Source organism: Staurois parvus, unplaced genomic scaffold (genome assembly GCF_062004578.1).
Source record: "Staurois parvus isolate SC_StPar_1 unplaced genomic scaffold, SC_StPar_1.0 ptg000152l, whole genome shotgun sequence".
NCBI classification, from domain to species: Eukaryota; Metazoa; Chordata; class Amphibia; order Anura; family Ranidae; genus Staurois; species Staurois parvus.
In genome coordinates this window covers 3,205,399-3,340,257 of record NW_028317948.1, presented here as the reverse complement: position 1 = coordinate 3,340,257, position 134,859 = coordinate 3,205,399, and the positions used below count along the sequence as shown (strand labels likewise).

General features: G+C 41.9%; 1 protein-coding gene across 1 annotated transcript; it reads right to left on the bottom strand.

Annotated features, from left to right (window-relative positions):
• Nucleotides 1–41,826: 41,826 nt before the first annotated feature.
• Nucleotides 41,827–111,711, bottom strand: DAGLB (diacylglycerol lipase beta). Its single transcript, XM_089674810.1, has 15 exons — nucleotides 111,468–111,711; nucleotides 98,066–98,217; nucleotides 86,898–87,072; nucleotides 82,589–82,850; nucleotides 76,689–76,811; nucleotides 65,497–65,624; nucleotides 64,037–64,163; nucleotides 63,863–63,946; nucleotides 62,707–62,784; nucleotides 57,114–57,194; nucleotides 55,859–55,986; nucleotides 48,452–48,520; nucleotides 48,292–48,364; nucleotides 46,594–46,844; nucleotides 41,827–43,085 (listed from the first exon to the last, which is right to left on the bottom strand). The coding sequence occupies exons 1-15, from the start codon at nucleotides 111,560–111,562 to the stop codon at nucleotides 42,887–42,889; spliced, it is 2,025 nt and encodes a 674-aa protein (XP_089530936.1). The 5' UTR covers nucleotides 111,563–111,711; the 3' UTR covers nucleotides 41,827–42,886.
• Between the last annotated feature and the right edge of the window lie 23,148 nt (nucleotides 111,712–134,859).

Here is a 134,859-nt window from a genome sequence, read left to right as displayed (position 1 = left end):
TTTACTGGTGTGTTTGTGGTCGTTGTCTTGTTGGAACACACATTTCAAGGGCATTTCCTCTTCAGCATAAGGCAGCATGACCTCTTCAAGTATTCTGATGTATTCAAACTGATCCATGATCCCTGGTATGCGATAAATAGGCCCAACACCGTAGTATGAGAAACATCCCCATATCATGATGCTTGCGCAACCATGCTTCACTGTCTTCACAGTGTACTGTGGCTTGAATTCAGTGTTTGGGGGTCGTCTGACAAACTGTCTCCGGCCACTAGACCCAAAAAGAACAATCTTACTTTCATCAGTCCACAAAATGTTGCGCCATTTCTCTTTAGGCCAGTCAATGTGCTCTTTGGCAAATTGTAACCTCTTCAGCACATGTCTTTTTTTCAACAGTGGGACTTTACGGGGGCTTCTTGCAGATAGCTTGGCTTCACATAGGCGTCTACTAATTGTAACAGTACTCACAGGTAACTTTAGACCTTCTTTGATCTTCCTGGAGCTGATTGTTGGCTGAGTCCTTGCCATTTTGGCTATTCTTCTGTCCATTCGAATGGTAGTTTTTCGCTTTCTTCCACGTCTTTCAGGTTTTGGTTGCCATTTTAAAGCATTTGTGATCATTTTAGCTGAGCAGCCCATCATTTTCTGCACATGTTTTCCCCTCACCAATCAACTTTTTAGTCAGGGTACGCTGTTCTTCTGAACGACCCATTTTCCTCAGAATTTCCGAGAGAAATGCACTGTAACCAGCATGTACATTTGCTGCCTTCCTTCCTTAAATAAGGGCAATAATTGCCACCTGTTTTTCAAAGAATGAATGACCTCACTAATAGAACTCCACACTGCTATTATTTTGAACATGCCCCTTTTAATTAGTGATTCAATTACACAGAATCAGCAGTATGCATGTCATGACTGTTGGGTCTCTTGGATTTCTATTACTCTACTACACCTGCTAGTAAATTATTTGCCATGTAGAAATAACATTTCTACCAAAAACAGTGATTGATCAGGTTAGTGATGTCTGACTTTTATTTTGAACACAACTGTAGAAGTGGTTCTAGGTTGAAAATAAAAATGACTGGGAAAAGGGGCCACCCCTGCCTCGTACTGCTTGTAATATGGGAATATGGATATGAGTTTATTCACTTTAACGGACATTGATGGAGTTGAATATAGGGAGGAGATCCTGTTGGCGGCTTTGGTGGGGGGAGTGGCCTACATGAACTGCCATTCCACCTTATCAAACACCTTCTCAGCATCTGTTGAAAGTAGTAACAGAGGACAATTGGCGTTCCTGGCAGTGTGGATGAGGTTTAGGATTGTATTGACTGATGTGAATGTACCACATATGTATGTAAAGCGCTGCATAAATTGATGGCGCTATATAAGTATCCTCCATGGGGCATGAAGCCTGCCTGTCAGTATGGACCAGATTATATAAGTGCAGAAGCAGTCTGTTTTCCAATATTTTGGAGAACAATTTCACGTCTGCATTCAGCAGTGCAATAGGCCCATAGCTGCTGCAATGAGAAAGATCTTTGCTGTCTTTAGGTATGAAGAATATACAGGTCCTAAGGGAATTGTAGACTTTTTTTTTTTTTTTTTTTTTTTTGACACGTTAGTCATTTTAAACTGACTATACACAAAAATTGGACTCTAAATTCTTGGAACAAATATAAGTCCCTTTCCATGTCAGCCATGTACATGGCAAGGATTTTAACGCAACAATGCTAAGACGTACCTGCTTCTGGTCTGCAGATAACGAAGTGTGATTTCTTCCTTTCTGATGATTATATTATCAATCCTGCAACCCTATTATACAAGTAGATTTGAAATCTGGCCAAAGATGAGGCTCCCCGTGCACAACCAGTGAGGATGTGACTGTGTAGACCTGTATTTGGATATTTAGCTCTGCGCAGACTTCTGTGGAAGATGGCCATTTGTAGAAATGCACAGATGGTAATTCTGGGGAAAAAAAAAGAATCCGGCACTGTTCTCATGCAAGGCAGAAAAATTGGCAGTATTGATATGAATAGGTAATTTTATAACATGTAATCACAAGATGGCATCTGTGGTATATTGGATCATTTAGAAAAAAAAAAAACATCTTGGGTTTTTCTTTCATCTGTGAACGTTAAGGACTGTTTTCAAGCTACAACCCGCTGCTCTTCCTACCCTGCCCCCTCTTATTAAGAGGATGCATTTCCCTGGGACTGTTTCCCAGGAGACGGGCTGTGCTGCTTTCTGCAAGTTCTCCTTGTGCTGCACAGAAGTCTGACTCGGATCAGAATAGAACTGCGTCGTTGTGAGCTAATGAATCTTGCTGTGTCAGTTTCTCTGGATGCTGTCAGAGAAGAACAATGAGCTAAATTTAGAGCAAACTTTCACTTGAAAATGAAAATGATCAGCATTCTCTTACTTCCCTCTAGCCTGTAGCAATCAATATTGTTTTTTGGGAGAAATTATTATTTTTGATACATGCTCCCACGTCCTTAATCCTTGCCTAGGTGAGAATGACATCCATTTGTAGCTGCTGACTTTTATTTTTTGAAATAGGAATTTCCCTGTCTAGAACCTAGTTCAGTTTTTTTGGTTATTTTTTTTTCTTTCCATTTAATGATTATGTAACTCCGTGTGTATATGAGTCTGAGCTAAGGGGTGACCATGTTCTATTTTGGTTGCTGCAGCAATATGTATTCCTTGGTTATTTAACCCCTAGGCACTGACAGTACACAAATATGTGGCCCCACTGAACTGTGATTTTTTTTTTTTTTCTTTCTTTTCAGTGGGGCCGCATATTTGCATACTTGTCTTTGTGCTGGGAGTGTGCCCCATGTTTTTTTTGTCCTTGCAGAGAGAAAATAAAATAATATAAAAGAAAATGCCTAGATCAAGGTTTGATCTGGGTCAGGGTCAGTATTTTTTTTTATATTTTTAAATTCATATCTGTGTATTTTAGGTAGGATTAAAAAAAAAAAAAATGCGCAAAATTGTTTCTGGGCTTTACTACGAGTACAGACAACAACATACACATGTGGTATTGCTGCGATCGTCGGGAGCAGGAGAATTTCTGTGTTTTTTGGTGATTAGGTTATGGCAGTAGCAATAAATATGAAGCTACATTTTAAAAACAAATTATATTTTTACAATTTGGGCCAGTTTTTTTTTTATATAAAAAATCAGGAGCTACCCATTAACCTTTCATTGCCAAATGAAAGCCCAATTTGTCCTGAAAAAAAAAAAATCAAGGTATAATACACCTGGATGCACAAAGTAGTAGTGATGGTATGTATGGTTTTACTAACATCAAAATTGTGCTTGGTCATTAAGATTTGTTTTACCCTTAGACATGAAGGGGTTAAGGGTACATTAGATACCTGTAAATATGACAAGTCTGAAGGAAAAGCCATTCATAGGGCACTGACAAGTGAATTGGGTAATGGTGAACGCTTGTTTCCAGTAAAATATTGATTTTCCTGAAAGCCTTTTGACAATTGTACTTTGTGCTTCCTGACACCTCCTGTGGCATTTTTATAAATGAATACTTGTCTACAACCCTGCTTAGTTGGCATTTTTAAAGTGCAGGCCTGCCCAGCACAGCACAGCACAATCTGAATTCTGCCGAGCTATGCCCACTCATGCACCTCACCGCCTCCATTCACCTAAAAGAATAGTCCACCTGTCATATTGGGGGACATATCAATGAAGTGCATAGAGACTGTGCCTTGCATGCATGGGTAATGTTTTGCTGAAGTCAAATTTTGAGGCCGTGTACCACCAGGCAGTCAGCAAAGTGAAGATGTTGGAGGAATGGGTTTATCGGTATGATCTATTATTAAATTACTGGATGAGGAGAGGGTGAGTGAGAAGACAAATTGCGCACAGGTAATCTTGCTTCCTTAAAGATAAATTCCATTTAGCAATAAAGCCTCACTAGTTTTGTTCATTGTTATCATGTACACTCACTGGCCGCTTTATTAGGTACACCTGTTCAATTGCTTGATAAAACAAAATGCTAATCAGCCAATCACATGGCAGCAACTCAATGCATGTAGGCATTTAGATGTGGTGAAGATGACTTGCTGAAATACAAACCAAGAATGAGGAAGAAAGCGGATTTAAGTGACTTTGAACGTGGCATGGTTGTTGGTGCCAGACAGGCTGGTCTGAGTATTTCAAAAACTGCTGATCTACTGAGATTTTCACGCACAACTATCTCTAGGGTTTACAGAGAATGGTCCGAAAAAGAGAAAATATCCAGTGAGCGTCAGTTGTGATGATGAAAATGCCTTGTTGATGTCAGAGGAGAATGAGCAGATTGGTTGCTGCGATATTCAGACGGTAGGGTCAGAATTTGGTGTAAACAACATAAAAGAATGGGTCCTTCCTTCCTTGTATCAACGGTTCAGGCTGGTGGTGTACTGGTGTGGGGGAGATTTTCTTGGCACTAGTAAGGTGTACCTAATAAAGTGGCCGGTGAGTGTATAAGGCAGTGGTCCTCCCTTGTACATGAGAACATCGGAGAGGGAATCCGGGCATTGACTGGCAACTAGAAGCAGCTTTGAGGGCCCGGTCATATAGCAGTATTGCTTGGCTTTACTCCACAATAAGTATTTAACCCTTGTGATCCAACAGTGGATCACCACAAACTAGTGAAGATTTATGGTTGGGTGATTAGTATTTACTGTAGCTTTAAAATACAGGCTACCCTCAGGTGCATGATTTTACTAGTTTATCTGGAATTTTCTCCCTACGGTTTGTTCATTCTTTATACGCAGATGGATTCTGCTCAAGGAACAAGACAGAACTAGAATGGAATTCCACATTGCGTACTAAGTGTTCCAGAAGATCCTAAGTGGTCCGCTGTACTTTCAACAGATAATATGGATTGCTATAATGCAAAACATTTAGTCTTGACATTTTTTTGTTTGTTTTATTTTTCCTCTTTGCTGAGATATCCCTTCAACTCCTGCACTAATGAAAAAGGTATCTCATAGACAGGAAGTGATCAGTAGTATGTCCAGTAGTGAAAAATGCCAATTAAAGCCAGCCATAGATGGATTGAATCTCATCTGTTTCAGCAGGGACGGGATGAGATTCAGTCTGTGTATGGACAGGCTGGTTATACTGAAGTTGAACCATTGATAGACTTTAGTACAACCTGCCTGTTGGACTTTATGCATGCAACCACTATTGGTGGTCTCTACAGCGATCATTGTGTTCTGCTAGCAGGGAAACCTTCCCACCAGCAGGACACAATAGTGCTGCAGGACGAATTCACCCATCAACACTGACTGTGTTGATGGGGAAATCAAGCAATTTTCTTGGAAGGAAAGAAAATTGTATAATTTATGGGCTGCTTAAGGGTTAGAACCTCTGTAAGGTTATTGCTGTGTCTTCATTTCCTAGCAACACCCATTGTTGTCATTTCTTGTCCCGGTGTCACTGGGCCAGGAAGTAAGGAGAAACATTCTCACTGGTCTCACAGACAACAAAAAAAAAAAACATGTCAAACTTAACAAAAAACAGACAAACTTAAAAATAAAAAAAGAAGTTTTGGGTGCACTGGGTCTTTTGATGCTGCTGGTCCTCTTCATCTTATCTTGGCTGGGCAGTCCATACTGATGCAGAAAGTGGCCATATTGTGATGACATCAGTATTGCTCTCTGAACCAGGACAGTGGAAGCTTGCATTCATGCTTATGTAGTGCACAAACACAAAACACACAAAAAACACATGTTGCGGTGCCATTCATTGTTAATGACGCTCCAAATGCAGCAAGCAAAACACAAAACTGGTTCCCAGCTTTTAGTGAAGTGTAAATAGTTCTTTTAAACAAAGCTGGTCCAAGGGAACTTTAAACTTCACTACTAGATGTGTGTGCTGTATGTAGCCTCAGCTATTATTATAATCAGAGGTCTTTAAGGTGTGGCCCAGGGCTGGATATGGTCCTTTGCCTGCCTTTTTCCGGTTCTTGGGGCACTATTCATGCCACTGAAACGAGAAACTATTCTGCCCATTGGCACCGAAAAAATGGGTCATAAGTCTTGCCTCTGAGGTCAACAATGGGACACTATTCCTTCTACTGACACCAACAATGGGGCACTATTCCTCCTACTGACACCAACAATGGGGCACTATTCCTCCTACTGACACCAACAATGGGACACTATTCCTTCTACTGACACCAACAATGGGGCACTATTCCTCCTACTGACACCAACAATGGGACACTATTCCTCCTACTGACACCAACAATGGGGCACTATTCCTCCTACTGACACCAACAATGGGGTGCTGTGTACTCCCACTGATGCCAGGCAAATTTCTACTCCTGCTGGCCACAGTCCAGCCCCCCTAAAGTCTGAAGGACCGTAAACTGGCCCTTCATTTAGAAAGTTTGTAGAGCCCTGATTATAATACAGGATTTATATAGAGCAAACAGTTTGCACATCGCTTTACATGCACTATAGAGCATTCTATTCTGGCGGTGGGACGGGAACTAAAATTGTGTTGGGCTGAGTGCTGCTCAGCCATGCACAGGGAGTTTTTTATTCTATGAAATGGAGTTGGAGATTGTGCCTCAGGCAATCAGATGAAGCTTTGTATTCATTGATAGAATACAAAGCTCCTGTGAATAGCTGGGCAGCGCTCACCTCAACTCAGTTTTGTTCTGGGAGTGAGACAGGAAGTTAACTTCTTGCTGCCAGAACGCAGCGTATACAGCGCACACAGCGGGCACACCTAGTATTGAAGGTAATAGTTTGGACCAGCTTTGTCTGCACTAACTTCACTAACAGCTGGAGATCATCTTTAAACACTCAAAGCTCAAAAAGATGCCCAAACTTCTATTTCGCATTTAGAGGAGCCTGAAATGATCTGACTACTGTACAAGTGAAGTGTGACAACGGGTGAAAAACAAGTGAATGTGTGCATGATGTGCAGCACAAGACAGTAGTGGAAATAGGGGCTAAATGAAGGGTGTTGTGGTAACCACCCCCTCAGGCCGTGGACATCCTGAATTTACTGTAGAGTCCTCGGTCTTCACGATTGAGTGACACTGGCCATCGTTCAACCTGGAAGCCTAAGGACATCCTGTGGTGAAGAACAACTGCAAGGGACAGCTTTGGATTGAAGGTTCCTAAGTTGTTTTTTTTTTGTGGAGGGTATTCAAAATAGCCTGGAGGTTGGCTTTAAAACAAGCCTTCACTAACTTATGTAGCTGCAGGCACTATAGAGCAAGTAACCTCAAGAAAAGTGTTAAATGTATTAACACTTTATATAGTTGCAGCAAACAGTTTTTTCCTTTTGGGATGAAGGTTTTAAGATCCTCTTCTTTTCTGGTCCCCTCCAGCACTCCTGGCTCCTCCTCTTCGAGCAGTACCCCCAAGGAAAGTTGTTCGCCCTGGGGGCACCTCTGCATGCTTGTCCTTGAGCTGCTGCATGCGTCCATAAGATACATAGAGCTACGGCTCGGCCCCGAAGAGGCTGTGGAGAACAATGCTGGGGCAATGGGGGGGCTCAGGTAAGGATTGTGGGGGGGGCTGCTGCACACAGAAGGTTTTTTTTACCTTCATGCATGGAATGCATGAAAGTAAAACACCTTGGGCCTTTAGAACCACTTTAACATGATGATATAAATAGCTCATTTGTTAAAAGGATGTAAATATTTGGATTGTCCATAGACTGGTCACAGACTAGGTAAGCACTGCAATAACAACTTAAAATATGTCCTTCTGGAAAATACACTCTGCTTTACATTTAAATATTACACATCCCCACTAAAGATAATGCAGTTCTATGTGTACTGTATACTGGAATGTCTGGAATGGAGGAAGAAAAAAAAAACAATTAACATCTGATGTCTGAAATGTGACTAAACCAGTTGTAAAATTCCCCTTTGTTGCCAAAGTTGTTTAGACAATTTGTTTATTTCCTTAAAATCGTATCTGCTAACTCCAAGCAGTGGTGAACAAATTCAACAAGTGGACATGTTGGACCCCCACACAATTATTATTTTCAGAGATGAGACAAAGTCACATGGCAGAAAATAATTATTATTATAATGGCATGTACTGCATTATGGCATTAAGTGGCTATAAACTCAATTACTCAATTTTACATATGATTTTCCATGTAATTTCAAGTCATCTGCTCTTGGGATGCAATGCCCTGTCCTTGTTTCTGGATGGTGCTCCAGCGTTGTCAATCATTTGCTGTGCGCTATGCTACACTGGAGAAAACAATTCCCGCATGACTTCTGGCTCATTGTAGTGCATCAGCACGTTAATGTGTGAATGGGATACCCTAACACAATACATGTTAATATTCAACTTACCATATCGCAGTGGACCTGAGTGGAGTGAATGGGCTCTTATTAAGAGATAAAATAAATGAAGGTTTCTTTGTAGTACATTACAGGACACCGTATCTTAGTCTTGGACTTGTCGGGTCATGCAGCAACCTTCAAGTGGTTGGACATGGAAAAACAAGGCTGTGTAAGGGCAGCCCTAACATAACCGCTCCCACTCTCAGCAAGCCTCAGTTTTATTGCTAGTGTCCTTAGGTAAAACAGATGTGTTCTCTCTTCTCTGTGAGCTGCAAATCTTTTTATATTTTAATTTTTTCCTTTGCTATTTTTTCCATTAAACCTTCTCCAGCAAGTTCATTAGCTGCTTATGGCCAGTGCAGCATCCAACTTGCAGCTTTGCAGATCAGTTGACTGCTCAGCTTTGCTTAGTTGACTTCATGGAAGAAGATGCGGGGCAAGCCTGTAATATTGTTTTGAGTACTGCATTTGGCCTCACGTAATGCAATGCAATGAGTTAGCCACAGAGTGCTATACATGTCCAGGGCTGTGATCCATCTGCTGGTAGAACCCTATCCCTGACGTCTCCTCATGGGGTATGCCCACTAGAAGGGTGAAAACCTGGATGGAGCTTAGTCCTCAAGATCTATTCCTCAGATAATAGGGCCAAACGACTGCTGCTATAAGTCAGGGCTGTAGCCCTATCTGGAAGCACAGGGAGCTATTAGCTCTGGAGAGCCAGGCTGCACCTCTTTTTCCAAGCATTTCCTGGCTACATAGCACAGCAATCCTTTGGTGTTCCAGGCTCCCACTGCCTACAGTGACTGGTTTGCAGTTACATAGCTAGTCTGGTTGAAAAAAGACACACGTCCATCTAGTTCAAGTAATAAAGAGAAACAAATATATATATATATATATATATATATATATATATATATATACACAATCCTATATATACAATCCTATACCCACAGTTGATCCAATGGAAGGCAAAAAAAACCCCAAGCAAAAAAGAATGATCCAATTTGCTCCAGCAGGCAAAAAAATTCCTTCCTGATCCCCCGAGAGGCAATTGGATATTCCCCGGATCATCTTTGCCTATAAATGTTAGTATCCAGTTATATTTAGGAAAGAATCCAGGGCTTTTTTTTAAAGAAATCAACTGAGCTGGCCAAAACCAACTCTTGAGGGAGTCTATTCCACATTTTCACAGCTTTTACTGTGAAAAAACGATTCCGTATTTGGAGATTAAATCTCTTTTCCTCCAGACGTAAAGAGTGCCCCCTTGTCCTCTGTGATGACCTCAGGGTGAATAGCTCTACACCGAGTTCACTATATGAACCACTGATGTAATTATACATATTGATCATATCCCCCCTCAATCTCTTCTTCTCAAAAAATAATAAATTCAGTTCCTCTAATCTTTCCTCATAGTTGAGCTCCTCCATGCCTCTTATCAGTTTGGTTGCCTTGCTCTATACTTTCTTTAGTTCCCTGATATCCTTTGTGAGAATTGGTGCTATAAGTACCCCTGGATCATAGGCTCAAGGTGAATGGGTCAATGAGCCTTGCCAGCTCACAATTGGCTAACAGCTCAGTGCAAAATCAGATAATCCCTGACCAGGGGTGGACTGACCATTTGAGCACTTGGGCACTGCCCGAGGGCCCAGAGTTAGTAGGGGGCTCCATGAAATGCCCCTGGTACCTTTTATAGGCTTTTTTGGGTGTGCTTTTAAGTGTGGGCAAGGACACAGGGGCCCCATGATCCCCTATTGCCGGGGGCCCCATGAGTTGTCAGCCCGCCCCTGGCCCTGACCACTGTCCCCAGCCGGAATAATTCTCTCTTCAGAGGAGTCACTAGTTCCCTCCCTCCTCATGTTTATCCAGGAAGTTCTCAGCTGCTGTGGCTGAATTTATATTTGGGCTCTCAGTCCTATTAAAGGCCTCAGATCACAGGAGACCCAGGTGAGCTCCTTAAGAGTATCATCCGGAATCCTTGATTTTCCCTTTACAGCTTCTATGCTTCTGAAGATGGGGAAGAAGAAGATTCCTCATCTGGTTCCACTGCCACCATACAGGTTTAGACCCAATTAGCTGATATCTCTCCCAAGCTTAGATTGGAACTGAAGGCAAAACTTTTTTTCATTTTGGGCAGAGTAAGGGAGGGTTATAACCACTGCCAGGTTTTCTCTCTGTGTGAAATTGGGGAGATGTCCCTTAATTTCCTGTCATGTAGCCAAAACAAGAATTGAGAGGAAATCCTTCAAAAGTGAGGGAATCCCTGCATGTCATCAGGAACACCAAAAGATTTCATCTCCATTACTGTTCTGGAGACCACCCATAATTTGGGATTTACTCTGACTTTCAGTAATATGGTAAGCAGGGGTGTGAATCTCCATAATGGGGGGTAAAGACAGCATCAAAAACTTGACAAGTGTTCTAATCCATTTCCACACTAACTTAAACTAAAAATAAAGTTTTGCATTTAGCTATACTTTAAGGATTGTTATTATTGAAGCAATGTGCACTTGCCTTGCCTTGGAGCAACCTGCAATGGCCCGATTAAACGTCACCTGCCTAGGTTCCTTAAAAATGCCTCAGGCAACAAAAAATGTTTCCTGTGATCCTTTTATACTTAGACTCCAAAACTGCATATAAACTTGGTACAACCCTAAAGGTTTAGAGGCAATTTAGACCAATATATTTAAAACATTTTTTCTACCTCAGTTTTTGTATATACTGAGTAATTCCCCAATTTACTTTCCTAAAAGTAAAGTTAAAAAACAAAACAAAAACAAAAACTTGATTCCATACTTCCCTTACCCTTTGGGAACATAAACCTGCTAGAATACCAAGAAGTAGTTATTGAAAGGGGGTATAGCCCTTCCAAATTTCCAGGTATACTGGTGACACACCACATCCTCCATTTAGCTAGTATGGCTCTGTCTGATGGAGATGCCATATTACTCACCAAATGTGTCACTGTGGTTTCATTCCATAGTTGTGTCACAGTTGCACTGCTACAGGAACTTTTTTTTTAATCTGGTCTGAGACTGTCCCAAAATAAAGGCCTTCTGGTCTACAATAACTAACTTTTCTGCCACTCTTCTGCCCATACTTAATATCTACAACCCAACTGGATGTCTTTTAGGCTGTATAGTTGACTCCAATATGCCCAATTGCACCAAACCCCTCAGTCTACTATACTTTTATGCAAAGAAAGTCATAGCTCTCCAGTGGCAATCCTCTGATTTTCTCAACCAAGTAGTAAAATTGACCTATTAGGCCCATGACTGTCCACAAAATTTTGCCAAGCTTTGGTCCCTCACGTTTGAGAACACATTATATTATTGTATATCTCAGCTATAAAATGTACATTGGAATGGTAAATGTTGCACAACATCTGTGCACAAAACATTGGGTGCTATGTCATATATTTATATTATTAATATTCTTACCTGTATCCCTTACCTGTAATAGAGGAATATCTATTTTTTGCATTTGTTCTATTGCTATTATTATAAAAAATAAAATGTTCCTAAAAAAATAGTTTACTGTACACTTGCTCTTGCCAGTTCTTTACAGTGAGTGACCTCACACTGACAAAAATCTTCAGCTCTCCAAAGCACTTTGCTCAGCAGTTCCTTATTGAAGATCTTAAAACAGAACTAAAATCTCCCAATCAACATTATATATTTCTAAACCATACTCTGCTAGCATTAGTAAATAGATAGGAAGGTACTGTATATTGTATTTACTTATTTTCATTTTTTTTTTACATTTCTTCAGTTGCTTCCTGGTTTCTGGCCTAGGCCAAAATTATGTCATACATCCAATGAGTCTTCATGAGCATTTTTTCTTTTATCTGGAGGTTGCACTCGCTTCTGCCTGCGTGCCTAAGCTAAGGGCAGATTGATTCTACGATGTAAATGCTACATGAATCATCCACCCTTACTTATGATGGGTGCAGCTAGAAATGCTAGAGGAGTTTAAAGTGATTTTTTTTAACAAATAAAGCATGGGTACATGTATGGAGTTATTTTGCTTTGGATATTAAAAATTAATTAATAGTGTTTTCAGTTTGTGGTGCACTCAGACACAGCTGAGATTCTTTTTTAATGGTCTCTGTTTTCAAGGACCCTGTGGATAAGAAGTTAGAAGCCCTCTTCAATCATTGTTTTCTCTGGCTGGTCCTCCTATGCAACATGACAATGCAACCATGTCTGTCTGTCTGTCTGTCATATCTAGAGATGAGCGAATTTCTCAAAAATTCGATTCGGCTGATTCGGCGAATTCCAGTGTGAAATTCGATTCGATGCGAATTTCTTCGCTACGAAGATGACTTATAAAAAGGGTTTCTAGGCTTCAGAGAGCCTTTAAATTAGTGCAGAACACTGTACCTTTAATTTAAATGCCCTTGGAGATGAGGAAAGAGAAGGAGAAGGAGAAGGATGAGAAGAAGGAGAAGGATGAGAAGAAGGAGAAGGATGAGAAGAAGGAGAAGGAGAAGGATGAGAAGAAGGAGAAGGATGAGAAGAAGGAGAAGGAGAAGGATGAGAAGAAGGAGAAGGATGAGGAGAAGAAGGATGAGAAGAAGGAGAAGGAGAAGGATGAGAAGAAGGAGAAGGATGAGAAGAAAGAGAAGGATGAGAAGGAGAAGGATGAGAAGAAGGAGAAGGAGAAGGATGAGAAGAAGGAGAAGGAGAAGGATGAGAAGAAGGAGAAGGATGAGAAGAAGGATGAGAAGAAGGAGAAGGATGAGAAGAAGGAGAAGGATGAGAAGAAGGATGAGAAGAAGGAGAAGGAGAAGGATGAGAAGAAGGAGAAGGATGAGAAGAAGGAGAAGGATGAGAAGAAGGAGAAGGAGAAGGATGAGAAGAAGGAGAAGGATGAGAAGAAGGAGAAGGATGAGAAGGATGAGAAGAAGGAGAAGGATGAGAAGAAGGAGAAGGATGAGAAGAAGGAGAAGGATGAGAAGGAGAAGGATGAGAAGACGGAGAAGGAGAAGCAGAAGGAGAAGGATGAGAAGAAGGAAAAGGAGAAGGATGAGAAGATGGAGAAGGAGAAGGATGAGAAGAAGGAGAAGGATGAGAAGAAGGAGAAGGAGAAGGATGAGAAGAAGGAGAAGGAGAAGGATGAGAAGAAGGAGAAGGATGAGAAGAAGGATGAGAAGAAGGAGAAGGATGAGAAGAAGGAGAAGGATGAGAAGAAGAAGGAGAAGGATGAGAAGAAGGAGAAGGATGAGAAGAAGGAGAAGGATGAGAAGAAGGAGAAGGATGAGAAGAAGGAGAAGGAGAAGGATGAGAAGAAGGAGAAGGATGAGAAGAAGGAGAAGGAGAAGGATGAGAAGAAGGAGAAGGAGAAGGATGAGAAGAAGGAGAAGAAGGAGAAGGATGAGAAGAAAGAGAAGGATGAGAAGGAGAAGGATGAGAAGAAGGAGAAGGATGAGAAGAAGGAGAAGGATGAGAAGAAGGAGAAGGATGAGAAGAAGGAGAAGGATGAGAAGAAGGAGAAGGATGAGAAGAAGGATGAGAAGAAGGAGAAGGATGAGAAGAAGGAGAAGGATGAGAAGAAGGAGAAGGATGAGAAGAAGGAGAAGGATGAGAAGAAGGAGAAGGATGAGAAGAAGGAGAAGGATGAGAAGAAGGAGAAGGATGAGAAGAAGGATGAGAAGAAGGAGAAGAATGAGAAGAAGGAGAAGGAGAAGGATGAGAAGACGGAGAAGGAGAAGCAGAAGGAGAAGGATGAGAAGAAGGATGAGAAGAAGGAGAAGGATGAGAAGAAGGAGAAGGAGAAGGATGAGAAGAAGGAGAAGGATGAGAAGAAGGAGAAGGATGAGAAGGAGAAGGATGAGAAGACGGAGAAGGAGAAGCAGAAGGAGAAGGATGAGGAGAAGGATGAGAAGAAGGAGAAGGAGAAGAAGGAGAAGTATGAGAAGAAAGAGAAGGAGAAGGATGAGAAGAAGGAGAAGGATGAGAAGAAGGAGAAGGATGAGAAGAAGGAGAAGGATGAGAAGAAGAAGAAGGATGAGAAGAAGGAGAAGGATGAGAAGAAGGAGAAGGATGAGAAGAAGGAGAAGGAGAAGGATGAGAAGAAGGAGAAGGATGAGAAGAAGGAGAAGGATGAGAAGAAGGAGAAGGAGAAGGATGAGAAGAAGGAGAAGGATGAGAAGAAGGAGAAGGATGAGAAGAAGGATGAGAAGAAGGAGAAGAATGAGAAGAAGGAGAAGGATGAGAAGGAGAAGGATGAGAAGACGGAGAAGGAGAAGCAGAAGGAGAAGGATGAGAAGAAGGATGAGAAGAAGGAGAAGGATGAGAAGAAGGAGAAGGAGAAGGATGAGAAGAAGGAGAAGGATGAGAAGGATGAGAAGAAGGAGAAGGATGAGAAGGAGAAGGATGAGAAGACGGAGAAGGAGAAGCAGAAGGAGAAGGATGAGAAGAAGGAAAAGGAGAAGGATGAGAAGATGGAGAAGGAGAAGGATGAGAAGAAGGAGAAGGAGAAGGATGAGAAGAAGGAGAAGGAGAAGGATGAGAAGAAGGAGAAGGAGAAGGATGAGAAGAAGGAGAAGGATGAGAAGAAGGAGAAGGATGAGAAGAAGAAGGAGAAGGATGAGAAGAAGGAGAAGGATGAGAAGAAGGAGAAGGATGAGAAGAAGGAGAAGGATGAGAAGAAGGAGAAGGAGAAGGATGAGAAGAAGGAGAAGGAGAAGGATGAGAAGAAGGAGAAGGATGAGGAGAAGGAGAAGGATGAGAAGAAGGAGAAGGATGAGAAGAAGGAGAAGGATGAGGAGAAGGAGAAGGATGAGAAGAAGGAGAAGGATGAGAAGAAGGAGAAGGAGAAGGATGAGAAGAAGGAGAAGGATGAGAAGAAGGAGAAGGATGACAAGATGGAGAAGGAGAAGGATGAGAAGAAGGAGAAGGATGAGAAGAAGGAGAAGGAGAAGGATGAGAAGAAGGAGAAGGATGAGGAGAAGGAGAAGGATGAGAAGAAGGAGAAGGATGAGAAGAAGGAGAAGGATGAGAAGAAGGAGAAGGATGAGAAGAAGGAGAAGGATGAGAAGAAGGAGAAGGATGAGAAGAAGGAGAAGGAGAAGGATGAGAAGAAGGAAAAGGAGAAGGATGAGAAGATGGAGAAGGAGAAGGATGAGAAGAAGGAGAAGGAGAAGGATGAGAAGAAGGAGAAGGATGAGAAGATGGAGAAGGAGAAGGATGAGAAGAAGGAAAAGGAGAAGGATGAGAAGAAGGAAAAGGAGAAGGATGAGAAGATGGAGAAGGAGAAGGATGAGAAGAAGGAGAAGGAGAAGGATGAGAAGAAGGAGAAGGAGAAGGATGAGAAGAAGGAGAAGGATGAGAAGAAGGAGAAGGATGAGAAGAAGGAGAAGGAGAAGAAGGAGAAGGATGAGAAGAAGGAGAAGGATGAGAAGAAGGATGAGAAGAAGGAGAAGGATGAGAAGAAGGACAGTTCTGTGACAGTTTCTGTCTATTTCTGACAGTTCTGGGACATTCACTCCATACAGCTGTTTCAACCGCTGTATGGAGGGAATGTCATGGAACTGTCAGAAATAGACTATTAATGACAGTTCTGGGACTGTCCTTCCATGCAGCGGTTGAAACATTGTATGTATTTGTTTCCATAAATGGATCCATTTATGGAAACAAATACATACAATGTTTCAACCGCTGTATGGAAGGACAGTCCCAGAACTGTCATTAATAGTCTATTTCTGACAGTTCTATGACATTCCCTCCATACAGCGGTTGAAACAGCTGTATGGAGTGAATGTCCCAGAACTGTCAGAAATAGACTATTTATGACAGTTCTGGGACTGTCCTTCCATACAGCGGTTGAAACATTGTATGTATTTGTTTCCATAAATGGATCCATTTATGGAAACAAATACATACAATGTTTCAACCGCTGTATGGAAGGACAGTCCCAGAACTGTCATTAATAGTCTATTTCTGACAGTTCCATGACATTCCCTCCATACAGCGGTTGAAACAGCTGTATGGAGTGATTGTCCCAGAACTGTCAGAAATAGTCTATTTCTGACAGTTCTGGGACATTCACTCCATACAGCTGTTTCAACCGCTGTATGGAGGGAATGTCATGGAACTGTCAGAGTCCCAGAACTGTCATTAATAGTCTATTTCTGACAGTTCCATGACATTCCCTCCATACAGCGGTTGAAACAGCTGTATGGAGTGAATGTCCCAGAACTGTCAGAAATAGACTATTTATGACAGTTCTGGGACATTCACTCCATACAGCGGTTGAAACATTGTATCTATTTTTTTCCATAAATGACATTCTGCAGATACACTTAGAGGAGCGCTGCAGATACACTTTTTGCCGGCTTGGAATTATTCTTATTTTCATCCTACTTCTTCTTTTTCTTCTTATGAGGATGAGGATGAGGATGAAGAAGAAGTAGGATGAAAATAAGATTAATTCCAAGCCGGCAAAAAGTGTATCTGCAGCGCTCCTCTAAGTGTATTTGCAGAATGTCATTTATGGAAAAAAATAGATACAATGTTTCAACCGCTGTATGGAGTGAATGTCCCAGAACTGCCATAAATAGTCTATTTCTGACAGTTCTGGGACATTCACTCCATACAGCTGTTTCAACCGCTGTATGGAGGGAATGTCATAGAACTGTCAGAAATAGACTATTAATGACAGTTCTGGGACTGTCCTTCCATACAGCGGTTGAAACATTGTATCTATTTGTTTCCATAAATGGATCCATTTATGGAAACAAATAGATACAATGTTTCAACCGCTGTATGGAAGGACAGTCCCAGAACTGTCATTAATAGTCTATTTCTGACAGTTCTATGACATTCCCTCCATACAGCGGTTGAAACAGCTGTATGGAGTGAATGTCCCAGAACTGTCAGAAATAGACTATTTATGACAGTTCCGGGACTGTCCTTCCATACAGCGGTTGAAACATTGTATCTATTTTTTTCCATAAATGACATTCTGCAAATACACTTAGAGGAGCGCTGCAGATACACTTTTTGCCGGCTTGGAATTAATCTTATTTTCATCCTACTTCTTCTTCTTCATCCTCATCCTCATAAGAAGAAAAAGAAGAAGTAGGATGAAAATAAGAATAATTCCAAGCCGGCAAAAAGTGTATCTGCAGCGCTCCTCTAAGTGTATCTGCAGAATGTCATTTATGGAAAAAAATAGATACAATGTTTCAACCGCTGTATGGAGTGAATGTCCCAGAACTGTCATAAATAGTCTATTTCTGACAGTTCTGGGACATTCACTCCATACAGCTGTTTCAACCGCTGTATGGAGGGAATGTCATAGAACTGTCAGAAATAGACTATTAATGACAGTTCTGGGACTGTCCTTCCATACAGCGGTTGAAACATTGTATCTATTTGTTTCCATTTAGGATACAGATGTTTCAACCGCTGTACATGTGAAGAAGCTGTGAGAGAACTGTCAGAAATAGAGGAACTCTGCACATACACTTTTTGCCGGCTTGGAATTATTCTTCTTTTCATCCTACTTCTTCTTCTTCTTCTTCATCCTCATCCTCATCCTCTTCTTCTGAGGATGAAGAAGAAGAAGAAGAAGAAGTAGGATGAAAAGAAGAATAATTCCAAGCCGGCAAAAAGTGTATGTGCAGAGTTCCTCTATTTCTGACAGTTCTCTCACAGCTTCTTCACATGAACAGTGGTTGAAACATCTGTATCCTAAATGTAAACTAATAGATACAATGTTTCAACCGCTAAACATGTGTTCCTTCTGTCAGAGAACTGTCAGAAATAGCGGAGCTCACTGCAGGGACACTTTTGCCGGCTGATCGGGAAATGTTCGATTCGCGCACCCGAAGTAGGCAAAATTTCGGTTTCGCCGCGAATCGAATATTTCCTGAAATTCGACTCGAATTCCGGTTCGCCTGGTTCGATTCGCTCATCTCTAGTCATATCATAGCGGTCTTGTCCAAAAGCATAGATTGGAACCCCAGGTTGATTCTGATGGATCTGTCTCTCCTCCACCAACTGGAGCTCTTGCATGTAGCCTTGCAAATGGTTTAGTGAATACAATCTGCAAAACAGCCAAGTTGAGCCTCCTTTTAATGCATATGTGAAGGATTTTTTACTCAATTCTGGTCTGTAGAACTTCTGTGCTAGAAGCATCTTGTAAGGATACCATTTGAAGGGCAATGCCTTTTTGGTGACTCCTTTGACAGTTACATCAAGGAAGTTATGGGAGGTAAGAGTAACCTCTTACCTCAGAAGAATGCAATTGCTCCTGCAAGGAAGCCTTTGGCTACTGAGATGAAGAAGTATTCCTTTAATTTCTCTCAGGCCTCTGAGTCCAAGTCCAGGCCCGGTTCACATTTCCACCATAACACCTGCAGCCCACCAAGTCCAGGAACAAGTCCTCCTTAGGAGGTGCCCTCACTTGTAAGAGGTGAAAGGGACATTTGTGGGTCTTCGCACCATCTGGGTACAGGACATTGAATCCAGTAGCTACAAACTGGAGTTTTGGTATTTGTCTCAACCCCACCTCATGCCTTCAAACTTGCTATCCTCCCCACAAAAGCATCTTTCCAGTGTAGCAATTGTGCATACAGAGAAGGATGCTGTCATCCATCTTGCTAAGGATCCTCCATCTTGTATCATTTCTACTCCCAAATCAGCTTCCCTCCAATTTCCCCCCTCTCTCAGGAATGTGGTCTGTATGGTGCCAGTGATCACAGGCACAGAGGGAGAGCTGCATGGTTATAAATCCCACACTAGCTGGTGTCCGGGTGTCTGTTAGCTTCTCAATCTTATATATCATAAAACCATAAACCAGTCCTTCACTGAGCTTCAAAGACATTCCAGCTAGCTGTAAAACAGACTCACATTTAAAAATCCCCTTTTCCATATAATTTTATATCTGGAGATATGGAAGACTTACAAGGAAAGCAGGCATTTATTCAGATCCGTCACTTTAATACAAGTCGGCTGATATATTACAACCCCTAGCTGAAATCTACAGGAGAGCAGAAAATAATATCTCCTTAACCGTCATATTTAATATCTAGACGTTCAGCAGATGCTTCTGTATATTAATCTACTAGTGGCAAGGCTGCTACATGCACCGAGGGTAAGTTATGGATCATGATATAAACTGGGACGGATTTTGGTTCTAGCTTGGGTCTCCACCTGCAACACCTTCCGCCAAATGAGGCGATTGGTTCTCTGCTTCAAGGAGACACCCTGCTGAGTTTCTAGAAAGGCTGTTATGCTTGGAGCAGAGGTTAAGTTGAGTAGGTCATGTTGAAGTTGAAGAATCCTCCCTTTTAACATCGGAACCAACTTTGGGAGATAAGGCACCCTTTTGGCTCAGGGAACTTGATCTGCTTAACCCAGGACTTTTGGCAAGTACTCTATCTCTCTAAACTTCTTTCTGTTATCTCTTTGCTGTGTTATTGCTCTCTGTATATTTATATATATATATATATATATATATATTGGCTACATCTTTTTCTGTAAATATTTTAATTGCACCCTTTTGATCTTTTAGTAATAAATCTTACTTTCTGAAAGTGTTGACCAGTTTCTAAAGCTCTTTAATGCAAACTAAGAATCCCTGTCTCTGAAGAGCGCTACTGTGGGTTTTAAAAACGTCTGCATACATCTGTCTGCGCTGACATTGTGTATACCAACGATTATTCAAACATCATAGTGTTATTGCTAATATTGCCGAGTTTCCTCTTTCTCTGTACAAAAAGGAGGTGGTGGCAGTGTGAAGGTTAATTGCGTAATTAACCTGACCCAGTAACAATCGCTCCCAGGCTGCAGGTACACAGATTGTGGCCCATTAGCTGGAAAATCTTTGTGCAGGGTGCAGCTGGGCGTGGCATTGTTACGCACGTGACAGCGCGGTTTTAGATTGGCTAGTCCTTCGGTCACAAGTTTGGTGAAAAGGACTGAGGTCTGACGCCGTGATCATCACATCCAGCAGCTACTCTCACAAGGTGTCATTGCATTGGTTCCAGAAAAGGAGAGTTTGCAGGGGTTCTACTCCAACATGGTAATTGCCCTCAAGGCAAAAGATGGCATTCGCCTCATTCTGAATCTGAAGATTCTCAATAGATTCTTTAGAATTAAAAATATCCATATGGAATCTTCTAGGTTGGTCATCACTTCCCTCCAGTCAGAAGAACATCAAGGATGCCTACTTGCACATCCCTATCTTCCACTTGCATCAACGCTACCCACATTTTGCGGTGGGCATGCAACAATACCAGTTAGTTGCTCTTTGCTTTGGCTGGTAGCTGGTTTTATTGGCTTGGCTATTGAGGCCCAGGTCTTTGGCATTTGTTTAACCCTCAGTTGCATTGCTTTTGGATATCCCATAGTCAAAAATCCTGTGTCCTTTAATGTATGATTAAGAAAACAGGATTTTTTATTTTACCTGTAAAATCCTTCGCTAGGAGTACATTACAGGACACAGGCTGCTCCCCTTTCTTAAAATTCACTCCTTATTGCTTGCTGCTAAACTGAGGCTTGCTGAGAATAAGAGGGGTTAACCTAGGGCTGTCCTTACAGCTTTACTAGCCAGTGTCCAATCCCCTGATCATGGCAGCACAACCCATATTCCAATACTAAGATCCTGTGTCCCAGGTTTTACAGTTAAACAATCCTATTTTTTTAACAAGCAGATGCTATTTTATTAAAAATCACATAAAAAAATAGGTTGGCTTAGTGAATCTTGCCTAACATACCATGCCACATAAAACACACCTCATCACACTGCAACAGTAAATGATATCATCCAGCAACAATACATTATATGTATCATGCAAGTGTTGCAAATTATGTAGATGGTTGGAAGACCATATGGGAATGAAATTGCATTGCATCACCCAACAAAATTATACTATGCTGCAAAATCAATTTATGTTAACAAAACAGCAGCATGTTATATTACACCACGACAGCAATGAAGAGCTGATCCTACTCATGTGTAGCCATCAGTTCCTCTGGTCCCTTTTTTTCTTAGCCATCAGCAGTTTCCTCATATGTTGTCCTTACAAATTCTGCAATGTGTAAGCCTCTCATACAGCCAATACTAGCATGCCCCATTGTGAACCCCACTTATATTCAGCCACTACCAGCCCCTATAATGTGATTTCTCCTAATGTTCAGCCAACAACCCCCTATAATATACAGCACCCCTTGGGGAGCATGGATTAATTCATTTTTTGTTTTAGATTTGTTAGAATGTTTCTTAGCGAGTGCAATGTACATGGATATGGAAAATTCTAACAATACAAACACTCAGGTTGAACTGGATGAACTGGTTTCCTTATTTAACCTTACCAACTATGTAACCTTTCCTTGAATCCCAAACTGAGAAAAACGCCCATACTTTCTTTTCTGCTGTCAGGTCAGGAAATCCCTTTCTTTAAACAACAGATTTCTTAAATCGTACTTAAGAGAACACGTGGGCAAACTCAAATCAGTAAACAAGCTTTATAGAAGAGAAGTCTAAAGATAATCAAAGAGATGGCCTCTGTTCACAGTGGCAATGGTTGGAATATAATTCACAGATTAAGTTCAATTCACAATGTTAAAATGGTTGTAAAGGCATATCATTTTTCACATGAATACATTCCCTGAATTAAAGTAAATATCGTCCCTGTATGTGTATGCCCCCTACCCCCATATATTTATCTCCTCACCTTATCCAGTGCTGTGCCCGTCTGTAGCGGCTCTCTCTCTGTATTCACAGGACAGAGAGGCAGTGGTGGGAGCCATTGGCTTCTACTGCTGTCAATCAATTTCTGTGTAACAGATAGCGGTGGGCAGGGCCTCGACAAGCTGTGTGTGTCTATGAATGCACATAGCCCAGCTTGGCATCAACTATGCACATACTGTCCCATGGCAAGCTGCTTTCTGTGGTGGCACAGGGAGAAGAAGAGGAGAGCCCCAGAAGAGTAGGTTTGGGGCTGCTCTGTGTGATACCATTGCACAGAGCTGGTAAGCCCCCGCCTCACCCCTTCAGTCTCCGCCCGAATCACTAGCCTCCTGCACGACATATCAGACTGGATGTCACTCCACTTCCTCAAAATAAATCTTGCCAAAACTGAGCTCCTAGTTTTCCCCCCAGCCTGCGCCCCCCCCCCCGATCTCTCCATCACGACCAACAACGCCACCATAAGCCCCACCCCGCATGCCAGAGTACTAGGTGTCATTCTAGACTTCAATCTGTCTTTCCAGCCCCAGGTCCAAACGCTGACAAATTCATGCAGACTCCACCTCCGCAACATCTCCAAAATACGCACGTTCCTAACTCCAGAAACTACAAAGCAACTCATTCACTCCCTTATTATATCGCGACCTGACTACTGTAACTCCCTCCTCGCCGGCCTACCTCAACACAGGCTATCCCCACTTCATTCTATCCTGAATTCTGCGGCCAGACTCATCCACCTTACTAACCGCTCCGTATCTGCCACCCCCCTCTGCCATTCTTTCCACTGGCTTCCGATTGCCCAACGTATTCAATTCAAATTATTAACATTGACGTACAAAGTTGTTCATAACACTGTCCCAAACTACATCACCGACCTGATATCCATCTACCACCCAAAACGCACTCTCCACTCCTCACAAGACCTCCTACTCTCTAGTTCCCTGGTCTCCTCTTTCCATACCCATCTCCAGGACTTCTCCAGGGCTTCCCCCATCCACTGGAACTCACTACCCCAATCCAGCAGACTGTCACCTACCCTCCTCACCTTTAGGCGCACCCTGAAAACCCATCTCTTCAGAGAACCCTACCCCGCCCTCACCTTATTGCCCATCTCCTCCGCTCTTCCCACCACTCCATCCCCCACAGCTATTTCCTCCTATACCACTCTCCCCTCCCTCCTAGATTGTAAGCTGCAAAGAGCAGGGCCCTCGAATCCCTCGTGTATTGTATTGTATTTTTACTGTGCTGTCTCGTGTACTGTCTCCCATTATAATGTACAGTGCTGAGCGAACTGTTGACGCTTTATAAATACTGTATAATAATAATAATAAAAAAAAAGTATACCATGTTTCTTATTTTGTTATAAAACATTTTGTCTTTACAACCTCTTTAACACACCAGGATAAGTATCCCTATTTTCAAACAGTCATTTTTTGTTGAGTCCAGTGAAATTTGAAAAATTACAGTTATATGGCTGAAAACAGTACCTTAGGCTGGTGTTAAGGTTTGTGATTTGAGCACGTAAATGTATTTTATCGGGATTTTATGTGATACACCAACACAAAGTGGCACATAATTGTGAAGTGGAAGGAAAATGATAAATGGTTTTCAAACTTTTTTTACAAATGAATATCTGACAAGTGTAGCGTTCATTTGTATTCAGCCCCCTTTTACTCTGATACCCCTAACTAAAATCTAGTGGAACCAATTGCCTTCAGAAGTCACCTAATTAGTAAATAGAGTCCACCTGTGTGTAATTTAATTTCAGTATGAATACAGCTGTTCTGTGAAGCCCTCAGAGGTTTGTTAGAGAACATTAGTGAACAAACAGCATCACGAAGGCCAAGGAACACACAAGAAAAGTCAGGAATAAAGTTGTGGACAAGTTTAAAGTAGGGTTAAGTTATAAAAAAAATATCCCAAACTTTGAACATCTCATGGAGAACTGTTCAATCCATCATCTCTGATGGTAACTCTGGAGGAGCTGCAGAGATCCACAGCTCATGTGGGAGAATCTGTCCACATGGCAACTATTAGTCGTGCACTCCACAAATCTGGCCTTTATGGAAGAGTGGCAAGAAGATAACCATTGTTGAAGAAAGTCCCATTTGCAGTTTGCAAGAAGCCATGTGGAGGACACAGCAAACATGTGGAAGAAGGTTCTCTGGTCAGATGAGACCCAAATTCAACTTTTTGGCCTAAAAGCAAAATGCTATGTGTGGCGGAAAACTAACACTGCACATCACCCTGAACACACCATCCCCACTGTGAAACATGGTGGTGGCAGCATCATGTTGTGAGGATACTTTTCTTCAGCAGGGACAGGGAAGCTGGTCAGAGTTGATGGGAAGATGGATGGAGCCAAATACAGGACAATCTTAGAAGAAAACCTGTTAGAGTCTGCAAAAGACTTGAGACTGGTGCGGAGGTTCACCTTCCAGCAGGACAACAATCCTAAACATACAGCCAGAGCTACAATGGAATGGGTTTAGATCAAAGCATATTCATGTGTTTGAATGGCCCAAAGTCCAGACCTAAATCCAATGGAGAATCTGTGGAAAGACTTGAAAATTGCTGTTTACAGACGTTCTCCATCCAATCTGACAGAGCTTGAGCTATTTTGCAAAGAAGAATGGGAACAAATTTCACTCTCTAGATGTGCAAAGCTGGTAGAGACATCCTCAAAAGACTTCTGTGTGAATCTGAGGCAAGACTTGCAGCTGTAATTGCAGTGAAAGGTGGTTCTACAAAGTATTGACTTGGGGGGGGGGGCTGAATACAAATGCACACTATACTTTCAGATATTTATGTGTAAAAAATGTTGAAAACCATTTATCATTTTCCTTCCACTTTACAATTATGTGCCACTTTGTGTTAGTCTATCACATAAAATCCCAATAAAATTTGTTTTCATTTTTGGTTGTAACATGACAAAATGTGGAAAATTTCAAGGGGTATGAATACTTTTCAAGGCACTGTAAGCCTACTACTGTATGGTCAGCAGTATCCCAAAGTCATCTTTTCACTGTTGTACAATTGAGGACACAGTATTTTCCACAGTACTCAAGTGAGGACATGTAAAGCACTGTTTTCTCAAACTGGAGGTTCTGAAGTTTGAATCCAGTTTGCCCACTTCTCTCAAGGCAGCAGTGGACACCTTTGTATGAAATTTTCGGTTTATTGGCATTCTGATGCATGGTATCACCTTTATTTCCCAGAACCACGATAAACCAATGTGTTTCCTAAAGCAGTACTGAACCCAAATGCAAATTTTTTTATATTGTAGCTTACCAATTCTTAGATGTGGTGGTTGCATTAGTTTGTTTTCTTGGGCTTGCTTTCCCTTATTTTCATCTGGTGATCCAGCCAGTACGTCTGTTAGTTTTCATCAGAAAAAGTTCTCCTGCAAATGTATCTGTTAGAGTGTTAAGGCTAACCATTTACCACTGACATGGGTGCTTACAGTGGTCAGCTTTTACAGTATATATCCATGTAAAACCTGTATCCCAAAAGAAAAAAAAAATTATTTGCTGTAACTGCTTGTGTAACTGCAGTGTGAGCTGGACTTGGGCTTCTGTCAGTGTATCTAAAACTGCTAGTACATCTAACACTCCCCTCCCCTCCAGACTGGCAATACTGCTGTCAAAAGGTGCTCCTGTGCTCATTCATCCAGAGTAGGGGCACTCTAATATAGGAAGTGTGTTATTGACCAGATCGCCAGGTGAAAACAGAGGGAAAACCTAATGCAGCCACCACATCTAATGATTGGTAAGCTGCAATATACTATATTTTTTGTTTCAGGTTTAATACTGCTTTAAGAAAATTGTTTTGTGAACCTTTAAATTAACTCTTGGAACACCAGTACCTTGTAACCCAAAGAGAGAATATACTTGCTTTTGTCTAAAAATAGAAAAAATCAGTTTCAGTTGTGCCGAGAACATTGGTTACTGCAATAACCAATCATCATTAAGGCATGATCAGTGGCATATTAATAGCCATAGTAGCCCACTCGGCTACTACGGGGCCTGGGCTGGGGGGCCCATTAGGAAAACCCAAACTGTGAAGTTTCCAGCATGGGGCTGAAGTCAGACTTCAGGATGGTCGCTAGACACGGATCCTGCTGTGTGCAGTACGAAGCATTTGCTTAGCCATTTTAGCTGTAGAGATGTATTGCCCTCTGAACTCCTGCTGATTGAAATGAACCCTAAACCCTTATAGGACAGCTGAGGTTTGTAGTGCCACAAACATATTTGAAGAAGCTACAGTTTAACCCCTTACATATTGCAGTAGGTTTTTCTATGGTGAATTGTTGGTACTTTACCTACCCGGTGCCATTTATGAACAGCATTAGCTGGCTGGCTACACAGAGGTACTGAACCCAGTCAAGGGACTGGTTGTCATGTGATCACTGTGATTGGTCATTACAGCAATCACATGGTACAGTGCTGATCCCCCCCCCCTTCCCCTCAAGAGAAAGAGAGAGATCAGTACTTATGAATGGGCACAGAATAAATGGATCAGCAGCTGATCCATTCATTCTATTGCACACCCAGATCTTTTTTTTTTTCTCCACCCTTTCAGGTCTCCTCCTTGCCTATACATACTAGATCCAATACTGTCTGCATGTGACCAGTAAATTAACCCCTCACCTCCCTTACCCTGCCCATGTGAACATTAACCCCTTTACCTCCATCCTACAATTGTATGTGACCTTTACTTTAACCTCTTCACTTCCTTCTTTGTGTATGACCTGTACATTATTGTACTTGTACACATACTTGCCTTTATCTAGCCTTGGGGCACAATTCCTTCCACTGACACCAACAATGGGGTACTATTCCTCCCACTGACATCAGAGATGCGGAGCTACTGTAATTCTCTTACTGACACTAATGATGGGGTACTATTCCTCCCACTGACACCAGAGATGCGGAGCTACTTTAATTCTCTCACTGACCCCAACAATGGAGTACTATTCCTCCCACTGACACCAGAGATGCGGAGCTACTTTAATTCTCTCACTGACCCCAACAATGGAGTACTATTCCTCCCACTGACATGAGAGATGGGGAGCTACTGTAATTATTTCACTGACACTGATGATGGGGCACTATCTCTCCCACAGACGCAAGGGATGGGGAACTAATTTTCCCACTGACACCAATGCAGGGGCGGACTGACAACTCATGGAGCCCCCGGGCAATAGGGGATCATGGGGCCCCCTGTGTCTTTGCCCAAACTCAAAAAAGCCTATGAAAAAGGTACCAGGGGCATCTCATGGGGCCCCCTACTGACCCCGGGCACTCGGGCAGTGCCCGAGTTTCCTAATGGTCAGTCCGCCCCTGCACCAATGATATAATTTTTTATTCCCACTGACCAGAAACTTATGGCATTGTTTACTCCCACTGATGCCAGGGCATTTTCTACTCCCAATAGTCACAGTTTGCCCTCCCCAAAATTTGAAGGGCAATAAACTGGTCCTTTTTTTCGAACATTTGGAGACCCCTGTTTTAGACTAAGGATATGTACAGGTGAAACTCGAAAAATTAGAATATCATGCAAAAGTTCATTTATTTCAGTAATGCAACTTAAAAGGTGAAACTAATATATGAGATAGACTCATTACATGCAAAGCAAGATAGTTCAAGCTGTGATTTGTCATTATTGTGATGATTATGGCTTACAGCTCATGAAAACCCCAAATCCACAATCTCAGAAAATTAGAATATTGTGAAAAGGTGCAATATTCTGGGCTCAAAAGTGTCCCACTCTAATCAGCTAATTAAGCCATAACACCTGCAAAGGGTTCCTGAGCCTTTAAATGGTCTCTCAGTCTGGTTCAGTAGGAATCACAATCATGGGAAAGACTGCTGACCTGACAGTTGTGCAGAAAACCATCATTGACACCCTCCATAAGGAGGGAAAGCATTAAAAGATAATTGCAAAAGAAGTTGGATGTTCCCAAAGTGCTGTATAAAAGCACATTGATAGAAAGTTATGTGGAAGGGAAAAGTGTGGAAGAAAAAGGTGCACAAGCAGCAGGGATGACCACAGCCTGGAGAGGATTGTCAGGAAAAGGCCATTCAAAAGTGTTGGGGACTTTCACAAGGAGTGGACTAAGGCTGGAGTCAGTGCATCAAGAGCCACCACACACAGACGGATCTTGGACATGGGCTTCAAATGCCGTATTCCTCTTGTCAAGCAGCTCCTGAACAACAAAGTCAGAAGCGTCTTGCCTGGGCTAAAGAAAAACAGACCTGGTCTGTTGCTCAGTGGTCCAAAGTCCTCTTTTCTGATGAGAGCAACTTTTGCATCTCATTTGGAAACCAAGGACCTAGAGTATGGAGGAAGAATGGAGAGGCACACACTGCAAGATGCTTGAAGTCCAGTGTGAAGTTTCCACAGTCTGTTGATTTGGGGAGCCATGTCATCTGCTGGTGTTGGTCCACTATACTTCATTAAGTCCAGGGTCAACGCAGCCGTCTATCAGGAGATTTTGGAGCACTTCATGCTTCCTTCCGCAGACGAGCTTTATGGGGATGCTGACTTCATTTTCCATCAGGACTTGGCACCTGCCCACACGGCCAAAAGCACCAAAACCTGGTTCAATGACCGTAGGATTACTGTGCTTGATTGGCCAGCAAACTCGCCTGACCTGAACCCCATAGAGAATCTATGGAGCATTGCCAAGGAAAAGATGAGAGACATGAGACCGAACAATGCAGAAGAGCTGAAGGCCGCTATTGAAGCATCCTGATCTTCCATAACACCTCAGCAGTGCCACAGGCTGATAGCTTCCATGCCACACCACACTGAGGCAGTAATTGCTGCAAAAAGGGCCCAAACCAAGTATTGAGTACATATGCATGCTTATACTTTTCAGATGACCGATATTGTTCTATGTACAATCCTTGTTTTATTGATTGCATGTAATATTCTAATTTTCTGAGATTGTGGATTTGAAGTTTTCATGAGCTGTAAGCCATAATCATCACAATTATGACAAATCATGGTTCGAACTATCTTGCTTTGAATGTAATGAGTCTATCATATATATTAGTTCCACCTTTTTAAGTTGCATTACTGAAATAAATGAACTTTTGCATGATATTCTAATTTTTCAAGTTTCACCTGTATATGTAGCGCTACCCTAGTGAGGACCACTCTAAGAAATGGGCCCCCAAAGGTTGCCCTGACCTTGCAAGCTACCCGATACCTCTGACACCCTGGGTTCAAACATAATGCACACAGGAAACAGTTGAGAATACCTCTTAAGCAGCAAACACCTTGCTGGAAATTCAATACAGGTGAACTTGGTAGAGACAAACACAATAATTAAAGCAGGGTTTCAAATATGGTCAGTAAGGGAGGCCTCTGACTTCAGGTAGGAAATGGAAGAAGAAGACTTTATATCAGTCTGCTCCCTCAGGATCCTGCTGCCACAGATCCCAAAACAGCACACTCTGTGTATCAAATGTATAAGCTATGTTTAAAAAAACTGTTTTAAATAGAGCCCCCCACTTAACATATGTACATGGATAAGCCCCGGATCCTGGGATTGAGGAGTATCAAGGAGAGTCCTGGTGGAAAGGATGTCCTGGGTCTTCAGCTAGCAAAATGAGGGCCCAAAGGATTTCTGTGTAATGGCGACCAGCAATAATAATTATTTTATGTAGATGATTCCAGGTAAAGGTCTCAAACTTGTAAGCAGGTGTAAGGTATAACAGGTGTCTGCATGCAGTGTCCCTTAGTGAAGAGTACACAGTGTGGGCTTCTGCCTGCTCACCAATCCTGATGATATTGCAGCTCAAGGGTCCCGAGGTGTCCTGGAAGGCTCCTTCAGAATCTGCTACCTGTGTAGGACGCTCGACCTAGCGCCTTGTGACACTGGGATTCCGCTGGGGATGAGACTGAGATGATGCTCACACCTTAGCTGTCACGTCTGCCAACAGGAAACTGCAGACAGATGTTCTACTGGATGGTCGAAAGCTCACACGCCAAAGACTCCCACTCCATCTGGACTTTGCGGCCGGCTCAGCTCTCCATAGGAGCTGGGTCCCTGCTGGCAGCTCCAGCCCGTAGCCCCAAGAGGAAGAGCATTCTCCTGGGTCTGGCTTATATATTCTTCCCCAACAATGCACCTCTCCTCCAGCCAGATGGAACCTGTAGTTCTCAGCAGCATCGGTTCTTGGCAAGTCCCTCCTATCTGGACTATGTGTCCCACAAACCCCTGCTCTCTATAAGATCCTCCTCTCCCTCGGTGTCATTGAACACAAAGTCATTATTATAACTGGACACTAGAGGGAGGCATTAGTTTAACACAGTCATTATAAATGTCGGGCAGTGGTACAGATAAGTTGACCAGCACTGGGCTACATATACATAAGAATTGTATAAAGAAGCAGACCTGGTGATTATCTCTCTGTAAGAAAGCTGGCGTGGGGGAAGCAAAGGATATTACTTGGTATACAGCTCTTGAGTTTATTTTAATGTGGTATGAAGACAGTCCAAACAATACAACTGTACTGTTAGGCCTCTTTCACACAGGTGATCTGATTAGGTCTGCCTGTCAGTTTTTCAGGCAGACCTGATTGGATGTATTCCAATGGAATGGTGGATGTAAATGGACCTGTGTCTGTTTACACCCACCTACTTCCAATCCAGTCTGGATTGGGAAAAAAAAATAAACAGAAGGGGATCTGTCCTCTTTTATCTAGGTGGATTGGATCGGAGGGCAGTCGGGTGTAAAAGGACAGCGCAGTCTGTTTACTCCCGGCGGCTCATAGAGCAGTGCAGGCTCTGTGTCCACTCTGCATAAACTGAGCGGACACCAACCTGTCATCCGCCCAATCTGCTCTGATCAGCAGACAGATCCCCTGCTGAGCAAATCAGATTTTGCCCCCATGTGAAAGGGGCCTTACTCTAGGTTCACACCTATGCATTTTCCGTTGCGTTTTTGGTTTTGCGGAAACGCACAAGAGTCCAATTAACACGATTTCCTATGAGACAGGTTTACATCTACGCATGTTCACCCAGTGCGTTTTTTGGAAAGGGTCAGGGACATTTTTTAAATGCAAAACGTTGCGCTTTTTGTTCTAGAGACTTCAATGGAGACGCTGCAGAAAAGCATATAGTGCATTTTTGTATGCATTTTTGATACATTTTGCATTTTAATCTGCCCAACAACCAGTTGAAAAAAAACAAGTCAAAAATAGCAAAACGCATAAAAAACACGGCAAAAATGCATGTGCAAAAGCGCACAGCAGAAACAGATCAAATGCAAACTGCATAGGTGTGAACCTAGCCTTAGGGTGACTGAAGTGGATTACTTGACCTTCCACATCTATCATGCAAAGGTGGAGATGTAATTGCTATTATCGGCTTGCTGTATACTTAATTCCCAGTTAATGTACCCTCTTTCTTTGAATGCCTTGTTCTCAAGGTCTGTGTTCCCCACTCCTCTGTTATTGATACTGTTTATCAACCACCCAAATCTTGTAGAGCTTTCTTAGGTGAATTTGCTGATTTGCTTTAATTTTGTTGCCTTAGTTTTAAGAGATTCCCTATCCTTGGGTAATTTGATAGTTCAGCTAAAGTTTTTGTGGCTTTACTGGGATGCTTTGACCCAACAATTTATTTTTATCCCCCACCCATATCAAAAAACACACCCTGGACCTTATCATTGCTAATGGCTCTTTTGTCTTTGACCACTCTTCCCTTGACTTAGGACTATCTGACCACATAGCTATTCTTTTCAATCTGGAATGAACAGTTTCTAACACCTCCCTATCTCGAGCTGTAAATGATCACAACTGGGCTTTTATTGATCAGCTAAAAAATTAGCAAATTATATTACTTCCTCCCTATCCTGAATCTCTTCATCTGATACCCTTGTTGACATAATAGATGCCCTTAATCAGGTGCTTTCATCTTCCCTTGATACCTTTGCCCCATTAAAAACTCTGGTCTCATTCTTCTGCCTGGTTCCATGGTATAATAATCACCTTCATTCAACAAAGGCAGTCTCACAGAGACTTGAGCATTGGTGGCACCATTCTGGCCTGACTGTTCATTATCAGGTTTGGAAGGATCATTTATGTGTCTATAAGGGTCAAATTGAGACTGTTAGATCAAACCATTTCTTCCATGTCATTTAAAAACATCTTTGCAACCGTAGACAACTCTTCTGCACCATTGATAGATTAATAAAAGCTCGCTGTCCCTCCACATTACGAGCCTCAACACAGCTCAGTAACACATTCTTAGTTTTTTCTCATCTAAAATTGACCAAGTAAGGCAGCAAATTCTTACCACACCACATCGCTTCCTGACCCACCCAGTTTTACTGGTCCTTCTCTCCCACATCTCTCTACTTGATGCTGCATCTCTGATTAAATTGGTCTCTAATATGAAATCTTCCACTTGCATACTTGATCCTATTCCTAGCCATTTATTTAAATCCTGTTTTAGTTCTCTATGCCCCATTATTCTCAGTATCATAAACTACTCCCTTAGCAACGGTTTTGTACCAACGATCCTCAAAACTATCACCCCGTTACCAAAAAAACCCCAACATGACTCTGGACAATTTAAACAACTTTCGCTCCATATCTAACTTACCCTTCTTTGCCAAGATTGTGATATCTCAGTTACATAACCACCTGAGTTTAAATAACCTATTTGAACCCCCCCAGTCTGGTTTTCAGCAACTGCACATCACAGAAGCCACCTTGGTCAAAGACACTAACAACCTTCTGTTAGCATGTGATTCCAACGCACTAACTATCCTTATTCTACTGGATCTTAGTTCTATCTTTGATATTGTAGATCACAATATTTTACTCTCATTTTGAAACCATATGTGGATTCTCAGATTTGGCTCTGAAATGGATTAAGTCATATCTTATTGATCGCTGTCACTTTGTTGCTTTTGGCAAATTCCAGTCTGAAGTCAGTCAAGTTCAGTGTTCCTCAGGGCTCAATCCTCGGTTTACTTTTTAGTATTTAAACTGCTTAGGTCACATGGTTCAATTATCACTTCTATACTGACAACACTCAGATATAGATCCACACTAAACCGGATTCTACTTTGGCTGCTTCTCTCCCATCTGTTTATGTGATTTAAAAACTTGGATGGCCCACAATTTCCTTCAATTAAACTGTGACAAGACATGCTTTTGGCATCCCCCCCATCAATTGTGTAAGGCCAGTCCTGATAGCCTGTCTATAGATGGCACTGTACTTGAGCTTCAGTAGAAATTGAAGAATCTAGTGGTGATATTTGATGCTAGTTTAACCTTTGACCCACATGTACAAAATGTTGTCAGAACATCTTTTTTCCACTTGAGAAACATTGCTTGGCTGTGTCCTATGCTGTCATACACTGTAGCTGAAAAGCTGATCGATACATTTGACTACCCCAATGCTATACTGGCTGGTGTACCTAAATTCATTATTGACTACAATATGTAGAAAATTCTGCAGCCAGAATCCTCACTAGGTCTGGTACAAGTGACCATATTACCCCCATCCTGCAGTCCTTGCACTGGCTATTCGTCAGGTTTTGGTTAGACTTTAAAATCCTTGCTGACCTATAACACTCTTCAGGGTCAGGGCTTGGCACCCCATTATCTGTCTGAACTTTTATCAACATACGTTCCCACCAACCCCCCCAGGTAACTTCTGCTCCTCAAATTCTGGTCTTCTGTATATCCTTCCCCTACTCACCTAAATACTATGAGAGATGCACACTATTCCTGCTATGCCCCAAAACCCTAGAATTCACTTCCAAAGAACATCAGAGAGGCATCTTCAGCAGCTTTTTCTAAAAACTTTTGTATTTCTTTGGACAAGCTTTCTCATAATTGTGCCTCTTGCTTCCTTTGTTTTATCCTGTGAATTTCTTGTTTTCCTTGTACCTTTAAATGTGCTATATAGAATAAAGTTTTTTATCATTTTATTATATTTGAAATTTGGATTTTGGAAGACATTTTATACTATGCAAAATGGAATTTCGGTAGACGGCTATCTTCTATTAAAAAATTTAAGACAGCTATATTTTACTCTATTTGAATTTCGGAAGATGGCTATATTCTATTCTAATCTTTTCTATTTTTTTCAATTATTTTCCTTTTCTATTCTATTTTTTTATCCCCATTCTATAACGTTCCATTCTCTACCTTACAGTATTTATTGCAATAGGTTTAAATTTCGAATTCAAAATTCAAATAATTTTGTTATAATTTATTTTGGATTCACTGAAAGCCGTTACTTTTGTGATTCCGAAATTCAAATACATCAGAATCTCCAAATCGCAACTTTGTCCAAATTTTGATCTGTAACTAAAAGAATTGCACGTCTATTTATTGTGTGTCTCGATATTAAGTTATCACTTGGAGAAGGAAAGGAAAGTCTGTACAATGGGGTAAAGTTATAAGTAAAAGACTTACAAAGTACTTTATAAAAACAACATTTGTCATGTCCTCAAATGTATAAATGAGAATGTTCATACAAAAATCTACTAGTGTATGGCCAGCTTAAGGATCAGATTCTGGTTAGATATTTATTGTTAAGTCTTCCTATTTCTGACCACCCATATGTGATTTTTTTTTTTTTTACATTGGTGCGAATAAATGTTTCAGAAATACCTGTTGATCCTGCCACTTTCTGCTCTCTCTGAGGCCCTTTTTAAATAGAGTGACCACCAGCCTACAATTCTTCAGGACAGTAGCCACTGTGTGCCTTCATCCAATCTGCTACCATTAATGCCTCCTGCTGGTTGATTGACAGCTGCTCTAACCATTTAGACCAGGACTTCCTGTAAATGTAAATGGATATTGCATGGACAGCTTGGTCTGTTACAAAAATTGGAAAAAATATTGATCACTAGCAGGTTCAATAGATTACGAAACTATGTTGTTTGAAGGATTTTTGACAAATGTTGCATCATATATGGATATTTTATTTTGCCTGTAATTACATTATAAAAAAAGTTGGCAACAGCAGTATCCATATTACTATCCTGATGGTTCCCTTTTAAGGTATACTCCAGAGTAAAACAAATATTTTGCTGTAAAGAAAACAGGGGTAACCATTGCTGTCCTCCTAACAAATAATAGGCATCTGGCTGTCTCTGGGTCCAGTACTGACCCAACAGAACCAAGTAGTCTAAAAAGACAGATTGAAATCAGAACTGCCGATATGCATACTTGCTCCACATTAGTGTTCTACAGAGAAAACCTCACATCATAGAAGCCATTGATCAGATTGACAACCAGGAGACAAGCATTCTTAAGTACAGAAATGGATTTTATAGTTGGGTACAAAAATTCAATTTTGCTTTTTCATACATCAGGGGACATAGAGTAGGCCATAATCATGACAAAAGGGCTGTCCGAAGTCAATGAACTTGAGGGGAAGGTGACACAGAAGCCAGGCCCAAGGAGGACTACTCCGTAGCCCACAAAACGGCCAAAAGCTGTATCTTCAGTAGCCCTTACGTTCACTTGGCAAAACCTTGTAAAGGTATGCCCAGAAGATCAGGCTGCAGCCTTGCAGACCTGAGCAACTGTCGCTTGATAGCCCAAGAGGCCCCCACACTCCTAGTAGAGTGAGCCTTTATCTAAAAAGACAGAACCTTAGTGTTCAAGTCATAAACCTAGGTAATAAACTGACAGACCCATTCTGAAGTAGTTTACTCTGAAGCTGCCTCATCCATCCTAGGATACTCAGGAAACATAAAAACCAAGAGTCTCACTGCCTGACCGCAGCAGTCATCTTCAGTTAAACCATGACAGTCTGAACCACATCCAATGTGTGCAGAGCTTTCTCCCCCTGTGATTGACTAGGAAAAAAAAATAAATAAATGGCAAGACAATATCCTCATTCAAAATAAAAAGTCAAAACTACTTTTGGCAAGCATGACGGATGAGGAAACAATACCAGCTTGTCATGGTGGAGAACTAAAAAAAAAAAAAAAAAAAAAAAAAAAAAAAAAAAGACTCCCTACAGGAAAGAGCTGCCAGCTGCAACAAGCTCCTTGCTGAAATGATTGCCACCAAGAAAACACCTTCCGAGTCAATGAAATCTCCTGAATTGGTTTCAAAAGGTGTTTTTTGCAACACAGACAAGACCAAATTCAAATCCCACAGGCACAGGGGGGACTTAACAGACAAAACCACATGGGGATACCCCTGCAAAAAGTGCCAAATTAATTTCCACCCCCAGTTGGAGGATAGCCAAAATGCGACCAATTGTGTATTTACGGGGATGAAACTTCCTGGTCTTGCACCAAGCCATAATAGACCTCCAGGTCCTATGATATATCCTTCTGGGGGACGGCTTTCTGGCCTTCAGCAAAGCAGGTATAACCATTCCAGAGACCCCTCAGTCACTCAAAACATTAGTTTCAATAGCCAAGCCATCAAACCCAGTGACTAAAGCAGGATGTCATATTGGCCCCTGGAATGGGAGATTTGGCCAGGCTAGCAGTTGCCAAAGGCTGTCCACTATGATGTTGTCGTACCATGTCCTTCTGGGCCAAGCTGGTGTGACTAAAATTACTGGTAAGTTTCATATTGAATTTGAACACAAGATACACATCCAGGGTGTTCCAATGACGATAAATTGCATTGAACATCTCGGAATGAAGGGACCACTCCTCAGGAATCAATTGCTCATAACTGAGAAGTCCCTCTGTTTTCCACTCACAGGATATTGACTGCATACAGGACTGAAACATAACATTCTGTCCAGACAAGAATATGATCTACTTCCATCTAGACAACCTGACTCCTAGTGCTGCCTGATGGTTGATATACGCCACCACCATGGCTATGTCTGAAGTGCTTGCAGCTGACTCATCCAGTAAGCCAGGGCAAGATGGACTGCTTATAGCTCCAGTATATTGAATAGTCCACACCTTCCAAACACCTGGAAGAGACAATTTCTCCCTCCCAGATTCTGAGGAACCATCCACTAGTTTAATGCCTGTAGCACACTGGGATCTAGGGACATCCGGCAGTCCAGTGACTGAATGCTCCTGTTCCACGCAGATAGGATATTCCTCTATAGTGGCCTGGAATAGAATTGCGTGTATGGCACCTCCTCGAACGTGGCCACCATCTACCTCAGCAGTCTCATGCAAAGATGAATAGACAGAAACCTGAGACTCCTTAGATCTCACCTGCTTCCTCAATAAAAGCGCTTCCATGGAGGCAGAAACACCTTTGCCTGGACGGTGTCCAGGATAAGGCCCAGATACTCAAAGCTTTGGGCTGGCTCAAACTGTGCCTTCTCCAGATTGAGGATCCAGGTTAGACTCTCTAGAGCAGGGGTACGTATCTAAAATTTACAGGGGTCCGGTCATTAGAATTTTCATCATGCAAGATCAGAGTTTCAGGTTTGTGCTATGATTCAGGATCACACTTCATATATCACAGCCTCCCTCCTTACCTTGCAGTTGCCCATTTTAATCAGTGTCATCAGTCCTTCCCTTTACATCACAGCCCTGTTCATATCGCAGACCCCCCTTTTACATTGCAGAACCCCCTCTGTAAACTCATAGCACCCACTTTACAATAAAGCCCCCCTTTACATCACAGCACCCACTTCAACCACCTTCCGCCCGCCATATAGTACAATGACAGGCGCAAGGTGGTTCTCCCGCTCGGATAGGACGTCATATGACGTCCTTCCATTCTCACCGCGCACGCGCAGCTCAGGCAGCGCGGCGATCGCCGGTGCGCTGTGTCTGTCAGGGATCTCGGGCTTCGCCGTGGCGTGCGAATCAGCGCATGCGCGGATCGCCCAGGCACATCAATATGCGGGCATTAGGACCTGGGCATCCGCGGCGGCAATTGCGCCAATGACGGTGCAAGGCGCGCTATTTAAACTGGCCAGGCAATGTCCTCATTGCCGCAAGGTCTTGTTCCTGTTCCTGCAGTGCGTTCCTTGTTGCCGACCCTGCCTGTTCTGATCCATGCTGACCTTCTCCTGCTCTGACCCCCTGGCTCGTCCCTGACCATTCCTCTGCCTGTCGTTACTATTATTTGGACCCTCTGTTACTGAACCCGGCGTGTGACCTGACTACTCTTTGTCTGCTGCTTGGTACCGCACCTGTCCCCACTGTTACCGACCCGGCTAGTCTGACCACGCTCACTCCTGGCGGTCATCCATCCATCCCGCTTGGACCTGGACCTGTCAACCCCTTCACAGCAGGCTCATCCTGGGCACATACCCATCAGCGGGACCCCTCTACCATAGTTGGGTGCACCCAGGGATCGCGACCTGGTTTCAGTCTTACACCAAGTCCATCCCCACCATCAGGGGCTCTGGTGAAAAGGCAGACTGGGACTTAGACTCCGCGTCCTGGGGAATCCCGTTCTGTGGACCACTAGAGATCCCGTTGGGCAGAGCCTGACAGTGTCCCTCGGACACAGCGGATCTCGGAAAGAGCCGAAGATGTCGGCTTGGTCATGTGATCAGCTGTGTCCAATCACAGCTGATCACATGTAAACACGGAAATGCCGGTTATCGGCATTTCTCTCCTCTCAAGCTGTCACGCTGACAGCTCGAGAGGAGAGCCGGTAATCGGCTTTCCACGGAGGGGACATGTACATTGACATGATCAGTGTGCCCTGATGATCAGTGTGGCCCCAGAAGTGCCACCTGTCAGTGTCTCAGTGTCAGCAGTCAGTGCTCATCAGTGCCACGTGCCAGTGCCCATCAATGCCACATATCAGTGCATACCAGTGCACATCATTGCCACATATCAGTGCCCATCTGAGCTGCCTTTCAATGTCACCCATCAGTGCCGCCTATCAGTGCCAGTCAGTGCCGCCTATCAGTGCCAGTCAGTGCCGCCTATCAGTGCCATATATCAGTTTCATGTATCAGTGCTGCCTTTCAGTGCCCATCAGTGATACCTGTCAATGCCCATCAGTGCAACCTACCAGTGCCTCAACAATGCCCATCAGTGCAGCCTATCAGTGCCCATCACTGCAGCCTCATTAGCGCACATCAGTGAAGGAGAAAAATCACTTATTTACAAAATTGTATAACAAAAACTAAGAAAAAATGTTTTTTTTTCAAAATTTGCAGTGGTTTTTGGTTTGTTTAAGAAAAAATAAAAATCCCCGAGGTGATTAAATACCACCAAAAGAAAGCTCTGCCTCAAAAAAATGATAAAAATTTCATATGGGTACAGTGTTGCATGACTGCGCAATTGTCATTCAAAGTGTGACAGCGCTTAAAGCTGGAAATTGGCCTGGGCAGGAAGGGGGTATAAGTGCCCTGTAGGCTAGTGGTTAAAATACAGCCTCCTTTACATCACAACATCCCCCTTTACAATACAGCCCACTTTACATTACAGGCCCTCCTTTACTTCAAGGTCCTCTGTAATCCCTTCACATCACAGACCCCCTTTTACACCAGTGTTCTCAGCCCAACACCTCACATCACAGCCCCCCTCCCCTTCACATCAGTGTTCTCTGTCACCTTGTCATATCACAGCCCCCCTTCCTTGCACCCCAGCCCCCCCGTTCCCTCTACAGCCCCTCTTGTATCCCAGTCCCCTTCACAGCAACACCCCCCCCCCCTTTCTTGCATCCCAGTCCCCTTCACAATCCCCTCTTACTTGTATCCCAGTTCCCTTCAGAGCCCCACCCTTTCTTGCGTCCCAGTCACCTTCACAGCCTCCCCTTTTCTTGCACCCCAATCCCCTTCACAACCCCCCTTACTTGCTCCCAAGTCCTTTTCAAAGCCCACCTTACTTGCACCCCAGTCTCCTTCAAACCCTCACTTGCACCCCAGTTCCTTTCACAGCCCCCCTTCTTTGCACCCCAGTCCTCTACAGGCCCCCTTACTTGCTCCCAGTCCTCTTCATGGACTCCCTTACTTGCACCTCAGTCCCCTTCACAGCCCCCCTTACTTGAACCCCAGTCCCCTTCTCAGCCCACGTTCTTTGCATCCTGGTCCTCCTTAGTTTCCCTTTACTTACACCCCAGTCCTCACAGCCTCCCTTACTTGCACCCCAGTCCTCTTCACAGCCCCTTGATGTGCACCCCAGTCCCCTTCACAGCCCCCTTACGTGCACCCCAGTCCCCTTCACAGCCCTTCTTTACACCCCAGTCCGGATAAGACCGTCGTTTGGTCTATACACGGACCCTGGTCCGCCATTTAGTGACGGCTGCTCTAGAGTATGATTCTTGACAAACATGTTTTGCCTCAACTGAAGCGCCAACTGGTCTCGGTGCAACAGGTCGTCCAAGTATTCCAGGATACAAACACACTGATCTCCTGGGGGAACCTGTAGGGCTGTGGCCAGACCAAAAGACAGGGACACAAACTAAAAGTGCAGTTTGTCTTTTGCAAAACATAGGTATTTTTGGTGTGTGGGAAAAATGGGCATATGGATATACACATCCCTGATGTCCTTTGACAGTCCCCGCAAGAAAGTTCCCCTGCTTGAGTGAGGCCACCACCGAATGCACCGATTCCATACAAAACACCAAGCCTCATTTTAAATCTGAACTCCAGGGAGATAGAAAAGAGTAATGTGAATGAAATTCCAGCACGTGCCTAGGTATGGCCATAGCAGCTGCATGTTCACGGGTTCATATAATATATGGCATGGGATGCCATCTCTGGGTCAGTAACTAAACGGATGGAAGGAGTTATAACATAAGCACGGGAACAGCGCTTACACACTACGTGGTTCTATTGGACCAAAATCACCGGTTCTCTGGAGTACAGAGCTATAGCATAATGGGATCCCAAGAATAATTTCCCCTCAGACAGCTCACAGCCGTACAACATCCCCATAAGATCCTGGAGAGATCATGGAGACCTATTTGGTCTGCTTTAGTCAGCTGCACCACTTGTCGCACACACTCACACTTCTCCCCCATTCCCCCCCCCCCCCCCCCTTACCACACACACTTTCCTATCTTTTCACTCTTCTGTTCTCTTTTCCTGTTCCACCCCTTCCTAATTTGCTGTTCTTTTTCTGACTTTCCATTCATTGCCTTTTATCTTTCAACACTGATAAGGGCTAGTCCGCCTTTGGGAATTAATACGATCGCTATTTTACCCATTGTTTTTTTGTTCTAAAAGTCCAAAATGTCCCCTAAGTGATGAATTTTTGGTGACAGACCCTCTTTAATGAGATATCAGGGGTCTAAAAGACAAGTGACATCTCACCTGTCCTCCAATGAATCTAATTGAGTGGAGATTGCATTCGCTTTTTCCCCAGCCAGACAAGGGGACACGAAAGTGACATGTTACATGTCGCTTCTGGGCTATTAACAAGAAGGGGAGGTCAAACAAACATTTGCTGTACCTGACTCAGACTCCCCCTGCCAAGCACATGGCAGGTGTACTTTTACTCTTGAATTTTTTACTAAATAAAAAAAAAAAAAAGGGACAAACGGCTCTGGCATTGAAAGAAAAGGTGGTCATTGCTTACTGCCTACTGAAAATTCTGCCTGCCTGCCTGGCAGCCCCTAGTCTCAATATTTCCCGGCAGGCCCAGAAGGACACCCTAGAGAGGTCACCAATAGCAGTCTGAGTATTTCTCTGTCCAGATCCACAATGACCAGATTCCACCTAATACTAGCCTGGCTTCAGCAGAGTGACCTGTGATTGGTTACTATGGGATACCCCATTATGGATATGGTTTTCACAGTGTACACCCTCCCCCTTAGGTGTGCAGATGTCATACTGTAAGTGTATCATCACCCCTCTGAGCCCAGCATCAGGTGACATTTTTCATACATAAGAAAAACAAACATTGAAACTGGTTAGTAATAAGATGAGATCTCAAATGTCATTTTTACTTATCCTACAATGCATGTTTTTAGACACATTGTAGACTTGCAAGGTAAGTGCATCCCTTTTAAACAAACATCCTAAATACCAGAAGTGATGTTGGACCTGGTCATGTACCAGTTAAATATACACAAACTGTAAAATGTCAAACTGTATGCATTACAGACATCCCTGTCACACATATTTGGCTTGCTTACAAATCAAATACAACATTACTTACATACATACAATAAAATTAGGGAGGAGTTCATTGATGTGTCAGCCACATTTCATGGGTAGCTAAATGACAATAAATCACACCAGCAATTGGCCTGTAGGTCAATATACTCACCTCTTAAAAAAACAAACAAAAACAAAACAAAACAAAAAAACCCCACAATAAACAGAGAATATTGCATAGCAGACAGGTATAGGCCACTAACAGAGAACACCAGCAAATTGTTTTAGGTGGAGTAGTGTTTGGTGTACAACACACGACATTACTTTCTGTGCTCTCTTTTCTGCAAAAAGAACTCTTCTGCCATGTACATCTACCTCCACCCTGCTCTGCTTGTGTTACAAGACAGACAGAAGGATTCCCAAATAGAACAAAAGGCGCTAGTGACATGAAGCCTGAGCAGACAGAGCAAAGTGGAGGTGACAATGCTCAGAGCAGGACATTATACAGGATGACAGGCGTGAAATCAGGTAAACATTCATATCTAAACTCAAAACAAAATGCTTTTGTGAACTTCTTCTTTGAATGCAAAGGGCACACATTGTATAAGGTTTTATTATTGTTCTGTTTTGTTCATTATGCTTTAATTTTCTCTCTTAAAATAAGCAATATTTTCTTTATAAAATAAAATACAACTTGCATTTAAAAAAAAAAAAAGGCTGCAAAAGTCAGAACGGCTGGAGTTCCTTTGTTCTTCACCCCAATTCCTCTGAGGACCCTTATATATGAAGATTTTCAAGTCACAGTGTAGAACATCTTCATTACTTCTGTAGATCAGGAGAGTTAAGAGTCTTTGTGGACATAACCATCCTGGACTATATCTGATTGTTGTAAAAAGTCTGCTGGGGAGTCTGGCAGGAAGAACATCCGACTCTTTCCTGACAGAGGCTATTTAGTGCATTCAGTACAATGTCCGGCATGTGGTCTGTGATCATTCTGGGGCTGATATAAATACTGCTGAATGAAGTCTCCTTTGACCACCTTGCGCTATATTTGACATCAGAGAAACACAACCTGGAAGAGACACAAAACACATTTACCCACAAAGAGTGCACCAACCCAAGAAACTGCTATGTTGACAAACACTGCATATCTGTCATTCTGGACTCCAACCTATCCTTCCAGCCCCAAGTCCAATCTTTAACAAACTCGTGCAGACTCCACCTCCGCAACATCGCCAAAATACGCACGTTCCTAACCCCAGAAACCACTAAACAGCTCATCCACTCCCTCATATCACGACTCGACTACTGCAACTCCCTCCTCACTGGCCTGCCTCGCCGCTGGCTATCCCAGCTTCAGTCCATCCTGAATACGGCTGCCAGACTCATTCACCTTTCCAACCGCTCCGTTTCCGCCACCCCCCTCTGCCAATCCCTCCACTGGCTTCCGATTGCGCAACGGATCAAATTCAAAATCCTAACACTGACGTACAAAGCTGTCCACCATACTGCCCCGAACTACATCACTGACCTAATATCCAAGTACCGCCCAGCACGCACACTCCGCTCCTCACAAGACCTCCTTCTCTCTAGTTCCCTGGTCTCCTCCTCCCATGCCCGCCTCCAGGACTTCTCCAGGGTGTCACCCATCCTCTGGAACTCCCTGCCCCAACCCATCAGATTATCACCTACTCTCCTCTCCTTTAGGCGCACCCTGAAAACCCATCTGTTCAGGGAAGCCTACCCCACCCCCTGCTAACTTGGCGACCTCCTCCACTCTTCCTACCACTCCATCCCCCACAGCTATCTCCTCCTGTACCACTATCCCCACCCTCCTAGATTGTAATCTCGAAAGAGCAGGGCCCTCGATCCCCTCATGTTTTGCATTGTATTGGTATTGTTCTGTCACATGTTCTGTCCCCCTTTGTAATGTACAGCGCTGAGCGAACCATTGGCGCTTTATAAATACTGTATAATAATAATAATAATATCAACCTATCCTCATTTACACTTGTCTGTAAGCAGATGTATTTTTTTCCAGCATTTATTTATATAGAATGCACTACTTATCAGAGCATGAAGATTCTTCAGTATATGCAAAAACAGACCATATAAACTGTATGTAGATGGTGTTCCTGGATCAGTTTGATCTGAAGACCAATCAATATTAGTAAGGTGGTGATAACCACTCAGCCACCAACTTTGTCTGTCATTTGTGGTTTGTAAGATCTGCACAAGTCAAGCGGTCTACAGATTTTGATGACTGGAGTTTTCAATCATAGTCAAAAGTCTACTGACAGGGTGTGTTAATTGCTTTTTGTACTAAGACCAGATCACATGCAAGGATACAAAGCGGATGCCTAGGTGTAAAAAGAATCTTCCAGAGGTTAGATCACTACATAAAATCTGAGCACTAGCTAATCTGTTTGTATTTTTGACTGGTGCTCTTTCAGTTGGTAAGTTTACGGTCACTTTACACAATTTACAAGCCGACCTCAATGCACTGTTTAATTGGGCAACTATATGGCAAATGAGGTTTAATGTTGATAAAATGTAAGGCTATGGGAGTTCTGGTAGATCACAAGCTTAATAATGGCATGCAATGCCAAGTTGCGGTTTCTAAAGCGAGCAAAATCCTTTGTATTAAGAGAGGTATAGACTAGTACAAATCGTTAGCAACACCTCATCTGGAATATGCAGTTCAGTTTTGGGCACCAATTCACAAAAAGAACATTGGGGAACTGGAGAAAGTACAGAGAAGGGCAACCAAACTGATAAGAGGCATGGAGGAGCTCAGCTATGAGGAAAGATTAGAGGAACTGAGTTTATTCTTTAGATTGTACGCCCCTTGAGGGTTAGGCACTGATGTGAATGTACAATATATATGTAAAGCGCTGCGTATATTGACGGCGCTATATAAGTACCTAAATAAATAAAATTATCTCTTTAGAAGAGGATATTAAGGGGGAATATGATCAACATGTATAAATACATCAGTGGTTCATATAGTAAACTCGGTGTAGAGTTATTCACTTTAAAGTGGAACTTCACTCTCAAATCAACATTCACTATTTTTACTCCTTATGCTGCTAGCATTAGTAAATAGTTGGGAAAGTGTATTATTTTTACTTGTTTTAAACTTTTTTTTACGTTTCTTCAGCTAATTCCTTAATTTCTCAGTATAATAAAGCATGGAGACATGGCTGGATAGGCAAGTTTGCTTTGAATACGAACAATAGCGGAGAAAGGCAAGAGAGGAGCAGTGTATACAGTGACTGGCTGTCACTGTATGTCAGTGACAGTTTTTAAATGCAATTGCTGGGTTTTGTTTTCTTCACTATAGCTCAGAGAATCAGCTGTCACTTTCCCCAAGCTAAAAGAAACAAACATATTTCTTTTTAGTTTCTTTCCTGAGCTAAAAGAAACAAAAAGTTTCCTTTAGCTCCAGGAAAAGTGACAGCAATGGTGAAGAAGAAAAAAAAAAAAGCTGGCAATTGCATTTAAAAACCGGCAGACATATAGTGACAGCCAGTGAGGGAGCCTCTCTGTATACACTGCTACCTCTATGTATACACTGCTCCTCTCCTGCCTCCTCCTTGCACACACTGCCCCCCCTACAAAGAAATCATAAGTAAAAAAAAAAATAAAAAAATATATTTATATTTTTTCTACGAAAGTAGAAAAAAAAAAAAGCAATACGCAGACAGTTCGGTTTCGGTTCGATTTTCGACCACATGCATTTTTAATTTTCGGTATCGGTTTCGGCACCAGAATTTTCATTTCAATGCACCACTAATAAAGATGCTTAGAGATGTCAGCTCATGAATAACTTAAAGCTGAACTGGGTTAAAGTGATTCTAAAGTCTAAATGTTATTTTACCTTCCTGTATTTTCTCAGAGGAAACTGAAGGCAGCTGAGCCATATGCTTCTGCTGCTGTCAGTAAAACTCCTTTGTGGACTCACAACCTTGCTCGGGAGTGCGCATGCATGGCTGCCTTCCCAGCTCGCTAAGGAGGCACCCGGAGCAGGGAGTAGCTGGTGCCAATAGGGGACTGACAGAAGGACAGAGGGTGCTTTGTTACTGTAGAGAGAAGGTAAATATTTTTTTTATTTCCTTTTTTTCGAAGACTTTAATAACACTTTAAAACAGCGACCCTTAGAAGTGGCCCTTGGCTATAACTTATGGGTCTATTAGGGTGGCTACAATATATAGCCAATGTTCTATTTCTCTGCCCACTAAACAGGGCCAAAGCATTTCACATAGAATTTAAGACATATAAGATAGATAGAAAGAATGCAATGTATTATAAGTCTCTGCTACCTATGGTTCCTTTTATAAGGTACCAGGGAATCCTGCAGGTGAGCAAAAGAAAAAAAAAAAGAAAAAAAAAAGTAAAAAAAAACAATTATGTCAGACTTGTTTTTCCTTTGCTATTGACGATTTGGGTTTGTTTGTATCATCAGTTAGATCTTTCAAGACTGACAATATGTTTTAACATTTTAATTTATCTTGAGCTAACACTACTTAGTAAAGTGCTAGATTCTATGTACACCTGCACAATCAGGAACATGTACGTACCATCCCGATCGGTTTTCTTCTGTAATATGAATGATTTTTCCTGGAAGGTACAGAAGAGGGTGTCGTGGAGAATCTAGAGGGGAACCATCGGTTAAAGTATTATATGAAGATGACTTCTGGACCAAAAAGCTCTGTTCAGCCAGTAGAGGCTGTGACAGGGAAGCCAAGTTTCTTCCATCCAGTTCTGTTGGGAAGTTGTCTGGACTGCCACCGAATAATTCATACCAGCAACCACGCAGTAGGATCTGGTACTGAGAATAGAAAATCCCAAAAATAATTGTAATAATTAATTCAATATTTAAACCTTTACGCTAGATGCGTGCCCAAAATGAAATAAGCAATTATATCACCTTCTTAAACTATCAAAAAGCGTTGAATCATAAAAAATAATAAATGATAATACAAATCACTGCTTATATAAAACAAATAAAATATTTAATGTGAAAAATACCTTTCACAGTGGCGCTGTGAACACTAAACCAAAAACGTGCACACAAAATAAAAAAGTATAAAAAAAATGTCCTTATTAACATAAGTCCATCATATCAAGTAAGTGTCAAAAATCCCCGAAATAATTGTAATAATTAGACCACCACAATCACGCAAGACATTTTCAGTCTTGCCGGGGTTCAGGACTATCTAAGCAATTCTCTCTTTTTTGGGTACAGCATATACATTTTCTTACTCTAAATAAAAGTGTGAAAATGTGTTTTCAAGTAGTTATGTCCAATAGCTAGCAGTAAATCCTATAATGTAACAACACCTCCCCCCCACGTTATGTTGCTTTACCCTCAAAGCCTTCTTCAATGTTTTCTGTACTGAGACTCCAGAGTGGGGCCCTTGGGGATATATTGAAGAAAAAAAAAAAAAGAAAAAAAAGGAAAAAAAAAAAAAAAAAGGAAGGTCTGCATTGTAGCGCCCTTCATAACTTATTTTTTTGCAGAAGGTGATGAGCAATAGCAGCCTTTGTGTTGCACTCAAAGGTTTCCTTTATTGTTAAACTATCATGCATGACACTGTATGTACCTGGAAGCATTATTTCAATATATGCAGTCTTCAGGAGGGTAATGTAGAGCAGAACTCTTCATATGATCCAAGGGAATGATTAGAAGCATTGCCAGGTTTTTACGGTTATCTGGGACTCAGTTAGAAGATCTAGGGCTCCCTAACAAAGCTCTGATAGAGAGACTATCTGTCCTGATGTTTTACCAAACAGGAAGTGAGCATAAAACTCCAAAAGCAACAAAAACTAAATTAAAAACTTATATATAATTTTAGTTTTATTTTTAATATTTATTTATTTTTTATTTTATTTTTTTGCAGGCAGCCTAGAGGTCTCTACGGCTTTCACTGCTGTCTGTGCAGTCTAGTAAAACCACTGTCACTTTGACAGAAAGTGGCTGCACATACACCAATGAAACAGAGAAATTGGACTTTGCATCATTCTACCCAGCTATTCTCTCTCTCACCTTAGCACTGTACAGTCAAGCACAAGCATTCTCACCAGAAATTTAAATTTCATCTGGTATGCAGGGAAATGGAAAATTCATTCAAAGTAATGACTACAGGTAGTACAAAATAAAGCTGAACATTTTCACTACATATAGGCATAAACTGGATGGGGATTTTTTTTTTTACCTTGTACTAAGCAATTCAGAATGTAGCCATTTGTAAAAGGCATAACCAAAGCTTACATACCTTGGGCCGGTTACAGTTGACCACCATCCTTAGTATTCGGTTTTTCAAGTCTTCCATGTTAGGTAAACTCAATCTGTGCAGAGGAAGGTAGCAATCAAGAGATGAAATCATACAACATGTGTATGAAGCATGGAATGCATCTGCAGAGTTGGGTACCTACCTTGGTACAAGATCTTTACCCAGTATTATGGAGATAATGAAACTTTGTGAATATTCAGCAAGAGTTTTGCTAGACAAGGAAATAAAAATTAAAGTTATTTTTTAAATCACACAGACTTACCAGATCAGATTAAAATGGCCTCTAATCAACACTTAAAACACAATATAAGCAAAATATCCTACTTAAAGGGTAAGTCCACCTTTACACAAAATTTACCTAACATTCCCCCATGTACCACAGTATCCCCAATACATTAAAATGCTGTGCTCTATTTCCCAAACAAATGCTCACCTCTTCACCTGCTATCATTGTCCTTCCCAAACAGACCTGCAGATGGCAGGATGCACCCAGCACAAGCGCTTCTGACTTATCTCCCCATATATGCTGTCTGTTCTCCTTTATTCGCAAAAATGCTAATCTGCAAGACAGCATGGACTGTGGCCGGGAGTGCTCATTTGTGGATTTTCGAGGCCATGCATCCTGTTATCTGCAGGATGAATTAAAGAAGACAATAGTGTCAGCAGCTGAAGAGGTGGGCATTTGCTTGGGAGAGCAAAGCACTTAGAAATACAGGTGTACCTTGGTTTACGAATTTAATGCGTTCTCGGGATGTTGCATAAAAAAAACAAACCAAAAAAAACAAAAACAAAATGCGGTTTCCCATAGGAATGCATTGAAAACCAATTAATCCGTTCCGGAGGTCAGAAAAAAGTAAAAAAACAAAAGTCGCTGTCACTATAGGCCAGTTTTTAAATGTAATTACCACTTTTTTTTTTCTTCACTATAGCCCAGAGAATCAGCTGTCACTTTCCCCCCAGCTAAATTAAAGAAAGTTTCCTTTTAGATTATTTCCCTGAGTTAAAAGAAACAATGTTTCCTTTTAGTTTGTTTCCTGTGATAAAAGAAAAAGTATCCTTTAGCTCCAGGGAAAGTGACAGCTAATTCTGTGAGCTATAGTGAAAAAAAAAAAAAAAAGCTGGCAATTGCATTTAAAAATCAGCACCAACATACACTTTGTATTGCGAAAAAAATTTGTAAATCGAGGCATTATTTTCAATGGATTTTCATTCGGAAACCAAAAATTACATTAACCGAGGCGTTCATAAACCAAGGTACACCTGTAATGGGGTGTGTGGGGACCCCAGTGGGATGTGTGTGTAAAGGTAACATTTACGATGGGTGTATTGTCTTTACAGGGTTTCTCTTTTTCCAGGTAAACATTTAAAAAGACAAGCTTGATGTAAATAGCCTTAGTGGAGCTTGTATGGGGCTGAGCAGCAAGTTAAGCATTTGTATTTTCTGAAGTTTGTATCCTGACGTTTAATGCTTTTAATGCATTCAATTAGCACTTTACATGCTAGGGGGCTTAAAGATAAGTGGCACTTCCAGAGCTCTTGTTTGCAGAGTAGTAATGGTGACTCAATGTGGGGTGGCGGGGGCAGGGTCAGACCACTGTTCTTTCAAGGAGAACGGTGGTCTTTAGATGCAGCCTCTGGATTTGTAGTTTTTTTTTTTTTTTAATTTTCAGAGCTGCACCAGCAAAAATCAACAGTAAGCCATTAGCCACATGGAACTCTGGTTCACCATTTGATGGTGCAACAACTTATAGTAAGAAATACAAAGACTATTGCTGTCTTCTCTCTTTGATATTACAGATACAATATGCTGCTCACAATATACACTACATTGCCAAAAGACACCCCTCTAAATCATTGGATTCAGGTGTTCCAAGCACCTCCACTCCACAGGTATATAAAATCAAGCACCTAGGCATGCAGACTGCCTCTACAAACATTTGTGAAAGAATGGGTCGCTCTCAGGAGCTCAGTGAACTCAAGCGTGGTACCGTGATAGGTTGCCACCTGTGCAATAAGTCCATCTGTGAAATTTCCTTGCTACTAAATATTCCACGGTCAACTGTTAGTGGTATTATAACAAAGTGGAAAAACTGGGAACAACAGCAACTCAGCCAAGAAGTAGCAGGCCACGTAAAATGACAGAGTGGGATCAGCACATATTGAAGTGCACAGAAGTCACCAACTGCCAGCAAAGTCAATAGCTAAAGACTTCCAAACTTCGTGTGGCCTTCAGATTAACACAACAGTGTGCAGAGAGCTTCATGCAATGGGTTTTCATGGCCGAGAAGACTCTAGAGCAGTGGAGACGTGTTCTCTGGAGTGACGAATCACACTTCCCTGTCTGGCAATCCAATGGACATGTCTGGGTTTGGCGGTTGCCAGGAGAACGGTGCTTGCCTGACTGCACTGTACTAAGTGTAAAGTTTGGTGGAGGGGGGATTATGGTGGGGAGTTGTTTTTCAGGGGTTGGGCTTGGCCCCTTAGTTCCAGTGAAGTGAACTCTTAAGGCATCAGCATAGCAAGACATTTTGGACAATTTAATGCTCCAAACTTTGTGGGAACAGTTTGGGGATGGCCCCTTCCTGTTGCAACATGACTGCACACCAGTGCACAAATGAGAGAGTTTGGGGTGGAGGATGTTGACTGGTCTGCACAGAGTCCTGACCTTAACCCGACAGAGTACCGTTGGGATGAATTAGAGCAGAGACTGGGAGCCAGGCCTTCTCGTCCGACATCAGTGCCTGACCTCACAAATGCGCTTCTGGAAGAATGGTCAAACATTCCCATAAACAGACACACTGCTAAACCTTGTGGACAGCTTTCCCAGAAGAGTAGAAGCTGTAAGTCCGTAGGGTTCAGTATTGAGTTGGTCCACCCTTTCCAGGTATAAGACTGGGATGCCATTAACCACTTGCCCTCCGGAAGATTTACCCCTTTAATGACCAGGCCATTTTTTGCTAATCGGCACTGCATTATTTCAACTGGTAATGTGCGTTCATGCAACGCTGTACCCAAACGAAATCTATGTCCTTTTTTTCATACAAATAGAGCTTTCTTTTGGTGGTACTGATCACCAATGAGTTTTTTATTTTTTGTGATATAAACGAAAATAGACCAAAAATTTTGAAAGAAAGCCCGATACTTTTTAGTTTCAGTTATAAAAAATATTCAGTAAACTCAGTTAGTCATAAATTTAGGCCAAAATGTATTCTGCTACATGTGTATGGTAAAATAAAAATCTCAATACACGTATATTAATTGGTTTGTGTTATAGCATCTATAAACTATGGTATATATATTGGAATTTATGCAGCTTCTGACTTCCTATCACATTTCTTGGGGAGCTTAAATACCAAGGCAGTACAAACCCCCCCAAATGACCCTTTTTTGGAAAGTAGACACCCCAAGGAATTTGCTGAGAGGCATGTTGAGTCAATGGAACATTTTATTTTTTGCCACAGAAGTTTGGAAAATGACAATTTTTTTTTTTATTTTTTTTTTTTACACAAAAGTTGTCAGTTAAATGAGATATTACCTATGCATTCCATGGGTATATGTGGAAGAACACACCAAAACACATTTTTCTACTTCTCCCAAGTATGGAGATACCACATGTGAGACTTTTTGGCAGCCTAGCCATATACATGCCCCCAAAATCCAATTATCACCAACAGGCTTGCAAAGGGCATATTTCCTCATATTACTTCCCCACTACCCATCACAGTTTCAGAAGTCCTAAAATGCCAGGATAGTACAACCCCCCCCCCCCCCCCAAATGACCCCTTTTTGGAAAGTAGACACCCCAAGGAATTTTATAAGAGGTATGGCGAGTATTTTGCAGATATTTTTGTCACAGGGTTTTGAAAAAGAATAAAAGAAAAAATACATTTTTGTTTTCTTTCTTCATTTTCCATAAACTTGTGGCAACAATTGAGATCTGCAAAACACTCACCATGCCTCTTAGCAAATACCTTGGAGTGTCTACTTTCTAAAAAGGGGTCATTCTACTATCCTGGCATTTCAAAGCCAACATTAGAAGCCTATGCCATACATCACCCATTTTTCTAACCACTTGAAGAACAAGCCTTTTGTGACACTTTTTGTTTACTTGAAAAAACAGTTTTTTTTGCTAGAAAATTACTTTCAACCTTTTGGGTGAGCGGCGATGTATTGTTGTGCATATAAAATTCCTTTGGCCCACAATCAATTCACACAAATCTTCTGTGAAGCAGAGGGGCTAAACATTAGTGCTGGCAGCAAAAGAGGATGATTCTGCTTACACTGTGTTTTTTGGGATACTATATAAAGGTGGCACTAGTATAGTTTGGTTCGTGATCAATATATTGATCTGTACAAACACTATATTAGTAATGGCAGTGATCAGCGACCTATAGCATGAGTGTGATAGTGTGTGGCCAATCTAACGCTAGCTGACCCTGCCTGGGAGGGGCGCTAACTAACCCTGACACTATCTAATTTCACTAGTGGCAGTAATACAGGGATCAGTGAAATAGTCTATATACGGACACTGTACCAATGGCACTGGCTGGGTGATGGGGTGATCAAAGGGTTAATTGGGGCAATCAAATAGTTAAATGTACTAATTAACGTGTGCGTGTAAAATATAGTGTTTTTACATTTTACAAGCCTTGTTCATTCTTCTTTCCCTGGACGATATAGGGGGCAGCGGGGGGCCCACGCATGCACACACAGAAACAGAAAGCGACATAATATTACGTAGCTTTGCCTGCCCAGAGATGCCACTCACCTGCACATTGTTGGCAGGCGGGTGGCAAGATGTTAAAAAAAAAAAAATGTCTTTCAATTTTTTTTAAACATTTTTTATTTTATTTTTTTAAACAACTATTTTTCTGTTTTTTTTTTTTTAAATACTTTCATCAGAGTAATGCAATGTTACCATAGTAATGGTATGGGGGATGATCAGGGATTTTGTTTTACACTTTGCATTGCTGGAGCAATAGAGATCATTGAAGGTTGCTTTGAACCACCAGGAATGTGTTAATGACAGTTCATTAGAATAATGATCTGCTGTGATTGGCCCCATGTGTCATGTAAGAGCTGTGCACCAATCACAGCTCTCCAGGAACAGAAGCAAAGCTTTTATGAATCAGATTGATTCATAAAAGCTTTGTTGTCATTGTGATCGCAAAGCGAACATATGACCACCGAGTCCCGATGACCGGGATTCTCATTCTGCGGTGTCCGGTGGACACAGCAGACGTGGGGAGGTACGGTTGCGTGCCCACAGCACCCCTCAGTGTTGACAAAAGACCAGTGACATATGGTTACATCCCTGGTCCTGTAGACATTGCGCGCAGGAGGCCCGAAAGTGGTTAAACTTCATGTGTGTATAAAGCAGGCGTCCCCATATTTTTGGCAATATAGTGTATATATGTCTCAATATGGTCTAGCGGATATAAACAACCAAAAACTCATATGTACCGTTAACTGATGTTTTACTATCTCGGTATAGGATACAAAACTATAGAATATGGTTGTATATGGACTGTGTTCACGAACATCAAAAAATATTGTGTGGTTTACAGTATGTTTATATATGCTATATGATTTAAAAAAAAAAAAAAAAAAAAATCCTCTGCAAGGCAATAGCACAATGTGCTAATATGCATACTAGCACATTATGAAATACTTACCTTAGAACAAGTCCTATAGTAGTCCACTCTAACCACTGACAGGGCTTTCACCTTCTCCTTCTGGGGTCTTCCTTCTGAGTTTGCTTGCTCCAGGTCCTTTGAATGGTTGAGCCATGATGTCACTTCCACGCATGCACACGGGAGTCACTGTTTATGGCACACAGCTTTGAAGGGACAGCATACCCGGCAGGGATGGCATACCTTCAGAGCGCATGCGCCGGTGACGTCATACACTGTGAATATCTCCCAAACACTGCAAGTTTAGGAGATATTTACTGTACCTACAGGTAAGCCCTATTATAGGTTAACCTGTAGGTACAACTTCAAAAGCAGAGTTAACTACCGCTTTAATACAACAAACAAAAAACAATCCAAAACAATTAAAATACCTCCACTGGCCCTACGGGTTTTAATTGTTTTTAGCCCTTGGAATTTATGATTAAAAAAAGAAAAGTGACATGCCGCGAATGCCCTGAATTTAGTTTTCTTGGACTACTGTATTGGACACCTACTTACCAGGACCAACAAGACTCACAGCTGTGATTTTACAGAGGTCAGAATTGTAGGATCTCCAAGGACAATCTCTTCAATATGCATGAGTCTCAGCTTCCTGCAGAGTATGGGCTCGTTCACATGGGGTGCTTTACTGCAGGCTCTGTGCAGGTCTGTACTTTCCAAGGACAGGGATGCACAGGTGTTGCGTTCATCCCCGTTCCGGCATCCCATTACTTTCTAATGGGACATATGGCTGCACAGACACAGCCACCATGTTCTAGCAGTTGCATATCCCAAAATCAATGAAAGGGACGCCTGCACAGGAATTAACCTGTCCTGGGAGAACATGGTCCTGCACAGGGCCTGCAGTAAAGCACCCAACGTGAATGAGCCCTTACTCTGATTGGTTAGGACAGTGATCAATCACTGTGCAGCCTGCCCATGTGTTTACTTTCTCTTCTGGATGGAGAGAAATAGGTCAGTGCCAGGGTTAGTGTAGTGTAAAGTCAAAAGGGGTCAAAGGCCAAGATCAGGACCAGTATATTTTGGGTAGGATTTTTTTAAAAAGCATTTTTTTAAATTCGTGTCAGTGTGTTTTATGTAGGTTCTGAGTTTTTTAAAAACAAAAAAAAAAAAGGAAAATGAGCACCAAGTAACCTACATATGTCTGGTATTGCTCCGATCATCAGAAGCTGGAGATATTTATTTTAGGTTTTTTTTTTGTTTTCACTATCTTTGCGCAGTTTTCCTTTGATAAAATAAAATCAGGAGATAATCATTGCCATTTACCACCAAAAGAAAGTCCGATTCGTTCTGCAAGAAACTAGGTATAATCCACCTGGATACACAAAGTAGTTGCGATTAAAAAATTGTGTTCAGGCATTAACATTTGTTTTACCCTCAGTCACTAAGGGGTTAAAAGCACGCATCTAATTTACATGTGATTAAGGCCATGAGGCTGTCTTAGAGCGAGCCAATATTTTTTTTTTGGTCTGGGTACCTGGTTTAGGTTTATAGCAACACCTACCGTCCCCAGGTGGGGAATTTTCCCTTAATTTCTGCCTTCCTAATAAATTAGAAAGACTGCAATGAAACAGAAAAAATAGGTTTCTGAGATTTCCTGCACCTCTTCCCCTGATGGTGACATGCTAGGTGTATCAAACAGCTAGATGCAGAACAGTTAGTCCTTATTCTGCCTACTGCCTCACCCAAATAATCCCCACACAAGATGGGGGGGGGGGTAATGTGGAAAATAAAATTTTAAAAATAAGTCATGAGTTTGATGTATTATGCGGACAAATCCTGATACAAATCATTAGGTACCTTTAATGCACATTTTACTCCTTACTACACAGGTCAACAGAAAAATGGATTCTTACCTCAGCAGGCCCCCTGGTGGAGAAAATGCATAGCATTTCAGGGTAGGAAATGAACTTCGAAGCATTATTGCCAATAGAGCAGCAGCTCCAGCTCCTAAGCTATGTCCTACGATGACCAGCTTGTATTCCTGTAGGAAAAAGGTGTGAAAGACTTCTACAGAAGATAAAAAGAACATTATGTTTCCAGATAGGAGGGTGCACAGCATCCAAAAGGAATTTGAAAAGGAAACATGTCACTTTTCCCATTCACTGTGGTCCCCTACTCGGTCAGAACTGTGGGTCTAAACCACATGCAAGCTCTATGTAAAAGCTTACATAGGGTCAATTATCTCCTCCCCTCCTTTAGGTGATGATGCTCTGACCTAGAAATTCCCTTCCTGGGAAAGGGGGAAAGGAAGGTCACATGTTTCTTCCATCTACAAATGATCTGAGAGCACCATGAATCTGGTAACGGGGGGGGGGGGGGTGCTTTTGACTAGAACCTGTTATTTTAGCCAGAAACACCGACATAAAACCTTAATTCATATCCTATTTGCACTCCCACCTTGTCGACCAGAAGAGGGTTGAGAATTCCTGTGATCATGGTCTTGTGACATGCCTGTTTTATGCTGCAGTTCTGTAAATGCAGTATATTTAATTTGTATATACTTAGGAAAATATTTATTGTGCAATCTGATGCACACTGGTTTTGCCTTTTTTTTAGTTCCGTGCACGTCAGTCTGACATATATTTAAAGTTTGCAAGGACTGACCGTTAGAGTGAGCTCAATCCAATTTCAATGCTTGTGGTTTGATAAAGGATCACATATAGCAAAAGTATGTCCAAATTTGGCTAAATTAGCTCACTGGGGCTAAGGCAGAACTCCAGGGTAATAATGCAGAGGTGAAAAGGTACACTGCAAATTTCAACTCTGTATTAAAAAATGCTCCAAGAATGTTTTTTCTTCTACTAAATTGAGCCTACCAGAACACTTTGTTAAGTACTGTATTAGGACTTAATTCAATATGAGTGGAGAGGGAGCTTGACATAATTTGCCTTCAGCAAATCTCAACTTATCTGTTATACAAATGACCGTTAATATCCAGAACAATGTTGGAATTTAGTACACCATTGTACCGCAGCTCAATTTTTTTCATACAGAACACACACGTTCACTTTTTTGCATCTTGGTGTCAGGTATGAAGATCTAATACTGGTAACAGAGAAGAAGAAAAATTGGATTGTGGACATTATTAGGGGGCAAAGAAATACTTACTGGTGCAATTGTGAAGGCTTGATTCAATATGCCATCATTTATTAATCTTCTATATATGTAAGTTGCAGCTTGACATATGCCCTGGGAAAGAAAAATTATGTATGCAGTTAACTTGCCATCATTTGGTAGAAAGTTTAGCCTGATATCATTTCAGAAATTCTCTCTAGGATAACTGTTAATGGCCCGTTTACATAGTAATAAAAATTTACCGAAACCAAACAATGGCTCTTACAATTGCTAGGAAAAAAAAATAAAAAATCACATAATCAGACACAGTGTATTAATGGAATCCCCTTCATACAACAACTTTGATCCTAAAACTGATCTGGGACATGCAGTATGGCAGAAAACAAGAGCTTCATGGGAAGAACATACAAGAACACAGGCTTTAAGTACCGTCTTTCCAGCACAAGGACCAGACCAGGAGGACTTTTATATACAGTACAACCGCTGAGCATGGATTAAAGTAAATCTGTCAAAAGCCCACAGGATGCCAATATATTATGAAAATACATGCCCAGAGATTTCCTTCAGTAAAAACTGCAACAGAAAACCATCAGTAGATCCAAAGAAGTAGACAACTGTGGGTTGAGGCGCATCTTTATAACCTTGTCCCCCACCCAACTCCTAACCCCTATTAAAAGGATAAGTTCACCTTTCGTAACATGTTACGTGTTACACTGTTCAGGGTCTAACATGTAACATGTTACGGATAGACCGGCCCCCACTTACCCCTGATCCCAGTTGTGACAGCTAGCTGGGGATCTTCTCCCTCCTGCTATCTGTCACAATTTAAAAAAATAAATAAAATTGGGGCTGAGCGGGGCTCCGTCCGCATCACTCATGCACAGTATTCTGTGATTAAGAGCACTAAAAGTTCCAACAGCCTTTGTGGCTGTTGGCTTGTAGTTCTCAATGAACTACCACAGCGCTGTGGAGCCCCGTGGTAGTTCATTGAGTCTTCCTGTCAGTTGTATCTACTTGCCTGTACGGGAACACAGATACAAGGACAGGTCAGAGGGAGACCTGCATGGCAATGCTTTACAGAAACAAAAAATAATAAATGCATTTTTACCTGCAAAGAAAAAAAAAAAAAAGTGCATTTACAATTTTTTGTTAAAAGGTGAATGTATCCTTTGTTATTCAGCGACTCCACCCATCACAACAGGAAGACATGAAAGGCAGATCACACAGGAAAACAACATATTTAGCTAGCTATACCTCTGGTTGATATGAACTAGACAGGACTGCATCAGCCCCTGGCTTCATGCATATCTTCCTTGTCCTAGTTCCTGACTATGTTTCTGTGCACTAGGAGGTTTTGGTGTTAATTTTGCATGTTTCACAATCCTGCAATGTAAAATAAATTAAAGGGGGCATGGTCTAGCCCAGGGGTGGGCAAACTTTTTGACTTGAGGGCCGCAATGGGTTCATATATTGGACCCGGGGGCCGGACCCATAGTAATTCATCCCCCATATAGTAATTCATCCCCCCTATAGTAATTCATTCCCCCTATAGTAATTCATCCCCCCTATAGTAATTCATCCCCCCATAGTAATTCATCCCCCATATAGTAATTCATCCCCCATATAGTAATTCATCCCCCATATAGTAATTCATCCCCCATATAGTAATTCATCCCCCATATAGTAATTCATCCCCCATATAGTAATTTATCCCCCATATAGTAATTCATTCCCCATATTGTGTCAATTCACTTACCTTTGCTCCGCGCGTTCCTCTCGCCGTGTTCCCGCGCCGTTTCGGTCTTCAGGGCGGACTGTGAGAGGAGCCTGGCTCCCCTCACGTTCGTCACGCTGCCCCGCCTACATCCTGACAGCCAATGTTTGCCACGCTCCGTGGGCTGGATTAAAAGGTCCGCCGGGCCGTAGTTTGCCCATTGCTGGTCTAGCCACAAGAGCTCTGGAGCCCAGGGATTTTTCTATCTACTGATACTGGTTAACTTAAAACCTCCAAGATCGGAAACAAATCTGCAGAGTATCCTAGCATCCTGAACACTGCAGGACACGGGCACACAATTCAGCCATACCATTTCTGAGCTATTCTGATCCCAGCATGTGGATATGTACATGCCTTCTCAGACCTCAGCACCCTGCTCTCCCAGCAGTGGCTCTGAACTTGAAACACATGCCCATCATGCGAGGGATAGTACTTACCTATATGCAGACCAGCTTCCGCATCAGAAAGACCTTCAGGCAGTGGCATCTGACATGAAAATGACGGATATAAGAGGAACTGCCACTAGCGGCAGTGGGGAAAAAAAAAAACCCAAAAAAAACAAAATCGGCATAGCAAGATGTAGCTATACACTAAGTACAGCAGGTGCCTAAATCCCATGTGTTGCATATCATGAAAATGCATAGACATCTGGAAGACTTGGACAATAGTGGACGCAGACACAACCTCTGGATACGAGGCATACAAGAAGGGGGAGGAGCCTGCACAGCTTGAACTCACAATTGTTGCGATCCTTAAGGATTTACATGACAGACCTCCGGAATCCCCACTGAGTTAGAGCAGGGGTGCTCAACCTGTGGACATGGCCATCAGAGCCCTCTGATGTGGCCCTCAAACTGAATACAGGAGTTTTGGTGACTTTTAGAAAGTGCACCACACCCACAAGATAGACTGCAAAACGCAGATAACCAGCAGGTAAGCCACAAGTGCACTGTGCTGCACCTGTGGCGCAGATAAACTGCAGCACATCAGTGTGAAAGAACCTTATAGTGGGCTCAGAACCGTAAGGTCTTGTTTACATTTGCGGGTTGGGGGGGTGGTTTTTACCACCACCCCCAAACCACTGGTGTAGCACCCCGGGCCACAATGGCAACCCCGCCCCATGCTCCAGAGGGTCCGTGCGGCCTTCCTGTCACATTTAGTTTTACATTTGGACAGAAGAGTCAGTCAGTGGGGGTGGCATTTACAGGAACCAATCGTCTCCATTTTCCTCCTACAACTGCTGAAGACCAGCTTCTCCTCCTCTCTCTCCCACTGGCATTCAGCTGTTGCAGGAGGAAAATAGCTAGAGAGATTACATAGGGTGCGGAGACCCGGAGGTTGGAACAGTGAGCCAACATGAGACATGGTGTGTTGCTTCAGGAGTTTCATGCTAGGGACTGGTCACACCAGATGCAGACCAATACATTTTTAATCTGCATCAAACACACATGCACAGTGTTTTTTGTATGAAACACATCTGGAACACAGCAAAAAGCATGTAAACACAATGGAACACATGTAAATGCTCCAAAAATGCACTGTAACACACACTGTCCAGAGATTCTTTTAGGTTTACAAAAAAAAAAAAAAAAAAAAAAGCACTGGAACACATTGAAAACACATCAAAAACGTGTATACGCATATGCAAAAAAACACCCAGAATGCAGAAATTGTGGTGTCAATCAGACCTAAGAAGAAATCCTGTGGGAGGCTCGTTGTGAGTACATCTCCTTTAATGGAATTGAACTACAGATGATATTTCAGAACTTAACAGTATCCTACAGCACAGATGGGTGTTGCACCCTCTGCTCAACATCCTACAAGCCAGAGCAATTCTATACTGATTTCCATTCTGTTTGACTGCCTCCGCAGCAGGGTATACGGCTCACTTAAGAACACCCAATGACCTATCTCCTTTTGGCAAACTCCTGAGGTTACCTCTCGTGGAACTCCCAGATTGTTATGGTATTTCCACCACCTAGAACCCTGGCTGGATGTGTCCCCAGGGCGTGCGCAGAGACCACAGCAACAAAGGCCCTGATGTCGTAAATCTGCTCCCTCCAGCTCCCCACCCAGACCAGGAGTCCGGATACTTGCAATGGCTCAAGCAGTGTTGTCCTTTGCTGGGTACTGGTTGAATCTGTCTTTATGTTTTATTTATGGCTTGTCATCTTACGAAGCCGATTTAATGGAAGATTCATGGACACTAGAACTGGATAGATCTGGAAAGAGCTCCCGTAACTCCCTGTCGGTTCTCTGCCTTGGCTAGCCCATCAAAAAATTACCAAGGGCAGTTATGGAACACCCCCTAATAGACCTGACCCTGAGAAGCTTTGAATTAGCCTGTAGGATACTATTCATATCATTGTCACTGGGCCCTCTCACTCCAGTTCGGCTTAACTGAGACTTCCCAAACCATGAGTCTCTAAATTTCTAGACCAAGATATGGCCACACCCTAATGTCGTTTCTTCCATGGGGATAGGTTTTTAGATCACACAGCGGATTCTGACCTCTCAAAAACAAAGTATTTTCCCTTCAGGAATTACGTTCAGGTTAAGTATTTCTTAAACAATTCATTTTTCAGGCATTATTATTTTTCAAGTCCCCTCACTCCCTTTGAGTCCTTCTGTATGGAGAAACCATTTGATCTTATTAATATATGCCTGTATGTTTAGTGAACAACTTGATAAATATGGAGCAGCGTGTGCAGCCTTGGACAAGGACTTGGATACTGAGCTATTGGAGAAGGACTGTGAAGTCATTAAAACTGTAATACATGAGGGATCCTTAAATATCAGAATTCAGGAAAACCATTATAAAATCCATTCCCCGTGGTACAGGGCACCAATCCTGCTACACAAAATTTCCCCCTCAATTTCCAACCGTTGCTGGAGATGCAGTGTGGAGGAAGGTAATATGCTATATACTATTGTGGATGTCTCTACACTGATTTTTTGATTACATCCTGACTCAGTATTTACTGCACCTTTCCTCTTTACCTGTTCAAAGGTATTGCAAAACTCTGGTGATGCACATGATTAATACAGCTAGATTATGCATTCCCATAGGCATTCAAAACAAGTCCCTTCTCTCACAGAATGGTTTTCTAAGATCATCCACATAGCTAAGATGGAAGAACTGATCCATATCTCAGGACAGATATACCAAATTTATAGGCACCTGATCAAGTTAGATGCATTTCAAAACAACTCATCTTGACGAATTCCAACTAGAAAGTTACCTCTGAGGTTTAAAGGAATACATCGGATTTTATATATTTTTACTTGGACTGACGACCTGGCTGTATGGAGGGGGGGGGGAAGCTGCATTTTTACGAAACCTAACTGTCCACATAAATGGGGATTTGGGATTAGCCAGTATCACTTATCCCTCTGCCCCAGTCTTTCTTCTCTCTTAACTCGCTCCAACACAGTTTGCCTTCCCACTAGTTTACTCTCGGGGTGTGAAACAATCTTAGACAGGGTCATTATGCCTTACTTGATACTTCACCATGGGCTACTAGAGTGCTCTTAATCATGACCTATGCCTTTCTAAGGTGCATGACCTTCTAGATTCTTGACATAGGCCCTATGACACCCTGTATTAGCTCTACATGTTTTCATCTCCTGTTGATGTTTGATTTTGAGTATACTACTGCTGGCATACAAAGTGTGGTCAAAATGTACTTCACACATGTGAAAACTATTAAAACTTCAAAGGTAAAAAGCGCAGACACCGATTACAGTAGAAATAAAAAATGCTGACAGTGATGGGAATAAATTATTGTCAAGAGAAGTGCCTTAAAAAAAAGCGAGAAGAATTTATACCAAGTAGCTATTTTTTATTTTTACCTTATGTGAGAAGCAATCTCCTTCCAGCCCCTCTGTTTGCAGATTCTCACAGTCTGCTGACAGGTCAGTCAGAACATCCTGTACGGAGAGTAAAATAACACAGATATAAAACATCTAGAAGCTACTGGTGTAACATGCCTATCCCAGGGCCAAGGAGATCAGCAGTACAAAATTTAACATAAAATAGATAAAAGATAACCCAGATTACATCTCCAAGTTCTACTTTGATGTTGCTAAGCTGACACTGGCAAGTCTTGGCAGTGATCTAAAAGCAAGATTTTTGCCAGAAGAACATGGGGAAGATTTCAAACAGAAGCAGGACAGTGCAGCTGCCAAGGTCAGGCAACCAGCAGTTTGTCACTTCAGAGTACTAGAGTGAAAATTTCATAAGCATAGCACACCATTGCTAGGGAGACTACGTTATGTATATAGTAAAATGATTATAGTTTTGGGAATTATAAATTTCTGGCGTGATTGATGATACAAAAAGAAAATTCCAGGATGACTGAATGAAGATGAAGTAAGGTAGTGGAGTGTCCAGGTCCAAAGCTTGACCTAGATTCCCATTTTACTTAAAGATGAATCCTGGTTATGTCAAGTTTTACATGTAGTATGTCCAGTTTGGACCTATATAAGTATGAACCATACTTGTGGGATCCCCCTGAAAGATGGAAATGACTGTAGTATGAACGGCTACCACAGTGATCTCCACTAGCTTCCAGGTCCTATGTCGAGCAACTGCCCTGCTGCATTTTGAACACAGAAGGTCGCTAGCTTGGCATGGCATGCCATTCAGGGAAGACTATGCATTTTCTCATTAAATACAAATCATTCTCTAATTGTGTGAGCTGGAGGGGAAGTGACATCATGATTTCCACCTTGTCCAATCAGAGATCACTTTGTATTCATTGAGAAAATTAAGTGGTCTTTGAAGCACCCGTGCCAACCAGGTGACCTCCTTTGCTCAGTAGGCAGCAGAGCAGGCGTTCAGCGCTGGAACTAGAAGACAGTGCAGATCACGAACGAACTGTGATCGCTTTCACTGCCAAAAATAGCAACATGCAGAAGTAACTAGTGGAATTACAAATAGCAAAAATAAAGAAATAGTGCAATACTCTGCTACAACAAAACTAAATTAAGAAATCACTCTATTTACCTCAAGGGATAATGTTCCTCTCACAGCTACTAAGATGGCTTCAGTTTTGTGATCGAGGGCAACAAAAAATGGTATTTCATAGATCTAAAGCAAAAATACAGTAACATGATTACTAGAATTTTAAAAATACATTTATCACTGTTAAAAAAGTGATGCACCTCATTACTTCCTTACCTTGTTATGGAAGCTGATGTGGATGAAATCCCTGTATTGGAGTCCTGTTGTCTGCAAGATGGAGCCAAAATGGCAGTTAAGATTATCACCACCGACAATATCATGCTGGGCACTTCGATTCTGGCAACTGAAACATAAGATTGTTAATGCCAGTACTACGAATAACACAATAAACAGAGTGCATGCATCAAGAAATGTCAGTTAATAAATATAACTTATAGAAATGTATTTTCATTAAAGCGGTAGAAAAGTCCCTTTGATGACTTGTACCTACAGGTAAGACTTACCTGTAGGTACAGTGACTATCTCCTAACCATGTACCGTTGTGCTCTGAATGGACAACAAACTCACGTATGCTGTCCATTGAGTGCGCTGTGTCACGACTGACTCCTGTGCACATGCACAGGAGTGATGTCATCGTGGCTGGGCCATTCAAACAGGAGAGTGTGAACCTGGAAGACTGGATGAAGATGGAATCACCGACAGCAGACCACTGGAGGGCTTAGTGTTAGGGTAAGTCTACCATAATGTGCTAGCCAGCTGTGCATACTAGCACATTATGGCTTAAACCGCCCAAGGGCCCACCTTTTTTTTCTATTTTATTCTAGGACTTTGTACCATTTTACCTACCATTTTTAACACAATGTGAAGAACAGCACAGCCTTCTTAATGGCTGAAAGTATCTACTTGCCAAGTATGCAACAAAAGGTTGTAATCTGATGAAGTCCCTTCACACAAGTCTTTATTTCAGCCATAACTGACACATGGGAGGTGATCTCTACAATTGAGCCCAATTGGGGTGAAACATGTTGGAACAGTGGACTTGGGTGGGAACTTTTAGCCTCTGAGTTCTGGCTGATTCAAGACTTTATATAAGCTGATGTCATTGGAATGCAACTGTTCTGTTGGATTCTACTAACAATTCTTAATTGTAGCAGAGTGGGCAGAGTCATGCAAATCATTCCTGTATGCCTCTGGGCCAACTGTGCATCCAGAACCGAAGGCGTATAGTGCAGATTACAGGATATTAAACAGCCATTTATTCCAATACAGCCATTTCCGACTTCTTTGCCATTATCAACACAGTAAATCGAAACAATAGCTTCTATGGAGTAGGGCTTGAGAAGGAATGAGATAGTACAACCAGAAAGGTTAGGATGAGGTGGGCATGAAGAAGGAACAAAAAAGACCACCACAGAATTCATGAGAAGCACAAAAGGCAACTGCAGGTCTTATTCCCACAAATATCCTCAGAAATGGTCAGAGCCATGCAAAACGTTTATTTGTAAACCACAGCTGAACCTGGTGAAATAAGGCACTTGTAAAGGTGTGATCACTTCTTTTGTGCACCTCTGTACATCTGTTGGCTGTGGTTGGGAGATTGGATTGAAGGCTACTACTGGTCAGAGGCTGTTGAAAACAATTCTTTATACCCTAAAAAGGTGATGATGTACACTCACCATTCTCCGCACAGTTTGCACAGTCCAGTAAAGGGACGGCTGTATACATAGAGGGGCCATCCGTAGGCAGCAGCTGCAAACTGCATGTAGTGAGCAGCCTTACCCAACTCCACATCTATGTCCTCTCTCTGCAATAACAGATAAGGTTTAAAACAGAACACTGATGGGGGACTTCAAATAATATTACAAAACAGCGAAAAATTACAACATACTATTATTTGTTGTATACAAATGGAAATGAAACTAAACACAAGCAACTGTTTGCACAGAGGTTGTTTTATAGCTGATCGGTCTATGCCTGGTACCTGGGAGAGCCCAGTGAATGTTTTGCGCAACACACTTGGATTTTACAAGTTATTATTAAGTAACCACATACACAAAAACACACACACACCAAAATAGATAAGTTCAGAAATTAAGTTATGTGTAAAAAAAATATAAAATGGAATGACAGGGAAAAAGTATTAAACACGTTAACTGAAATGTATTTAATACTTGCCACAAAATCCTTTGTTGATAATGACAGCTTCAATGACGCCTCCTGTATGAAGAAACTAGCCGCATGCATTGCTCAGGTATGATTTTGGCCCATTCTTCCACACGGTCTTCAAATCTTGAATGTTCTGTGGGGGCCTCTTCTATGAACTCTGATCTTTAGTTCTTTCCATAGATTTTCTATTGAATTCAAGTCAGGTGATTTCTAGCAGCTTTTATTTTCTTTTTTTGAAACCAATTGAGAGTTTCCTTGGCTTTCTGTTTGGGATTATCGTCTTGCTGAAATGTCCACCCTTGTTTCATCTTCATCATCCTGGTAGATGGCAGATTCCTTTTATCAAGAATGTCTTGGTACATTTTTCCATTTATCTTTTCTTCAATGATATGAAGTTTACCGGTACTGTATGCTGAAAAACGGCCCCACACTATGATGCTCCTACCTCCAAACTTCACTGCTGGGATGATGTTTTTGGGGTGTTGTGTAGTGCCATTTAACCTCAAAACATGGTGTATTAAGGCATCCAAAGAGTTAAATTTTGGTCTCATCTGACCAGACTATATTCTCCCAGTATTTCACAGGCTTGTCTAAATATTGTGCAGCAAATGTTAAAACGAGCTTCAACATGCTTTTTCTTAAGCAATGGAATCTTGCATGGTATAACACCTTTAGAAACATATTTACCTATAAGTGGTGATGTGTTTAATACTTTCTACCCGGTGTGTGTGTATATACACACACATACACAAACACACATAAACACACAGTGCTCAGCATAAATGGGTATACCTTTTAATCAACAGCTCAAACACAAGAACAATTTACAAAATTGTGACAAAACTGAGTTTTATAGAACATTTGTTTAGCTCATTACATGAAAGTAAGGTTAATAATATAACTTAGATTACAAAATTTTCAGTTTTACTCAAATTCGTTGATGCAAAAATGAATACACCCCACAACAAAAACTACTACATCTAGTATTTTGTATGACCTTCATGATTTGTAAGGTTAGCACATCTACCTTTTTCCATTCTTCAAGAACGATCTCTTTTAGAGCCTGGATGGAGAGTGATGCTCAACTTGTCTCTTCAGAATTCCCCATAGGTGTTCGATTGGGTTCAGATCAGGAGATATACTTGACCACTGAATCACTTTCACTCTGTTTTTCTTCAGAAAAGCAACATTGGCCTTAGATGTATGTTTTGGATCATTGTCAAGATGGAAAAGTACATGACGACCAAGGGCACAGAGTTATGGTAGCACCTTCTCTTTCAAGAGAAGGTACATCTGTGAATTCATGATACCATCAATGAAGTGCAGCTTCCCGACACCAGCAGCACTCATGTAGCCCCACAGAAGGACACTGCCACCACCATGTTTCACTGTAGGCACCATGCATTTTTCTTTGTACTCCTCACCTTTGTGAAAACAGTTTTGAAGCCATCAGTTTCAAAAACATTTATCTTGGTCTCACCACTCCAGAGTAGAGAGTCCCAGTAGTCTCTCTTTTCAGCATGGGCCCTGGCAAATTCTAGTTGGGCAATTTTTGTGCATGGGTTTTAGGAGAGGCTTTCTTTGTGGACGACACCCATGCATGCCATTCCTCTGCAGTATACTCTGTACTGTGTCACAGGAAACAATTACCCAAGTTTGGCTACTTCTTTAGCTAACTGCAGTGAACTTGCATGGCGATTTTCTTCAACCCTTCTCATCAAAAGACGCTCCTGTCGAGGTGTTAATTTCCGTGGATGGCCTGGTCATCTCTGTAAGATGGTTGCAATTCCATTTTTGCTAATTTTTTTTATCACTTTTCTACAGTATTCTGACTAAGTAATGCTTCGTCTTGTAGCCTTCACCTTTCTTGTGTAAAGAAATTATTTTCTTTCTCATACCTTGTGACATTTCTCTTCCATGTAATGCCATTGCTTACAGCATGAAATGGGAAGGTATTTCCTTTCTTAAGTAACGCCCTTTTATAATCAACTGTCTGCTGGACACCTGTTTAATGAATAATTAGACTCGCCTGTAGTGGAATTCTTGGTAATTAGTATTTTGTTGTCTAAAATTTAGTATTGCTCCTTTCATTAATTTTTGCAACATGGTCTTGAATTAATTTTAAAAAAATCCTTTTTTTGTGTGTGCAAATTAACAGATCTTGTTTGCAATCAATGGCCCGCATTTGTGGGAGTATTTTGTAATATAGTGTCCCATAGAAAATGTTGATTCTGAAACGGAAAGTAAATGTTTTCTGACAAATCTGTTGGGGTGTACCCATTTATGCTGAGCTATTATACATGAATAAAAAAAATCCCAACAAATAATACAGAATAAACCTGGCAGGTAATGATACAGAAATACAATTTTTATACAAGAATTATGTAAAAAGGATTATTTTTTTTTTTGGCTTGGAAAACAGTAGGGAAAGGTTAGCCCCTTTTCAGGTTTTTATTGATGTCTGTGTGCTCACTGAGCAGATTTACCCCTACATTTTTCATAGTGACTTTTGTTACAGAGAAGGTGAAGGGAAATTCGAAATGCTTGAGTTGTCATCAGAGCGAGAGCTGATGGGGGACACCTGATGGGAATTCTTTGAACTTTGGAGAGATTTCCTCTCATTTTCTGTTCTGTCTCAGAAATTAAAAGTGAAATCTCCACAGTGGAACAGAGGCAGCAAGAAATAACTTGATAGGGGTTTATAACCCTTCCCCAAAACAAAAAAATAATTTTTTTTTACTTTACATACATTATTATTTCAGGTACTTCTATAGTGCTGTCAATTTACGCAGCGCTTTACACATATATATATTGAACATTCACATCAGTCCCTAACCCTCAAGGGGTGTACAATCTAAGGTCCCTAACTCACATTCATACATACACATATTAGGGCCAATTTAGACAGGATCCAATGAACCTACCAGCAAGTCTTTGGAGTTTGGGAGGAAACCAGAGCACCCGGAGGAAACCCACGCAAGCACAGGGAGAACATGCAAACTCCATGCAGGAGGCACCATGGTCGGGAATCGAACCCATGACCCATGCAAGGCAGACGTGCTAACTAAGCCACTGTGCCACACATACAATACACTAATGCCTGGTAAACACTAAGTTTTTTTTCACTCAGCCCAGAAAACGGAGGTGCTTGCGAGGGGGTCTCTCTGTAATAACTATGGGATGTTAGTACAGCGAACTCCCCGCTGAGCTACTGTGTTCAAGCAGGAGGACTGCGCCCCCTAACCCCCAGAACACACAGTCAGATTTCGCAACTGATGTCAATCAAATGTTGTTCTAGCATGCCTGTTCGCCTGAACGTCTAGCTTCTGTTGGACAGGCTACTGTACACACAGACCGAATATAGACTGGATTCTGTTGAACCAGCCAATATTCGGCCCATGTGTACAAGGCTTACCAATGAACATTACTGCTTTCACTGCTCTGACAGTTAGATGGGTGCCTGTTGTAGTCTCAGCCAATATCACTAATGACCCCATTTTCCTGACTAAGGACATCTTTTTTGCACAGGCTTCATCTGATATTAATTAAAAAGCAAATAGTTTCAGCAGCCATGAAATACAGTGACAGCTATGAAGTCAGCAGAAATTTCCAAAACAGACAAGTTATTATTATTATTATGCAAGAACTACCCTAGCCACAACCAACATTTCACCAACCCTATGAAATAATTCGTGGATATTCACCATTGCCATTTTGAATGTTGTACATATCATTAAGGAAGTTTTATACATACTTTAGATTTATTATGGAGGAGATCTTGAGCTATGGATAAGGCAGAGGTAAATTCTTGCAATGTATTTTAAATGTCAGTAGAATCACCCATATCACCATTTGGAGGGGGAGAGGTATGTAAGTGACCAGAAGTTGTTTACGGTCATTACTACCCCTCTGTGACAGGACAGAAAGTGGCAAGTGTGAAGGGCTCACATGCTGCTTTTATTTTAACTTTAGTAAGCCCTTGTAAATTGAGGGGAAGTAAGCTGATGCCATAGTAAGGTCAGAGCTGGGTAGAAGATTATCCAGTATCACTGACATAGCTGGCAACATTAAAATGGGTAATGAATATTACATATGTAAATGCAGAGTCAAGAACACCACAAATATGGTAATATATACAATGCAAAATACAAATTATTAATAAGATGAGTATTACTTGGGCTGGTATATACAACGTTAACAAAAGATGCAGATTTTTTAAAAATACTAACAAAGATAACCAGGCACAGAGCAGTAGATTAAAAACGCATTAATTTTACTCTAAGCAAGACTTCAGTGGTCATGGCTCTATGAAATGGATTTTACAAGTAATTATTATTAAGTAACCACACGGACACACTTTATCCAGGACCATGATAGAGATTTTACAAATGTTATGAAGTCTTTGGAGAATTACAATAAAAAGTTGGCAATTTGCAACCAATACCATATGCCCAGTTATCAATTTTTATAGTGGTTTACACCAAAATATCCCAACATCTAATGTCTCCACTAAATATACACCAAGAGCATGCATAGTTTTTATCCTGATCAATGAAAGATGTGCACCTCTTGGAATGACATAATATTTACAAAAAATTAAATCCATTTAATGGTTTATGATTTCAGTGAAACACATCTGGACACTTAGCATCCATAGAGAATCTATAACATGATCAGAACCTAAGAGTCAATTTGGTTTGGTCAGCGTAATAAGTTGCATACTGACATAAAGAGACCCATGATGGTTTAGCTATAAATTTAACCTATGATTTAATTAGCAATAAAAATGTTTGAGGTTTGATCTCTTCCCGTTCTAAACAAAGCTTGAAAAATAATTTTTGCTGAAGATTCACTTTACGACCTGGTTCACACCACTTGGGGTGTGGGACGTGTGCGCTTCCTGGAACGCGCTGCCTCCTGCAGATACATGCGCGTACAATTTATTCTGAATGGCACCCCACACGTCTCACAAACGTGGGTGAATTTGTGGCCATCAAACCACATGGTACTGCTGTACCATGAGGATTAGTGCAGCATGATTTTAAAAATTGTGCCTACCGAACTTTTTGCACGTTTGGCAGCCAACTGGTATTAAAGGGCTAGCGGGAATGCACAAAACCCTGCGTGCTCGAACACACCTTTTCTGGTGTGAAACAGCCCTTAAGCCAAAACAGTCTTCTGTTTAAATTTGTATACAGTGGGAAACGATGACAACCTTAGTACAGTTTTAATTGCCATCTGTAACCAGATTGGGTAAATGTTCAGTCATTTCCTATTTGCTCACTTGAGTGAAGAAGAGTCTCGTTTGATCTTCCACTCCAGTGCTCTGTGCAGGCGCAGCAGAGTAACAGCCACACTGCTCATCGCAAGTGTCATCACCCATACTTGTTCAATAGGTCTTTCTTAGTCTCCATGCACACTGACTTAAAAAACCGCCAGTTCCCTTAGCAGGAAACCCCCCCCCAAAAAAACACTTATTTGAGAGTTTTTTGCACTAGTGTTTAGGTCCGATTAGCTCTTATTTATGCCAGAAAACTGCTCTCAAAAATGCAAACCAGAAGGGTGTTTCTTCTGCTTCTAAACGCTGAGCTTAGAGCGGTTCTAAAGGCTCAAGGTTTTTTTTACCTTCATGCATTCTATGCATGAAAGTAAAAAACCTTCTGTGTGCAGCCCCCCCCACCCCCCCAATCTTAACCTGAGTCCGCTTCGATCCAGCGATGTGTCTAGGACTCTTCCTCCTCATTGGCTGAGACAGCAGCGGGAGCTGATAAGGAGAAAGCGGGGGTGGGGTCCAGCCATGGCTCTATGTGTCTTATGGGAGCGTAGAGCAGCAGCTTGGGGGCGAGCACCTTTCCCTGGGGGCACTGCTCAAGGGGGAGGTGTCAGGTGCACGGGTTGGGGATCCGAAAAGGAGAGCTCTGTGTAAAACCACTGAATAAACAGGTTATTTAACCACTTGCCCTCCAGAGGATTTACCCCCCCTTCCTGGCTAGGCCATTTTTTGCGATATGGTGCTGCGTTACTTTAATTGACAATTGCGCGGTCCTGCAACGCTGTACATAAATTTTTTTCCCCCCACAAATAGAGCTTTCTTTCGGTGGTAATTGATCACCTGTGCTGTTTTAATTTTTTGCGCTATAAACAAAACAAGACCGACAATTTTGAAATAAAATGTTATATATATATATATATATATATATTTGACGTTTTGCTATAAAACATATCCAATAAAAAATGTTTTTAAAAATCTAAAATTTATTCATAAATTTATGCCAAAATGTCTTCGCTAAAAAATATATCCCAATAAATGTATATTAATTGGTTTATGTGAAAGTTATAGTGTTTACAAATGGTGGTATAGATACTGGAATTTTTTTTAGTTACTAGTAATGGCGGCGATCAGCGACTTATAGTGGGATTATGGCAGGAATTCTGACACTAGGTGGGAACTAACTGCCACTGACATCCCCAGTGACACCAATACAGTGATCAGTGCTAATAAAAAGCACTGACACTGTACTAATGACACTGGGCAGGAAGGGGTTAACATCTGGGGCAATCAAAGGGTTAACAGTGTGCTGTGTGTTTTACATTGTGTGCTGTTTTACTTGGGAGGCATGCTGCTTTGTATCGCTCTGCTGTGTAGAGAGATACAAAGCAGTATATCCATGCTGACAGGAGAGAGATCTGTGTTTACACACAGATCTCTCCCCTCTCAGCCCTGCCAACAATCGCCGAATCCTGGCCGAGAATTGCAGGCTGGGATCTGGTGATTGACATCCCCAGCAGTGATGCAGGTAGGGCGCCTCTTACCTGGGAATGCAAAATAGATAGACAGACAGACAGATAGATATAGATAGATAGAGTGAAGGAAATAAGTATTTGATTCCCTGATTTTGAATATTTGCCCACTCACAAAGAAATGATCAGTCTAAAAATCGAATGGTAGGTGTATTGTAACACAGGGACAGAATAGCAAAAAAAATAAATAAAAAAATAAATAAATAAATACATGCCTAAAAAATTATGCACTGATTTGCATGTTCATGAGGGAAATACAGGTGAAACTCGAAAAATTAGAATATCGTGCAAAAGTTCATTTATTTCAGTAATGCAACTTAAAAGGTGAAACTAATATATGAGATAGACTCATTACATGTAAAGCAAGATAGTTCAAGCCGTGATTTGTCATAATTGTGATGATTATGGCTTACAGCTCATGAAAACCCCAAATCCACAATCTCAGAAAATTAGAATATTACATGCAATCAATAAAACAAGGATTGTACATAGAACAATATCGGACCTCTGAAAAGTATAAGCATGCATATGTACTCAGTACTTGGTTTGGGCCCCTTTTGCAGCAATTACTGCCTCAATGCGGCGTGGCATGGAAGCTATCGGCCTGTGGCACTGCTGAGGTGTTATGGAAGACCAGGATGCTTCAATAGCGGCCTTCAGCTCTTCTGCATTGTTCAGTCTCATGTCTCTCATCTTTCTCTTGGCAATGCCCCATAGATTCTCTATGGGGTTCAGGTCAGGCGAGTTTGCTGGCCAATCAAGCACAGTAATCCCACGGTTATTGAACCAGGTTTTGGTGCTTTTGGCAGTGTGGGCAGGTTCCAAGTCCTGCTGGAAAATGTCAGCATCCCCATAAATCTCATCTGTGGAAGGAAGCATGAAGTGCTCCAAAATCTCCTGGTAGACAGCTGCGTTGATCCTGGACTTAATGAAGCACAGTGGACCAACACCAGCAGATGATATGGCTCCCCAAATCAACACAGACTGTGGAAACTTCACACTGGACTTCAAGCATCTTGCAGTGTGTGCCTCTCCATTCTTCCTCCATACTCTGGGTCTTTGGTTTCTAAATGAGATGCAAAAGTTGCTCTCATCAGAAAAGAGGACTTTGGACCACTTAGCAACAGACCAGGTCTGATTTTCTTTAGCCCAGGTAAGACGCTTCTGACGTTGTTTGTTGGTCAGGAGTGGCTTGACAAGAGGATGACGACATTTGAAGCCCATTTCCAGGATCCATCTGTGTGTGGTGGCTCTTGATGCACTGACTCCAGCATCAGTCCACTCCTTGTGAAACACTTTTGAATGGCCTTTTCCTGGCAATCCTCTCCAGGCTGCGGTCATCCCTGCTGCTTGTGAACCTTTTTCTTCCACACGTTTCCCTTCCACATAACTTTCTATTAATGTGCTTTGATACAGCACTTTGGGAACATCCAACTTCTTTTGCAATTACCTTTTGAGGCTTTCCCTCCTTATGGAGGGTGTCAATGATGGTTTTCTGCACAACTGTCAGGTCAACAGTCTTTCCCATGATTGTGATTCCTACTGAACCAGACTGAGAGACCATTTAAAGGCTCAGGAACCCTTTGCAGGTGTTATGACTTAGCAAAAATGGTAATTGAGCGCTGGGTGGTATGATGATAGAAATAGTAATAGTGATGATAAACAAAGCCGCTAGCATAAAGGCAACCTCTAAACCCAATAAGAAAATATATAGAATAAATATGCAGCGCTAATATAGATAAGTGATAACACATAAGTTAGATAATTCAGTCCTTATAGTGATCAAACGTGATTATGTGCAGATATTCAGGAGTCCATGGTCGATAGTAATGGTGACTCTTGTGTACTAGTGAATGTACAAACGATGCACTAACCAGATAGCGCATTAATTGCGCATGGGGCAATTAAGACCTGCTCCTGGTGCTCTGAACTTGTAAAAACCAGGCAGATGTCATCCGCAGGTCAGCCACTAGATGTCCTCAGCAATCATTCCACCAGAGCCATCAGCAGCAGAAGGGGGAGGGGGGGGGATCCAATAGCAATCCAAATCCTCAGTACCTTCAAAAACGGGCTCACATGGAAATAATGAGCCCCCAGAAAGCTTCTAATAGTGTAGTATTTCTTTAATCGTCCAAAATCCAACATACAATAAGTAAATCAAAACTTACATCAGAATCTACTCGGGCCACCAGTCAGGATGGCCTTGTGGTATATGCACACAGGTCAGGGGCACCTTCCTGATGCGTTTCGTGTAAAAATACTTCCTCAGAGGGAACACTACACAAGGCTGGACTGGGCTACCAAACTATGTGAGAAGGTGATAACAGTTGGTGCAATCATTCGCAAAACAACTGTCAGTCTCCCTAGGTCTGGTGCACCATGCAAGATCTCACCTCGTGGAGTGTCAATGATCATGAGAACAGTGAGGAATCATCCCAGAACTACATGTGAGGATCTTGTCAATGATCTCCAGGCAGCTGGGACCACAGTCACCAAGAAAACAATTGGTAACACACTACGCCGACAAGGATTGAAATCCTGCAGTGCCCGCAAGGTCCCACTGTTCAAGAAAGCACATGTCCAGGCCCATCCGAAGTTTGCCACTAAACATCTGAATGATACACAGGAGGACTGGTTGAAAGTGTTGTGGTCAGATGAGACCAAAATCGAGCTCTTTGGAATCAACTCAACTCGCCGTGTTTGGAGGAGGAGGAATGCTGCCTATAACCCCAAGAACACCATCCCAACTGTCAAACATGTTGGTGGAAACATTCTGCTTTGGGGGTGTTTTTCTGCTAAGACAGGACAACTGCACTGTATCAAAGGAACGATGGACAGGGCAATTTACCATCAAATCTTGGGTTAGAACCTTCTTCCCTCAGCCAGGGCACTGAAAATGGGTCGTGGATGGGTGCTCCAGCATGACAATGACTCAAAACAGATGGACAAGGCAACAATGGAGTTGCTCAAGAAGAAGTACATTAAGGTTCTGGAGTGGCCTAGCCAGTCTCCAGACCTTAATCCGATTGAAAATCTGTGAAGGGAGCTGAAAGTTCGAGTTGCCAAACGTCAGCTACCAAACCTTAATGACTTGGAGAGGATCTGCCAAGAGGAGTGGGCCAAAATCCCTCCTGAGATCTGTGCAAACCTGGTGGCCAACTACAGGAAATGTCTGACCTCTGTGATTGCCACAAGGGATTTGCCACCAAGTACTAAGTCATATTTTGTGAAGGGGATCAAATACTTATTTCCCTCATGAACATGCAAATCAGTGCATAATTTTGTAGACATGTTTTCTTTTGAATTATTTGATGCTATTCTGTCTCTCAGTGTTACAATACACCTACCATTCGACTTTCTGACCGATAATTTCTTTGGGAGTGGGCAAACATTTAAAATCAGCAGGGGATCAAATACTTCTTTCATTCAATAAATATACACACACACACACACACACACACACATATACATACATACATATATATATACACATACATATACACACACACACACACACATATATATATACGCACACACACACACACACATATATATATATATACACATATATACATATACACACACGTGATTTTGCGCAACCGTGCCGCACTCTAGCAGTACTTCTGCTATAGGGCAGAGGGCAAGTGGTTAAAAACAAAAGAAAAAAAAACCTAAAATTTAGCGTCACTTTAAAATATGTCTCTAAATGTCCTAATGTGCATGGACACGTAGGATAACATTGAGCTGCGTCTACAGGCAAAATGGTAAACTGCTGTAGGAGCAGTGCCCAGTGTGCATGGACCCTTAGACAGCACTGTCATATGCAGACACCTTTCACAACAACTGTAGTAAGACTGCCAAAATGTAGATTATAAATCCCAAAAAGGTCATAAGGTCTTACTGCAGAATGAGTTGGAGACTGGCAGAGCACTTCATCTGGATCCAGGCTTTGCTCTACTTTGTCCTGCTCCTGGTGAAGGAGAGTCAGTCCTGCAGCAATGTCACTAGGAACCAAATCTGTGTCCTACAAGGAAAATGTTAGTCATGTCAGCACAAAGCAGATCAACAGCTTTGTAAAACAAAATTATCAAACCACATGCAGAAATGGAACTGGAAAATTGGAAGGCAGTCTTGGGATCACAAACAAGTCAGAAATGGCACTCTAAACAGGCTCATTTAAACAACAATTCAAGAAAACAAGTGAAACCAATCAGCAAACTATGAATGCTATTCAGAAAATACTCACCATGATAAAATCAGGTCAATCATTTACCATTTTCAGAGTTCCTAATCCACTCAGCCAAACTCCAGGTAGCGATAAAGAAGGGGGTTTCTTATCAGCTGCCACTAAACACAGAACTAGAATAAACTAAACCACTGCTGCTGCAGACACCCTAATGTAATCCTAGAAACAAGAAAAAAACTACAACTAAGAAATGGTTTCAAACTCCAGGTAGGTTTTTGGCACAATAGTTCTGCTCTATGCATTTTCCTTTTTCTGAGCCCAACTGGTAGCTGTGAGAAACTCCTTAGAACTAACATTTTGTTTACATCAGGTTTTTGTATGTGAGAGACCGTAAGGAACTAGCTGTGGGTATGTTTGCCAAGTTCTCCCCTGTATTACAATCAGGGGCTCTCAGATCACAGCAGACATTGGGGTAGGCGGGTTTGGTGCACTACAGCTGCACCTGTAAGACAACCTAAAGCAATGATGTCAACTTTAAATTAGGATTTAAGTGTATCATTAAAGCCCAATGCTAGCCTAATTTACTAGGTTCTAGTTGGGAGCTTCTCTTCACTTCCCATGTTGTAATTGGAACAGAAAGCTAGATGAAATCTTCCCGAAAAAGAGACAAAGACAGTAGAACAAATCTGGAAGTTAAAGGCAGATTTGATGGTCTTTTCCTGTAGTCACTCTTATAAGGTATCTAAGGGTACTTTTAGCCCCACTCCACCGAAAAGAAAAAAAAATGCTGGTGTTAAGCTCAGAGGTCAAGTCCACCCAAAGTAATTTTCAGCTTTAAATGGATATTAGTATTACAAAATCCTAATTGCCCTGGTCCACTTCTGTTGCAGCCCTAAAGAAGAATAGAGCTCTGGAATATGCCCCAAAAAAGACAGGCAGAGGACAAAAGGTCTAGTCACCATAATTCATGTGGTCTTCCTGCAGAGCTCTTCCTGATTTACTAAACCTGGAGAGTGCAAACTCTGGAGCAGCTATGCATGATAACCAATCAGCTTCCAACTTCAGCTTTTTCAATTAAACTTTGACAAAAAACCTGGAAACTGATTGGTTTATATGCAAATCTGCAGAATTTGCACTCTCCAGTTTTAGTAAATCAACCCCTGGGTCTCTTTATGGAGGTGGCCATCTTTTGCACTCTCCAGTTTTAGTAAAGCAACCCTTGGGCCTCTGTATGGAGGTGGTCCTCTTGGTAGAGGCAGGGTTTTGCTTCCTCATGTCACAGTCTCCAGCAAGAAGCCCAGTGAGCAGCAGAGTAGTGATATTACCAAATCTCACTACAAACATCCCAATCAGTCAGAGGCTGCAGTGCCTAAAGCAGCACATAGATGAGGTGGAAGGAAAGAAAATCAACACAGTCAGTTCTACAGTGCAGTCCAGCAGCCGCCAGCAGTAAATCAAATGTAAACAAATCTGTCTGGCTGGTTGTACGCAAGCTAAATGATGGATTGACCTGGGTACAATCAGCCTGCCCATAGATGGATCAAAGCTTGGCCGGCCCCTGCTGAACCATGTATGTCTGGCTTCAGATTGACACAGCAGATGGATAACGATAAGGTTGTAAACACAGAAATTCTTAGGCACCTCCTAATACCAGGAAATGTACTGCTATTTTTCAGAAGGAATTCAGGGCAAATAGTGATTTTTTTTGGGGGGGTACTGCTTAGGCAAAATTAACATTTTCTGATGTTCCCTAGAAATTAGAAATCTTTACTTTTTGAGTTCAGGTCCATGTTAATGAAATAAAGTGAAAAAGCCTAACAGTGAATGCAATATACAGTCAGGTCCATAAATATTGGGACATCAACACAATTCTAAAATATTTGGCTCTATACACCACCACAATGGATTTGAAATGAAACAAACAAGATGTTCTTTAACTGCAGACTGTCAGCTTTAATTTGAGGGTATTTACATCCAAATCAGGTGAACGGTGTAGGAATTACAACAGTTTGCATATGTGCCTCCCACTTGTTAAGGGGCCAAAAGTAATGGGACAGAATAATAATCATAAATCAAACTTTCACTTTTTAATACTTGGTTGCAAATCCTTTGCAGTCAATTACAGCCTGAAGTCTGGAACGCATAGACATCACCAGACGCTGGGTTTCATCCCTGGTGATGCACTGACAGGCGTCTACTGCAACTGTCTTCAGTTCCTGCTTGTTCTTGGGGCATTTTCCCTTCAATTTTGTCTTCAGCAAGTGAAATGCATGCTCGATCGGATTCAGGTCAGGTGATTGACTTGGCCATTGCATAACATTCCACTTCTTTCCCTTAAAAAACTCTTTGATTGCTTTTGCAGTATGCTTTGGGTCATTGTCCATCTGCACTGTGAAGCGGCGTCCAATGAGTTCTGAGCAATTTGGCTGAATATGAGCAGATAATATTGCCCAAAACACTTCAGAATTCATCCTGCTGCTTTTGTCAGCAGTCACATCATCAATAAATACAAGAGAACCAGTTCCATTGGCAGCCATACATGCCCACGCCATGACACTACCAAAACCATGCTTCACTGATGAGGTGGTATGCTTAGGATCATGAGCAGTTCCTTTCCTTCTCCATACTCTTCTCTTCCCATCACTCTGGTACAAGTTGATCTTGGTCTCATCTGTCCATAGGATGTTGTTCCAGAACTGTGAAGGCTTTTTTAGATGTCGTTTGGCAAACTCTAATCTGGCCTTCCTGTTTTTGAGGCTCACCAATGGTTTACATCTTGTGGTGAACCCTCTGTATTCACTCTGGTGAAGTCTTCTCTTGATTGTTGACTTTGACACACATACACCTACCTCCTGGAGAGTGTTCTTGATCTGGCCAACTGTTGTGAAGGGTGTTTTCTTCACCTAGGAAAGAATTCTTCAGTCATCCACCACAGTTGTTTTCCTTGGTCTTCCAGGTCTTTTGGTGTTGCTGAGGTTTCCGGTGCGTTCCTTCTTTTTAAGAATGTTTTGGCCACGCCTAATGTTTTTGCTATCTCTCTGATGGGTTTGTTTTGTTATTTCAGCCTAATGATGGCTTGCTTCACTGTCAGTGACAGCTCTTTGGATCTCATATTGAGAGTGACAGCAACAGATTTCAAATGCAAATAGCACACTTGAAATGAACTCTGGACCTTTTATCTGCTCATTGTAATTGGGATAAAGAGGGAATAACACACACCTGGCCATGGAACAGCTGAGAAGCCAATTGTCCCATTACTTTTGGTCCCTTAACAAGTGGGAGGCACATATGCAAACTGTTGTAATTCCTACACCGTTCACCTGATTTGGATGTAAATACCCTCAAATTAAAGCTGACAGTCTGCAGTTAAAGCACATCTTATTCGTTTCATTTCAAATCCATTGTGGTGGTGTATAGAGCCAAAAATGTTAGAATTGTGTCGATGTCCCAATATTTATGGACCTGACTGTAGACTCACAATTGCTGCATCAGAATATACAGGTAAAACTCAAAAAATTAGAGTATCGTGCAAAAGTTCATTTATTTCAGTAATGCAACTTAAAAGGTGAAACTAATATACGAGATACTCATTACTCACGCCGCATTGAGGCAGTAATTGCTGCAAAAGGGGCCCAAACCAAGTACTGAGTACATATGCATGCTTATACTTTTCAGAGGTCCAATATTGTTCTATGTACAATCCTTGTTTTATTGATTGCATGTAATATTCTAATTCTCTGAGATTGTGGATTTGGGGTTTTCATGAGCTGTAAGCCATACTCATCACAATTATGACAAATCACAGCTTGAACGATCTTGCTTTGCATGTAATGAGTCTATCTCATATATTAGTTTCACCTTTTAAGTTGCATTACTGAAATAAATGAACTTTTGCACGATACTCTAATTTTTGGAGTTTCACCTGTAATAATACAATAATAAAATAAAATTAATAAACAAAAATAAAAATCAGCATATTATTCAACATGCAATTAACACATATTCAGCTTTGGGTGGACTTGATGTTTAATTGCCTAAATAAATGAGGAGTGTTCATAATAAAGCCCAACTAATTAACGCTCTTTGATAAGCAAGAAGCAAATATGCAGACCTGATCAAGTATTGTCTGTACCTCTCTCTAACAACATGGTGAATGACAGCTAAACTTACAGAGATTGAGAGGTTCCTATGAAATCATGGGAGCTATTTTTTTTACCAGATTCAGACCTGCTCAGCTAGTGTATCCCTACTGCACTCTCTGAATCCTTCTGGCAGCAGCTACATCATGGACACAGCAGCTGTGTAGAAACCCACTACAGCAGACTTTTTCAACCAGGGTGCCTTGCAGTTTCTTCAGGGGTGCCTTGGCAAAATGTCTAAAAATTGCCCAAAATTTGTATACAAGCCAGTGGGTGGAACAAGCCTGCCTTTTAGTTACACAAAGCCACAGGTTTTCATTGTGCACCGTTATGATCTTCTAGTCACCGGCGTCCTGCCAAACAATTAAATCATCAGTTGATAAGGAGGATGTCAGTTGCCTACACATCATCCTTGTTTGACCCCCCTCTGCCTCTGCAAAAGTGTATTTGCTTTAGAAGAATAAATCACCTCTAATGTTGGGTGCCCTACATGTGTGGATGTTGCTGCGTTATATAAAACTATTAGAATAATTTTTACATTTTAAAATGGGGTGCCTCAGGACTGTCCATAATTTTAGAGGGTGCCTTCAAATAGTCCATAATTTTAAAAAGGGTTCCTTGACTGAAAAAAGGTTGAGAAACACTGCACTAGATGAACCACATCATCCAGTAGGGGGCACTCTGTCACACCCAAACTTTATTTTTTTTTGTTTTGTTTTTTACATAGCCAGAGATTTTCTTGATCCATGTGTGCTTATTCTAAACAGGCATGAGAAATTCATGGTTTCTAAAAAGGTTAAAGTCTTCCAAAAATCATTTAGATGGAAAAAGGTGTAATGCCATTCAACAACTTCAATACAATATTAGCTGCCCTGAAAAATGAGAAACCTATGCAGATCGGGAGTGCTGACTTCATGAGAACTTCTGTATTCTGCAGGTTTGTTCCAGGGAAGTAAATACAACAATACTGAAGCCAGACAGCCAACAAATTAGTTTCAGAGGGAGGCCAACAATGGCAGCCCACATATTTTTTTCAAAATAGATTTCCTTTAATTCAGAGTAAAGTTCACAAAAAAACACACAGAGACAAATTAAGAATTGTGGACCTTTAACAGGTCTGCGCTGGTATATACCATGTGTATAGCATGCTGTATGTGATAAGCAGCATACTGCTAGACTGTGCCAAGTACATTGACGGGAATTCAAAAACTGAATCTGGAGGAGCTGTGCAAGGCAACTAATCAGTTTCATTTACAACACTTAAACCAAATTATAGAATCCGATTGGCTACTATGCACAGCTGTTCCAGATTCGGTTTTCTCCAGTTTTGATAAATGTCTCCCCACTGTATTTTTCTTCAACCACTCACACATAAAATAAATAATAATAAAAAAAACAAAATGGTGTGAACAGGCTCTAAAATAAAACCTCGATGACCATAATGGGAATAAAAAAAATCTTTTAGAAATCTCTTACAGAAAAGTATGTACTGAAGAGTTCGGCGATACTTGAGAAAGCCACTCTGTTGTCATTGTCACTGCCTATGCAGCAGCACAGAAGTCTGATCCGGGTCTCCCAGACTCTTGTAGCCGTCTTCTTGACATTGTACAGTAGCTGCTGTGACTGACTACTCTCCAGGTTGTGATCTGTTCTATCCACATAATACAGAGCTTTCTTGCGGCCCATCGGGTCAAACACAATAATAACGGCAACTGTTGTAACCAGGATGATAATCCAACTGCAATACACAGAAGAGGGAATTAAAAAAAGATTAATTAAAAAAAATTAAAAATAATAGACTCAACATGCAATTTTTGCAACAGTAGACTGCCTTCAGCGCAAGCGTAGGAGTTAAATCAAAAGGTCGCTATCCAATGCCCAACGAGGAGTGATACATACACAGAGGATTGGGAGAAGATAGCCGTCATGATAGCAATGAGGAATAGCTCTGCCTGGTTAGCGATGGGAGAAAGGGTAACAGCATGAGAAGTCTATAACAATATGCAAGTTTGCTATAAACACTTGCACATTATGGCAAGAGCAGCAGACTTGTAATTCAGCTTTAATAAGATCACATGCAGGTGGCACTACGTCAGAAATGTAAAAGAATTACCAGCTTTGAAAAATCTGCAACTGCAAGGAGGCAGAGACACCTTTGTGCTACCAAAATGAAGAGATCCAAATGATCTTGTAAGAGTCGGTGTTCTCAGATACAATTAATTTGTTTTGTTATAAAATGACCAAAATTAGGCATTTCCCTCATCAATAAAGGGGTTGCCATTGAAGATCTTCTACAAAGTGCTTTTTTGCTTACTACTATGCTGACCCAATGGCACCCATACTTACAACCATACGCCCAAGAAAATGTATGCAGATCAGAAAGTCAGATTCAAGTCAGAACTTCTTATCTGTTTGCTGATTCAGACTGGCAACTCAAAATATTAAAGTAAGAGGGTCAGCATGACAGCCAGGCAACTAGCATTTATCACAAGCCGAGTAGTCAGCACTGGAAACCCCTAACTTTTTTTCATGCCATTACTTTAAGTAATAAAGGAGAATGTAAAGTAGAAGGGTAGGGGAGGTATACTACAAACTTGGTTTTCCAGTGACCAACCCTTCAGGGCCGGTTCACACTGGGAATCACACAGAAATGCATTTTGCATTCCTGAGCGATTATGTTATTTCAGGTAGTTCTATAGCACCATCAATTTACGCAGTGCTTTACATACCGTATTTTCCGGCGTATAAGATGACTTTTTAACCCATGAAAATCTTCTGAAAAGTCGGGGGTCGTCTTAGACGCCGGTATACGGCGAGCCGGTGTCAGGGCGGCACTTTTTCGGGGGGGGGGGGGGGGGGAGGCGCGGTGCTGCCCCCCCCCCCTTCCAATGGAAGGGACACTAAGTACAGGGGCGGGCAGGGGGCTGCTGTTTCTTACCTGGCTCCGGTCCCAGTCCCACGACGATCCAATCCAGGAAGCGCGGCTGCTCCTTCGTTCGCGCGGCCGCTCGGCTCCGCCTCCTCACCGGTGATTGGGCGCCAGAACTGTAGCTCAGGAAAGGCACACAGGCGGCCAATCACCGGCGAGGAGGCGGAGCCGAGCGTTCCTGCGCAAGTCGAGTGAGGGAGCGGCCGGTAAGTGTGCAGCAGCACCATGCTCGAACACTATTGGCATTATTCCTCCCCCCCCCCACTGACACCAACATTGGGGCACTATTCCTCCTCCCCACTGACACCAACGATGGGGCACTATTCCTCCCCCCCCCACTGACACCAACGATGGGGCACTATTCCTCCCCCCCCACTGACACCAACGATGGGGCACTATTCCTCCCCCCCCACTGACACCAACGATGGGGCACTATTCCTCCCCCCCCCACTGACACCAACGATGGGGCACTATTCCTCCCCCCCCCACTGACACCAACGATGGGGCACTATTCCTCCCCCCCCCACTGACACCAACGATGGGGCACTATTCCTCCCCCCCACTGACACCAACGATGGGGCACTATTCCTCCCCCCCCACTGACACCAACGATGGGGCACTATTCCACCCCCCACTGACACCAACGATGGGGCACTATTCCACCCCCCACTGACACCAACGATGGGGCGCTATTCCTCCCACTGACACCAATGATGGGGCGCTATTCCTCCCACTGACACCAATGATGGGACGCTATTCCTCCCACTGACACCAATGATGGGACACCATTCCTCCCACTGACACCAATGATGGAACACCATTCCTCCCACTGACACCAATGATGGGGCACTATTCCTCCCACTGACACCAATGATGGGGCACTATTCCTCCCACTGACACCAATGATGGGGCACTATTCCTCCCACTGACACCAATGATGGGGCACTATTCCTCCCACTGACACCAATGATGGGACGCTATTCCTCCCACTGACACCAATGATGGGACACCATTCCTCCCACTGACACCAATGATGGAACACCATTCCTCCCACTGACACCAATGATGGGGCACTATTCCTCCCACTGACACCAATGATGGGGCACTATTCCTCCCACTGACACCAATGATGGGGCACTATTCCTCCCACTGACACCAATGATGGGGCACTATTCCTCCCACTGACACCAATGATGGGGCACTATTCCTCCCACTGACACCAATGATGGGGCACTATTCCTCCCACTGACACCAATGATGGGGCACTATTCCTCCCACTGACACCAATGATGGGGCACTATTCCTCCCACTGACACCAATGATGGGACACTATTCCTCACACACGGACACTAATGATGGGACGTAATTTTCGGTTTACAAATGAAAATCCATTGAAAAATAATGCTTCAGTTTACAAATTTTTTTTTGCAATACAAAGTGTATGTCGGTGCCGGTTTTTAAATACAATTGCTGGATTTTTTTTTCTTCACTATAGCTCACAGAGCTGTCACTTTCCCCGGAGTTCAAGGAAGCTTCCTTTCTTTTAAGAAACTAAAAGGAAACATTGTTTCTTTTAACTTGGGGAAATAAACTAAAAGGAAACCTTTCTCTTTTAGCTGGGGGGAAAGTGACAGCTCAATCTCTGAGCTATAGTGAAGAAAAAAAAAAAAAAAAAAAAAAGGCAGAAATTACATTACGCTGTTTATTTATTTTTTTTAATTGCCAGCAATTCTTTTACATTGAACTGTCAGTGGGGAACCTCGCTGAGAGCTGAAACATTAACACATGGTCGTCACTACTAAAATACCGCATGATTAATAAAATAACTCATGTGGTATTTTAGTAGAGTTTACTTTTTTCTGACCTCAGGAAAAGATTAATTGGTTTTCAATGCATTCCTATGCGAAACGGCGTTTCGGTTTACGAAATATATATATATTATATATATATAAAATATATATATCATTCACATCAGTCCCTAACCCTCACGGGGCATACAATCTGAGGTCCCTAACTTGCATTCATACATACTTGTGGTGTGATTTGAGCCCATTCATTGTGAGTGGGCAGAACAGCATTGGACGGTGCATGCACTACTTACAAAAAAAAACCAAACCAAAACAAAAACTAACCAGATTGCGTAGTACTTCTGTACCATATGATCCGGTGCACAAAAATGCACTGCATTTGCAACGTCAACAACTTTATATCACCATTCACTTTAGATTGCAATTGCAGTACATTTTAAACGTGGTGTGGGAATTGCAAAAAAAAAAAATAAAACGGTTTCCCGCATTGCAAGTCTCATTTCATTTTTTATGAAAGTGTTCTGTTCCCCGGAACTAACCTACATGTAGTACAGTGCTCCATCTTCATCTTTGTCTATGTGCTCTCTAAGGCCAGCTGAGAGCTAGGACAGGGCAACCCTCCTCCCTCCACGATCATCCAACAACAAACCTAGCAAGGAGATGGCTACTTTGACAAATAGCACTCTTTGCCCTCTCAAAGCACTTGCACGGTATGCAGGAGGAGAGGGGCTTGTCAGTTAAAAGGTTCCAGTCAAGCAGACTAGTCCTTTGACATAGAGAAAAAGTGCAATCAAAGTATCCATCTCCTTACTAGCTGCATTGTCAGACAGCCGTGGAGGGAGGAAGGGGCCCTGTCCAACCACACAGCTAGCTTTAGACAGAATATAAGAAGATGGAACAAAGTACTACATGTACTTTGTGACCTGGTGAACAGAACAAAAATCAAAATTAAGACTTCCTATTTAACCAACATGCAGGACAAGAAAAAAAAAAAAATACTAGTCACAAAGCTGTTAAAAGAGATTAAAACCCTTGGCACTGAAATTACCTGGCAACAACTGTAACCAGAATGACATGAACCACGGATTTGCCACACTGGACTCCATTGTCTGATACCCAGATCGCTCCTAACACTGCCCATACAAACTCTGGTAAATAGAGAGCCAGGCGGATGTAAACCAATTTGGGCATGCACTTCCTGGGCCCTGGGTTTGAGATTGTACCTGAAAAACAGAGCATCTGTAAAGAACATAGCTGTGGCATTATGTGTTTATCATGCACAACAATGAAAAGTGTCTGAGCTTACAACAATCAGCCAGAAGTCAAGGCAAAAAGAATAACAGATAATACTCGGAAAAAAAACAAAAAAAAAAAAAAAAACACAACTTTTTTCAATGGCCATCAAATCTATGCAATAGAAAATGCCATGAACCTGGCCCCAATCCTATAGTCACTCTTCCATACCAATAAACCTGATTTTTTTTTTTTCCTCTCTTTTGGTCACTTTTGTGCAGTTCATTTTGTTCTGAAGTCGAAATTCGAAGAAAGGGTTTGTTTTTTGGGAGATTTAGATGTGTTCAAAAGACCAAAATTACAATAGTAATGAATTTAGACAAATCCAAAATAATGAAACTATTATTCACATTATTTGAATCAAACTCAAAATGAATTAGAAAACAAATTTGAAATGTAAAACGTATTGCTAAAGCTAACTATTGTTGATTTCCTTCAAAGACTGTGTGTATTAGAATATAGCCTTCTTCAGAAGTTTGAATTTCAAAAAGAATAGCATAAAACAGAATAGAATAAAAAATAAAAGAATAGACTAGAAAAATAGAATAAAAAGAATATAGCCGCCTTCCGAAATTCGAATAGAACCAGCTATTCTTCACAAGGAATTCGGACAGAGATTTAAAAATTTTCGATTTGATCTTTTTGATTCAAAGTCGCTTTGAATACTTTGAATCCATTGGAAAAATCTGAATCTGGTTGAAAATGAATAAACGAAACAAATTTTGCTGCAAAAGCAACAAAACAAAATTAGTAACTTATTGAATCGATCTGAAACGAAACAAAATTTTTTCATTCTGTGCATGTCTATTGATCACCTTGGTAGAAGGGTGGAAATATGTTCGCTTTAATGCCTTAACAAAAGACACGGGGGGGGGGGATAAAAAGGTTTAACCTCCACCTATGGAAAAGCCTATTTTTAGTTCGGTGAAAATGTGGAATAGTCTACTACAAAAGCTAGTATGTGGCCAGCTCAGTAGATTGGTTTAAAATATTTCCAGGTGTTGTTTTTTATTTTTGTTCTGGTGGCAGATTTTTATAAGAGGTTAGGAAAGCAATTTTACCCAGTTAGAACAAATTGGGCCAAAATTTACAAGGGTGTTTTTGTCTCTCTCTGTATAAAACTGCAGGTTTTGGATTTTTATTTTAGTGAATTCAGTGGACAATTGTCCTTTTTCAATGTAAAAATGGAATTAGCATTTTAAAAAGAGCAGCAACAACCTATATATCTGTATTCATAAAAGGTTTCAAGAAGATAAACTGATCACAAACCTGGGCAACTGAAAAAGAACCTGATGCTCAATGGATGCTTTACCCCAGTTTTTCCACTCACCAACCTAGGGCTTCTCTTCTTACAAGGGTGAATATATCCTACAAATGTCACAAGTGTTCTTCCTCTGGTATTGTGTGGATTCTAAATGGTGCAGAGAATTGCACCACATTATTGCATGGTGCCACTCGATGCAGCATTCTCAGTTTAGAACAGGGCAAGGCCTTTGGTGACCTGGGCTCACAGGATGTGGGTTGAATGAGGCCAGTCCTCAAATTATTCAACCTGGAAGAGAAGCAGCACTGGACTGGTATGTGAGCAAGTCTGCAGGTGACAACACAATAGAAGAAGTGAATGCTGCAACCAGAGCAGAATTTGAGTTTTGGTGTGATCAGTCTGCCAGGGCTGGAGCGGTCGGGGTCTGATGTTTCGTGTGGTCTTCATGCATTTTTCTTCCCGTCATTCGGGTACAGATTAATCTTAGTTTCATCTGGCCAAAGAAAGCTTTTCCAGAACTGGTTTGGCTTTTTTAGATTTTTTTTGGCAAAGTCTAATCTGGCTTTTCTATTTTTCAGGCTTATGAACGGTTTGCACCTTGTTGAATCCTCTGTATTTGCTCTCTTGAAGTCTTCTCTTGATTGTAGACTTGATAGGCCCACCTCCTGGAGAGTGTCCTTCACTTGTCTGGATGTTGTGAGTGGGCTTTTCTTTACCATAGAGAGGATCCTGTGATCATCCACCATTGTTGTCTTCCGTGAACATCCATGCCTTTTTATGTTGCTGAGCTCACCAGTGCGTTCTTCTTTCCTCAGAATGTACTAAACTGTTGATATGGCCTCTCCTAATGTTGCTGCTATCTCTCTGATGGATTGGTTTTGTTTTTGAAGCCTTACAATGGCCTGTTTCACTTGCATGGACAGCTCCTTTGAACGCATGATATAGGTTCGCAGCAATCGATTCCAAATGCAAATAACACACTTAGAATCAACTCCAGACCTTTTACCTGCTTAATTGATGAAGAAATAACAAAGAAGTAGCCCACACCTGGCAATGAAACAGCTTTTGATTCAATTGTCCAATTACTTTTGGTCCCTTGAAAAAGGGGGGATGGCTATTTTTAAAAGCTGTAATTCCTAAACCCTTCCTCCAATTTGGATGTACATACCCTCAAACTAAATCTGAGAGTGTGCACTTTCAGCCCATATCCATTATATAACTATAGCTTGAATATGTTTTGGTAAATACCTGAAAAGAACTAAAATTGTGCCTGTGTCCAAATATATATGGACCTAACTGTATATCTCAACTTTTCCTATAAAATTTGAAATTGGGTTTAAACTCTCCTGCCTTGCAAGCTCTGCAAACTGGTCCTCATATGTGAATAGCAGCCTCCTCCACCAGGCAAGGCTTCAGGTCCATACACACTAGGGGCAGAAAAAAATGCCAGAACCTCTGTCAGAAAAAAAGCAGCACAAAAGATGTTCATAGTGGCTCGTATTACACAAGCGTTTATGAGAGTTTTGGGCATATGTTTTTATAACCGTTTCTTTCAAAACATACCCCTTGAATCACTATAATCAATGTACACTTGAAAATGCTGAAAGGTCCTAAAAGTCACTTTTATGAACATTAACCCTTTTTTCTGCCTGAAAGCTCCTCCTGAAAATGCGACTTTGAAGGGTTCTGTTCTGCCTCTAAATGCTCCTCTGAAAATATACCTGGAAACGTCCTAATGTGCACAGACACATGCTAACAAAGATGCGTCTACAGGCTGAAGGGGGGGACCGGGCAGAGCCATGCTCTGTGTGTTCTATGGACACACAGAGCCAGCTTGGGAGTGAGCCTGCACGAATGCCCCCAACTCCACGGCATGTAGCTTCTTACAGGGGTACTTGGAGAGGATGGGGGGGGGGGGGGGGGGAACCAGCAGTGCTAGAGGGGGACCGGAGCAGAGGAGATCCAGGGCTGCTCTGTGCAAAACCACTGCGCAGAGCAGGCAAGTATAAAACTGTTTAATGTCTCTTTAGGAGGTAAGAAACAGCAGAACCAAGTTTCACTTTACATGAAATGTTGAGATCTACAAATAAGTAGATATGTTGATCTACTAAACATTTTGCTAAATTTTGTCACTTTCCAGATTTACAATTATTCTTTTTAGCCTAAAAAGCCAAGAACTAGATATCTTGTACAAAAACAGGTGATTGTTTCCATTAAAATGAAAAAATACAAATACAATATGTGATGTAGCTATGTGTCATTCTAAATTCTCTTCTAAGAAGAAACGTCAGACAAGTTAAAACAAGCTACAAATTCCAGCACAATGTATGGCTTGGAGGTATTTAAAGATGCATACAGAAGATCTCCCATATCAGGTAATGTGTAGAATGTGAATGTACACAATTGTTACATAGGTGCAGGGAGGGTTAATCTGTAAATCATCCAATTCGATATAAAGCAAAAAGGGATACGCTGCTTCAGTCACTTGTCTCTTAACCACTTCCAGTCCGGACACTTTTACCCCCTTCCTGTCCAGGCCAATTTTCAGCTTTCAGTGCTATCACACTTTGAATGACAATTGCGCGGTCATGCAACACCGTACCCATATGAATGTTTTTAGCATTTTTTGAGACAGATAAAGCTTTATTTTGGTGGTATTTATTCATCACTGGGTTTTTTTTTTTGCTATGTAAATTAAAAAGTCCAAAAATTAAAAAAAAAATGTTTTTCTTATACAATTTTGCAAATAAATAGTATTTCATCATAAATCTTGGCCAAAATGTATTCCGTTATATTTTTAGTAAAAAAAACAAAAACACAAAATTAGTTTAGAACCAAAAATTATAAATTTTCAAACATTTTTTTTTCACTTTTTTTTATATTATTTATTATTATTTTTTTTTTTTTACATACTGTCACCCTAGTAGTACAGTGTCACCATGGTGACACTGTACTACTCGTGGGGGTGATGAAGATTTTTTTTTTTTTTTTTTACACTGATTGCTTTTACACCCATAAAGGATGTGAAAGCAATTATTTCTCCTTTCTAGCTGCATTCTTGCAGCCATTGAGAACTACTGAGTGAGCTGTGATTGGTCACAGCTTGTCACATGGTACAAGGCTGTTGTGAATAGCCTTGTACCATGTGATGTCTGTGATCATTCACAGATTTCACATGTAGTAAGCAACGATATCACAAGTGACATCTTGCTTACTACTCTGCATGTGATCACTGATTGGCCAATCAGTGATCACATGATAGGGACCTCGTACAGAGGTCCCGTCCGACGATCGGTGTTCCACTGTGTCCGGAGGAAGCGCGTACAAGCAGGGGGCGGGGAGGCAGTTTTTAAACGGCCACCCGACCCTGCACTGCCACCGTCCGGCCATTTATATACAACGGCCGGACGGGAGGTGGTTCAATTATTTTGTTCCACAGAGCCCATGATGAAAAAATTAGCCAAGTCTTACTCCTCTAAAAGCAAAAAGCATTGTTAGAATATTACAGTAGAATGAAAAGCAAAACTTTTTTTTTTATGATATAATTTTCAATAGCATAAAGGGAGGGTCATAACCCCAGCTAATTTTTTTTGCCATCTATGCCCCATTGGGGAAATTTCAATTCAGTTGCTGTCCCTTTGCCAATATAGGAAGGGAAGAAAAGGGAATCCCTGGTTTTCAGCAGAACTGGTGTTTCCATTGGAAGGCTCTCTCTATATGGCTGTTCTAGGGATTTTCTTTTATTTTCACTTTTGGTGATAAGGGTAAATTTGAGAAATAAAGAAGCTGCCATGGGCACAGACAGTTAATAAAACCTGGCAGGTTTACTAATCCCTCTCTACTCTACCCAAAGCTAAAATGTTTTGCCTGTCTTTATACTTTAAAGCGGTATAAAACCCAAAACCAAAAATGTAATATATTGCAGCTTACCGATTATTAGATGTGGTGGCTGCATTCGTTTTATTCTTTAGACTTTTCTCCCCGTTTTCACCTGGTGATCTGGCCAATAACACACCTCCCGTATTAGCGTGCCCCTACTCTGGATGAAGCACAGGGAGCACCTTGGGACGGCAGCATTGTCAGTCTGGGGAGAGGGGAGTGTTAGCTGTACTAGCAGATTTAAATACACTAACAAATTGAAGCCAAACCCCAGCTCACACTTTGTAAGCAGTTACAGCAAGTTTTGTTTTCTTTTGGGATAAAGGTTTTACCTAAATACATAAAATCTGACCATTGTAAGCACATCTTTCAGTGGTAAATGGTTTGCCTCAACACTTTAATCTGTTTTTAACAAAACAAACTCTCCTGCAAATGCACCAGAGTTGGTGGCCAGATCACAAAGTATTTTCCAATAGCTAAATGCTCCCCTTTTCCAGTCTACAACCTCTTGTGAACCCCCTCGTCACAGATCAAAGATCTTTTACCCCTCCTTGTCGCATTCCCTGCACTTAAGGGACTCTGAAATATTTCAGCAGATTACCTTCACTTACCTCTCTCTGGCATTTTAGATACCCCTGCACACAACAACCCATCGGCATTCAGTTGCAGGTGAACGAAAGGCGTTAAAATACATTTATTAACTTCTCACCCTTGACAGCATACCTACAAGACTATTGGCAATTACCAGCTGCCAAGTTCTTTCAGCATATCCAAATTAATTACCATGTTCGTAGCTTACTTTGACACAAATGTGGCCCAACCAAATATTTAAACCCATTTGAAAACCACTGCCAGAAAGACCCCTACCTCAAGGGACTAATCTCAGACCTTGGCTGGTCTCCTCTAACTGTTCCCAGAACATCTTTGCCCAAGAAAACGCTTTTAAAACTCTCACAATGGTACATGACCCCCAAAGCATATCTAAATGCAACCTCTCTGTATCCCCCATGTGCTTGCGTGGTTGCAGGGAATGTGGCAGCTTATTTCATATCCGGTAGTCCTGTCCCAGGAGACCTGGTTTTGGACATGGGTCTACACCATGATCAGGTCTGTCTCTTAGCCCCATAAGCCCTGGGAGGCCCTACTCCATGAACTGCATTTGATCCCTAACCAAGATTCAGAGAAAGCTGGTGGGGTTTGTGTTTTTGGCTGCCCGGCAGACCCTGGCCGTGCCCCTGAAGATGCAATTTGTAACAAAATCGGAAGAGCAAACCTGGATACACGCTACGAAGCATGTGCAAAGGAACAACAGCATCTTTGATACTGGAACTCCATGCTGCTCTACCATGTGATATGCTGTGTTACTTCTGGACATTTGTAAGTGTTTAGACTTAATAAATTCCTTATTATGGGTGGTTTTAAGATATGTGGAGTGCCTATTTTATGTGCATGGGTCCTGCTGAGCGAATTCCCAGTGGTGCAGCAGTTCCCTGCAATTTGTGGATGTATATGGTGACAACTGACAGAAAAATTCCTGGTGTCTCTGCGGATGAGGGGAGGCTGGAAAGAGCGCTCATTCCTTGGTGAATTTTCACTACGCGTGTGTGACCACTATTATATGGAAAGTTGCATTATTTGGTAAGCCTTGTGTGTGACCATTGACACCTGGGAGACCTTACAAGTGTATGATGATGACGGCCTGAGGAACTCATCCTATTTTCTCATCACAGCTTGTGGAACTGTTTTTTTTTTCTGTCCTAGTGTAAATTCCAGTGTATATGCCTCTTTTGGGTATTCCTGGATTTAAGCACTTTGTTGATTTACGTTTTTGTATATCACCACAATATCAATGTGCAAAACATTTTGATTACACATGTTGTGGTTAACAATAGTAATTGGGGGTAAGACCTATAACCATACTACCCTGAATGCGTCCTATCTCGTCTGAGGTTGGGTTGGCCATGGTTAGTACTTGGAAGGGAAACAAAAGGGTTAAGATCTTGGCGATTCATAGGATTATTTTTCCCTTACCATTTACTATTTTAGTTTAGGGTTTGTGAGCGCTGGACTTGTTTTAGACCTATATCTGTTGTGCCAAGTATCTAGGCATAGCATCAGCAGCTAATATATGCAGAGATTCAGCTGAGCACATATATTTCACTTCTATATTTATCAGACCCTGGCCAGAGCTTGGGGACAACCATTTAATAATTTCACTGAAGGCAAAGGCAAATGGGAACTATGGTGCATCACCTCCATCTTAGATGATACCCATGCCAAGTTCTTATAAATTTGGGATCCTTGGAGTATGTACAATGCACAGGTGGACATAGACCACAGCCTGCTCTCAGTGTGACTGCTCTCCAGTTTGTAGATGCTGCAATCAGACTGGAACATGAGGGAATTTCCCTAGCCCTTCCCTCCCCCTCCCTTCGCTCTCTACTCCCAGGCAAGCTTCTCATGCTTCTTTCACATTAGGTCTACCCTCTCTATAGTCTTCCTTCAATTTTGGTGACTTTATAGGAGTCAATGGATTTCTCCTTTTCCCATTTTACATAATGTATTGCCCGTTATTGGTTGTAAAGAGCAACACTTATCGGTGGGAATACTCCACTGGTTCTCTTTTGGTCATAGATCATGTAATACCCATTTTGTAATGCCAAATTATTTCTCCTACCAGTGCATCTTGTGGTGCAACTGTGATTTTCTTATGTTGTATGTTTCATATTGACACTTAAAGTGATACTAAACCTAAAAAAGCTTTTTACCTTAAACGCACAGCTTGCATTAAGAAAAAAAACGTTTTTAGTCTCCCTGTGTGAAGGAGAAGAGAACAGCACTGTGCACAGCTGCATCTCTTCTCCCCTTGCTTCCTCTTCACACAGGGATTCGAACAGCAGCAGGAGCCATTGGCTCTTGCTGCTGTCAATCAAATGAAGTGAAGAGGAAGTGGGTGGGTGTGGCCAAGTCCCGTTGTGTATGTCTATGGAGCGTGGCTCCGTAGACACACAGGTCGGAAGCGTGCACACAAAGAAGAGGAGGAGCTGAGATCACCGGCGGGGGACCCGAGAAGAAGAGGATCAGGGCTGGTCTATGCAATACCATTGCACAGAGCAGGTGAGTATAGCATGTTTGTTATTTTTATTGAAAAAAAAAAAATTTTAGACTTTAGTAGCACTTTAACTCACATAACTTTATTGTGCCTTATTTTATGTGCATGTTTTTTTTTGCAAAAAAAAAAAACCCATTGAAACAATTTTCAGGCTAGGTGATTTTTCGTTTTCATCTCTCAATGGCAATCGATACAGTAAATAAAGATTGTTATATCCTAGTTATCAGTGCTAAAGTTTCCAAAGCTCAGTCAATCAATTGTGTTTGTATATTGTCACCACTACCAACTTAGAACAGATTTGAATGCACAGCTTATCGTAAATTTGGAGATATTATTTAAACAGGGCTGACTAATTCCCCTCGTCTTGAAAATGATCTCAGCCCCTATGGAAAATGGCCCAGGGCCTCTCTGAGTTCAGCAGAGTTTAACAAAAATCTACTTTAGAATTCCTCAAAGGGTTGGGCCCATCTTCCATAACCCACTGGAAGTGGTGTAAGAGAATAGACAAATGTCACTGCTCCAAACTCCAGTGTTCCTTTTGGTACAGGTGCTGTACAGGTATAGCCTGAAGCCCTGGAGTACAGGTGTTGGTGGATAGCATCCATGCTCCATGAATCTCCGCTCAAAGAAAACAAGTAGCCACACACCAATGATGTCATTGGCAAATTTGAAAAAAAAACAAAAACTATACAGACAAACAAAGCTCAAACGTGCTACCTTCTCCACCTACAGACTACCCACTTTTAAAGCATCTCACCCTTACAAGCCTAGATGTAGAGATCTCTACTACTAACCCATAAGGGGTAAAACACATCAGTCATGGTGATCCATAGGCAGGGAAGGTAGCACATTCATGCTTTTCTTGTCTAAATAAGGATGTGTTGGCCTGTGATGTCAGAGTGTGGCTACTTGTACATCTAGACCACTTCGAGCTAGAATTGCTAAACACTATAATGGAGCTGCATATACTAATGAGAAAAATCTATCCAATGTGTCTAAACATTTCAAACATGTGCACGCAGACAATATGAATACGTTTATATGCAGTGGGTTGGAAAGAGCTAAGGCTTCTCCCCAATGTAGAGATACCCACTGCAAACACCTTGAAAGAGAGGTTTGGTGGAATTCTCCCTAGGGAAGAGAACTCCTGCTGGGCTTAACTGCAGGTGGGATGTGGACCTTTTTCTAAAGTAAGGAAGTAAGGAAATAAGGAAAACATCATATACATCCTTCAAATTTTTATACTACCAGTGTGTAAAATATATATATATAAAAATAACTTTTTTCTATAGATCCTATACATATTGTTTTTCTTTTGTGACCTTTTCTTAGGTATCTTTTTTGCCTGGGTTATATACTCATCTCTACTTTTTTACACAGAAGATTTTCCAACTGGTATATATTTTTTTGGATATTAAATTTGTTTATTTCATTATTACTCTAGCCGTATACCAGCACCACTCCCTTAACCACTTCCCGTCCGGCCCATGTATAGAAATGGCCGGACGGGAGCAGTGCAGCCTGTGCTCTCTTCCTGGGAGCGCGTGGCACCGATCGCTGTACAGGACCTCTGTGTGAGGTCCCGATCATATGATCACTGATTGGCCAATCAGTGATCACATGAATAGTAATAAGCAAGATGTCACTTCTGACATCATTGCTTACTAAGTGTGAAATCACAACCTTGTACAATGTGACAAGCTGTAACCAATCACGGTTTTCACAGTATTTCTCAATGGCTGCAAGAATGCAGCCAGAGAGAAAGAGAAATGATTGCTTTTACAGCCTTTATGGGTGTAAAAGCAATCAGTGTAAAAAAAAAAAAAAATCTTCATCACCCCCCACAAGTAGTACAGTGTCACTATGGTGACACTGTACTGCTAGGGTTACAGCAAGTTAAAAAAAAAATATAAAAAATTAAATTAAAATGTAAAAAAGGTTTTTTAAAAATTATCAATTTTTGGTTATAAATTAATTTGGGTTATATTTTTTTACTAAAAAGTTAGCGGAATACATTTTGGCCAAGATTTCTGAAGAAAGATTATTTATTTGCAAAAACACTTTTTTTCTAAATTTTTGGACTTTTACATTTATATAGCAAAAAAAATAAAAATCCCAGTGGTGAATAAATACCACCAAAATAAAGTTTCATCCGTCTCATAAAAATGCTAAGAAATTCATATGGGAACAGTGTTGCATGACCACACAATTGTCATTCAAAGTGTGACAGCGCTGAAAGCTGAAAATTAGCCTGGACAGGAAGGGGGTAAAAGTGTCCGGACGTGAAGTGGTCAATAGCATACACCTGCTGTTTTTAATTGTCTAGTAATACAGCCCACTAGTGGGTGAAGTTTTCTACATTTATAGTCTTTGTCTTCAGTCTGTATTTTGCTGTGAACAAGGCTTTTTGCCGAAACATGTTAGCATTTTACCTACTCCTGTGCTTTCAATAAAGAACTCTATATGGATGCTGGAGTTGCCGGCCACATTTCTTGCTTCATATGAATACTTGTTTGCTTTAACCCATAAATAATGTCACCTGCAGCTACTCATTGACCCAGCAGTGCCAAAAGTTCTACACTGTGAAAACACCAGAACATAAGGCCCAAAATCACAAGAGTAGAAACTTGAAAGTAGAAACATGTTAAGTTAGAAAAAAACTGCTTACCTTGCATGCTGATATAGACTATCGATGAAACTGAGCAGATTATCGCGGCTAACATTACAATAAGTACAATCAAGTAACTGCGCAGTACAGGTCCCCCGACACAGTCAAAGTTCCCTTTATGGACAGAATAGAGCACCACTATCCCAATCCACCTGAAAAACATCAAAACAATCTTTTATATAGCCAGGCAATGATGTACACAGCCGAAATAAAACATGAATTATTTAGCCAATAATCTTCATTTTAATACAAATTTATGATAAAATTGCCTTAAAAAGAGCACAGAAAGAGCAATATAAGAAAATATCATGCAGACATCCCTGATGAATTTAATTGCAGTTTACTAAGGTTTTGATGCCCATCCATCTGACATATTACTAAAAAAGCAAAAAACATAAAACTAAAAGACAAAAAAAAAAAAAAAAAAAAAAAAAAAGCAAAACCCATGAAGCAATGTTATGCAGAAAGGCCATTGTGTGAGTATAACCTGCGCAGAGGATTAATCAATTAGACTGGCTGCTGCTAGCAAAATCACAAATGTGTACCGATGAAAGAATGTGTGAGTGCAAACATAAAAATTACTGCGCTGCCTCTCCCAAAACTAATTTAAATAATTAATAAATAAATGAATGAATGAACTCCCTACTACACAAAGAGTTGTGTAGGGAGTTCATTCATTTATTAATTATTTAAAGTAGTTTTTGGAAGAGGCAGCGCAGCAATTTTTATGTTTTAAATAGGCAATTGGTCCACTAAATCTTATCCTTCATTACCGGCCCATTAGAAAAGGCAGCCTATTCATCCCAGCAAAGGGGTGACCTATTTAAAGTTACTTTATATACACCCTGAATTATAGATAACAAATCCAGATCACTATGTTCCTGCTGGATCATTTACTGGCTCTGATTTGAGAAGCTCCTTTATACACTGTTCAAAAAAAAAAAAAAAAAAAACATTTAAAAAGGAACACTTTTTAATAAGAGCATAGCATCAAGTCAATTAAACTCCTGGGATTTTGATCTGGTCAGTTAACCTCCTTAGCGGTAATCCCGAGTGTAGCTCGGGGTAAAATTTCTATACCAAAAGCGGTAACCCCGAGCTACACTCGGGCTTACCATGCGGCGCTGTTCTGGGGGTCCCTGCAGCACTTACCTTGTCCTTCACTCCCACGATGTGTCCCCTGCAGCGTCCCCGGCTATATCCTCCAGCCGATGCCGGCATCCGGCTTCTGTGTTCCGGTCCCTGTGACGTCGGGATGTACGGGCGCCGGAACGAAATTTGAAATTTTTAAAAAATTTAATTTTTGCGGTCATTGCTGTTTCAATGCATTTCACATATATTTTGTCCCGAGTGCTTTGTCCTGTGCCCTGCCTGCATTTTGAATGTTCTTTCTGCCTGGAAACTGAGAAAAGTCCATGGCGTCCAAAAAGCGTCCCTTTACGTCAAAAGCGGTTTTAGAGCAGCGATAGTAAATCAGAACCACTTGCAGAATTGAGTGATAATGATTTGTGGGGAAATTCGTCATCAGACACTGAAAATGATTTTGCGACTTTGCTCAGCGATGTGCGAATTTGCCTCTGTATTTCAAATTTCAGTGTTTTTGGTTTGATTATATTATTGAATTAAATTATTATTTTTTATGATTATTTATTAAATTATAATTTATGATTTCGTGTTTCAAATTTTATCATATCCGGAATGTTTAATAGACTCTTGATCGGACAGATTTCAGTGAGTTATTCCTAAAAATTACAGCCTACAATAAAAAACTACATATTTCCATGCAAAAAAATGGTACCGCTTTCAGCACAAAAAAAATCGGAAAGAATCGGAGAGAGTCAGTATTACAGCAGTTCAGCCTCTTTAGTGTCACTAAACTGGCTGAACTGCTGTAATACTGACACTCAGTAGCTGAATGTCTCCTTGCTATGGGAACTCTGCCATACTGAAGTTTCTATCTGCTCAACCCAGCTCTGATGAAGAAGGGAGCACCCTTCGAAATGCGTTAGTTTTTATCCCCCCCTTTGGATTTACCTGTAACCCTATGTGAATATGGTTTACTTATGCTTGTTTTACCGTCACCTTTGTGAGTATATTTCCTAAATTAAATAAAATTAATCACAATTTATTGAGGTAATGCGCAAGGTTTGTGCGCTCTTTCATCCTCTTCTACAGTTTTATCAAGCTTTCCCAGCTTCATGATAGAGCTGCACAACCTCTGATCAGCAGCGGATGAACACGCTGTTTGTTACTAATGCCCGTTTGATCTGAGTCTTTGAGCGCAGGAAACAATGGCTCTTTGGTGACTGTTTAATGAAATTAACAACAGGTGCACTAGATGGGCAACAATGAGATGACCTCCAAAGCAGGAATGGTTTTACAGGTGGAGGCTACTGACATTTTTTTCCAGACTCTTCTGTTTTTCACTAGTTTTGCATTTGCCTAGGGTCAGTGTCACTACTGGTAGCATGAGGCAATACCTGGACCCTACAGAGGTTGCACAGGCAGTCCAACTCCTCCAGGATGGTACATCAATACGTGTTATTGCCAGAAGGTTTACGGTGTCTCCCAGCAAAGTCTCAAGAGCATGGAGGAGATTCCAGGAGACAGGCAGTTACTCTAGGAGAGCTGGACAGGGTCATAGAAGGCCCTTAACCCATCAGCAGGTCCGTTATATGCATCTTTCTGCAAGGAGGAACAGGATGAGCACTGCCCAAATCCTACAAAATGACCTCCAGCAGGCCACTGGTGTGAATGTCTCTGACCAAACAATCAGAAACAGACTTCATGAGGGTGGCTTGAGGGCCTGACATTCTCTAGTGGGCCCTGTGCTCTTCTTGGTGCACAACAATGCCCAGCCTCATGTGGTGAGAGTATGCAGGCAGTTCCTGGAGGATGAAGGAATTGATACCATTGAATGGCCTCCATGCTCGCCTGACCTCAATTCAATAGAACACCTCTGGAATATCATGTTTCTGTCCATCCGACGCCGCCAGGTTGCACCTCAGACTGTCCAGGAGCTCAGTGATGCCCTGGTCCAGATCTGGGAGGAAATACCCCAGGGCACCATCCGTCATCTCATTAGGAGCATGTCCTGACGTCAGGCATGCATACGAGCAAGTGGGGGCCATACAAATTACTGAGTACCATTTTGAGTTGATGCAATGAGGTGATTGTAGCCGTATTAGTGCACTTGCGACAGAAACAATTGAGTACTGTCCGTGATACTTTTTTTATTTGCACTAACATACAATTTTGAGGACAAGCTTTCGGGGTATGTCCCCTTCTTCAAGGTCCGAGCAGTACTATTACAATGTTTTAGCAGAATGTTAGAAGCTGGAGATGAGCGAAGAAAAAAAAAAAAAAAAAAAAAAAAAAAAGCAGAAAGAAACACAAGCCTAATCAGTAGGAGCTAATCAGTAGGAAACTTCCTTCTGATTATGAGGTCACAAATAATGAAAGCAAACCCTGCAATAAAAAACGCTGCAAACTGTGCAACCAAATCAATCCATCAAAAAGTGTCACACACTCAAAAGGGACCTTCAATATCTCCGGGTCATACAGCTGCACCTCCAGTAATGTTGTGTACCTTATCCAGTGCAGAAAATGTAACAAAGGATCCTATGTTGGCGAAACAGGACAGAAGTTGCAAACAAGGATGAATTTGCACAGATATACCATCAAGGAACATAAAGAAGATGACCTCTGCACACCTGTAGGACACCATTTCACACAACCAGACCACACAACGGGAGACCTCAATGTTTTAGTTCTGAAAGGAAATTTCAAATCCATTCAGGAAAGAAACTTTTGAACTAAGAATGATAATTCTATTTGACACAAGAGATAACGGCCTTAATTTGGACATGGGATTCCTCAATCATTATCCGACATTTTTATGACTCTCTCTGTGATTGTTGTTCTCCCCCCCCAGTCTTTGCTTTTGCTTTGCTGTATCTAGTTTAACCCTAGGCTTGTGTTTCTTTCTGCTTTTTTTTTTTTTTTCTCTCATCTCTAACTTCTAACATTCTGCTAAAACATTGTAATAGTACTGCTCGGACCTTGAAGAAGGGGACATACCCCGAAAGCTTGTCCTCAAAATTGTATGTTAGTGCAAATAAAAAAAGTATCACGGACAGTACTCAATTGTTTGAGTTGATGCAATGAAATTTCAGCAAAATGGATTAGCCTGCTGCATCATTTTTTCACTGTGATTTTCAGGGTGTCTTTGAATTCAGTCCTCTGTAGGTTGATACATTTCATTTACGTCAAATGATGGGGCACCCTTACGTTCCGAACACATTACCTAGTCCATATGAGTATAGATATCCAGCATGATATTTTTCTCCATTGAGATCTGATGTGTTTTCAAAGTGTTCCTTTCATTTTTTTGAGCTGTGTATATCTCAGTCTCATTGGTAACTTCATGGTGCAGTTGTGCACACTCTGCCAGAAAAGTGCCAATAGCATTGCGCTGTGTGGATGTGTGAATTAACATTTTCAGCAAATATATCTGACTCTCCAGAGGGAGAAGGATCAGGGCCTACAAACAAAATGAAGGCCAACTTTTAAGCAGGATAACACAACTCACAGGAAGGGGTACACACCAAGTTATCCTTGTCAAATGCATCCTAAAAGTGTTCTTACAGATGCACGATATGCATAATATAAGCCATGCATTGATCAGCCTGACTTGAATGTCTGCACACTGATCTTGGTTCTTGAAAGAGAAAAACTAGAAACAAATCAGTTAGATATAAAATAATTCCATTGTAAGAGATCAGTCGTAAAATCTGGGACCCACCTTTCATTGGATGCACACCCCCCCCCCCCTTCCCCCAGGATAAGAGCATCAAGCTCTCCATCATGCAGCAGCACAGAGCTCAGCCGCTGCAACAAATACGTATGCAGGGGAGCTTGATAAAGGAGCGCACTTCCGCCACTAGAGGCCAGCGCATGCTCCGAAACGCGTAGCATTGCATTCTGGTCACTGCCGTCATCACGCCTGCGCTGACATTGCGGTTCAGTGTGCATTCCAGCCGCCATCTTGAAGAGTACATGCATGCTGGCCGGCTCCACATCTGTCTCCCTCCTGCTACCACGCTCCCTACCAGTGAGATGCGGACGAACTAGGCACCAGTGACAGCCGTTCTACACCATATACCTAACATGCCTGTATTACTCTACTATCATGTGAGTGTTCCTACTTTTATGCTATATTAAAGTGGTCTGCTTCACTTAGAGGAGCTTCTCCTTCTCTCCTTACTACACAGAGTCTGCTACAGTACTGTATGGAGCTTGCCCTTAGTGCCATACAGACCCCCCCTAATCCAGGTCACCCAGACTATTGTTATCAACTATTAGACTTTTTGGACTTGGTCCAGTATTTGCGCTGATTATCATTTCCTCTTTTCACAACTGATCTCTTACAATAGGAGTTTTTGGCAAGGTTGTGAGGAAGCTGATATTGGCCTACAGCTATGGCATTTAAACCAAGCATCAATTCTAAAACCTACAAAGCGAATTACTGGGGCCCCTTCACTGCATTTATTTACAAAGGAACTATTTTACAGGTCACCTTACACTGAATTCAATGGATCAGCAATGCAGTTTATCTAAAAATGAAATGAAAAAAAATGCTGCGCTACATAAACCAATGGTACACACCATTACCAATAAACAATGTGCAAAAATATATCAATAATTACTAGAAGAAAAAAAAAAAACCAAATATATATATAAATTTTTTTTTTGGTTTTTTTTTAACACATACATACACACACACACACACACACCACATAAATATATAGATATATAGAAATTAAAATTTTTTTTTAGTATGAATCAAATGAAAGTCAATCAAAAATCAAGTTCAGTCAATAAAGTGTTCATTCAGTGAACCCTCCTTTGGATAACAAAAATATGTGCATCTGTCAGTCTAGTGACGAAATGCGTCGGGAAGGAGTGTGCGGATGACCTTGCCATTCATCGGGATAGCAGCTTGTAGTACTCTACAAACGGCTCTTGAAACGGCATTACAGCAGGCAATAGCATTCACTGAGTGGGCCCGTGCTCTGCCTTGCAATTTATTACGGATGGTGTCTGTTTTGTACAGGACTCTGCTGCTGAGATGATACTGCCATCTTGTGTTTAATCAGTACATCACTGGATCTTCATCATACCTGCTGCAAAATACACCTCCGGAACGTGAGCGCTGAGCAAACCTTTTAGCGCTATATAAACACTGTATAATAATAATAATATGTTTTAATTGATGAATAAAAGTTTATAAGGATAAAGCACTATGTCGAGTTCTTTTTAACCGGCTGTTGCATATAAATGGCCGGACGGTGGCAGTGCAGGGTCGGGTGGCCGTTTATAAAAGGCCTCCCCGCACCCTGCTTGTCCGCGCTCCCTGGGAGCGCGCAGCACCGCGATCCGGTGCCCGCTGTGTCCTCCGGACACAGTGAAACACCGATCATCGGACGGGACCTCTGTACGAGGTCCCGATCATGTGATCACTGATTGGCCAATCACTGATCACATGCAAAGTAGTAAGCAAGATGTCACTTGTGACATCATTGCTTACTACGTGTGAAATCTGTGAATGATCGCAGAGGTCACATGGTACAAGGCTATTCACAACAACCTTGTACCATGTGACAAGCTGTGACCAATCACAGCGTGCTCAGTACTTCTCAATGAGTGCAAGAATGCAGACAGAGAGAAAGAGAAATGATTGTTTTTACATTCTATATGGGTGTAAAAGCAATTAGTGTAAAAAAAAAAAAAAAAAAAAAAAATCTTCATCACCCCCCACAAGTAGTACAGTGGTGCCATGGTGACACTGTACTGCTAGGGTGACAGTATGTAAAAAAATAAAATAAAAAATAATATAAAAAAATTAAATAAAATTGTTAAAAAAAAAAAAATGTTTAAAAATTATAATTTTTGGTTATAAACTAATTTGGATTTTTTTTTAACTAAAAAGAGAACGGAATAAATTGTGGCAAAGATTTATGATGAAATATTATTTATTTGCAAAATTTTATAAAAAAAAAAACACTTTTTTTCAAAATTTTTGGATATTTTCATTTACATAGCAAAAAAATAAAAATCCCAGCGGTGAATAAATACCACCAAAATAAAGCTTTATCTGTGTCAAAAAAATGGTAAAAAATTCATTTGGGTACAGTGTTGCATGACCGCGCAATTGTCATTCAAAGTGTGATAGCGCTGAAAGCTGAAAATTGCCCTGGACAGGAAGGGGGTAAAAGTGTCCGGTCTGGAAGTGGTTAATGAGGAAAACGGCTGATACAAAGACGTTCATCTGGAGGGAGCTTAATTTGGAGTCCTCATTCAGCAAGCTGATCTTCTGAGTCCATATGGGACCAAAAGTGCAGTTAGACTGTAACATTGTATAATGTGAGGTCACACTGCGTGAGGTGAGCAGATATATGGTGGAGGAGGTCTTTGCACGGGAATTGATGACAGATGCACATATTTTCGTTATCCAAAAAGAGGGTTCACTGAATGAACACCTTATTGATTGAACTTGATTTTTGATTGACTTTCATTTGATTCATACTTAAAAAATATTTTTAAATTTTTGCATATATCCATTTTAATATATGTAATATTCATACATCTATAATTCTATTTCAATATTTTTTCTATTATTTTTCTTCTTATAATTATTGATATATTTTGCACTTTGTTTATTGGTAATGGTGTGTACCATTGGTTTATGTAGCACAGCATTTTTTTTTTCATTTCATTTTTTGATCGTATATTTGCCCCACTGAGACATGGGTTATGTGCACTAGCGGCTACAGCAATATATTGTATTTTTGTTTTTTTCACCATAGTTAGCCCTCGAGTTATTCAATACATATTTTAGAATGCAATTTATCTACCTGTATCCACAAAACAGATCTGAGAAGCTCAGTCTTGCGATATGCTTCCGATAAGACATTTCATTTTTGGTAAAGTGTTTCACAATGGTTGGTCAAGTAGTCTATTGCAACATTTAACTGTAAGCAACGAATGGAAAAATATTAAACAAAAATTGTAAGACTTGATCAATATAGACTGAGCTTAAACATAAATCTGTCACAATCCAGTCTATACTGAAGTGTTACAATAAGGGCTTCATTAATAAAACGTGTATGTTGCTCAGAGGAACCAAATTCCAACTTTTATGCTTCTAGAACAAATTTGAAAACAAAGCATAAAGTCCATTTGTTTGAATGGGCTCCTGTACCGGCAGGAAAAAAAGTTCCTGCGACTTTTTAAAAATACACCCGCAGAGAAATTTCATGGTGCTTTTGGACCATGTGATTTCCCTGCACCCAAAAATGTGCAGCGTTTTCAGATGCGTGGGTGTGCCATTAAAAATGAATGGCACCACTGTGCATCTGGAAATGTGCAGTGCATTTTGGCTGTGGGTGGTTGACGGAATAGGTGCAATTTACATGTTGTCCCACACCTGAAACCACCTGCAACAGTGTGCACCTAGCTTAAAGTGGTAGTAAACTCTTGTTGATTAAAAAAAAAAAAAAAAAAAATGGGTCCCCCGGCAGGTTCAAGCCATAGGGGTTGATTTACCAAAGGAAAATAGACTACACACTTGGAAGCTCACTGAAAGTGCAGTTGCTCTAGATCTGAGGGGAACATGCAAGGGAAATAAAAACCAAAAAAAAAAAAAACAGCATTTTTGCTTGCACGTGATTATTGAAACAAATCAGCAGAACTTCGCCTCATTTCATAGCTTCCCCCCCGGATCTAAAGAAAAAGCACTTGCCGTGCACAGTATATTTACCTTTACTAAATCAACTCCAAAATGTACAACTATGCACTGCATATTAATACATTATGACAGACTTACCTAAAAACAGCAATGCCATCTTCACCCAATCTTCCTTCAAGGTCTCCTATACTCGGCAGTTTGAATGGCCAGACCGAGGTGACATCACTCCCGCGCATGCGCACAGGAATCACATTGCCAGAGCATGCCACAAATGGGGTCTGAGTTGCGCATGTGTTGCTCAGATCACATTACCTGCTTACACATGGGGGAGATGGGGGGCAATCATGACAGAAGAGACCTCTAGGGTCTCCTCTGTTATAAAAGCCCTGCCTGTCAGCGAATTTTCATATTATGACTTTACTACCACTTGAAAGCTCAATTTTATCCCCTCACCCAACCCTGATTTCAGATGTCTTGAAGCCAGTCACATACCACCACGTTTGTTTTCACTTCTTCTCCAGCCCTGGACGGTCCTTAATGATGCAGAAAGAGGAGTTAATGTGGTTACGTCATCACTGTTCCCTGCATCATCATATTGGAGTTCAGGGTCCTATGGTGACACACCCCAGGGGGCCCCCTGATGCCCAGTACTCACAGGAAGCAGGTTGCCACTCCTTGGAGACTGAGAGTATACAGTAGCAAAGAGTCATTACTGAGAGGGATATTGTTGGATTAGAGGCGAGTATCCTACCATCTCTCTGCCCATTCTTACACATCTACCTCCTCTCTGTCTCTTTGCTGTCCATCCAACATCTCCCTCTCCTCACCCTCCATCCATACACACCCACCTTTCCTCTCCCTCCTCGCTGTCCCTCTATGCGCCTCCCCTCATCCTCCTCGCTGCCCCTCCAAGCGCCTCCCCTCATCCTCCTCGCTGCCTCTCCAAGCGCCTCCCCTCCTCGCTGCCTCTCCAAGCGCCTCCCCTCCTCGCTGCCTCTCCAAGCGCCTCCCCTCATCCTCCTCGCTGCCCCTCCAAGCGCCTCCCCTCATCCTCCTTGCTGCCTCTCCAAGCGCCTCCCCTCATCCTCCTCGCTGCCCCTCCCCTCATCCTCCCCGCTGCCCCTCCCCTCATCCTCCCCGCTGCCCCTCCATGCGCCTCCCCTCATCCTCCTCGCTGCCCCTCCATGCGCCTCCCCTCATCCTCCTCGCTGCCCCTCCATGCGCCTCCCCTCATCCTCCTCGCTGCCCCTCCATGCGCCTCCCCTCATCCTCCTCGCTGCCCCTCCATGCGCCTCCCCTCATCCTCCTCGCTGCCCCTCCATGCGCCTCCCCTCATCCTCCTCGCTGCCCCTGCATGCGCCTCCCCTCATCCTCCTCGCTGCCCCTCCCCTCATGCTCCTCGCTGCCCCTCCCCTCATGCTCCTCCCCTCATGCTCCTCGCTGCCCCTCCATGCGCCTCCCCTCATGCTCCTCGCTGCCCCTCCATGCGCCTCCCCTCATGCTCCTCGCTGCCCCTCCTGTGCAATTAGCTGAAATGAGGCACAAGTAAGTATTAGAGGGGCTGCTACACACAGAAGGTTTTTTACCTTCATGAATAGAGTGCATGAAGGTAAAAAAAACTTGCACCTTTACAACCACTTTAATATTGATACAGGTGCTTAATTATTTTGGAGACCACTGTAACATTTCATATTAAGACTCCATACACACTAAGTTACAAAAAAAAAAATGGGAGAGTCTTTAGCAGAATAAAAAGCTCATTTTGAGCATTTTTTTTTACTAGTGTAGTACCCTTCTAGTCAGCTAGGGGGAGGTAGACTCTAAATGATAGCTAGGAGTGCTGAGTAACAGCCTGGGTGTGATAGCTAGCAGGGGTCAAATCTGACGAATGGCTAGTCTGTACTCTTAGGCTGGCCATACATTATACAATTTTCTTGAGAATTTTGCTTTAGATTTATCAAAAACCATTTAATATGAGGTCAAATCTAAACAACACTTTCATTTGTATCCAATTAGGCAGACCCTTGCACTACATAGTTGAAGGTAAATCTAAAGGAAATTGGGCAGAAAATTGTATAGTGTATGGCCAGCCTTAGAGGATCCTGGTCAATCCCCAAAAGGAGGCTTGGCAAGGGGCCAGGACAGCCTTTAAGAGTAATTGAGCAGGGGGAGAGTTGGAGGAGATTTTGGGTGGAAGATGAGGATGTGAGGCTGCAGAGCAGGAGCCTGGGAGGGAGCCCAGATGAGAGAGGGGCTTACCTCTAGGCAAGAGGATTTAGGAAGGAGGAAAACTTGGGACCTCACTGGCCCCCTGAGAGAGGACCACCTGTGTGGCAGGGAAGGAGAGGCCCAGCTAAAAGGCCTGGTACTAGCCACCGACCCACCAGCAATACAGGAGAAGGACTGAGTGAGCAGACCTGCACCCCTGGTGCCAGCTAAGTGAAGGAGCACTCTCGTTGGAAACCAGATTAGCAACTACCTGGGACTATCTTCTTTTAAAGAGACAGGCACTGGATCCCCTGCTCACTGAGAATGGCTGGATTAGGACAATGTGGGGTGGTATATCCGGAGACACTGGCTAGCTCTCCAAGAAGAGGCTTTTTGTGTAAAGACTTGTACATAGTTCAGGAAGATTGTCCTCAGTTACAGTTCCATTGGGCATCCCATACACCCCTTACTCTATCCAAATTACAATCCCTTAATACAATCACAAAACAAAGCTCAAGGACTGGTTACTGACTCCTGGGTGCAAGTCTATGTGAAAGTGCATGTTGCCTGGCTATGCAGAACTATAGGGTGACCCAAATCTTCAGTGACTCCTAAGGGTGTAGTGCTACATTAGCATTTAGGCACGTTTAGAAGTGTTTGGATGCATTTAGCGTTTTTTTTTTTCTGCCAGAAAACTGCTCTCAAAAACAAAAGGCTTTTTTTTCAGCCTCTAAGGCCGGCCATACATGGGTTAATTTTCAAATGATTTTTCCTTTGAAAATTGGACCTAAGAATAATCAGCTTATTTTTGCTCTGTTAGTGGGGCAATGGCAACGGACGATTTTCGTGGTTCCTCCCCATTTCGTTTATCGGACATGCTCAAGAAACAATACAATGTGATACACGAGGGGTTCGAGGGCCCTGCTCCTTGGAACTTACAATCTAGGAGGGAGGGAATTCACATTCATTAGATGCGATCTGAAGTGCAATTTCAATTCACACCAGTGTGAGCAGACACTTAAGGCTCCATGTACACGGGACACTTCTGACCGATGGAAACTGACTGCTGGAAAACGTAATTAAAAAACGTCTATTTAGCTGCGTTTGTATACTGCGTTTATGCATGTTTGCGTTTAAAAGCGTTTTTTAAGATAACCTCAGGAGACCTTCCAAAATGCCCAGAATGCACTGAAAAACAGTAAAAAAAATTAACTATTTCAGATATTTTGAGAGAAAGAGAGCAGAAGCAGAGAGAGCAGTATGTGTTGAGATGACCTGTCTTTTTTTTGTGGTGTATGGATGTGTTAAACCTCATTTCTGTGCAGAAATTATTGCAGCAGTGTCTAACATATTTTTTTTCATGCAAAACCTCAAAGTATGGTGTACCAGGTCCATGTGAGTACCAGGAAAACACTTTGCATGCATTTTTCATGATGCAAAAAGGCTCTGGACAGCATCTGCAAACGGAAGAGATGAAAAAAAATTTCAAACGCAAACGCCTATAAACGCGGTTAGCTGCGTTTGAAGCACTGATAAAATCTACTCCTGAACACAAGTTTTCTGCGTTCAAAAAAACGACTGTAAACTCAACTGCCTGTAAACGACGATGTGTACATGGACACATAGGAAAACATTGGGGTGAGTTCAGGGGCTGCTGAAAAAAAAAAAAACACCGCAGAAAAGCTCCTAAACGTGAGTTTATCAGCTGCAGTGTACATGGAGCCCTAAAAGTTTAACCAAAACTTTTTTTTTTTTTTGCAGTTTTGGATAGAGTGGAGAAGGATCAGAACCCCTGTATGTTTTCATTGCTGTCTGTGTCCCCATTAGGGAGATTCACCCCTTTCTACTTGTCCTGTTTACCATTATCATCCAAAGTGAAAGTAAAAGAAAATTCCAACAGTTTGTGTTGACATCAGAACAGTAATAGAAGAAAAATCTTCCAATGGGGACACTAGTTCTGGTGACACCCTGGGATTTCTTCTCACTTCCGGTTTTGGCCATGGGACAGGAAGTGAAGGGAAATCTCCCCAGTGGGACACAAATAGCAAAACAAACGATGACCAGAGTCGTAACCCTCCCTTACTCTATGCAAAAGGTTCTGCCTAGAGTCATACTTTGAAGTGATTTGGCATGTGTGGTGTGACAACATCATAGGCCTCATATAATGTCACTGTGGATGTGGGGGCACCGATATTGACACTAAAAATGACCTATTTCCCTTTGTTGTCCTCAGATTAGACATGGACCCTCCATATGAACAGCCCACCCTATTTCCGTCTATTGGCCTGAGCCATTACCATAGAAACGGCAAGCATGGGGTGCAGAAGGCAGTAACCATGGAAACCAGCTGGAGAGATTCCTCCACATATCCGCACTGAAGTGAGCCCGGCCAGGACTACAAGTCGCACAGCACGACTCCCCCTAGAGGTCAGCCCCATCACTCACCAGAAGAAGCGGACCAGCAGCTCAAAGGCTCCAGGGAAGACCAGGTCATCACTGGCTATGACCCAGCGGCGGCCGAACATCATGAGCCCCGGCATCCTTCCTGCGGTCCGGCCTCTACCACCCTGGGGAGAAGCAGCCGACAAGCCCGCGGTATTCCTCCTCCGACACCGCCCTGGAACCCACGGCCATCACCAGCCTGTCACCACACAGGCTGAAGGACCCTTGTGATGTTAGGATCATGTGACCTGAATGGGCGGGGCTGTGTGTGACTGAGCAGGGTGGGAGGGGCTCTGCGCTCTATTTTGTCTGCTCATGTTTCGCAATGTAGGTTGGCTTTTCGCAATGTCCGCTATCAAGCAAAAAAGTTTACTCCAAGTTCATACCTATGCAGGTTGCGTTTGAGGCGTTTCTGCATTGCATTTTGCCTTGCGCCTTTGCACTTGCGTTTTGGATGCGTTATTAATGCATTTTGTGTTTCTTTTTCATTTTTTTCTTGTTGCTAGGCAGACTTAAAACGCAAAATGCGTAAAATACGCAGCAAAAATGCAATACATGCTTTTCTGCAGTATTCCCATTGAAGTCCAAAAACGCAACTTTTTGCGTTCAAAAAAGTCCCTGAGCCTGGGTTCACATTAATGCAGTGCGCTGCATCGCATGTGATCTGCACAGGAACCACACTGCATTCCTGTGCAAATCACATGAGATTTGTGTGTGGTGCAGTTGGAGACATACATTTTGTATGACTCACATGGCACTGCACCTGCACCAAAAAGGTGCAGGACGCATTTTTGGCTCCGCACTAGAATCGGATCGCATGGATATTCACACCTATGAGATCCGATTCTGCACATCACACCGTGTTTTGCAGACCGATTTCTGGGTGTTGTTAACATACACACCCAAATCCATTCGCATGATTGGGGTGCGATACTGATGTGGTGCAGAATTCGCACAGAAAACGCTGCAAATTCCGCACCGCATCAGTGTGAACTCAGCCTTCCCACATGTGTGGAAACGTGAAGATGTGAACCTGTCCCATAGGATTTCATGTTAAATGAACTGTACTGCGTTTCTACAAAATGCTGCAGAAAGTGCACAGGTGTGAACCTAGGGTAATAAGGCCAAGCTCACATATGTGCGGCCGTGCAGTCCACGATTTGCGCGGGCACGAGAGCCGGTTGATTTGAATGGACTCCCCTGCCCCGGGACATGCAGGTAAGAAGTCCCTGCACTTCTTCGGCAATCACATCCTACATGGGAACCCAGTACATCCTGCGAGGTTCCCAGTACAGTTGCGATTTCCAGTGAGTGCAGCATGCCATTAGAATTAATGGCAACCACCTGCAGGTCCCGCATTCTTCTGTGTGGGTGGTGCAGCTGCAGGCATTTGTGCAGGTCCCACAACAGCGCCACCCACACAGATGTGAACCAAGCGGAATGGCCGGTTCACACTATACAGGAACACAGTCCAGATGTGTTCTGGATGCGTTTTTGCATGCGTGTTTTTGACGCGTTCCAGTTCATTTTTTCCCCTCTCTTTTTCTTCAATTTAAATAGGGACATGTGCATCCCAGTGCATTTTTGGTGCCTTTTTGATGCGTTATACCATGTTCCAGTACAGTTCTGTGCAGGAAAAATTCAGCATGTTCTACTTTTTTTTTCTGCAACCGCAACACACTGGAACTGCAATCACTGATGTGAACTATGACATTGACAACCATATAACTTAAAAGACATGCTGGTAGGTTAATTGGATCCTGTCAAATTTGGCCCTAGTATGTGTATGTATGAATGTGAGTTAGGGACCTTAGATTGTACACCCCTTGAGGGTTAGGGACTGATGTGATGTACAATATATACAGTAGAAGTGAGTCCACCCCTCACATTTTTGTAAATATTTTATTCTATCTTTTCATGTGACAACACTGAAGAAATGACACTTTGCTACAATGTGACGTAGTGAGTGTACAGCTTGTATAACAGTGTAAATTTGCTGTCCTCTCAAAATAACACACAGCCATTATTGTCTAATCCACTGGCAACAAAAGTGAGTACACCCCTAAGTGAAAATGTCCAAATTGGGCCCAAAATGTCAATATTGTGTGACCACCATTATTTTCCAGCACTGTCTTAACCCTCTTGGGCATGGAGTTCACCAGAGCTTCACAGGTTGCCACTGGAGTCCTCTTCCACTCCTCCATGACGACATCACTGAGCTGGTGGATGTTAGAGACCTTGCGCTCCTCCACCTTCTGTTTGAGGATGTCTCACAGATGCTCAGTAGAGTTTCAGATCTGGAGACATGCTTGGCCAGTCCATCACCTTTACCTTCAGCTTCTTTAGCAAGGTAGTGGTTGTCTTGGAGGTGTGTTTGGGGTCATTATCATGTTGGAATTCTGTTCTGCGGTCCAGTCTCCGAAGGGAGGGGATCATGCTCTGCTTCAGTATGTCACAGTACATGTTGGCATTCATGGTCCCCTCAATGAACTGTAGCCCCCCAGTTCCGGCAACACTCATGCAGCCCCAGACCATGACACTCCCCCCACCATGCTTGATTGTAAGCAAAACACACTTGTCTCTGTACTCCTCACCTGGTTGCCACCACACACGCTCAGCACCATCTGAACCAAATAAGTTTATCTTGGTCTCATCAGACCACAGGACATGGTTCCAGTAATCCATGTCCTTAGTCTGCTTGTCTTCAGCAAACTGATTGCGGGCTTTCTTGTGTATCATCTTTAGAAGAGGCTTGCTTCTGGGATGACAGCCATGCAGACCAATTTGATGCAGTGTACAGCGTATGGTCTGAACACTGACAGGCTGACCCCCCCCCCCCCCACTCCTTCAACCTCTGCAGCAATGCTGGCAGCACTCATACGTCTATTTCCCAAAGACAACCTCTGTTTATGACGCTGAGCACATGCACTCAACTGCTTTGGTCGACAATGGTGAGGCCTGTTCTGAGTGGAACCTGTCCTGTTAAACTGCTGTATGGTCTTGGCCACCATGCTGCAGCTCAGTTATTACAGTGATTACACTATAGAAACGCAGTCCAGATGTGTTCCAGATGCATTTTTGCATGCGCATTTTTTACACTTTTTTTTACGTATTCTGGTGTGTTCTTGATGCATTTTTGATGCATTCCAGTGCGTTTTTTATGCATTCCAGTTAATTTTTCCCCTTTTTCTTTAATTTAAACAGGGACATGTGTGTTCTATGGGGTTTTTTTCATCTTTTTAAAAATTTTCTTGTTGCTTGGAAGATTTAAAAAGCATCAAAAACACAGCAAAAATGCAATACATGATTTTCTGTAGCATTTCCATTGAAGTCTATAGAACCATAAACGCAACTTTTTGCGTTCTAAAAAGTCCCTGACCCTTTCCAAAAAACACACCGGGTGAAAACGTGGAGATGTGAACGTGTCCCATAGGAAATCATGCTAAATGGACTGTAGTGTGTTTCTGCAAAATGCTGCAGAAGCACTTAGGTGTGAATCTAAGGTAAGTGCCAGGTCACACTACATGCGCTTCAGTTGCTTTTTTTTCTGCATCCAAAACTCACAGAAAGTAGGTTATATGGTTGTCAATGTCATAGTTCATGCATTTCGGTTGCAGAAAAAAAAAGTAGAACATTTTAGAACACAACTGCATTTTTTCTGCACAGAACTGTACTGGAACGCACCAAAAACGCACTGGAATGCACATATCTCTATTTAAACTGAAGAAAAAGAGAGGGGAAAAAAATAACTGGAATGCATTAAAAAACACACTGGAACATGTCAAAAATGTACCGGAACGCATCAAAAATGTGCATGCAGAAACGCATCCGGAACGCATCTGGACTGCGTTTCTATAGTGTGAACTGGCCCTAAGTCTAGGTTTACACCTAAGTGTTTTCTGCAGCATTTTGCAGAAACGCACCACAATCCATGTAACATGATTTCCTATGGGACACATTCACATCTCTGCGTTTTCACCCGGTGCTTTTTTGGAAAGGGTCAGGGACTTTTTTAAGCACAAAAAGTTGCGTTTTTGGTTCTATAGAATTCAATGGAGACGCTGCAGAAAAGCGTGTAGTGTGTTTTTTATGCATTTTTTATCTGTTTGAAGGGCCCTTCCAAAAAAAATCACTGATTAAAGCTTATGTGTGCATAGACACATAGGATAACATGCTGGGGAGTTTACTGTTTGTAGAAAAAAAATGGCAAAAGCCAAAAACAGCTGCTGTACAAAACATCCAGTGTACATGAGGACTAAGAATCAGTATTATTTTGCTGGAAAACCCCCAAGCATGCAAGGACGCCTGCCATTGATTTGGACAGAGCATTGATAGTGACACCTGCTAACATACGGTGAGAATTTATAAAAAAACTGGAGCAAACACAATCTGAAGCAGTTGTGTATGGCAACCAATCGGCTTCTATCTTCAGCTTGCTTAGTTAAGATTTGAAAATAAAAGATAGAAGCTAATTGGTTGCCATGCAGATTCATGCCTCTGCCCCATTTTTAACCCCTTGGCACCTCCCTTTAAAAGGTTTTAGATTCTCGGAGGCCAGCCAAAGTTTCTGATCATGTGACTTCCATGATTGGCTGTCACAGCTCCTGATTGCAAGTAGAGATCAGAAGTTTTTTATTAGCCGCTGGTAACCCAGCCAGGAGCACGTGCGGCGCACACTCTCAGCACAGGTCTGCTTACCTTTAAGTACACATATACGCAGCGGTAAGGCCCTATTTTTAACCCATTGGCGCCAGAGCCTCCCCCAGCCCTTTAAAGGGTTTTAGATGCTGGGAGGTGGGGCAGAGTTTTTGATTGTGTGCCTGCCATGATTGGCTGTCACAGCTCCTCTACTTCAATTACCCCACAGCTGGAAAGAACAGATAAGCAGTCAAAAATTACATTAGAGCAAGTAAATGCACAATTAATGGAAGCAATGCAGGCAAGCAATGGTATACTATCAGGGAAAATGGATGAGATAAAAATAGACATTGGATTATTAAGACAGGACATGCAGAAAATCCTGGCAAAAGTAGCGGTGGAAAAGATATCCTCCCTGGAAGATGTAGTGTCTCCAATGAGTAAGATGATATCAAATGCTGACCGACAATTAACATTATGGCAACAAAAAGCAGATGATTCGGAGAACCAAATCATAATAAAAGGATTGTTGGAATACTAGAAAAAGTAAAGGGTCAAAAAACAAGTGTTTTTGTTGAAAAATGGCTGAAAAACATATTTCCTGGTGCTGAATTATTATTAGCATTCTCTGTGGAAAAAGCACATAGGGTTCCTGCGAGGCCACCACAGCAAAGTGGAACCTCCTAGACCAGTGATGGCGAACCTTTTTGAGCCCGAGTGCCCAAAACTGCAACACAAAACCAACTTTTTTATTTCAAAGTGCCAACACTGCAATTAACCACTTGCCTACCGGGCACTTCTACCCCCTTCCTGCCCAGTCCAATTTTCAGCTTTCAGTGCTGTTGCACTTGACAATGACAATTGTGCGGTCATGCAACACTCATTTTTTCACACAAATAGAGCTTTTTTTGGTGGTATTTAATCACCACTGGGTGTTTTACTTTTTGCACTATAAATGAAAAAAGAGCAAAAAATTAAAAACATAAAAGGTTTTCTTTGCTTCTATTATAAAATTTTGCAAACAGGTAATATTTCTTCTTTGATGTGCGTTGGTGAGGCTGCACTAATAGGCAGCACTGATGGGCATTGATGAGGCGTCACAGATAGGTAGCACTGATGAGGTGGCAATGATGGGCACTGATAAGCAGCACTGACTGATAGCACCAACTGGAGGCACTGACAGACGGCACTGATCGGCGGCACTACTGGGCATCATTGATGGGTGGCACTGATGGACGACACTGCTGGGCACTGACAGGTGGTACTGCTGGGCAGCACTGACAGGTGGCACTGCTGGGCAGCACTGACAGGTGACACTGCTGGGCACTGATGGGTGACACTTCTGGGCACTGATGGATGACACTGCAAGCAGTTAATCTCACCTCTGGCAGTGTCAATGTGGCTTCCAACCCAGCAGCTCATTCCCATCCACGCTGAACACATCGCCCCTGGCCCCGGAGCAGTGTGGGAGCCTCTTCCTCTCTTCCACGCCCATCCCCGGCTACATCACCCCTGGTGCCAGATCCGCATAGGAGCCATTTCCTCTCGTCCACACCCACTCTGGCCCCAGAGACATGTGGGAGATGTAGTTTGATGGGGGTCCAGTGTGGACGAGATCTGGATGGCCGGTCAGTGTGTGTGGTCCATGTGTGCTCATCTTCCTCTTCTTCCTGGCGTGCCCATTGAGATGGCTCTGCGTGCCAGCTCTGGCACGCATGCCATAGGTTCGCCATCACTGTCCTAGACCAAGGCTTGCACGTTTGTTAAACTGTAAAGACTGAGATATGGTGCTAAGGAAGGCGAGACAGTAAGGCACTTTGCAATATGAAAGCAGTAAGATTTCTATATTTCCAGCTTTCTCCATGGAATTACAGAAGCAGCAGGCAACCTTTAATGACGTCAAAATGAAGATGAGAGAAAAGAGGATAGAATATTCAGTGGCATACCCAGCAAGGTTGAGAGTGATGGATAAGGGAATAGTTATGTACTTCAATACCCCAGAACAGGCTCAAGAATGATTATGAATCTGCTAGAGGATCGGATTGGGAGGAGAACAAGGAAAAAAGGATATAATACGAATATGAAGGTTAAAAAGGAATCTCCATACATATAAAGAACTATAGAACAATGGACTCCAAAAGATTTAGTATGATGATGATTGCCTGAGCAAGGAGAGGAAGGGGGAGGGAGGAGGGGAGAAGGGGAAAATGTAATTACTCATTTATGCATTGATTTCCTTTATTTTTTTTTAATTATTGTGTGGCACTAAGCGGTAAGAAATTTTTAATAGGGGGCAGGCAACGCAAATATGGGGAGGTAAGCACTGTATATAGAAAATTATATAAAATATTAATTGATTCGGGGTATGAATATCTGATAGCAAGTGACATTAGTAAATGGAATTAATAGTACAATGAGAACTAGGACTACAAAGGGTGAAGGGGGTTGGGGGAGAGAGGGGAGGGAGGAAAAAAATTAGGTGTTTAACAGATAAATGGGAAAAAATAGGGAACACACACATTCTGTAGAGATAATAATACTGAAGGTAACACAAGATATTTAAGTATTAATTGAAGTAGGCATGAATGTGGTATAGGTATACAGTAGGTAATTGAAGGCATAATGAGGAATAGTTCATTATGTTTTGTTTTTTTATTTTTGTTTTTTCTCACTTCGTTCCTCCCTCTTCCTCCTCCTTACTTTTGAATTGAATGATCTAAGATTTTTGAGGTAATGAGGGAAAGGTATGGAGCTACCCCTATTCCCTCCTCTTCAGTATACAGTACAGTGGGGAAAATAATTATTTGATCCCCTGCAGATTTTATACGTTTTCCCACTTACAAAGAAAAGAAGGGTCTATATTTTTTACTCATAGGTGTATTTTAAATGATAGAGACAGAATATCAACCAGAAATCCAGAAAAAAACAGATGATGCAAATGCTATAAATTGAGTTGCAGTTCAGTGAGTTCAGAAGCCTATGTTATGTGCTATAGGATCTTTATATGTGGATAGACCTGATAAAAGATAAATATGGAAGGACACAAACTCCAAGGATAGGAGTGGGTACCATTGGGAGACTGATTAAAGAGGTAGGATGGATAGATCTATGGCGTGTTAAAAACTCAGAGGTTAGAGTATACTCATGTGCATCTAGGGTCTCTCTCCCGGATAGATTTAGCATTGGGTAATGATAAGCTACTGCCATTGGTACACTCGGCTATATATCTTACCAGAGAAGTGTCAGATCATTCCCCACTGCTACTTGAATTGGCAGAAGGTTTAGGGGGTAGATATCCAGGTTGGAAACTACATCCCTATTGGTTATCACAGACTGGGGAAAATGGGGTTTTATACCGGATCAGTTGGCAATATGTTTATAGAAGCTCATGGGGAATCGCCAATGGATGGTACTTTTTCGGATGCGTTAAAGGCATATTTAAGGGGAGCCCTGAGATCAAAAATAGCATACATTAAGGCAGTGTTTCTCAACTCCAGTCCTCATGGACCCCCAACAGGTCATGTTTTCAGGATTTCCCTCAGATGAAACAGCTGTGGTAATTACTAAGGCAGTGAAACTGATCAAATCACCTGTGCAAAATAATGGAAATCCTGAAAACATGACCTGTTGGGGGTCCATGAGGACTGGAGTTGAGAAACACTGCATTAAGGAAACAAATAGACAGGAAGAACAGCAGTTGGTTGGAATGTGTGCTCAAACAAAGGCAGATTATATAGAGGATCCCTCAAGGAGAATTAAAGAAAGGTGGGAGAAATGTGTACAATAGTATAAAACACAAGCAGTGGCCAATGGTAAGAGATATTTTTTTTTCTCAGAACCAACATAATTATGAGCAAGGGAATCATGCCAATAAATTAATGACATTTATAGTTAAAAAATAAGCAACTACCCTGGTGGCCCCTAAGGTGAAATATAGAGAAGGTGAGATGAAGTGTACGGTCACTGGAGTACTCAATTGCTTTTATTATTATGTCTCAATGTACACGATAAGGTTAAATTGTACATTTAGTGAAATGGAGCAATTTATGAATGAATTAGAATATTCTAGATGGACAGGGGAACAAATTAGAATAGTGGAGAAAGAGATTACAGAGGAGCAATAAATCAGGCACAGGTGGTATTCCACTGGAGGTGTATATTCAATATATAGTCATATTGGCGCCAGTTCTAACTAAAATATATACAGAAGCCTTCAGGAGAACTGCCTATATCAATGTGTTAGGCCACAGTGGTGCTAATTCCAAAGCCAGATAAAGATTTAAGTGAATGTGCCTCATATAGGCCAATTTCACTGTTAAACAGTGATTATAAAATCTTGGGGAAGATCCTTGCAGGAAGGCTTAATAATGCCAGGGAAATTTGACATCCATTAATATAAGAACACACCTGATGGTCCAAATGAGGGAATACAAGGACGAGTGCTCTAGCATCTTTGGATACAGCCGGGTCTTCGATTCTGTGAGTGGCTGTTTCTATAAAAATCGCTGGACCACTTTGAGTTTGGTGAAAGATTTAGAAAATAGATTGCTATAATTTATAGCCAGTCATGTTTGAATCTATTGGTGAATGGATTGTTATCCCCTAGGATAAGGTTTAGCAAATCTGAAGAATTTTAAGGAATACCTATGGGGGATAGGAGGGAAGTTATAGGACTTTATGCGGAATATATAATTTAATACATGGGAGATATATATAATAAACCTTAATAGAAGCAATGAAAGTTATAGATAACTTTGGAAAATATTCAGGCTTAAAAATTAATTGGCAGAAATCGGTTTTAATCGGTTTCTAACTCGCGTTAGAGATCTGGAGGAGCAAGTTGCAACACTGGGCCGAACCGACAACCTTGAAAGGTAGCTGAGCAGGTGGCTAATGGGATTGATGTGGAGGGCGGAGGGGCAAATCAGGATTATCAGGTAGGAAGATGGGTTATTGTAACAAGAGGGAGTGGTAGGGGCTCACAGAAAAGGAAGGCTGGCCCTGGATGTGAGCACTCAAACAGATTTGCCAAGTTGGGTGAAGATGTGGGGATGGCAAGCTCAGGGGTGGCAGCCCTGGATGTCACTGCTATCCCTAACAGCCGGGAGGGCAGACCAACTGGGAGGGGTGGTGAGGGTAGTGCAGGAAGGCCTAGACAGCTGTTGGTAGTAGGGGATTCTATAATCAGAAGGACTCGCCTCAACCAAATGGTTTGCGGTCTTCCTGGTGCCAGGGTTCGGCATGTGGTGGACCAGGTTGATAAATTACTGAGAGGGGCTGGGCATGACCCAGCTATCTTGGTTCATGTTGGAACCAATGACAGAATACATAGAAGGTGGAGGCTCCTTAAGGATCAATTTAAAGAACTAGGCTGCAAGTTGAAGGGAAGGACCTCCAAGGTTATATTCTCTGAAATATTACCTGTGCCATGAGCAACTCAGGAAAGACAGGGGGAAATTAGAAAACTCAATGCATGGCTGAAGATCTGGTGTAAGAGGGAAGGATTTGGGTTTCTAGAGCACTGAGCTGACTTTTCATTGGGTTGCAACCTATATGCTAGAGATGGTTTGCACCTCAATGGAAGGGGGTCTGCTGTGCTAGGGGAGAGGTTTATGGGAAGGCTGGAGGAGTATTTAAACTAGGATTGAGGGGGGAGGGAGAATTAGATTATAACGGGGTAGACAGATCAGACATGGGTCAGTACTTATTGGTGGGTGGAATGGGGAAAGATGGGGGGGAAGGCTAAGGCAGATGATAAAAAGGTTCCCATGTTACAAACAACCAGGTGGAATTGGTACCATCTGTATGAAAATAAAAAATATGCAAAATACGTGTGAACAAGGTGTCAATGGATTTAAAGTGTTTGTTCACCAATGCTAAAAGTCTGCCAAGCAAAATAGGTGAGTTGGAAGCTTTGCTGCAGAACTATGATTTAGTTGGTATTGCTGAATCTTGGCTTTATTCTTCACATGACTGGCCCATTAATATTCCTGGCTATGCTCTCTTTCAGAGAGACAGGGTAAATAGGAAAGGTGGTGGTGTCTGTCTCTATGTGAGATGTGATCTCAGAGCGAGTGTGAAAGAGGACCTAGTTGATTGAGAGTGTGATGAGGCTGAAGTATTATGGGTGGAACTACACATGGGGGTGCGTGCTACAAAGGTAATCATTGGAGTTTGTTATAGGCCTCCCAGTGTTAATGAGGAAGTGGAAACTCAGCTCCTTGCACAGATCAAAAGGGCTGCAAGGGCTGGGACAGTAACAATAATGGGGGATTTTAACTACCCAGAATTGACTGAAGTAATAGAACTGCAGAAACAGTTAAAGGGCAAAAATGTTTAAACCTACTACAGGACAATTTTATGGTACAGTTCATAGAAGCCCCTACTAGGAATGATGCTCTGCTGGACCTGGTAATCTCAAACCATGCAGAGCTTATTACGAATGTCCATATAAAAGAACATCTGGGTAGCAGTGACCATAACATGATTTCATTTATTGTTAGCTGTAAACAGCGAGCACATACGGGAAAAATAAAAACGTTCAATTTCAAGAGAGCTAATTTTCCAAGGCTGAGAGCTGCTCTCCAAGACTTAGACTGGGAGGGAATATTGGCATCGATAAACACAACACAGAAATGGGAGTTCTTCAAAAAGATTGTATGTGAAGACACTGCAAAATATATTCCCATGGGCAACAAGTTTAAAAGGCTAAAAATCAAACCTATGTGGCTTACGGCCAAAGTTAAAAAAAGCTATAGATAATAAGAAAAGAGCTTTTATTAAATGTAAAAATGAAGGAACGCTATCATCGTTTAAACATTACAAAGAATATAGCAGAATACTCAAAAAGGAAATAAAGGCTGCAAAAATTGAAACTGAAACTGAACGACAGTTTGCAAAAAATAGCAGGACCAACTCCAAAAAATTCTTCAAATATATTAATAGTAGAACGGTTGGGTCCCAGCATATAGGCACTTTACAAAATAATCTAGAGTGGGTGACTGAGGACAAAGAGATGGCAAATTTATTTAATACCTTCTTCAGCTCTGTGTATACAAAGGAGCATGGGGGAGCTCTTGTCCACAATGGGCATGGTATTGACACAGCTCCAGATGATCCACATTGGCTCACAATTGATATGATCCAGAAATATTTAGATAGTATAAAGCTGAATAAAGCACCAGGACTGGATGGCATACACGCACGGGTCCTTAAAGAATTGAGCTCTGTCATTTCAAAGCCATTGTTTCTAATTTTTAGGGACTCTTTAATGACTGGCATAGTACCACTGGACTGGCGTAAGGCCAATGTGGTGCCAATATTTAAAAAGGGGTCAAAATCTTTACCAAGTAATTATAGACCTATTAGTTTAACTTCTATAGTTGGAAAAATACTGGAGAGTTTAATAAAAGACTACATAGATGAGTTCTTGCTGGAAAAACATATTTTAAGCAACAGACAGCATGGATTCATGAAAGACAGAAGTTGTCAAACAAATCTGATTTCTTTTTATGAGGAGGTGAGCAAAACCTTGGACAGAGGGGTGGCGGTGGACGTAATATACTTGGATTTTGCAAAAGTGTTTGACACAGTTCCCCACAAATGGCTAATGTGTAAGGTAAAGTCTACCATCTAGAAAAAATCTATATGTAAACGGATAGAAAACTGGCTAAAAGATCGTATTCAGAGAGTAGTGGTTAATGATTCATTCTCTGAATGGTCTAGGGTTGTCAGTGGTTTACCCCAAGGTTCAGTGTTGGAACCTATACTTTTTAATATATTTATAAACAATATAGGGTCTGGGATTGAAAATTCCATTTCAGTCTTTGCAGATGACACCAAGCTGTACAGTGGAATAACGTCCTTACAGGATGTCTTCATCTTACAAGCCAACCTCAATGCACTGTTTAATTGGGCAACTATGTAGCGAATGAGATTTAATGTTGATCAATGTAAGGTTATGCACTTGGGGGCTAAGAATATGCATGCATCATACATACTAGGGGGGGTACAACTGGGGGAACCAATGGTGGAGAAGGATCTGGGAGTTCTGGTAGATCACAAGCTTAAAAATGGCATGCAATGCCAAGCTGTGGTTTCTAAAGTGAGCAAAATCATCTCTTGTATTAAAAAAAGGTATAGACTCCAGAGAGAGAGATATCATATTACCCCTGTACAAATCATTAGTAAGACCTCATCTGGAATATGCAGTTCAGTTTTGGGCACCAATTCACAAAAAGAACATTGGGGAACTGGAGAAAGTACAGAGAAGGGCAACCAAACCAATACGAGGCATGGAGGAGCTCAGCTATGAGGAAAGATTAGAGGAACTGAATTTATTCTCTCTTGAGAAGAGGAGATTAAAGGGGGATATGATCAACATGTATAAATACATCAGTGATTCGTATAGTGAACTCAGTGTAGAGCTATTTACAATGAGGTCATCACAGAGGACAAGGGGGCACTCTTTACATCTGGAGGAAAAGAAATTTAATCTCCAAACACGGAAAGGTTTCTTCACAGTGAGAGCTGTGAAAATGTGGAATAGACTCCCTCAAGAGTTGTTCTGGCCAGCTCAGTGGATTGCTTCAAAAATTCCTGGATTCTTTCTTAGATACACAGAATATAACTGGATACTAATATTTATAGGTAAAGTTGATCTAGGGAATATTCGATTGCCTCTCGTTGGATCAGGAAGGAATATTTTTCCCAGCCGGAGCAAATTGGATCATGCTTTGCTGGGTTTTATTTTGCCTTCCTCTGGATCAACTGTGGGTTTTTTTTTTTTTTAAGGTTGAACTGGATGGACTTTTGTCTTTTTTCAGCTAGACTAACTATGTAACTATGTAGACAAGATACACAGAGGAATGAGGACTCATACCCCTTGTTGAGGATAGTGGACTCATTTAAATACCTGGGCATTTATATTACTTTTAATCTGAGTGAGTTCCTGGAAGCGAATGTATATTCCCTCTTGGAACAGATTCAATGTAAATTATGAGCATGGTCAAAATTACTATTATCAGTGGCAGGAAGAATACATTTAATTAGAATGAGAGTGTTACCTAAATGCTTATGTGTATTCTCGCATTCCCCTGTGGTTATATCTATATTTAGAAAACTGAATTCACACATTATTAAATTTATATGGGTCAATGGAATGTCTAAATTAAAAATAACAACAGTTCAACGACCAAAGAAGGAAGCAGGGGTGGCACTTCTAGATAAATATTTAAAACTGAAACACTAGCAGACATGGGCTGAACAAGAGGGGGAGGGAGGAGTGGAAACATATTTATTAAAAATACTTCAGTTAGATGAATTATTAGTTGGACTGGAGACAAAGTCATTGAGATTTCCTAAGGTCAGGACTCCTATTTTTACATTGGATAGAACAGTATGGAAGGAAGTTAAGAAATTTACAGGATTTAATGATACACCTTAGGAAACCCAAATGTGGTATAATCCATCATTGGAACAGTTAAGTGAAAGCTTAGATGGAGAATTCTGTAAACAGAAAGGGATCGTTACGCTAGAGCACATTTATGAATATGCGCAATTTGGTAGTCAAGACTCTAGGATATCAAAATTTCCCCTCATAGGGCTTTTGAGATCCCAGGGGCCAAAAAGATTGATAGCACTATACTCATTCCTATTACAAGCTAAAATTGGTGGAGATCCATTGAGGGCGAGGGACAAGTGGCAGGAAGTTATTCCAAATATGACAGATAAGATATGGGAGGAGATTGACCAGAAGTCAATAATAAAATGACAATTATATATTATACACCAGACATATCTACATGTTGCGTCACCGCACTCGTGACTTTCTCAGGATATTCTGAGGAAGTCACCAATGCGGTGACGCAACGCGTGGATACGTGGGAACGCAGCATCCGGCGAGCAGTGGCGTACTTCCGGTACAACCGCCATTTTGGTACACCTGTCAGTGAGGCGAGTTCACCCATGCAGTACACCCATGCATGTGAGGAGCAACACCTGTTAGATCTTGCTGTATTATGGAGGGAAGAACTGTAGTGCTCACCTAATGTAAGTGCTATTTTAATTTATAATAAAGCACTGATTATCTGGAAATACTACACTATCAGAGTTTTCTATATCCGATTTCATCTTGATGAGTGGCGTACCCAGCGGTGGTTAGGAGCCAAGGCATCCAGTGTATCATCCCCACCTGATGTAATACTCGGAGGAGCTTGTCTGGCAGCATTTGTGGTTAAGATCCCACTAGTGATCTTGAAGGCATGTAGTCCCTTTTGGGTCACTTTATTAAGGTGAGGGGGCAATTCAGCCAGAGGAGGATTGTCACTCACCATCACCAGAGTTTTGTCTATGCACTTTGCATGAAGTTTTACTGCGTTGCAGGCACCACCACTTACTATTTAAGAACTTTATTCACGTTTGAATCATTTACCAACCTCACACACCTTTTTATAGAGTGGGAGTGAGGGGGGCATGGCTACTGTTATCATTACTGTTTACACATATGTGGTTATATGTATATTTAGCTAATTGAGTTACCCCATTTGAGTGTGTTATATGTTATTTTATTCATACCCTTTGAAATTTTCCATTTTGTCATGTTACAACCAAAAATGTAAATGTATTTTATTGGGATTTTTTGTGATAGACCAACACAAAGTGGCATATAATTGTGAAGTGGAAGGAAAATGATAAATGGTTTACAACATTTTTTACACATAAACATTTGAAAAGTTTGGTGTGCATTTGTATTCAGCCCCCCGAGTCAATACTTTGTAGAACCACCTTTCACTGCAATTACAGCTGCAAGTCTTTTTAGGGATGTCTCTACCAGCTTTGCACATCTACAGAGTGAATTGTTTGCCCATTCTTCTTTGCAAAATAGCTCAAGCTCTGTCAGATTGGATAGAGAGCGTCTGTGGACAGCAATTTTCAAGTCTTGCTACAGATTCTCAATTGGATTTAGGTCTGGACTTTGACACATGAATATGCTTTGATCTAAACCATTCCATTGTAGCTCTGGCTGTATGTTTAGGGTTGTTGTGCTGCTGGAAGGTGAACCTCCGCCCCAGTCTAAAGTCTTTTGCAGACTCTAACAGGTTTTCTTCTACGATTGCCCTGTATTTGGCTCCATCCATCTTCCCATCAACTCTGACCAACTTCCCTATCCCTGCTGAAGAAAAGCATTCCCACAACATAATGCTGCCATCACGTTCATGGTGGGGATGGTGTGTTCAGGGTGATGTGCAGTGTTTGTTTTGTGGTGGTGTATAGAGCCAAAAATGTTAGAATTGTGTTGATGTCCCAATATTTATGGAACTGACTGTAGCATTTTCCTTTTAGGCCAAATGTTCAATTTTCTTCTGATCTGACCAGAGCACCTTCTTCTATGTTTGCTGTGTCCCCCACATGGCTTCTCACAAACTGCAAATGGGACTTCTTATGGCTTTCTTTCAACAATGGCTTTCTTCTTGCTACTCTTCCATAAAGGCCATATTTGTGAAGTGCACAACTAATAGTTGTCCTGTGGACGGATTCTCCCACCTGAGCTGTGGATTTCTGCAGCTCCTCCAGAGTTACCATGGGCCTCTTGGCTGCTTCTCTGATTAATTCTCCTTGCTCAGCCTATCAGTTTAGGTGGATGGCCATATCTTGGTAGGTTTGTAGTTGTGCCATACTCTTTCCATCTGATGATGAATTGAACAGTGCTCCATGAGATGTTCAAGGCTTGGGATATTTTTTATAACCTAACCCTGCTTTAAATGTCTTCACAACTTTATCCCTGACATGTCTGGTGTGTTCTTTGGCCTTCATGATGTTGTTTGTTCGCTAACATACCTTAACAGGGCTTCACAGAGCAGCTCTATTTATACTAAGATTAAATTACACACAGGTGGATTCTATTTACTAATTAGGTAACTTCTGAAGGCAATTGGTTCCACTAGATTTTAATTAGGAGTATCAGACTAAAGAGGACTGAATACAAATCCACACCACACTTTTTAGATATTTATTTGTAAAAAAATTTGAAAACCATTTATCATTTTCCTTCCACTTCACAATTATGTACCACTTTGTGTTGGTCTATTACATAAAATCCCAATAAAATACATTTCCATTTTTTGGTTGTAACATGACAAAATGTGTAAAATTTCAAGGGGTATGAATACTTTTTCAAGGCAGTGTAGCAATATTTCACCACAAATCAATAGCTTTCCATGGTGTAAACTGTTGTAATGGCGAGCACTGGTATGACAGTGGTGACTTTCAGATAAGGCTACCACTTGTACAGTTTGGATAGTCTGGTTTTGGTCCTTTTGTCAGGTTCTTAGATCACAGTTTAGGTCACCTATGCATTCATGCCCAGAGACCTGACAAGTGGCAGAATTTAATTGCCTGCTCCTTTGCTCTGCTCATTTCTCTGCACTTTCTAAAGGGACATGGATAGGCCTAATTTACATGGGTGGTAAAGGTGCTGTAGAGACAGGAGTTTTTTACTGCCTTCGTAAGTGGCCACTTTAAATCATGCCAACCAGAGGGGTTCTTACGCATGCCTTGGCCATGATACTTTGCTTTGCTGCAAATTTAGCTTGGCCTGTCAAACTCACCCATTGAAATCAATAAGACCATGCTGCAAACACAAACCAAACATGTGGCTCATGACTGTGGAATGAAATTTATTTGTAAAATCAGTCTTCAGCTGGGAAAAAAGTGGCTGCTGCTCTACTTCCTTCTGAAGAGCAATCCACCGTGAATTGCTCTTCAGATGGACAGTAGTGACTCCCATCCGTGCAAACAAGCCATTTGGATGGCTGTGTGACAGACCCAACCAGGACATGGTCTTTTAGAGGAGACTGAAGGCTAGCCCCTTGTCTACTATGGGCCTCGGTGCTAAAGGGGGCTCTATTCTTTGAGAGATGTGTGCCTGGGGGACCTTTTGGAGTAGTGTTACTTTGGATTCAATTCCATGTCTCCCCAAAACACAGACTCTGAGAACTGGAGGGCCAGGATACAGATTTGGGGCCTCTGTTCCCAAACCTGCATTGACTGCTTCAACACCCCTCCCAGACTCTAAGCAGATGTTAATATAATCAGCTCAAAAAAACCTGATGCTGAGAGAGGGGAGGGGCTGGAACATGGTGCCAGTATGACGTTGGAGTTGGGAGCTCCTGATGACTGTTGTTCCTTAGGAGTGAAAGCTCATTGAAGCCCCCCTCCTTACCTATCCTCCAGCTTGTATTCCCTGTGGCTGTGCGGTTGTGTGGTGCCGGCGGTGCAGAGGCATCTGTCTCCCCTGGTCCCTTGGTTGAGTGGGGACAGTGGCCAGCTGGCAAAGCGCTGGGAGCTGCGAGTGCCTACGTGACAACAGAAGGGTGTCCTGGGAGCTGCTGTCTCGCTCCAGAGGAGAAACTGATACAGGACACCAGAGGGTTGTGAAAGGGCTGTGCACCTGAAACTCTGGGGACAGTCACTGCCGAACAGACTGGAGGTGCCATTGCGCTGGCGGCAGGGAAGACGCCGGGGCCAACAGAGGAAAAGCCTCAACATCCACAAAGGGTGACCTCTCTAAACCGAGCAACGAAAACGACTGTCCAAGCACACAGCAAAGCGCAGGATGGCAGGCAATGGGTAAGTCCGGGCGCACAGCAGAGGGCAGAATGGCAGGCAATGGGTAAGTCCGAGCGCACAGCAGGGGGGCAGACTGGGAGGCAATGGGTAAGTCCGGGCACACAGGAGAAGGGCAGACTGGAAGGCAATGAGTAAGTCTGGGCACACAGCAGAGGGCAGGTTGGCAGGCAATGGGTAAATCCGGGCACACAGCAGAGGGGCAGACTGGCAGGGAGTAGGTAAGTGGGGCACACAGCAGAGGACAGGCAATGGGTAAGTCCAGGCACACAGCAGAGGGGCAGACTGGCAGGGAGTGGGTAAGTCGGGCACGCAGCAGAGGACAGGCAATGGGTAAGTCCAGGCACACAGCAGAGGGGCAGACTAACAGGGAGTGGGTAAGTCGGGCACACAGCAGAGGACAGGCAATGGGTAAGTCCAGGCACACAGCAGAGGGGCAGACTGGCAGGGAGTGGGTAAGTCGGGCACGCAGCAGAGGACAGGCAATGGGTAAGTCCAGGCACACAGCAGAGGGGCAGACTAACAGGGAGTGGGTAAGTCGGGCACACAGCAGAGGACAGGCAATGGGTAAGTCCAGGCACACAGCAGAGGGGCAGACTGGCAGGGAGTGGGTAAGTCGGGCACGCAGCAGAGGACAGGCAATGGGTAAGTCCAGGCACACAGCAGAGGGGCAGACTAACAGGGAGTGGGTAAGTCGGGCACACAGCAGAGGACAGGCAATGGGTAAGTCCAGGCACACAGCAGAGGGGCAGACTGGCAGGCAATGGGTAAGTCCGGTCACACAGCAGAGGGCAGACTTGGCTGGGCTTGGCTGTAGTGTCTGGCCGCAGTACAAGGCCTCTCACAGCACCCTGGGTTACGAGCAGTGAAAGATCTGCCTGCTCGGGTCCTGCTCCGGTCTTTTATTGCTGGAGCAGCTCCCAGGTTGCCCGGCAACTGCTGCCCTGGTATCGGGTTGCCATGGCAACAAGCCCTGCCCCCGCACAGAGTGTGCGGCCTTTGTCTCCGGCGGGTGCAGAGTACGGGAACCTCGGGTCCATGCTATGCCCGCCGAGACACGGAGATACCTAGGTGGCCTGCATGTGGAGAATCCACATGCAGGCACAGTGGGGTGGCAGACTCCTCAACGCCCAGCCGAGGAGTGATGTGAGAACTCGCCACAGGAGGGAGCTCCCTGGCGCCCAGCACACCACTTTATGTGGCTACGTGCGGGCGCAGAGACATGCAATGGGGAAGGTGGGGTTCAGGAATCCGGAGAGGGAGGAAGTGAGGGAGGGGAGGACCGTGACAGTACAATTTTGAAAATATTATTTTGATCTGGAGTCAGAAGGGAAAGTATCAACAAAACAAAGAGTAGATCTGCAAACGGTGGAGGAATAAAAACTCCTCAATCAAGTACAATAAAGAAATATATGCCACCACAGGAGAAAAGCCCAGAGGGTCACACCCCTGAGTGACAGCAAGGAGAAGTCAGGAGTTGAAAAATAATACTGGAGATCAAACTATACTGTCATTAGGAGTACCGAATCTGAATCAGATCGAAGAATCTATAAATATGGAAAGTGGAATAGACTATAGAAATATTGAAAAACAAGGATTATGTTCGCAAATGCCCACAAAAATAGAAATTGCAGAGATGTTTGCGAAACTGGAGCACTCCATAAAGAATGAAATGGCTGTATTACACAATGACCTGGCACAAGTTCTATCTTGAGGTGAAGAAATAGAAGACAAATAAGAGAAATATGCACAAGTAATTATTAAGTTAGAAGCGCAGGTGGAGGAAATGCAAAGAGAGCAAAGGAAGTTGGCATACAAATTGGAAGACCAAGAGAATAGAGACAGAAGGTCAACTTGAGGACCGGGGCTTGCCTGAAGTACAATCAGGAGATGATGTATGGGATTGGTAGAGAGAGGAAGAGGTTTTTTTTTTCCCCCTTTCTCTCCCCCACCCCCTTTTTTTTTTCTCTCTTAAAAGTAGGGCCTCAATATATGTTACATGTGTCCGTGTTCAAGGAGTGGAAATAGTGGTCTAGATGGGTGTAGGTGTTCTGAGTTTTACCCTGATGAGGAATTGATAGTGGGAGAAACCACATCTGACTCCAGGGCTAGGATATGTGACAAAAGGTTTCAAAAAACAGGGTTGTTGGCATGATGGGAGGGAAGAGGGTTCGGAAGGGACAATGGGGGGAGGGGAGAAGGGAGTTAAAGGTCACTCTGAAGATATTCTATTGTTCTAAATTGTATACAGTTGCACTCCTGTAAGTTGGTATAAGGATGGAGAAGAGAGTCAATAGTAGGAATGTGATTAATTTTATGACATAATGTGAAAGGTCTGAATACCCCAACTAAAATGCATAAGATCCTCAGGGAAATTCATCAATGTTCCATTGATGTAGTGTTTCTGCAAGAGACGCATATCTCACATGATACAAAAGTTAATTTCTAAATATTACCCAATGTGGTATTATGCTGATTCACCAAAAAAAAAAAAAAAAAGCACAAAAGGGGTAGCAATTGGGCAACAAAAAAAACGTAAGATTTACCGTGGAAGATAGACTGGTAGATCCAGAAGGTCGGTTCTTATTTTTGAAAGGGAAACTACAAGGAATAGAATGTACATTAGCAAATATGTATTGTCCTAATAAGAACTCAATGACATATCTGGAGGGTCTGTTAAAAAAAACTTTTAGATTTTAAAAAGGGCCATCTAATTGTGGCAGGAGACTTTAATTTCTGCATGGATCCTTGGATGGATACATCATCGCGGGCGCAGAGAGATGGAGGTAAAAGTTTAAAGTTGGTAAAAAAATGTTACATCAGTGTCAGTTGATGGATTTGTGGAGAATTAAACACCCAAGAGATAGAGATTACACCTTCTTCTCTTCAGCACATTGGATGTATTAAAGATTGGATTGCATAGATCAGATAGAACATAAAGTAATGGAGTCAGCGTTAAATTCCAATATTGAAGTGATGTCATTATCAGACCATACACCTGTCACAATGAGATTGAGACAGGAATGGATTGGAATAGAAGTAATATGTAGAGATTAAACAAAATGCGTATACAGGAAGTCGAGATGGAGAAAAGAATAAAGCAGGAATTAGAACTATATTTCACACTCAAGGATACTGAAGGGGTATCCTTTGCAACAGTTTGGGAAGCGCATAAGGCATACATTGGGAGAATCCTGATATCAATATTGGCCAAAAAAAGAATGAATGAGGAAAGAAAAAAAGATTATTAACAGAGGAATTATTTGATTTATAACAATTACATAAGAAGAAAATAGAAATAGAGGTACAACAGAAGATAACTCTAAAAAGAGAAGATTTAATGGAACAGCAAACGAGAAGAGTCTTTAATATGGTGGCAAAAGAAAGATATTAGTGAGGGAATAGACCAGGGAAATATTTAATGAGAAGGTTACGGGAAAGGAAATTGATAAATTATAGAGAAAATAAAGGGAGAAATTTTTTTTCAACCATTGATATCGCTAAAACGTTTCAAAAATACTATAGTAAATTATATGAAACAAAATCTAAACCCGAAAGAAAAAAAAAGGCAGGTATATTTAGAGGAGGCCGGACTACCTAGACTAGAAGAGAGATTAGCAGTCTTCAATAAATCAATATCACAGGCGGAAATTTATGCTGTATTAAAGAGCACAGCTGCAGGAAGGAGTCCTGGACCAGACAGATACATGTTGAAATATTATAGAAAATTCAAAGAACAACTTGTGCCTAAGATGTGTATGTACATGCATTGGGTGAGAGGATGGAAATGAGAGAAGAGTCATTGCAGGCATATATTACAGTGATACCGAAAGAGGGGAAAGACCTGTCCCAGTTATAGACCTATATTGCTATTACAGTAAATATAGATACAAAATTATATGCAAAAGGTTCTAGCAGACAGAATGAAAGAGTTGATACCGGACTGGATTAATTTAGTTCAGGTGGGTTTTATCCCAGGGAGGGAGGGAAGGGATAATGCATTAAGATTGTCGCTTCTTTTTCAAAAGAGTAAGAAAGGGAACCACCCGGTGTTAGTTCTGTCAATTGATGCTGAAAAAGCCTTCGATAGGGTAGACTGGGGATTTATGTTTGATACATTGGAAGCACTAGGAATTGGACCCAGAATGTTGCAATGGATAAAAAAGTTATATAGTTTTCCAGCAGCGGTGAAAGTTAATGGCTCATTGGCACAGTTCTTTAAAATTTATAATGGAACATGGCAGGGATGTCCACTCTCTCCCCTTTTTGTTATATCCTTGGAACCGCTTCTATTGACTGTACGAAGGAATATAGATGTAAAGGGAATTTTGGTAGGAGACATAGAACATAAGGTCGTGGCACATGCTGACGACATGTTATTTTATATCGTAGACCCTAGAGTAACCTTACCCAACCTAATGGAAATTTTAAAATATTATGGAGAGCTAACAAATCTGAAAATCAGAGATATTAGATATTAATGTTCCGAAGATAGATAAACAGATCTTACATAAAGCCTTCCACTTTGTATGGAGGGAAAAGGATTTGAATTATTTAGGGGTAAAGTTAACTCCTTCCTTAAAAAACATATACCAGATAAATATATATTCCATTGATAAATGAGTTGAAGGATGAATTGAGATTACCAATAGCATCACTCTCTTGGATCTGTCATACAAATATGGTAAAGATGGTGATAGCCTCAAAGAATCTGTATAAATTTCACATGCTCCTAATATATTTATTGGGGTAATTTTTTGAGACTATAAAAAAGATGATACTCAAATATATATGGGTAAATAAAAACCAATAGTTAAATACAAGGTACTGTGCAGAGACAAAATTAATGTGGGTTTAAATGTGCCGGATTTTAGGAGATATTATTGCTCTGTGTTGATTTCACAAATAGCAGATTGAATATACAATCCATGGGGGAGAAGCTGGGTAAAAATAGAAAATACACTGAGTGAGACGCAATTAGATAAAGACTAATTTGGCTTCCACAACAGTATAGAAATCTTTCTGAATAACACAAGCACTTTAACACAGAATGTCTTTAGGGTTTGGGATAGAATTCATAAACAAAGGGGGTGAGAGTATAATTCACTGTTAATACCGCTGGGGGGGGAAA

What these genes read in the sequence shown, in the direction of transcription:
- DAGLB (XM_089674810.1), bottom strand. Translation starts at nt 111,562, where the DNA reads ATGCCGGGGCTCATGATGTTCGGCCGCCGCTGGGTCATAGCCAGTGAT. An exon ending in ACATCAGCTTCCATAACAAG is followed by an intron (nt 63,947 to 64,036) that starts GTAAGGAAGTAA and finishes TTTTTGCTTTAG; the next exon opens with ATCTATGAAATACCATTTTT. An exon ending in TCAACTGTAACCGGCCCAAG is followed by an intron (nt 46,845 to 48,291) that starts GTATGTAAGCTT and finishes TTCTATTCTCAG; the next exon opens with TACCAGATCCTACTGCGTGG.